The 126,478-nt window shown below is 38.2% G+C and overlaps 4 protein-coding genes across 5 annotated transcripts; 3 read left to right on the top strand and 1 right to left on the bottom strand.

Annotated features, from left to right (window-relative positions):
- Positions 1 to 805: 805 nt before the first annotated feature.
- Positions 806 to 5,630, top strand: LOC130070723 (cytochrome P450 1A1). The gene is made up of 7 exons (XM_056235220.1): positions 806 to 916; positions 1,175 to 2,019; positions 2,958 to 3,081; positions 3,525 to 3,614; positions 4,110 to 4,233; positions 4,352 to 4,438; positions 4,715 to 5,630. Exons 2-7 carry the CDS (start codon positions 1,183 to 1,185, stop codon positions 4,995 to 4,997), a joined length of 1,545 nt encoding a protein of 514 aa, XP_056091195.1. The 5' UTR covers positions 806 to 916; positions 1,175 to 1,182; the 3' UTR covers positions 4,998 to 5,630.
- A 1,021-nt stretch (positions 5,631 to 6,651) lies between these two features.
- si:dkey-96l17.6 (uncharacterized) lies at positions 6,652 to 23,106 on the bottom strand. The gene is made up of 23 exons (XM_056235219.1): positions 22,977 to 23,106; positions 22,345 to 22,555; positions 20,363 to 20,548; positions 19,345 to 19,455; positions 19,151 to 19,260; positions 13,873 to 13,965; positions 13,654 to 13,776; positions 13,143 to 13,235; positions 12,974 to 13,034; positions 12,746 to 12,849; positions 12,422 to 12,598; positions 12,089 to 12,252; positions 11,882 to 11,988; positions 11,742 to 11,791; positions 11,571 to 11,660; positions 11,327 to 11,426; positions 10,419 to 10,611; positions 9,734 to 9,914; positions 9,441 to 9,651; positions 8,902 to 9,062; positions 7,873 to 8,075; positions 6,964 to 7,042; positions 6,652 to 6,881 (listed from the first exon to the last, which is right to left on the bottom strand). The coding sequence occupies exons 2-23, from the start codon at positions 22,439 to 22,441 to the stop codon at positions 6,834 to 6,836; spliced, it is 2,742 nt and encodes a 913-aa protein (XP_056091194.1). The 5' UTR covers positions 22,442 to 22,555; positions 22,977 to 23,106; the 3' UTR covers positions 6,652 to 6,833.
- A 7,009-nt stretch (positions 23,107 to 30,115) lies between these two features.
- anxa1a (annexin A1a) lies at positions 30,116 to 34,418 on the top strand. The gene is made up of 13 exons (XM_056235230.1): positions 30,116 to 30,216; positions 30,704 to 30,792; positions 31,053 to 31,137; positions 31,226 to 31,320; positions 31,406 to 31,519; positions 31,677 to 31,767; positions 32,063 to 32,142; positions 32,342 to 32,398; positions 32,475 to 32,568; positions 32,656 to 32,751; positions 33,066 to 33,124; positions 33,946 to 34,068; positions 34,233 to 34,418. The coding sequence occupies exons 2-13, from the start codon at positions 30,712 to 30,714 to the stop codon at positions 34,284 to 34,286; spliced, it is 1,029 nt and encodes a 342-aa protein (XP_056091205.1). The 5' UTR covers positions 30,116 to 30,216; positions 30,704 to 30,711; the 3' UTR covers positions 34,287 to 34,418.
- A 726-nt stretch (positions 34,419 to 35,144) lies between these two features.
- On the top strand, positions 35,145 to 65,112 carry mfsd3 (major facilitator superfamily domain containing 3). 2 transcript variants are annotated; one of them, XM_056235222.1, is made up of 6 exons: positions 35,145 to 35,273; positions 35,673 to 36,405; positions 45,048 to 45,195; positions 52,039 to 52,139; positions 57,216 to 57,325; positions 64,123 to 65,112. In XM_056235222.1, exons 2-6 carry the CDS (start codon positions 35,715 to 35,717, stop codon positions 64,324 to 64,326), a joined length of 1,254 nt encoding a protein of 417 aa, XP_056091197.1. In that variant the 5' UTR covers positions 35,145 to 35,273; positions 35,673 to 35,714; the 3' UTR covers positions 64,327 to 65,112. The 2 variants fall into 2 exon arrangements, with proteins under 2 accessions (XP_056091197.1, XP_056091198.1); XM_056235223.1 differs by having other exon boundaries at positions 35,155 to 35,268.
- Positions 65,113 to 126,478: the final 61,366 nt, after the last annotated feature.

Consider the following 126,478-nt stretch of genomic DNA (forward strand, 5'->3'; position numbering starts at 1 on the left):
ATTGGTAAACATATTAACTTACCATAAAACACTGCCTGCTCCGAGTGAAGTCCTCCTCGAGTCAGAAGTGAAGAATCCAGAAAGTTCCGCACAGAATAAACCGGTTGCTGGGTCAAAATAACCCAACCAGCTGTTTATTTGTGAATTACCCCCTTACAACTCATTTGACCCAGCATGAGCAACCCAATAATGTGTTTACTGTTTACAGTGCCCCTAACCCAGCATTTTGACCCAGCACAATCAACCCAACAATTTGTTTACAGAAACAACCCAGCATTTTTTTGAGTGGCATTCTAATGGACAGACACATTTAAACATCCTGATCTAAAACTTGCAATTCTACAATCGATTTTTAACTTTAATTAATAAGTTAAATCTTTCTATTTATATACATAAACTATGAAATACTGGCAAAAATATCAAACAAATGTAAATAAAACCATAGAAAATGTTGCTTGCTTCTGTGTTTGGAGTGAAGTGCTGCCATGCTTCTCTTCAATGTAGTGTTTTTTTTCTCTCTTCATAATTACTACATGCAGAGCTTTACTGCCATTTGATTGGATGACAAACGTCCAATCTCATGGACTGCAGGCTTTAAACCTCTTTAAACTAGGTGAAATGCTCCAGAAGAAAAAAAAGAAAAGAAAAAAAGGGGGGCTGAGCGGCTCACATGTGATGTCCATTGTAATGGACGCAGGGTCTGACTCTGAACATTTCTTCCGTTCATCAGCAGGATTTTTTTTTTATATCTCATTGGCTTTCATTCATGCTTGTACATCGATCATCTCGACGACCCTCAGTGTTCTCTGCTTCTGAGAATCAGTCTGTGTTTTTGTGCAGTCATTCTCGCGCAGCCATTTTTCAGCTGGTGAAACTTTGAAAGTATTTGATTGCAAACGCGGGAGCGGTTTCAAAGGTAAGATAATGCAAATTAGGCTACTTTATTTAGTTTACCTATTTGTCCTTTCCGGTGTCCTGCCAGTTTTTCGCTTCCATCTTCAGGATGCCGTTTTATTTGAAAGTAATATACATTCATACAATAATTATTATAAAGTTTTAATTTCCCTAAAGTTAAAGCTATTCATAAAGCGTAAAATAGAATAGTGTATTTTGCTTTATGCGTCAAACCCCTATTTTTTTTTAAATATATCAGTCATTTTCTCCCTTTTTGCAGTGTATGCCATGTATCTTGAGGAGATTTCCCGAACGACCAACGTTACATCTGGATTGACTCTGTTCCTCTGTGCCTTCGCTCTGCTCTTGCTGGCTCTCTATGGTCAACGAAGAGGACCAGGCTGCTCCTTTCCTCCAGGTCCCAAACCTTGGCCGTTAGTGGGCAACCTTTTCCAGATGGGGGAACAAATCCATTTGTCATTAACAAACCTGAGGGTTCAGTATGGAGATGTGTTCCAGGTGCAAATGGGTTCTCTTGTGGTAGTTGTTTTGAGCGGCTATTCTACAATCAAGGAGGCTCTGGTACGGCAAGGAGAGGCATTTGCTGGACGCCCTGACCTTTTTACATTCTCTGCAGTTGCTAATGGCACCAGTATGACATTTAGTGAGAAGTATGGTGAAGCTTGGGTGCTTCACAAAAAGATCTGCAGAAATGCCTTGAGGACATTCTCCCAAGCTGAGCCCAGAGACTCAAGTGCCTCGTGTCTTTTGGAGGAACATATCTGCACAGAGGCCATGGAGATGGTGAAGGCTCTGAAGGAACAAGGAGATAAGGTTGGAGATTCAGGGCTCGACCCGGTTAAGTTGCTAGTGACCTCAGTTGCCAATGTGGTTTGCACTCTGTGTTTTGGCAAGCGGTATGCCCATAACGATAAAGAGTTCCTTACCATCGTCCAAATCAATAATGAAGTGCTGCGCCTCTTTGCTGCAGGGAATCTGGCAGACTTTTTTCCTATCTTCCGTTACCTGCCCAGTCCGTCTCTGCGAAAGATGGTCCAGCACATTGGCAGAATGAACAGCTTCATGGAGCGCAACATCAGGGAACATCTCATCACCTTTGATAGGGTAATACTGCTGAAATAAAAAGATGAGAAGACAATCATAATGCAGGAACATGATTTTTTTATCCCAGAGATGAGTGGCAGATTGTTAGTGTCAGAAGCCTCAGATTACATCTCTTCTCATGAGATCAGAGTGAATGGACAGAGGTTATATACTCCATACATTTATAAATGCTTCATTAGAAAGAAAATCTGTCAGCATGCTTGCATATGCAGATATCAAGTTTGGGGTCGGCATAATTTTTTTTTGTGTTTTTGGAAGAAATCTCTTATGCTCACCAAGGCTGTTTATTTAATCAAAATACAATACAGTAAATTCAATAAAACAGTAACATTGTGAAAAATAAAATTACATTTTTAAAAAAACTTTTTTAATATATATTAAAATGTATTTTATTCCTATGATGGCAAAGCTGAATTTTCAGCAGCATTACTCTAGTCTTCAGTGTCACATGATCCTTCAGAAATCATTCTGATATGCTGATTTGGTGTAAAGTAACATTTCAAATTCTAAGCAATTTTGAAAATAACTGTCTTTACTGTCACTTTTTAATTCATCATTGCTGAATAAAAGAATAAGACTATTCATTTCTTTTAAAAAACAAAATCTTACTGGCCTCAAACTTTGAACAGTATGTTATATTGGTATTTTTTATACATTGTGGTCTCTAACTCAGTAACTATTATCTGACCTATACTCCAAAATATAATGAGATTTCTCTTTCAGAGCGCCTGTGAAGTGATGCTTTGTTTCTGTTGTTTCTATACAAACTAAAATATTCACATGCACAGTTGAATTTGGTGTAAACAATGTATGCATGTGTGGAGATGGAGAAGGCACCCGCATACATGGCCAGGAACAAGATGGATGTAAATGTCATAGAGAGAGTCAATTCACATTTGAAACATTTTGCAAATCTGATTCTCTGTGTTTTTGTACAGAACTGTATTCGGGACATCACTGATGCCCTTATAGCAATGAGTGAGGACAGGCTGGAGGGCGAGGAAACGGCCATGCTCAGCAACTCACAGATCGTCCACAGTGTTATTGACATCTTCGGAGCCGGTGAGAGACCAGGAGTCAAGAGAATAAATGTGCGAATGTGAACAGCATTGTGCTTTTAGAAATACATACAACAGCACAATTTACATCCAGAACCAGATGTTTTTCCTGGCTCTTTGTTGTCAAAGGGGGGCGACGTCAGACTGATCTAGAATTAGACCTGGAGTTTTTCTGAGAATTTGCTTTAGATGTATGTTTTTCATCTGCTCTTGGCTTGTGCTGTTCATTCCTGTTTCAGTTTATGCATCTTTGTAGTTCTAGTTCATTAAACCGTATTTAACAAACCCCCATGAGGAGCTCAAAGCACTCATTTTCATTCTTTTAGCCTGAGAACAGCCCACAACACATCTTCAGTCGATTTGTTTGCCCATATGCTAATTGTGACTTGTGTCTTGAGGCTGTTAACCGATTATGATCATAAACAATGCCTTTTTTTTTCCTTTTAGGTTTTGACACTATCATCTCCGGTTTGCAGTGGAGCCTTTTATACCTTATCAAGTTTCCAGACATCCAGGCTAAAATCCTCCAGGAGATAGGTGAAGACTAGAAAGGGCCAATCAAAACAACACTGTGTTTACTGGAAAAAAACAACAACAAAAAAACAATTTCCCTTCATGCACATCCCTTTCTTCAGCTGTGCTGCGGCATCCTGGGGAAACTGAATCTGCATTAGCTGGGATTTGTGGTTCGTTTTGAGACAGACACAGGAAACCAAAGATTATAGACAATTCGATACACAATTTTTAAAGTGGAGCTTAAAAGATGTTGAAGGAGAACCAAAATTGTCTTCCTGTGGCCTCGCTTTATTTTGGTCTTTTGGAATTTGCTATAAACAGGAAATTATTTTGTTTTGATTTTATCCACAGGGTTATTTAGAAGTGACTGCAAACAGAGACATCTGAAAATAATTATTCTTTTAAAGAAATCTTCCAGTGCTAAAACAATTTGTGAGGTCCAAAATTATATTGTCAATATAAGTATTTCTTCATCTTCTGGTCTGTGTGTTTATTATGCTATATGTGCTTTCCTAGATAACCAGGTTGGTATGAACAGGCTTCCACGGTTTAAAGACAAGCCAAACATGCCGTACACAGAAGCTTTCATATTTGAAGTGTTTCGTCATGCATCCTACGTGCCTTTCACCATACCTCACTGGTGAGTCCATTTTTCCTCTCTGTTTCCCTATAGTATCATAGTGTTATAGTATCATACTATTATCATAGGACTGCATTCATAAACAGGTACTCACATTTTCCTCCATCATGTTATCTAGCACAACTGAAAACATAACACTGAATGGATACTTCATCCCCAAAGACACGTGTGTGTTCATCAACCAATATCAAGTCAATCACGATGTGTAAGTATCACATTCCTGCCACATTCTTATTATATTTGTTTCCTAAGTCTCTCCATATTATATAAATATTATTTATTATATTAATATGATATTATAATATGAAATATAATGTAAATCAATTATTATAAATCATTTCATTACATCATTTTATATATAAAAGTAAAGTTATTTTTATAATATTTTTAAATATATTTTTACATGATATATATATATATAAAACGTTAATAAATAAAATAACTCAATTGAACTGTATTAAACTCATTCTTTGGCAAAAAGGGACATTTGGGGCGATCCTGAGGCTTTCCGACCAGAACGATTCCTCACCCTGTCTGGCCATCTAAATAAAAATGTGACTGAGAAGGTAATTATATTTGGCATGGGAATACGGCGTTGCCTCGGTGACAGCTTTGCCCGTCTGGAGATGTTTGTGTTCTTAACCACCCTGTTGCATCGTCTGCACATAGAGAATATTCCAGGGGAAGAGCTTGACCTGAGCTCTACATTTGGACTCACCATGAAGCCCAGACCCTTCCTAATAAAAATCTCACCTCGTAACTAAACTATTATGCTCTCAGTGTTCTAGATGTTATGTTTAATGCACCCCAAATCAACCTACAATGCACCTCAGAATCATTGAAGTCACACCACAAAGCTAATGTTGGCCATCACTGGACTGCTAAGCTAATTCGTCACTTATAATCATCATGTGGTCTTTTCTCTACCTCTGTTTTAAGTGGCCTTAAACTTCGTTATGTTAGTGTTTTATTTATATAGTATTCAGCTCAACTCAACTGTTACTTGTATGTTTACTTTTGTATTCTGAGCTTATCAATATATGTATCATAATTATGCATGAAAGTTTAAGCTTGTAAGTGTTCTGGTTACTGCTTTTCGCACAGATATTTGAAACATCAAAGAAAGCCACAATCTGTTGTTAACCTGTTTTGTGTTATATAAACTGAATCAGTGAGAGAGGATCAGAATTAATAGGCCTATTACTGATGTTGCATTAACGAACAAATATTGTTAATAATGAATAAAATGTAATCCAGTTTAATATAATATATTGACTATACAAAATTATATGATATTTATAATACTTTAATGTTGTCAAGTCTCTATCATATCACTAAACTGTTGTTATCCGTCTTATTGAACATCACAGAATTTAATAGAATAAAGGACAGTTAAAACCCCTAAAATGCATTTGCTGCTTTTTTTCATTTTCAAAGTTTGTGAAGAGAGATGAGTGATTGAGATCTCTTTGTGTCTCTGACTATAGCATGAGCTGGTATTCATGTACACTACCGTTCAAAAGTTTGGGGACAGTAAGATTCTTTATTTATTTTAAAGAAACTTATACTTTTATACAATTGTTTAAGACTTTTACATTATTGCAAAGAAAATCAATTTTAAATAAATGCTGTTCTTTTGAACTTTCTATTCATCAACGAATCCAGATTTTTTTAAAATGGTTTTTAACACTGATAATAAGAAGAAAAGTTTCTTGAGCACAAGTAATGACTGCTGAAAATTCAGCTTCGCCATCACAAGAATAAGGGGCCCTTAGAAGTCGCCGAGCTCAAGTCAAAAGTCAGGCACTTTGCACTTTGTCTAATTGTAACTTCATCATTCTTATTTACAGGTTGTAAAACAGGACTCTAAATTTATTGTGATTACCATTGTCCTCAAACCATCACATGGGCCTTTCATGTCCCCGGAGCACCCTGTGTGTGTTTTGCATTGAGATCTGACTGCGTGACAGCGTCAATCGCCACAACTCTCTCGCACTCATTTGCCTCCTGTATTTGCCAAGTGAGGCTTCATTCACGCTCATTTCCTTTTCACACATTAGCAGCATAAATTGACCAAGTGACTTCATAATTGGCGCTGGTTCCTCTATTCCCGCCGCTGGGCACCGTATGTGCCTGATTGGGTTGCATGCGATGGCTGGCCCACCTTTGCCTTCGGCGTTAGCCTGACACGCACATTTAGATAAGGGGTGAAAAGGGACACACTGGGTACAAATTCTTTCTCACAGAAAGAAAACATATTACACACAAAAAAGGCCATGACTGGAGCTGCAATTGCTAAAATGTATAGCGAAATTAAAGATAGGTTTGTTAATTTACTTTGTTTATTTTGTTTGTTTAAATTTACTTTGTTTATTTTGTTTGTTTTAAATTAAAGCTGCAGTCCATAACTTTGTGTTTAAATTTTACAAAATATATATAATGAGCGAGTACATCATGAATCCATTTTTCAAACCGAGTTTTTGTCTTATTACATTTCCAGTATTCATCTGTTATGAGAAATGGTTAGAAAGGTATATAACATGCATAAATGGAAACGGGTCTAATTTAAAAGAGCCATATCTCCAGGACTATATGGAAGATTAGACATCTTCTTCCACAGGCTGACCTGATTTCAATTTTAGAATCACCTGTAAAGTACACAGATTAAATGAGACATAAATGTGTGCTCACACAATAAAAAGGTGCGATTTTGATTAATAATGTACATACCTCTTTCAGCTGAGCAATTTCCTTGCTGTCTATGTTCCTTTGAGCATTGTTGGTGATGGCTTTCACTCGAGTTGCATAGCTGGAAGACAAACCAATTTTAAAGTGTATATTACTGTATATTCCTTGGAAAACAGCCTTTATGCTGCAAAACTATATACAATTGTATGATTAGCTTACACAAGATTTCAAGTTAAGAGCAGAAAACTTGCTAGTGTGGTACAAAATCTATAAACTTATTCTTGGGAGTTTAGATGAAACTGATTACCTTTTTAAATGTATTTTTTAGTTATGCTAACTAGGGTTTACAGTGCAAAGTTTTATTTAAAGAATTTGAGACAATCATGGGCAAGAATATTTAAAAGAGTTTAGGACACTCACTTCACATTTATTTATAAAATGCTTTATAGAATACAGATTTGTTTCAAAGCAGCTTCACATTAATAAACAGGACAATAGTGTTATTAATGTAAAACTCATCAATTATGAAACCAATTCAATTTCAGCTTTATAGCAGCTCTACAGAGAATAATAGTCTCATTATTCAGGTCAATTTAGTTCTATGTTGTTTCAGTTCAGTTCAATTGCATTATTAATGTTGAAAAGTTCATTAATTATGAATCAGCTATAAGCAGCAGAAGACAAAGCTTTATTTTTGCTCAAGTCAGTTAAATTCTATTCAATAACAAAAACAATAAATGTTGCAAGGTTTGTGTCATCATCCAGTTCAGTACAGTTAAAAAAATGTTGTCAACTGATAGTGTCAGTGCAGTTGATGAATCTGTAATATTACAGAGATTTTCTTTTTAACCCCAACTGAGCAAGCCAAAGGTGACAGTGGCAAGGAGCAGCCTTGTGCTGCTATTAATTTAGGTGAGCATGTAAGATACATGCAAGGTATTTGGATCTCACATGAGCGAGGTGAGAGTCTCGTCCAGGTTGCAGTCAGAGGGAGCGATGTTGAGGAACATGAGGGTCTTGGCATTGCCCCCCAGTGAGTCCTGCATGAGCTGGGTCAGCTTGTTGTTACGGTAGGGCACGTGAGGCTGCTCCAATGATAAAGCTGAAATTACATCTCCAAGAGCACTCAGAGATTTGTTAATAGCGTTTGCCTCCTGGGAAGAAACACACAGACAATGTGGGATAAATGTTGTCGTGAGAGGTATTAGAAATAAAATACAAGACAAAAGTCAGGGGGGAATAGATACTAGGGGGGTATTTTGAGATTTTAAGTCACACTTAACAACATCTTTGCCATAACAAAATATTTCAAAAATATTAAACGGTAGTATTTGCAAGAAAAAACGCAGAAACAGTAAAAAATGAAAATAATAAAACAACAAATATTGTTATCAAAAAGACAAAGTATTTGGACACTCGGGTTGTCTAACTTTGTGTTTTTAAGTGCTGCAAGTGTATTCTCTTATTATTCACTTAATATACAGTAATATTATTGATTTCACTGACTTGAGCCAGATGATAACACCGCTGTTTTCAGCAGAGCTGCTTTATAGATGATTTAACTGTTTCATAATGGAAGAATTTTGCAACATCTGTACTGCTATTGAACTGAATTTTCAGCTGAATAATGACACTATTGTCTTTTTTTAGAGCTGCTTTACAGCAGAATTTAATTCTGTTTGCATCATTGATTCTGTTATTTTCCTGTTCATCACTGTAAAGCTGCTTTGAAACATTTGTATTGTATAACCGCTATATAAATACAGGTGACTTGACTTGAAATATATTCAGTGGAACAGCAAAAAACAAGGTTTTTGCCCTAATTGTTTTTGGTTTAGCCACTTATGTATTTTGCTTCTGAATTATATGTGATGTGACAAGTCATAATAATGACTGTCCAATATCTCGGGTGCATATAAAAGCCAACATGAAGTGTCCAAATACTTTCTGGGGCCACTGTAAATCAGCTTTTAAAAAAACCTTCAGCTGGTCGTCTTTGGCTCCAGTTTTTGCTGCTCGTTCACTTCCTGCCAGGTCCACCAGACTTAGCTTCCCAAAACTCACACTTCCATTGGTCAGATTCCGACTTTCAATCATGATGCCAATGATCAGGTGAGAGCGGGAACTCTCTACGTTCATCTCTACAAGAAGGTATAATAAGAATGAAAAATGTTTCAAAGTTAATTTGACAGCAAATATTACTTGTGTAACCATTAATGAATAGATGGATGCATGCATAGATGATGTACAGAGACTGTATTAAATCTGCATTTGTTCAAAAAAAAGACACACTTGTCTCTCTTATATAATGTTAATGCTCTTTATAACCCTAAATCACTCCTTTAGGCTTGTTCTCAGACACATCACACAGTTAAACTCAAGGACCTTCTCCTTTGTTATGAAGTTTGGCATCAGTGCCAGGTCATTATGTTCTTAACATGCATTCATACTGACTGTTACTAAAGCAATTAATCCAAACCATTTAACTCGAGTCTTTTGAAGTTTCATTAAGCACATACTTGTGGCCGCAATGTGGCGATTTGCACAGCCTTGTTCAAATAATGCAAAGAGTTCGCCGGCACTAGCAGCCTCCTTTGTCTCTGCTCCCTGGGCAAACACAAGCCCCTTTCTGTCCCTCTTAATTTCGATTCGCTTGCTGAAAGCATCAGAAGGGCTCACAAAGAGATCCTGCAGGCGGTCGTTGTACAGCTCCAGCATGTAGGCTGAAACCTGAGGACGGACAAAAGAAAAGAGTATGAAGACTGTTGTATATAAGTTCAGCTCAAGTAACACGTACTGTACCTAAACATACCTTAAACTCAAATTTAGACTCATTATCCTGGATGATCTCAAAGATCTTGGTGAATGTTCTGGGAATGATTCCTGGGTTCCTCCGATCTCTGTCTCCAACCATTGTGAAGGTTTTCCCTGAACCCGTATGGCCATACGCAAAAATGCATACGTTAAATCCATCAATTGCACACTGGATTAGCCTAGGGGAAAATGTGCATCTTCATCTTGAGGAAATCTGCCCAAATGTCACATTTATTATATCTTACAGGAATATTTCACAAAAAATGTCATCATTTACTAACTCTCATTTCATTCCAAACCATATGAGTTTCTTTCTTCTGTGGAACACTCATAGAGAAATTCTAAATGATGTAGTTGGTCGCTCTTTTCCAAACAATTCTAATGAATTATTAGCATCCTATTACTCAGAATATCGAAAACACATCACATGTACCAATATTGTTTGTCATTTTTGCAGCTTGACAGCCACATACCTCATTAACTTTGATTATATTGAATATAACACCCAGGATATTCCTCACAAATTCATCTTTTGAGTTCCACAGAAGAAAGAAAGGTTACGAGCCACGTGAGGTTGAGTAAATGAAGACAGGATTTTAATTTTTGGGTGAGCTAACCCTTCAATTTAGCAATTTTTTTTAACAAAATGTATGCAAAGTATGTCTCGGTACTATCACACTTACCCACTGGACTCCATGAAGACCTCCTCTTGCGTACACTCTGAGTTGAAGATCTTGTCAAACTGAAACTCGCGAGGTCCTCGAAGGGTGTCCAGGATCACAGAGTAGTCATCAAGACAAGCAACAATGGTGTGACCTCTTCTTGTCTGCTCTGCAAGAGTCAGTGGCCTTATTCGACAGAATACTCTGATCTTACCTGTACAAGACCAGACATAAAGTAAAAAATTTACATATACGAATAGTGACCTAGTAATGGTGCAGAAACTTTAATATACGTCTCATGATAAATGTTTTATCAATTTTACATCATGACTTGTCTATTGTTTTTCTTTTTGGAAATGTCCAGGTTTAAATTTACAATGTGGGCTCAGACTGCTGCACCTCATTGTACTTTACCTTTGAAAAGTTTGGGGTACTACTTTTATAATACTTTTATTCTTATAAATACTTGTAAATGCAGCCTTGGTGAGCATAAGAGAACATTTAAAATAATCCGCATTTTAGCCTTGCAAATCAAAAATGCCTGTAGCTTTTTTTTTCTTTTCTTTTTTGGCATTCATTTGTAATACTATTGGATTTGAAAAAAATAATGTCTGGGAAATCAGTCAAGGGTCTCAGATGAAATTTGCATACCCAAAAAAGGGCTATTCTTGGGTCAACATATTTTGTTGATCCTGGAACAGCATTCCTGTCCAAAATGTTTTATCCCTACCCCTAAACCTAACCATATTTATATCTAAAATCAGAAGGAAATGATAGGTGAATAACACTAATGTAGAAGCACCTAACCCTGGCTGTAAGTCTAAACTTACTGTACTCTAAACTGTAAACGTGTCCCTAGAAAATCTGATTGTTTGATTGGATGTTGTTCCAGGAACATGTTGCACTTGGTGAAATCAGGTTCTGCATGCCTTTCATGTCCTCCACCATGTTGTAGTACTTCTTCCTCAAGGTTCTTTCAGCTGAGTAGTTTTCAATAATCTTCTTGTTTTCATCTTTGATTTGCTTCAACTAGATAGACAGACAAGAAATATGAGGCCTTAAATGGCAAAACAAAAAAATGGACTCCAAGCAATTCAGTCACTATGACATTTCAGAGAGTCTAATATTAGTTTAGATTATACATTGAAAGATATTTCCCTTGGCTGTGGTCACCTCAGCTTGAAGTAATAACAACTGCTGCCCCACACTTTTAGCAGTTTCAGAGTTTAAGAATCCATTGTTTTGGAAATCCTCCTCAAATTTCTAAAATGAGAGGAAAATTGTCTGTATGGAGTGAGAATGAGTACAGAATAAGTTTAGTGTGTGTGTGAGTTTGTGCCGTACTCTGACTCTTTCATCCAGCTCTGCCTCCCATGCCTCATTCACGTCAGTCTCTAAGAATAACAGAGAATGAACTTATATTTAGACATCCATCCAAAAAAAGAGACATTAATCATTTACAGTTACCAATTGACCATATTTACCAATGACATTGGGCTTAGCCCCTGCTCTGATGCACTCCAAAGCCACCTGTATGACCTGACGATGGAGTAAACTGGCCTGTGATTCATCATCCACCTGTGGCTCTGCCCTGAGTTAACATGCATTATTCAGTTGGCTGATGCTTATGTTCTGAGTTAGATAGTTTTAAGCTATATTATGACTCTTTAGAAACCATGCCTTGCTCCTACATTTTCTGCTGTACATCCTCTCGTTCCTCATGACTCTTCTGGCCGGACTCTTCCACTGTTTGGCCAAGACTTTCTTTAATCTCGGCCATGATTTTTTGGTTGTCTTCTGCCATTTGGTCAAACTGCTGTTTAGCCTCCGTCAGCTCAGCATAAACATGATGAGCCTGGAATACACAATGCAGGAAAGCTGTTTTGTTCAGTCATGGTCAATTTTGAAGGCCCAAATTAGCATTTGGTTAGCAATTCATGTTCAGTTTTAGTACACAGTACTATTTTTAATAGACCTTATTTTACTCATAAACTGAAAACTATGTAATAATAAAATAAAATGACCTGTTGAATAACAGCACAGAGGAGGCGAGAATATTCTGACTGTTTAACAGGATCTGTCACACGCTCTTGTTCTTCAATAAGCATTGAGATCTCTCTCTCCCTCTTCAGCAAATTATACTTCAAAATTTCCAGACGTGCTTGTGCTCCATCTAGCGGAGCATCTGAGTCACTACTGTCCTGGTGGCAAAGGCACAGTTCAAACAAGTTATCTCACATCACCAATAGTAAATACCACAAGATGCCTTGCTTTACAACTCTCTGCAGGGAATCTGTTAGAATGAAGATGGTCTTAAGAGCTGGAAGAGATGTTTTTATATTTTCTACCTTTTCTTCAGATGTTATTTCTGGTTCTTTCTTCTCCCGAAAGGCCTCAAGCATCTCTTGGACCTTCCCCATCTCTGCCCTGGCCAAATGCAGCTCCTGCAGTGCTGTAAAGAGACGGAGACATATGTTAATCTTACCATATGTCTTTTTTAATCTGGTAAACAGCATACGGTCACAATCTTACAATATTAACATATCATGTGCAATATTAACCGATACAACTCTTACTTGATGCCTGGTGGCTGTGAAGGAGGTCCAGTCGGGAGGAGAACAATTCCATCACCTTGTTCTGTAAAAGTTTCAATTGATGCCTTCAGTCTATTAAACAGCCAATCTCTAATATAGTCTCTCATGTAAGAGTGACTCATATAAGTCTCTCATATACACCATTGTATACCTTTTCTTTATCCCATGAAGCCAAGTCTTTTTGGTTTCTCTCCTGCAGCAGTTTGTGTTGCCCCTGAAGTTTTTCATTCAGATCCTCCAGAGTCTGATCACAGGAAAAGGTCATATTACAGTTAAAAAAAAGACAGATGACATAACCTTTAAAACAATAAACATATAATACAAATCCTATAGTATACAGGTCACTACACTGTAAAAAGTGATCAGTTGACCTAACTTAAAAAAAAGTGAGGAAACCTGAAGTAAATAAACTTGACAATTACACATAACTTATTTTTTTCAATTACGCATGAACTTTATGTAACCTGCTTAATAATTTTAAGGCAACGGGTTTCCTCACTTTTTTTTTAAAGTTAAGTCAACTGATCACTTTTTACAGTGTAGGATTACATAATGTGTTTAGGTTTAGGCCTGAATTGGGAATTACATGTGCTGTGATCAAGTCAATGAGAATTTGGGAAAATTGAGGAAGTAAAACAAATTTGATGACGCTTGTGACTCACCCTGACCTTCTCTTCCCAGTATGTGTTTTTTCTTGCCACCTTTTCCTGGTAAATATCTAGGATTCTCTTCAGGGTGTTAAGCTTATTTTGGTAATACCTCTTTATTTTAAGAGCTGTATTTTCCTACACACACATAAATAAACATAAGCATCCATGCATACAATCACCATACTTTTTGTTTGTCTGAATAAATGAATGATCAGTAAACAAGCTTATCACCTGATTCACTCTTGATGCAATGAGAAAGTTCTCCTCCAGTTCTTGAATCATCTCCTGATGTCTGCTCTTCATTGCGATCATATCATCTGTTATCTGTTGGTATAGGTAACAGTCATTTACTATATTGGCGATAAAAAAGATTCTACATGATCGGCCACTGCCAGCCTGTTAAAACATAACATTAAAATAGTTCACCATTTAAGCTCTCGTTAAAGAAAGAAGCCTTTTGATCAAAAAATGTTTTACCCAAAATATCAATTATTTTTATGTAAAGGTGAATAATTGTGACCACTTTAATAAATTGAATTATAATACTGAATTATATCCAGTATAATATTAATTAAAACTAACATATTTCTGGTTTGGTGTTCATGAAGAGGTTGAGATCAAGGTTGGGAAACATTATAGCTGTCTGCATACAAAAGTATATACAAGCAGTGGTTAAATTGGCTTTTATAGGGAGGGGGAGCCCTTATTTACGGTGAATGGTCATCATTCAAAATCGCGCCGTAAAATAACTTAAATGTGTTTTTACACCATAGAGGCTCTTTTTCCAGTATTGAGTACGTATTTAAACATAGATAAATACTTTACAATTCATTTTTTTTCTTCTTTAATGTTAACAGACAGCAACGGATTTCACCCTCAGGAAATGTATGAAATTGAACATGTTTGAAAATATCGGTTGACAAATATTTTTTAAAACAAGAAAAAATGTTGATTTAAAAGAATCAGGGCCAATTTCTTTGGCAGTTTGTTGTTTGATTTAATCACACCGACACGCAGGGCCGTACGGTTTTGTTTTATAAATAAAAGTTCCCAAAAATTATGTTGCTAGGGGGGTTTGGGGGCATGCCCCCCAAGAAAATTGTGCTTTTCCTGATCTCAACATGTCCATTTTAAGGTGTTTTGAAGGCCAAAAAAAAACAAAAACAAAATGGACAACAGTAGCTTTAAAAGCAGGTCAGTGGTCAGCATGAAGAAGGCCTATTTTATCAGATAACAGATTCTTCAACATGAGAATCAGTTTAAATGTCGCAATGAGTGATCTCCACACTATAAAATGGAAATGCAGAATGTTTATGCATATTGTTGACGATACACAATCACATATTCGAAACGTGAATGTCCTTAAATAAGAAATGATTCAAGGATTATTAAACACACACCAATGCAATCATTCTGTGCCCAGAGGCATATGAGCAATTAGTATGAGCATCAAAGATCAGTTTCAGCTACTTTTTCTTTCCTAAATTAATCAATATTTTTGGACCAGCTAATCTGTTAATTTAATCAATGGTTCAATTGTTCACTCATAAAGACAGTCACTTGTCGCCGCCTTCTGGCTTAATGATGTAAGTTGCGCAAACACGAACAAGCGGAGTGATACAAACAGTGAAAAGTCGAACACATTCGAGGTAACGTTATACAAATATATTACAATAAAATAATGGCAATATATTTAATAATATGGTTCTTGTGTTGTTAAATTGAGCTTATAGTATCCACTGTCTTTGATCAAACTGAGTATTTCTGTCGATCATTTAAAACTTCTATCGACAAACAGCTGTTTAGATTAGCTACTTGCATCTTGCACGGTATGCCCGTTAACTGAAGCGTGGAGCGTCGCGTTGGAATTCGCGCTCGGCTTGCGCTTCTGTGAACATAAATCCCACAGCTTTGATTGGACTCAAACATTTTGACATTGACGAGCGGGTGATCAGACGAGAAGGTCAGTTATCTTGCGATGGGCGAATTGCAGCACCAAATTCGAGTTAATATTAGCCAATTATTTCATAACTTTCATTATATACACTCAACAAAATTTATATATTTGGTGCTGAAGGAGACGGAGCTGAGCTCCGGCAGGGTGTGTTGTGGACCCGAGGAGGCGGAGCTGCGCTCCGGTGCGCTCCGCCCCAATTTAACCTATGTATACAATACAAGTGAGTACAATACACATAACTGTAAATGTAGGCATAATGATTACACCTCTACATTTAGCAAACTAAACAAAGATTACATGGGGTGTGTACTGAAACCTGATGAGATTTGTCCTTTTGTGAATCAATATAAATGATGGGGTTTGAGTTGTTTAATAATGTGTAGCTATGAAAGGGCCTTGCTCTCAGAAGAATCTAAAACACATGACATCAGATGAGATGTCTCATCCCCACCCCATGCCCCAGGGCAACAGAGGGAGTGACAGACATGTGACTAATGCAAGAAGCAAACCAAAACTCTTGAAAAAAAAAAAAATCTCCTGTTCCAATGTCTTGACCAAAATATATTGGCTTAGGTTACATCTAATAATAATGATAATAATACATTTGATTTATATTGTGCTTTTCTAAAACCCAAAGCGCTACAGACAGTAAAAACAAATAAAATACAGAAGTACAAGAGTAATACAAAAATAATAATTACAGTACAACAGTACAATACTAATCATGACAGTCAATATAAGCTATTTTAAAAAGATGAGTTTTGAACAACTTCTTGAAACTGGCTAATGTAGGAGCATCTCAACAACAAGAGGAAGTGCATTCCATAACCTGGGTGCAGCAACAGAGAAAGCTCTCTCCCCCATAGATTTTAATCTACAGGGAGGCTGCTGAAGAGTAAGTGAACCAGTAGACCGAAGGGAACGGGAAGGCGCGTACAGGCTGACTAAGTCACAGATATAAGAAGGGGCTATTTCGTGCATAGCTTTGTATGTTAGTGTGAGAGTTTTAAGAGCAATACGCGACTGAACAGGAAGCCAATGCAAGCTATAAAGCACGCCCGTAATGTGCTGACGTGGTGAAGTATGTAAGTACACGTGCTGCTGAATTCTGGATGTACTGCAGCCGTTTTATAGATTTAGCAGGTAAACCAACAAATAGTGCATTACAATAATCAATCCTGGAAGTAACAAATCCATGAATAAGCCTTTCAGCCTCAGGTTGAGTAAGATAGGGCCTAATTCTTGCAATGTTTCTGAGAAGATGGAATGCAGATTTTGTAATACTCTTAATATGTGAGTCAAGTGTTAGGTGTGGGTCAAAGATCACACCAAGGTTACGAGCATAAGAAGATGGAAATAAAACACTATCATCCATAATCAAATTAAAATTTCTCCCTTTGTGAGTATAGCCGCATGTGTGCCAATAAGTAGAATCTCTGTCTTGGAAGAATTCAATTAAAAAAAATTATGATACATCGACGTTTTTATTTCCTGCACACACTCCGAGATAATTTTAGAGGTTACAGTAAGATCAGATTTGGAGCTGATGTAAATTTAAGTATCATCAGCATAAAAGTGATACCCCAAACCCTATTTCCTAATTATTTGCCCCAAAGGAAGCATATAAACACTAAACAATATGGGACCCAAGACAGATCCCTGAGGAACACCATGGCGGACTTCCAATTTCAGATTTGTTGTTTCACAAGACAACAAACTGGAAACGATCAGTTAGGTAAAATTTGAACCAGTTAAGCACAGTACCAGTGATACCAAGCCAGCTCTCCAGTATTTAGCAGGATAGAATGGCACACTGTGTCAAAATCTGCACTGAGATCTGACAAAACCAAGATAGTAGAGGCTCCAGAGTCAGCTGAGACAAGCAGGTCATTAATAACACGAACCAAGGCTGTCTCTGTACTGTGTCCTTTTCTAAACCCAGACTGAAAAGGATCGAAAAGCTTGTTGGATGAGTGAGTGGAGTTGTGCCACAACAACACGTTCCAAAACCTTGGTAAGAAAGGGCAGATTTGAAATAGGCCTGTAATTTGACAGGTCTGACTTCTCACATCCAGGCTTTTTAAGGACTGGTGTAATAGCTGCAACATTTAGGGCTTTTGGAACAATACCAGTTGTAAGAGAGGTGTTCACAATGCTACAAATGAGGGGACTAATTGAAGAGAGACACCCCTTAATAACAGATGTTGGGATTGGGTAGAGGGTACTTGTAGTTGTATTCATTGCCATCACTAATTTTGAAATACAATCAGTAGTGAGTGACTACCGGTATGTTAAAACTGGAGAATGCAGTTTCAGGAAAACTAACTGGATAGGTCTCAGGAATTGCAGAGCAAGGCACCAAACTGATAGAGATATAAATGCTTAAAATGTTATCAATAAAAAAAATAAGAAATTTGTTACACTACTGCACAGAAGAACAAATTGATGGCTTAATTGGTGCAAGAATTCTGTTGATCGTCTTAAAAATCTTATTGGGATTTGCAGCACCATCACTAATGATAGACGAGTAGTACTTTGTTCTTGCTGTCTTAAGTGCTTCAGCATATTGACTTAAAAGTTCATCATACATTAGCTTATGGACAGTTAAACCTGATTTCTTATATTGGCGTTCAAGCTGTCTGCTTTTCACCTTAAGAGCCCTGAGCTCAGTGGTATACCAAGGAGATGATTTAACAAATGAAACAACACGTTCTCTCCCAGGGGCTAACATGTCCAAAGCAGATGACAAAACAGAATTATAGTGATCAACAGTTTAAACTCATACATGAAAGAAAGACTGTCAAAATTAATATTCTTGACATTTCTAAAATGAATGAGCCTTTTTTGAGTATTTCTTAAATATGGAACCATTACCATAAAAGTGAGAAGCTTATAATCACTAATACACAAGCTGGTCAATGTCCACCCCAACATAACACACCAGATCAAGTGTATGACCTTTATTATGAGTGGGAAATTTGACATGCTGAGTCATGTTAAAACAGTCTAATACCTTCATTAATTCAACAGTTAGATTACTATTAAAATTATCCACATGGATATTGATGTCTCCAGTGAGAATCATTGATGGACAGAAAGAGCTAACAGATGTAAGTAGTTCTGTGAGTTCATTGAAAAACAAAGAATTGGGTTTTGGAGGTCGATAGATGAGTACAATAAGAACAGGAGAACCTACTAATGGATACAGAAAACAATGCAGAGTAGCCTACGAACGCATTCTCATCCCAAGGCGTCATATACTGACGCTTTTGCCAAAGCGTATACATCCAACGCACATGGCACCCTTTAGCGTCAATATAACACGCTTCGGTTATGGGTAGGTTTAGGTCTGGGGTAGGGTTAGGGTTAGACCACTAGGAGGTGCCTTCTGGCCCATATATGTCTGCGTCTCATATTGACGCTAAAGGGTGCCATGTGCGTTGGATGTATATGCATTGGCAAAAGCGTCAGTATATGACGCCTTGGGATGAGAACGGGCTGGGCCTACACAATAATTAATATACGAAAGTGAAAGGCATGATATCTACATACTTGGGTTATGCATAGCTTGGCAGAGTCGTATGGGATAAACATCTTGACATCTATTGGAGCCTCATCTTTAGGATGTCTTACGCTTGCACTCATAGAAGGCACATTGGGTGCTGTAATTTGAAAATACAATGACAATGAAATAACTTGTATGGGCACTTAAGTATGCCCAATCTCCGCTGCATGATAGAACCTACTTTTGCCACTTCGCTTTGGATCCCGGTGCCGGTCTGCGCCGATCCAGTGCCTGAACGTGTTCCATTTGAGTCTACCTTTCCTCAGCCATGAGAACTCACAATTAGCTGCACCTTTAAATATTAACATGCAGTTACAGCGATACTATACACTGGACTTGGTTGGGGAGTCTGGAGATTTTTTTTTACAAAGCCTTGATGAGCATTTCCTTTAGAGATGTGGGATAGATCAGTGACAGTTTTTGATGCTAAACAATAGGGTGCAGTAAATGTTAATTAGTTTAAAAAGTTAATTATCTAGACAGGTTATCTGGGTATTCATCTTAATCAAACACTGAGACGCATCGGAATAAACACCATTCAGTACACAAATTTATTAAATCTTTCATTTATACATTTTATCATTCAAGTTATACATTTCAAGTGATTTATTTCTTAAAGTTACAGTTTTACAAACACTTTTATTTTATTCATTCCTTTGTTTAAATTTACATGAACAGATTTAGGGTGTTTAATTAAATATGCAATTAAGCGAGAGCTGAGCACAAAGTCATTACTGTATGTACTTTATTAAATAAACAATTACATCATTATTTATCATAATATTTCCACAATAGCACTGAATAGACCTTTTAAATTACTTAAACATGTCTGTACGTGATCTGTATTCATACCTTGCCTTAAGTACTTCACAACAGAGATTACTTTCACTTATTTTTTATGCAAGTAGTTTCTTCTTCTAAAATCTTCAGCGGCATAAACATCATGAAGAAACGTTTGTTCCAGACGTACTCGCTTAAAAAAAAAAAAAACGATGTAAATTAAACTTTTTTTGAAGAAGTTTTAAATGTTTTAAAATTAGGTTTAAAATTAGGTTACAAGTTTAGATGAATTAGATCAAGTTATTTTAGAGAGGTGGTATTGAGATTATTACGTTATTATGATTAAAGGTGTTAGGTTAAATGTTATGCAAATATTAGATTCTTTAGATTCTGGGAGGTTACAGGGACACTCAACTCACCTCTATCTTTACCCTGGTCTAGAAGTGTACTATGGATGTTACACGGTCTACACCACTGAACCTCTTCTTTCAGATCAGGCACGCTGCCTGGAAGTTCCTCTGATGACATGGGATGAGAAAGTACCACTCGGGTGGAGACCACTGAATCATCCTGATATCGAGAAAGGTCAGTGGTCTCCCAGGCACCTAGAGATAGTTATAGAAAACACTTAGCCCGTCCTCAGACATGTTCTTCAACAAAGTATATAAAATTTAGACACTTAAAAAGGTGTCTGTTGGTATTATAAAAGCCAGTAGGTTGTAGTTTTGGAAATTAATCCTCTGCTCTGAAGTTTTTTCTAAAATTACTCCATTAACAGGAACAACAGAACATTGATAATGACTATGGAGTAGTTTAGGAAAAACTATTTCAAAAACCTTTATTGCACAAAATGTATAACACACGACCAGTGTTGTGCTAGTTACTAAGAAATAGTAACTAGTTACAGTTACTAGTTACTTCGTTCAAAAAGTAACTCAATTACTTTGTTGATTACTTACACCAAAAAGTAATGCGTTACTGTTAAAAGTAACTTTTTAGTTACTTTTTTAAAGAAAGTTCTTAAATGTTCCCATTTAATGCGTTATGGTCTATACAAACACAAAACTGACTTAAACAGAAAGTAATTTTTAAACACTATTTTATTTAAGTCAGACCAGCACAAACTGAATATATCAAGGATTTCTGAAATAAATAACAAAACAAGCATTTTTAAAGCTAGTGACTTGTTTGCTTTCTCAACATTGATATGTTCATGCAGCTGACAGTATACGTTTTTACCACTGTGGTTTTTACTGCATGAATTAATATTTGAGCAATACAATTGTACCTTGATCATTCTTGTTAGTTCATAGTAGGCCTACATTAACTAAGGAGATACAAATACATCTAACAATGAATGATACTTCTGCAACATTTATTAACCATATTTAATGCTAAAATTGTTATCTTATTGTAAAGTGTTGCCATTTATATGATTCAAGCTTAAAGAAGATGGCCATATTTAAATATCTGCAAAGGCCAGAGCATTAAAATTACATAAATGTAGACCTATATTACATGTACAGTCTTTCACTTTATTTGCTTAAATTTTAGAACACTTGATTAGACTTGATGTCGGCTGCATGAACACATCAATGTAAGCAATCAATCACGTCACTAGTTTTAAAAATACAACTTCGCCGGCTAATGAATACATAAAAGTGACCAGCTGGACATAAACTAATGCAAATATATGGTAACAATTGCGACATAAAACATGTGGGTCAGGTCTGCGTGTGTTTTTGTCACATTGCTTTAATCGCTTGAGGTAAGTTAGCCGTTACTAATGTTATTCCTCTCAGACTCGACGGCAAGCTTCTGTTCTTTCTCTGCTGATGCAGCATCTAGTCAAAAAATGTATTATTTTATAATGATATGGCAATGTGTACTTAAGTGTTCTGTATTCATACCGTTTCGCTGTCTGTGTTTTAAATGCGCATCAAGTGCTCAGCGCTCTCCGTGCAGCTTGTAATCTCCGTGCTCGCGCCTCGCGCTGCCTCACGTGTAGTAAACAACTCAGCCAGTGAGTTTGTTATGTGTCCTCAGGTGTCCTCTCGCTCTGTATAATGCTAGCAGTCTCTTCAGTGCTCTCGTACTGTGTAATGACAGCGCACACTTCTCAGCCCCTCCAGCAACTAATTAATTTAAAAAAGTAACGGACAACGCGCCATATGGTAACGGTAACGGAGTTAATTTATTTAAAAAGTAATGCGTTACAGTATTAGTTACTGTCAAAAGTAACTGCGTTACAGTATTAGTTACTGTCAAAAGTAACTGCGTTACAGTAACGCGTTACTAGTAACGCGTTACTGCCCAACACTGCACACGACTCAAGTCTAATTACACTAGACTCAAATGATGTATTAAAATGATAGGAAGTGTGCATGTGATATTTACTTACGTTGTTTTGCTGCTGGGGCAACAGTGTGGTTACGTAACTTCCTGCCCATGAAGTTCAAAGACATGGACGCATTTTCTGCTCCAGAATTGACATACATGATGCCAGAGTGTTCGTATCTCGATCTGTTTTGTTTGGAAATGGTACAAACCACCTGATCCGTTGAAAATCTCTTTGCAGGTTACACTCAGAGGTGACTGTACCAGCTGGATTCCTTCACACACACAAACATGCAAACTGAGCAATGTAGTTTAATAAGGTGAATGCAACTTACTTGATAGCTTTTTTAAAACATATATTAAGAACTATTTTATAGTCCCTATCCATCTGAATATATATTCAATAGAACAGTAAAAGCATCTCCTAGTGTATCTTTGATGTAAAACAATTTACACTTTTAATTTTACTGTACCACTGGTTAACCAGGATTAAGGGTGTGAACAACCTCTTCATTTAATGAAAGTACAGATTATATAAACAAAAGCTACCTCCGGCTATAACAAACAGATAGACTTGCATTTAATAGCGATTGTTGAATCAGACAGATAATCATTAACATAATCAGTGAAACCATCACTATACGCTTTACAAATCAGATTAAAGAAATGAATGAATCAATAAATCAGAGGGATTACCTGGATTCAAGATGACACTTGACTGCGGTTATAGCTGTAGGAAGACCTGCCTGGCAAACATAATGGAGAAAAACTGGAAAGATGCTTGTTTTGGTGAGGAACCAAACTCTCAACACTTGTTAAATATTAACCTCAGTGGATGAGGTTTCAGGTGGGATTAGTTTGCTTGAATGGCCGACACAAGCTGCATCAGGTTTCCAATGTGTGTGATAGAGATTGTAATGTGATCTACACTGGTCTATCTCTCTGGGACAATACTAATGAAAAACCTGCATTGTGCTCATCTGTCAGTTTTGTGAATTGCCTTCCCTTAATAATGGATTCAATATTTTTCAATGAATTGAGAACCATATGATTGGACATTATGTTATTCTGTTTAAATGCACCTTATGTAATATATATATATATACAATACAGGAGATTTTTACAATACAGACTCTGTAGGGGCTATAATAGGGGCTAAATACCTGTCTCTATGTATGGAAGCATATGGGTAGCAATATTCAATTTGAAATGTAATATGCAAAATGACAATGCAATATGTAAAATGGCATTGCATTCTGTATTTAAATTTACATTTTACATTACCATTCTAGCAACGTTTGGTGCAAAATGAAAAGGCAAATGTAAATTATGTAATTTCATTTTCAATTTCATACACTAGTTTTAATATGCATATTGAAACGCTTTATAAGTTGCAAAATTAAAATGAAAATGCATTACAGAAATGATTAGATATGTGTAGCATGTTCAAGCAAAAACTGTGGCAAAATGATCATTCAAATGTTATTTTTCTTAATTGCATTTACACTCACAGTCAAGACACTTGCGATTGCATTTTCATGAAATGTCCCGCAATGAATGTAGCAAAATTCAATGTGCACATTGAAAATGCATTCCGAGCCGATCACGCCCCCTCCTGCCCTGTCAACCACTGCATCAAGGCGGGGCTTAAGCTGTGTTGTTTCTCTCTATGGAACTCCGAGAAGCTGCACAAGCAATAGAGCGACAAAGTGCAAATGCTGCCCCTTCAGAAAGACCATCGTCCAGCTTAAGCATGACGCCTCCGGATCGAAGTGGTGGGACACGGGGTAAGTTGGCAGAAAGAGAAGAGACAAGGGGGTCGGTCGACGGTCGTCAAACGGTTAGACCTAGGGTTGCCAACTTTCACTCGGGGTCTGGACTGTGGAGTGTATTTGACGATCACACTCTTACGTGACCATAGAGCGTATGTACGAAAAGTGCTCGTTTTGGCCAAAAAAAAAAAAAAAAAAAAAAAAATGGGGTGACACCCGGCTTTACCTGCGGCTGCGGTCACACTACTGACCCCTTGTCTCTTCTCTTTCTGCCAACTTACCCCGTGTCCTACACTTCGATCCGGAGGCGTCATGCTTCCAAGTACCTGGTTCCATAGAGAGAAACAACACAACTTAAGCCCCGCCTTGATGCAGTGATTGACAGGGCAGGAGGGGGCGTGATCGGCTCGGAATGCATTTTCAATGTGCACATTGAATTTTGCTACATTCATTGCGGGACATTTCATGAAAATGCAATCGCAAGTGTCTTGACTGTGAGTGTAAATGCAATTAAGAAAAATAACATTTGAATGATCATTTTGCCACAGTTTTTGCTTGAACATGCTACACATATCTAATCATTTCTGTAATGCATTTTCATTTTAATTTTGCAACTTATAAAGCGTTTCAATATGCATATTAAAACTAGTGTATGAAATTGAAAATGAAATTACATAATTTACATTTGCCTTTTCATTTTGCACCAAACGTTGCTAGAATGGTAATGTAAAATGTACATTTAAATACAGAATGCAATGCCATTTTACATATTGCATTGTCATTTTGCATATTACATTTCAAATTGAATATTGCTACCCATATGCTTCCATATTTATGGACAGGTAACCTATATCAATTACTTGTTTTTTATTGTAGCATTTCCCCATTATTTTTGGTTTAACATTTTTATACAGTGTGTATACAGTCATCTGTCCTGTTTGAAGGCATAGAAAATATAACACAGTAGGCCCAGTTCATTCCCTTTGTAAAATATTACAGGGATTTAATATGCTTAAAAAAATTGCTGTCAAGAGCTGTGAGTTACACTTGTTGGAATAAACCCAGTTGATCTCTCAGAGTTGTGCAAGTGTTCAAAATCATGCTCCAATATGGAGATCACATTTAGTAAATCAACTATGCTTGTGCAAGCGGATGTTAGGCAGAAATGTTTGAACTTCACAAATTCCTAGTAGATGGATTTACTTGTCAAAAGAGTTTACAAGACTAAAGGTTTACAATAAAAGGTGTGGGGAAATACTGAACAAATGTAAAAGGCAGAGAACATGTCATCAGTTTGGGCAGTGTTAGGTCAGTCCTGTTCATAAATGCGAGTATGGGATGATTTTAGTATCAAAATGATTAACACGTGCAAGGACACTTATCAATGAACTTGATACATGTTGCAGAAATGTTTTATCCATGCCTTTCAACTTGTGTGTGCAAAATTCAAAATTGAATGAATGTGAAGCAATTTGTACAAATAGAGACATTTTTGTGAATACAAATGTTTTCCTTTGTATTAGTGTATCATAATTTGCACATGCAACACAGAAGACGTGCATGTGTGGATCAGGTGACGCGCGTGCATTCATTGACTCGATTCATTGAGTCGATCCTATTTGATTCATTTGGATTTTGAGACTTTCATTTCGCGGGTTTCGCCTTGCACGATCCACACACAGCTGTCTGAGAAAAGCTGCTACCACTAGATGGCAGTATTCTGCTAAAACAGACAACGGCAGCATAATCAAGCGTTCTTCCGCATTTAAGACGCTTAATGAGAGTGATATTGAAGCACCAAATTTAGTACACAATAATATAGGCCTACCCTATTAATAAAGCATACTTTATAGAGGCAAACATTACGTCAGATTATGAACAACACCCATAGAAAACCATTATAAAACGCTTAACGTGCAATCGCGCGTTGCATGTTCAGTAAGGTGTATTGGCTACTGAGTTTAAATATCACCGTCTTACTGCATTGACGTTAAGCTTTTTCTTTATAATATGCTCTATGGGAGGAAAACTATATAGCCTACAGACAAGAGACTACATGAACGCAATGTACGGCGTTTCAAGTTAATAACATTTTCCTTCCCGAGCCTGTTAAAAAGAAAAAGCTTAACATGAAATAAAAATTCTGCAGTTGCGTTTAACTTTGCATGTGAATGGGAGAGCAACCGGTCCGAGAGTGCAGTGAAGTTTGATATTCGCCTCATTTTATAAAGGGACCATCTGCAAACTCCACTCACAGTCAAAAAAATATAAACGTCCAGTCATTCATTCAAATGAACATATTTCCAAGGTTATATTATAACCTTGGAAGTCTAGTGGGCAGACTGACTTAGCCTACTGTTACTGTACTATGTCCAGCCAATATCTCGATTGAACAGTAGCCTACAATTTTTTAATTTACTGTAAATTGTTTTTCTATTCATGTTCCAAAGGTTGTAGTACGTTCCTAGTGACAAGTCAGGTGAAATTTTACATTATTCACTTGTAGTAAGTCACCAAAAACCCGTTTGGTTAATTACAGTAATTTTTTTATAAAATAATAATTGTTTACTAAATAGGCTACATGAAGGGAGTTATTGGGGCAATTTCACCTGTAGTAAGCCAGTCTAGTCACTGAACATACTACAACCATTTTGAACATGAAAAAACCCTTTTGGTGAACTACAGTATTTTTCTGCAGAATACAGGCTACATGAAGGGAAGTATTGTCCAAATTTTACTTGTAAGTCAGTCTTACAGAAACCTTCTACGAGCTTTGGAATTTGAAAATGTCTGTTATTAAATTTAAAAAGTAATTTGAATTAAAACAAATTATACGTTTTAACCACTGATCTATATAGAATGACATTATAGATCAGTGGTTTTAACGCAGTTAGTGGAATTGGCAGACGTTCCCTTGTGCATCATGAGCTGTGGTTAGCGCGTCAAAGCATTCTCGTGTAGAAATATGCAGCTACAGGCCCGCTACGCCAGTTGATTTTCAATTAATATTTCATGTCGATATACAATGGTTGCATATTGTTAAAACTCATCGTGCTATAGTAAGACTATAGCCTATGGCTTAAGGGTCAAGGGAAAACAAATGTAGCCTACTGCGAAAATCGTCTTTAATATTTAAAAACAGACATTTTCAAATTCCTGCTTGTATACTATGTACACAATGTGTAGTCAGATAAAAATAAGCATATAATATGAACGCAACTGCGAAATTTCACCTTTTTTTAACAGGAAGGAAAATTGTATTAACTTGAAACGCCGTGCGTTGCGTTCATGTAGTCTCTTGTCTGTAGGCTATATAGTTTTCCTCCCATAGAGCATATTATAAAGAAAAAGCTTAACGTCAATGCAGTAAGACGGTGATATTTAAACTCAGTAGCCAATACACCTTACTGAACATGCAACGCGCGATTGCACGTTAAGCGTTTTATAATGGTTTTCTATGGGTGTTGTTCATAATCTGACGTAATGTTTGCCTCTATAAAGTATGCTTTATTAATAGGGTAGGCCTATATTATTGTGTACTAAATTTGGTGCTTCAATATCACTCTCATTAAGCGTCTTAAATGCGGAAGAACGCTTGATTATGCTGCCGTTGTCTGTTTTAGCAGAATACTGCCATCTAGTGGTAGCAGCTTTTCTCAGACAGCTGTGTGTGGATCGTGCAAGGCGAAACCCGCGAAATGAAAGTCTCAAAATCCAAATGAATCAAATAGGATCGACTCAATGAATCGAGTCAATGAATGCACGCGCGTCACCTGATCCACACATGCACGTCTTCTGTGTTGCATGTGCAAATTATGATACACTAATACAAAGGAAAACATTTGTATTCACAAAAATGTCTCTATTTGTACAAATTGCTTCACATTCATTCAATTTTGAATTTTGCACACACAAGTTGAAAGGCATGGATAAAACATTTCTGCAACATGTATCAAGTTCATTGATAAGTGTGCTTGCACGTGTTAATCATTTTGATACTAAAATCATCCCATATGCGTGCACAGACAGGTCTGCATTCACAAAACAGCAATTACTGGCTGTATCTTTCCAACAGTCAACCTTTTGTCCTAGGAATGTAAATAGATAGGTAAGATGCCTCATTGCAGTCAGTTAGTGGGTATCTATCGAGGAATGCAGGAGAACTAGAAACTCAGAAGCATTGCCCGTCTCTGTTTGTTATCCAATGCCCTTTTCTCACAAATTCAATTAATTAACTAGCTGTTCAAGGTGATCGTGCTATCATAACTCAACCATAGTTAAAAAACAACATTTGCGTACAGTAAATAAATGCAATAAAAAGCTTCACTTAAATTGCTTCCAAGAATTGTGCAAACTGCCTCCATCTTGCATGCTTGATGGCGTGTAGCCAGAGTATTCACATTGCATACTTTTCGCAATAGCATTTCCAGTTGTTCTCCTCATGAGAAAAAATATATTCCAGAGCAAAGGGTATTTAATATGGAGGCCCAAACCTGCAGAAATAAAGCATAAATAAATGAAATAACAGGAAAATAAATAAAGGAATACATTATTTGATAAAACAAATTGAATCTGAATCCTGATTATTTTTTCTATTAGGCTACTTTTTGTATGTATGTTTAATTTTTAGAATTTAAATTTTTATTTTTATATATATTTTATTGCTGTGTCTGATGCTCTGGGAAAAAGCTGCATGGCTGCTGGTCTATTATCAGTTGTTGTTTTGTATTTTTTATTTTATTTTTTTAGCAAGGTGCTCTAGTACTGTAGGAGACTGAAAAGCTGACTCTAGAACCGCAATGACATTAAAACGTTTTTTTTAAAGCTTTTCACATTTTACAGAACAACCCCCCACCCAATGCCAGCAAGTCAGTAACAAATAAATAAATAAAGTAAATAATAAAACTAATAAAAAACAATAATAATGATAAATGCCTATATGTATGTAAGTAGGCCTACATATACACACACCATACAATATCCATACGTACATATTCATATACACAGATACACATTCAAAATAAAATACTTAAAATAAAATGCCAATACCAATGATTACCCAATTATAAGGCACTCTCCCAACAACAACAAGAATGCACCTAATGTCAGGTTCAACTGTTGCATGAAGTAAGAAGACAATGGCTGGCTATTCTTTACGACTCATTCTGGCTACCATGACAATGGAAAACAATATACAGGTAGGAATATGCCTGCTGGGTTGCTTAAACAATTAGTAATATGAAGTGAGTTGGCCTATGTGATCATGTCTATCTGAACCTTTAGATCCATTAAACTACAACACAGTTTGGCCAAACAGTATAAAACCAACTGTAAATTACTCAGAATATTATTCCATATGTATGTGATACCTTTAGGTCAAACAGTGTTGTAGTTTATTAGATTTAAATGGGTTCAGTAGCCTACTGTATATAAAAAGATACCTGATTAATAATCTGAAAAACAAGCCTTGTGCATTAGGGAATAATATTCTGAGTAATTTACAGTTGGTTTTATACTGTTAGGCCAAACTATGTTGTAGTTTAATGGATTTACATTAGAATATTGCATACATTTAAAGTTCCAAAATTATTATAAAACATATGAAATGCTAATTCCAAAAACAATGCCTTGGGCAATAAAATTGATATTTTTCTGAACATTTTACTATTATTTTGATATCATAATGCCATATAGGCTAGTTACATTTTTTTCCCAGCTAATTAATATATATTTTATGTATTTAAATTAAGCCTTATGCTATGCGAAGGGCACTTGTTTGTGTACATCTTAGCTGGTTTGGGCTGAGAGTTTAATGAAACCGAATGTCTTACGAATGTCAACGTTAAAATAACTTTATCGCCGTCTGGCACGGTAGGCGCTGTTTCCCTACTATTTTTTTATGTGCATTTTTTTTGGGGAAATAAATGAATGAATATACCATTAAAAAAACTATGCATCCCTTATATTTTCTTTTTGCGTACAATGGAACTGGGTGTTTAATCCATGTTTAATACGGGAAGGACGGAGGAAAGTAGACTTGCCGAGACAACGCCCAACTGTATAGCGCAAGAGTTAAGCTGATGTTGCTAGGTGTGGTTCTGTGTATAAATACTTACAGCTGAAACTTTTCTTCTACTCGCTGGCTGTGTGTGCATTCGGTCTTGGTAAGTAAGTAAGGAACTGGGATTTTCTTTATTTCTTACATGTCGTCTTACTCCCGACAGTGCTGTCGTTTTTGTTTTATTGAAATATATAATTGTTGCATTTTTATGACAGCGTTGGTTTTGTTTACTGAAAAATATAATGCAAATGAGAAAAGTGGAAAAAAAAATGCTAATGAAAATGATGCTACAAAGTAATGTAATGTAGTTGCTTAAAGAAGTTATAACCAACTTTGCACACTTTAAACTCTAAAACTCCACATCCTGGTTCTGTAAACTGTTTTTGTCGTCTTCAGTATTTGATTGTGCTTGACAGTCGCTTCTGTTTTACTGGTGAATCATGTCCTTCCAAAAGTTTAAAACTGCTAGAGAACGTATAAATATGATTAATTCCTTAAAACTACAACTGTATTGATTTTTTTAAAGGATTCGGCTTTTTGATATGTATTTTAACATGCCAACATGTTGGTTTGGCTGTTCTGTTCCACAGGTGTCAACATGTCCTTCATCAGTGCTTTTCTCGAGCAGCTTGCCTATCAGGGCATGCAAGAAAACACAAACACAGTACAAGACATCACAGTAAGTTTGCTATAACTTTCTGGAAAATTTGAGCAGCACCAGACTGAATGAGTCAGAGATAGGAATGTACTCCACTCCCCATTATAGTCACAGCCATCCTGTTAAAGGGCATGTGCTTCAATGTTTCTGCTTTCCTTCCTAAAATTTGCTTCTTGAATTTGTATAGACTTCTTACGTTGATCTGCTATTAGTTAGTTTGTAGGCTAGTAATATGTAGGCTATGTTTAAAGGATTTTATTAAGTGGCTCTCATGTCTTTAGGAGGGGCAGGGGACAGTGAAGCCCTTTGCTCAGTTTAATGCGGCTGCAGATGCAGGTGTCCTGGACAAAGCTATCAAGGCAAAAGGTTGGTATATGTTGAAAATCTATAAAACACGTTTATGTCTGTGCATTGTGCATCTGTTTGCTCTATTGACACAAATGTTTGTGTACAGGTGTGGATGAGCCCACAATCATCAGTACACTGGTCCACAGAAGCAATGCCCAGCGCCAGCAAATTAAGGCTGCTTACCAGCAAGCGACTGGCAAGGTATTACATTCAGTGGACCTGAAATGAACACATTCTTTCTCTCTGGATTCACCTTCATCTAAATGACCTCTTCTCCTCTGTGCAGCCTCTAGATGTAGCCCTGAAAGCTGCCCTTAATGGTGAGCTGGAAGATGTGGTTCTGAGCCTGTTGATGCCTCCTGCTCAGTATGATGCCTCTCTGCTCAAAAATGCCATGAAGGTAACATTGTTTCCCAACTGTAGATACAGATAAACTTCACATTTTTATCCTGTATTTGGTGAATATTTAAAAAATATTTACTGGACTTTATTTTACCTTTATTTTATATTTACCCCCCCGCCCGCCCGTCCTGATAACTCAGTCTTTTTCTCTCCAGGGTTTGGGCACAGATGAAGAGACGCTTGTCGAGATTCTGGCCTCTAGGACCAATAAAGAGATCCGAGAGATTAAACAAGTTTTCAAACAAGGTAACATTAATGCTAATTATTAGCCAGTTGTCTTTTAAATATTTTTTTTATGGCAGGAGTGTCCAATCTTGCTCCTCTAGGGCCAACACCCTGCTGAGTTTGGCCCCAGTCTGCTCCAACACGCCTGTCTGGAAGTTTCTAGTTATCCTGAAGAGCTTGCTTGGCTGGTTGGTTCGGGTGTGTTAGAGCGGAACTGTCCAAGATAGTGGCCCTCCAGAAGCAGGATTGGACACCCCTGGTTTATGGTATCCGAGTAGAGTATATCTGTAAATTAATGTATGGCTTACATTTATAGATTATAAAAAGGATCTAGAGGCGGCGATCAAGTCTGAGACAAGTGGAGACTTCAGGAATGCCCTACTTGCTCTCTGCAAGGTTGGATTTTCTTACATAGATGATCCATCTTACATTTTCTAGTAGTGTTTCTCAATTCTGCCCCTCCCAATCCCAGTACTGCATGTCTTGGATGTCTGTCTTATCGAGCACATCTGATTCTGCACCTCAATTCACTAGTAGAGTGATTTGTGACTTGAATTGGATTGTTAATAAACTTTCTTTTCATTTGAATTCATAGGCTGTCAGAAGTGAAGACAAGGTTGTGCAAGATGACCTTGCTGACAAAGATGCCAGGGTAATCAAGTGTTTATTGATAATATGTGGTGGGTTGTTGTATGTACATCTCTCTTGAACTCTCATTTTGCCTGTAGGCCTTGTATGAGGCAGGAGAGAAAAGAAAAGGCACAGACTGCGCTGTGTTCATTGACATCCTCACTACACGGAACGCTCCTCAGCTGAGGAAAAGTATGGTTGACCTCCCTGTTTTTAAAATAAGTAGAGCAGTTGTCTTCTAATCCACTTAATAATGTCATTTTTTTTCTTTAAATTTAGTTTTTCAGCAGTACGCCAAGTACAGTAAAGTGGATGTTGCAAAAGCCCTTGATCTGGAGTTGAAGGGTGATATTGAGACCTGCTTGACTGCTGTTGGTGAGACACTGAAACCTTCATGACTGTCTATAGCTTTACATATCTCATTATAAAATGGAATGACATTCAATAATGTCACTGCAAACTTCTCTGTGAATGGCCTTAGATGAACCATACCTTGCAAGACTTGAATTACTTTCTTAAAGTATGACAAGAATGCTATTTTAATGTTTATTTTGTACTGTATGCAACAATACGACAAGAATGTTATTTTAAGAGAAAGCTTTGAGCAATGAAACAGAAGCTGCATGACATTTCTGGGAAAAAATATTTTCAAGTTTTCATAACACTGTCACTTGTCATCTTTTCAACAGTAAAATGTGCTGGAAACAAATCTGCATTCTTTGCTGATAAACTGAATAAAGCAATGAAGGCAAGTGTAACTCGACATATAATTGATAGATACATTTATATCTCTAGAGTCATACATTTTAAATTGCACCTTTTATGCATGTGTTGGAAATACAGCAGCAAGATCCATCAGTGTGAAGGCCTGTTCACACCGGGACGAATTTCGCGCGCGTTATTCGCCGACGTTTAACGCCTCGTGACTAAACAAAGGGCGCCTATGCGAGTGTGCACACCGACGCGTAAAACGCCACGCGTAAAAGCGTCATTTTTTAAAAAACGCCTCGGGTTCGTTTTTTTGGTTTGACGCGTCACGTCAAAAACTATCCGACCAATGAGATTGGCGCTTTTGCTCACGTGTCTGGAGCTTCTGAAGTTACAGTAAAACACAACTTGGGGGCGCTCAAACACAAAACGGTCTTGCTGAGCACACATACGTAATGGCGAAGAAGATATACAGCGTCTATACTCTGCCGGGAAGAAATAAGACGAGGAAGATGCAAGGCTAGATGAATGTAGAGCTGCTGGTCTTGTTGGTGTCTTTATAAAGAGACACCAACGACAATAAAGAACTATATGACAAACGCGACAAACTTGCTCTCTTCTTCTGAGTGACAAGCGAGTGTCAGAAGCGTAGTTGCGCAGCGCCACTTTGTGGACCGGGGTATTTCTGTTTTACATTAAGCGCCATCTAATGTCAGGGAATGAATTTGCGTGTTCACTCGGCTCATCGTCAGCGAAAATCGCTTGGGTGTGAACACAAAAAACGCGTTGAAAAACGCTGACGAATAACGCGAGCCGATATTCGTCCCGGTGTGTACAGGCCTTCACTTTGTGTTTGCACAGGGCTCTGGTTACAAAGGCAATATCTTGACCAGAATATTGGTGAGCCGCTCTGAGATTGACTTGGCCAAAATCAAGCAAGAGTATCAGAATAAGTTTGGCAAGAGTCTCTACCAGGACATCCAGGTAAATACTGTAAATCTCAGTTAGCAAATTTTAAATCTTGAATTTGTATTCTGTGCTGTCATTATTGTACTCTTCAATACATAAACACAAAATAGTGAGTGTGATATGTGGTCCTTTCCTGTAAAGATTCAATTGTTAAAGATTGTGTGTTTTGTTTGTTTTAGGATGACACCAAAGGAGATTATGAGGCGATCCTGCTAGCCTTGTGTGGCAATTAATTGGTGCCAACAATGAATGTGTACAAATGAAGACCCACCAGCTATCAATATATGAATTATACACCCCATACAGTATAACAACCATATTGGATTAAAAAATGTTTTTGAGAAATAAAAACTTTTCTTAATGTATATATGTGTGTGTGCGTAAATTATGCAACACTTCTAATGTGGTGTGCATCTATGAATTTCTATGAAAGAGCCTAGTGAACAATACAAGTCTTTAAGTTTACTTTAAAAGGGTGCTCCAGAATGTTCAGTCAGTGTGGCAATCTGAGGAACCCCAATTGGTGCTTGAAGAATCTTTTCAATCTATCCTTTTAGTCTGTGCAGTCTCTGTCATAAAAAACAAAGTGCCTACTATTTACAGAGAGGAAAATGTGCCTAGAAGTTTTTAAGTAAACAGTCCCCTTGACTTATAATGTGTAAATTTGCTAATAGACAAAATTACCATTTGATTCAAGTAAAAACTCACATATTTGTTTTAGATGCCTTATATTCATTTAAATTCTTTAAACATTATGTATAAAACTGGGTTTATAAAGTAAACTTACCTGCAGTATAGAAAACTTAGGCTACCACGAAAGATTGAGGATATGACAAACTTGTCTCTGTGTCAGAAGAAACATATTTGGCTGGAACAATGAGAAGTGGGAAATAGATAAATATTGACTAAGAGAGAGGGCGTGATATCTTTAAAACTTAATGAACTTGGGATAAAGTACAGTTCTTTATAATGTGTCATCGGATCGATGTCAGCACAAGACAAGTCTTGCTGTGATTCCTGGCGTACGCTGCAGTACCGGGTGGCGCTGTTGATTATTGGCTGTGAAACAGGGGCTCTATCGAGGGCTATTGTTGATTGGTTGAAGGAGTACGTTACGTCACGCGCTTCCGCGGAAGTAACGAGGATTGGAAAATAGAGGTTATAATATGCAGCATTGACCACAGCGGGTTAAGGAGAGATTTACCTGGAAATACAGTAAGGTATTTGCTGTACTTAAATTGTGTCATTTGTACATTGATATATGTATCATTTCGGTTGTTCGGACTAACGTTAGTCCTAATCGAAAGTCTCCTTCAAGTAGAGCAAATGTGGACAGTAATGGACTGTTTTGGACTGTGAATGAATCGTTCTTATGCTCAAAGATTTAATTGCAGTGTAAAGCTGTTTGCAGAACGTTTATAAAAGATATCTAATGACTCTTGCACATGTTCTATCATGTATACCCAGGTGTGATATTATATCAGTGTCATGAATGAATACATGTGCAATGAATGAATGCATGAAACGCTCAGCACTCTTTGCAATGCTGGTTTGTGTTTAAAGAGGAAAATGCATACTTAACAAGTCCATGTCAAACCCTCTACTTGTGTTCGTTCCAGAGTGCAGCCATGAGCTGAGGCTCCCCAAACCCGCCTTTCTCGATGATGAACGACAAGCTGGTGTTTCTGGGTCTCCTTTACTTCATCCAGGGCATTCCATATGGCCTGCAGTCATCCCTGCTCCCAGTGTACCTGCGCGGTGCCGGTCACTCCCTCACCCGAATCAGCCTCACCAAAATCCTCTACTTCCCCTGGGTGCTCAAGGTGCTCTGGGCCCCTCTGGTGGACCGGACTGGCACCAAGCGCTGCTGGTTGGTGGGCACGGTGGCTGGTCTGGCCCTCACCTGTTTGGTGAGCGCTACTATTTCACCTGATGTCCAGTACATGGTTGTAGCGGGCTCCCTGCTTGCCATGAACTTGCTGGCATCCGTGCAGGACATTGCAGCTGACGGGGTGGCCGTGCGGCTGCTCAGGGGGCAGGGGGAGCTGGGTTTGGGGAACACTGTGCAGGTGGTAGGGTATAAAGCTGGGTCTGTGTTTGCTGGAGGGGGGCTGCTGGCTGTGATTGATGTTGCAGGCTGGGGCTGGATGTTCACACTGCTGGCCTGTGTGTACGGTGGTGTTGCTCTGTTTGTGTGGGGCGCCCCTGTGTTGGACGGAGAGTCGGCGCGGGGACAGGGAGAAGGACGGAGAGGGCCAAAGGATGTGATGCAGCCCTGGAAGGTGTGGAGGAAGCTCTTGTCTGTGCCAGGAACGACATGGACAATGTTCTACGTCCTCACTTACAAGCTAGGTAAGATGTTTGTCATAATTTGACACCATTTACATTTTTACACTAGTTTTACACAAGTTGACTCTAACCTATTGTTTTGTAGTTGTCTACTGAATACATTTTATTCAGACAGTTTAATATGTAAATGTGAAGTGTGTTGTTTCTACATCACCAGAAAAGATTGCCATTTTCCCCCAAACATTTATAACTTTGCCCTACTATTCTGACATTCTGTTGATTTACTAGTCACTTTCCAGCTTAACATTTACAAATAATTTGATTAAAATCTATTTTTTATTTAAAAATATATTTGTATATATATATATATATATATACATTTTATTTTAATACAATTATTTGTAAACGTTAAATATTATTTATGTGCTCGTGCTGTGATAACTATACAGTTATAAGTAAAGTTCCTAAAGTTATTAAGCAGGAAAGTGACTAATTTATGTTAGAATGGTGGGACAGAGGGAAAGTTATAAATCAAAAACTACAGCAACAACACCAACATATTACTGTGACTGATCATGATCTTAAAACTGAGCAGATTATATATATATATATATATATAATACAGTGGTGGCCAAAATTATTCGAACGGTAAGATTTTTTAATGTTTTAAAAGAAGTCTCTTCTGCCCACCAAGGCTTCATTTATTTGATCCAAAATACAGCAAAACAGTAATATTGTGAAATATTTTTACAATTTAAAATAACTGTTATCTATTTGAATATATTTTAAAATGTAATTTATTCCTGTGATCAAAGCTGAATTTTCACCATCATTACTCCAGTCTTCAGTGTCACATGGTTCAGAAATCATTCTTATATGCTGATTTGCTGCTCAAGAAACATGTATTATTATTTCATTATTTATTATGTTGAAAGCAGTTGTGTACAATTTCTTTTCAGGATTCTTTGATGAACAGAAAGTAAAAAAAACACAAAAAAACAGTTATCTGAAATAGAAAGCTTTTGCAACATAATAAATGTCTTTACTGTCACTTTTGATCAATTTAATGCATCCTTGCTGAATAAAATTATTAATTTCTTTACAAAAATCAACAAAAAACTCTTACTGGTACTGACCCCAAACTTTTGAACGGTAGTGATAATGTTACAAAAGCTTTCTATTTCAGATAAATGCTGTTCTTTTGAACTTTCTATTCATCAAATAATCCAGAAAAATTGTACACAACTGTTTTCAACATTGGTAATAATAATTAATGTTTCTTGAGCATCAAATCATCATATTATAATGATTTCTGAAGGATCACGTGACACTGAAAACTGGAGTAATGATGCTGAAAATTCAGCTTTACCACCACAGGAATAAATTGCATTTTAAAATATATTCAAATAGAAAACAGTTCTTTTAAACTGTAAAAATATTTCACAATATTACTGTTTTTGCTGTATTTCCGATCAAATAAATGAAGCCTTGGTGAGCAGAAGAAACTTTTTTAAACATTTACCATTCTAAGAACTTTGGCCACCACTATATATATATATATATATATATATATATATATATATATATATATATATATATATATATATATATATATATATATATATATATATATATATATAGCCTATATAATTTTTTTAGTTCATGGCCAGTCCTGGTAATGTTTTGCCACAAGATGGCAGCCTTGCCATTTTCCATCCTTGCTGTCACATTATTCTCTATGACTTTGAAGCTGCTAAACATCAGGAAACCATACACAGTTGGGTCATCCAGGTGTTCAGAATGTCTGCACTGAAACTGAAACTGATATTGAAATCTTTCATTCAACTTTGAGCTAGCATTTAACTACAAGCCTAACTTCTATGTTATGATTTGAATCAAGAATATAGGCATAAATAGCAGCTAATGAATCACTTTCAATGAGCTGAATGTGGTGTTTGGCACCAGAAGGGGATTATGTCCAGATTAGTCTCTTTGTGTCTGTGGTATTTTCATCGAAAACAGAATTTGTGTGTTTATGTGAATGTGTTTTTTTTTTTTTGTGTCACCTCATTTGAGTGCAATATTTTTTGTCAACTTTAAACAATTTAATCAGAAAACCAGGCTTTGTGTAACTTGTTCATGTATATGGGTATGTGTGTCTCTGGCAAAGAGAGAGAGGTGGCACTGTAATCGGATGAGCTCCAGCAGACAAAATCAGACAGGACAAGCGGCAGCCCCACTCTTAATCCGTCTTATAAGGTTTCTCCCCCTGATCATCATCATAATCATTATTAAACAGCACTTCGGATGACACAAATTACTTCAAATGCAATAACATCTTTCGTTTACAAGTGTGCTAGTTAAGTACACTGCAAAACATCATTCTCCTAATCAGTATTATGTCTCATTGTTCAGTAAAAATATGTACAAATCTGTCAAACAAGATACATTTACTTTGCATAAGATTTGTTTTAGAGAATATGCATGAATTAGACGTTTATTTTCTGTTTTCCATTGACAAATAGTCTTTTTTTTTTTATAGAAATCTTAATATATTTTTTTGCACAAATCTAACAGTTTTGTGCAGTTCATGTTTAAAGCAAACAACAACAAAAATCAATTTGCCTGTGGGATGAGAAAAATCTAACTTTTTAGTCTCTGATAACAAGTCTTATCTAATGGAGATTTGCATCTCATTGATTTATTTGAAATATTAGTATGATTTTTTTCTTCTGGGAAACAAGACAATTTTTGATTCCGAAAAATAGTTTTGCTCTGTTTATCTGCAAAATATCACTAAAAGACAATAAAAATAACTTTAAAACTATCAACACACATTGATGTTGAGTGGAGATAGAAAGTCTTAGAATCCATGCATTTAAATGGTCGTTTGCAGTTTTTTATTTAACTTTAATTGATTGTTTCTCAAAAGCTTTGTGTGATCATATATATTACAGTACATAGGAATTCGCAAACTATAGTTCCCTGTTATTTACTTCAAGATTTTAAAAAGATGTTTATTGGATTGTTGAATAATGTGATTATCTTACTAAGTTGTCAAATCAATCACACTTTACGGTGTTGCATGTCATCTAGAGCGTCTATTGCATCACAGGTTGTTACCAAAATGTGTTCAGCCCAAGCGTTGATAAAGGGTGATGGAGGGACAGCGATGGGATGGAGGGGGCTGGCATTTTGCCAGACGTGGTGCTTCCCTGGGAAGAGTCCAGCTGGAGATGGGAGTGTACTTGTGGGGGGTTCAAATTGGACTCTGAATGGGAGTAGAAAACCACTTTTGCTCTGTCTCTCTCTGTCTTTCACTCTCTTTCTCTAACTATATATACATAACACACACTCATACATGCTTATATGCATGTATAACGCCTGATGCTGCCCTCCCTCTGTCCAGCACAGCAGGGGCCAGGGAAAGGAGGGGCTTGCAGGGGGGATGGAGGGGTGACGCGAGCAGGAGGCAAATATTTTCTAGAGGGAACGCTGAGGACTGCAGGGGGGATGAATTAATGAACAACCACCACATGCTCAACTATGAGAGAGAGTGAAAGAGAGCGAGCGAGATGGTGGGGTGCAGGGGGCATCGGGTATGATGAAAAAGCGTGTGAGTGGAGGGTGATAGAGAAAAGAGAATTCCAAGGAAGAAGATGAGTAAAGCATGTGATGTCTTTTAGTTGACCTACCTTGTTTTCCCATTGTCTGGACCATTGTGTAACTCGGGTGTGAACATTAAAAAGCATTCTGTTTAGATATGTGAGCTTACATCACACTATGAATAGGATGCGTCTCCGTTCCCTATCCTTACCACCGTATCTTCCCTCATGGTTTTTCTCCATGCTTTTGTTTCATCCGAACATTAGTGTCCCAGAACGTAAAGGGAATAACCTAGACCTTTGCGTATTCTAACCTCAGAGGTCCGTAGAGACTTGGTACGGAGCTTGTCGTTGGTTAAGGAGCATTTACAATGGAGTTGTGTGACCTGCTCAAGTACACACAGATGCAGATACACACGGCACAGTGACCTACATGAACTGGGAGGGACTCAGGTTCCTCAGGCTGTTCCCATGCTGAAGACTCTAGGGACTTTGGATCGTAGAGTTGGCTTTAGTCACCATCTAGTTCAGGTGGCGTTACATTGAAATGCATGCTCATGTTGCTCCAAACCCGTATGGCTTTCTATCTTCTGTGGAATACAAAAGTTGAATACTTAAATAATATCCTGGCCTTTCTTTTCTGTGCAATAAAAATAACTGAGGTCTGGGGCTATCAAGTTTTAACAATAGCATGATAGCCTTGGGTGACGAACCGAGTAAAAAGTGAATCATTATTCATGGATAGTCTGAACATCTGTATTGGTGCTTGTGGTGTCATGATATCATGAACAAATCATGAAGTCACTAGCTCAATCTGATTTTAATCAACACATTGGATGGAAAGATCTCTGTTAATAATCATATACATGTACGTCTATTCATTTATGGTGCTTTTTTTTCCTTTCTGAGACTTGACAGGTCCAGTCGTTATTCGTTTTAATTGCATGTAAATAACCAGTATATTCTTAGAAATATCTCTTTTTCTTTCCATAGAAGAAATAAAGTTTGGACCAACATGAGGATGAGAACAAGATGACAATTTTCTTTTTTTAGCTTGAACTATCCGTTTAATTGTAATCCTTAACAGGTTTTCTTTTTTTATATATAAAATGCAGTGGCAGACAACTTTTTAAAAGGAGCTTCAAATCTTTCATCGGGTTTCAATCACTACCACTGTAGTATGATTGTTGTACAGTTCTTTATTTGCTGTAATTGTTCAGTCTCATCCTGAATCTGTAGTCCATTTTTGTCTTCATCTGTTCCCCATTATCTATCGTTGTTAACTGATATAGCATCTCTCCCCACTCTCTCTATAACTCCCCCATTTCTCCTCCCAGTGCCTCCACTCTTCTGCTGTGTTTTTGTGGATGTCTAATGAAATCCCATGTGAAATGGACAATTGTTGCTCTGAGATTATTTATAGACATAAATAAGCAGCCTTGTTGTTTGTTTTCAATCCCTGCTTAAAAAATAATTAGTTTGAAGCAGCGTAGGGGGAAAATAAAAAGACTGAGACAGAACGCTGAAGCGCATGTCCAGACTTCACATATAATCCGATCTACTACAGCATCTGAACTGTTCAATGATCATTTTTGGCATTTTGTATACATTTAGACTACCATGTTGTTGACACTGATCACTATTTGTTTCACAGTGTTTCCTTTACATACATTTTCAACTATAATAATTGTGATATTTTAGTGGAAATGCAGATTCATATTATCTTTCCATAATCTTAAGGATTAAGAATTTCTACTCTATGATTTTGTCTCATGTCACATATTGTTTGACAAGCTGGTCTAATACACATTTAATAGTTCTAAAACCATTGGAATTATTATACAAACAAGCACTTAAAATTTTAGATAAACTATTTAGTTTTCATCATTGTCACATTTTAAATAAGTATAACTTGTTTAGCTGGGAAAATCTAATCAACTTTAAAAATGTTTGTTTAGTTCATAAGATTATGCATGGTTTGGCTCCTCCTCCTCTGGCTGATTTTATTACATTTAAATCTACTAAAAACAGAGTAACGAGAGGTGCAATTAGAGATGATTGTATAATTCCACGTAGGAAAACTTTGTTTGGTCAAGCTGTTTTTTTTTTTCATTTAGAGCATCACATCAGTGGAATACTGTACCACACTCAATTAGAGAATGCTCATCATTTAACTAATTTAAGCATAATTTTAAGAAATGGCTTCTTCATAATCAACAATGTGAACATTAATGCTGCCTCCTTTGCTATTATTAATAATTTCATTTTAAGTAGTAATATTTAACTCATAACAATGTCTTTTTTTTATCTATCTTTTTATTGTGTATATATAGTTTTTTTGTATAATATGTTTAATTGTATTTTACAGAGTTGTTTACAAGTTCTAGTTCTATTATTGTTCTAATGTTTTACCCTTTTCTCTAGTTTTAGGCCTAATAACACCTGGCAAAGGGACTACCAATGAAAACTAGCCTTCGGGCTAATTTGGGTACATTTACATTCATGAATGTTGATTAATGTACACTGTCTCCTTTCTAAATAAAGAAAGAAAGAAATAAGGAAATGAATTTTAAAAATGTAAAAAATAAATAAAATAAAAGTAAAATGTTATATGGTTGATACACCCCCCATCACCCAACCCCTTCACATTTACCTTCAATGTGCAAGGTAAATGTGACTGACTTGTATTATCCTACATAAAACTGCATTCTTATTCCTTGAAGGCAGGGGCGTCATGCAAGCCAAAATTCTGGGGGGGCACAATCTGAGACGTTGCAATTGTTTTCTGACGGGTGATATGGATCATGTTAGGAGGGGTCAGGGGGTTTCTCCCCCTGAAATTTTTTTAATTCTGGCTGCGAAACATACTATTTCAATGCAGTTTGGGAGGGACAGAAATACCTTAACGGAGCTAGCAGCAACCCTCCTCTATCTGAGGACTAAGTTAAAGTATATGTGTATCTTATATGTGCATTATAAGATGTTTTGAAGGCCAAAAAAAACTGGATACAAACAGCTTTAAAACCATGTCACGCAGCTGATTATTTTTCTCTCCTCATCTCCATCACACTTTTTCTCTTTGTTTTTCTCTTGCCCTGTCTCTTCCCCTCCTAAAGTTGAGCTTTGACTGATAGGCTTTTCATTTTTGTCTGTCAGTGAAGAAAGTAAACATAGGGTCAACTGATAGGTTGATTTATGAATCATTTTCTCAGACGAGTTCATTTACTGAAAGCTACTAGGAAAGCTAGGTAGCCTAACTAAGTTTATTAAATTCATTCACAGTACACATTCATTATTGATCTTATAAAGTTACCTAATACAGGGCCGTAGACAGGGCTTTATAATCAAAGAGGTCCTAAATTTGAGGTGGGTAGGGGGTCCAAATTTTTTATTTCTCTGATATGTGCATTTCAAGACGTTTGAAGGCCAAAGAAAGGATAAGAAATAGCCTTAAAACCATGTCAGCGGACAGTAGATTATTTGTCAATACCTGCTCTCACTTCTTATCCATCACTCTTTCTTTTTCTCTCAGTCTCCTGATCTTGCCTTCCCCTCCTAAAGCTGAGCTTTTTTAATTTACTTAAGGCTACAAATTGTACTATATTAATTCTCAATATGTACACATTCATTATTAATCTTGTGCCTAACAATGAAAACGGCTTTTCCCCTCACAATGACAGTAAACTATAATTATTAGCCTACATTACGAGTCACGTTATAACAGGCCTATTTTCAGTTCAAAATGGCGAAATTAGACAAAAGTATATTCGTGTGCCTGATTATTTTTGTCATTCGTTTAACATTTATGAACTAAAAAAACTGTCAAATATGAAATGTTTAGTTTAGCTACTTAAATCTCGCACTTGACTGTACACTGAAGCGTCGAGTCTCACTGCTAAAATTCGCGCTCAGCTTCTGTGAACATAAAGCCCGCCTACTTTGATTTGATTGGTCATCTCAAATATTCTGACATTGACGAGCAGTGACAGACCAATGAGGCTCAGATGAACTCACACGCACACGCACACACACACACCCTGTCCTCTGTTTCTGACGTGCTCTCTGCTCGGCGCCGCTGCGGATTGAAGATGAACAACGCGCTGAATCTGATTATAACAAGACTGAAGTAATAAAAAATTATCAGGGAGGAAAAATCTGAGGGGGCACGTGCCCCCTCACTTTGAATGGGCATGACGCCACTGCTTGAAGGCATTGGACCTGGGTGGCATAGCTGCCTTATGATTCTCTAAGAAAAGATGTGCTGAATGTGAAAAAATGAGTTCCATTGTTCATTGTTGCCACCACATTACAGACTTTACAACATCCTTTACAAGTTTAGTTCTACTGTCAGACTCAATCCTCCACAAAGAAAGCAATGTCAAAGCGCTCACGTGCATCTGTCAGCGACCGTAGCAGAACTCAGGCAGAAGCGTCTGATTTTTTTTATTTGATTTTCTGTTTTTGTTTCTCTCCGGTTTCATCCCGGGGTCCCCGTAAGCGCAGTTTCTGTTTGACGGCGGTCTCAGAGCTGTCAGTCAGCGGGCTGTCTCGCTGTCAAACTGAAGGCAGACTCCATAAATAATGACAATGGCGTTAAATAATACACGGCGGCGGGTTACCGAGGCCTCTGTGCACCCACTATCATGCAGCGAGGCAGCCAGGCAGGACTCGGCGCAATGTAACGGTAACGTTTTCTCTTGCAGCATTTGTTTTTGTCAGAGTTTAAGTGACAAACTCTCAGGAAAAAAAATGACTGGAAGGCAATCCAGGCACTGATCCTTTGAGGAGTAAAGTGCGAGAAAACTAAACAAAACGTGGCCTCTGCTCAGGTTATCTTCACTTTTTTTCCATTCTCAGACATGGCTGTGTTTTATTTTGACTAAGTTTGTGCTGTGATATGCAGTTAATATCAGGTTTTTAACACCAGTTTTGAGAAAAGCCTGATGCAATGTGATAAGAATGCAACACATTTTCAATAATCCGGTCAATTTTCTTGGTCTGTTTGTTCCCTCTAACTAAAGTCCAGAGTTTTCCTAGAAAAGAGCATTTACAATCATACGTGTGTGTGTGCCCTGATGTAATCCTATATTTTGTGTCCAGGCGAACAGGGGGCTATCACCATGTTTCCTCTCTTCCTGCTGGACCACCACATGACTGCCAGAGAGCTGGGGGTGTGGAACGGCATGGTTGCCATGGCATTTTCCATCTGCGGCTCATCAATTGGGGGCTTCTTGCTCTCTCAGTACAGGTAGGGAGTGTGTTTTGTTATAAAACGATGGTGAAACTGACTCAATTCTAGCTGCAACACCCTTTCAGCCAAGTCACGCTTTGCCATTAATGTTGCAGGAATGGTGTTGGAAGACTTTGTTGTTTGAATTTCACCTTACATCTTTTTCTAAACCCCCTCTTGCTTTATCGGTTTTTGTTGCCCACCATCTCTCTGTGAAAGAAACGCGGCCCTTTTCTTTTTCTCAGTGTTTTCTCACTATATCTCTACACCCATCTCAGCCCCAGGTGCGAAAGAAGGAGAGAGAAAGAGATAGTGTGTGTGAGCGATAGAAAGAGTGATAGTAATGGAAGTAAACACAGCCTTTTGTGGGAGCTGAGAGTAAAGCAGGCTCAGGTGTGAGCTGAAAGGCCTCCAGGATGCATAAGGTTGGACTGCGTGAATGGAGATATACTTGTTGCTGATACGTTGCCCTTGTCTACTGACCTGAGACCGGTTTTCACCAGTTATGTCTTGTAATAGTTAAGATAGGATTTTGGTGGTCTACTCTAAACCGTTCCAAGAGCAGTCGAAGTCGCTTATCTTCCTGGAGCGTTATTGACTCATAAGCCCACACACCTGTTAGTGTGCTCAGAGAAAGGCACGAGGAAGAGGATTTTGGAGAAAGACGGGTGCAGTGGTTCTGTGTTTATTTTGTTCCAGACTTGAGGGCAGACATCCAGTCATGTATCCGAGTTTAAGTGAAATGATACTTTTCATACTGGACATGTGCCATTTTCTCCAGGCTGGTTTTCTTTACATTATGTCATAATGAAAATGCATTTTAATGCAGTTTTACACACCACTGGAATGCATTACATTATCTTCTGCACTTGACTGTTGGTGTGTACTTTAGTTAAAATGATGTAATGTTGGTCTATTAATAGCCTGAGAGTAACATCAAATTTAGTCTACTGTCTCTGTGAGCTGCAATTTCCCAAACATCTTAAGTTAGTCACTGAGGTGATGCAAACATTGGCTAGATCAGAGGCCACCAAATCCAGAACAAAAAGTTTGGGGTCAGTAAGATGTTGTTGAAAGAAGTCTCTGACCAAGGTTGCATTTATCTGATCAAAACTGTTTTATATAAAATGTCATTTTTTCTTATGGTGGCAAAGCTAAATTTTCAGCAGCCATTACTTCAGTCTTCAGTGTCACATGACCCTTCAGAAATCATTTGAATATGCTGATTTGTTGCTCTCAAGAAACATTTATTATCAATTAAAGCAGTTGTGTTAATATTTTTAAGGAATCACATTGGAATTACAGTGGAAACTGTGATACATTTTTCAGGATTTTTAATAAATAGAAAGCTATATAATAGAGCAGCATTTATTAAAAAAAAAATTTTTTGTAACAATAAACATATTTACTGTCCCTTTTAAGCAGTTTAAAGGTAGGGTAGGCAATGTTTTTCAAAAACACTTTTTTATACTGTTTGAAACTCTTTTCACATCCTCATAGCAATCAATAATATAAGTGGTCTAAACATTAAACAAATTATATATATCTTCTGTGAAAGTCTCAGAACCAAAATAATGTTTGTCCAATCATTGCCTTTAGTCCGAATGTAATGCTACGGACCGGTGTCTTACCTGCCTGTAAACCTATGACATATTTCCATACCTCCGCTCCAGTTCCATGAGTCACAGTCACAGAGCGCCACAAACAAACAGCAGCCGGCTTTTACAGTCCCTCCTGAACCAAAACAACAAGCTTATGCTGTGTTCACTCCATGTCGTAACCATAATTACAAGATGGCAACTCGTGACTTTCTACTCAGAGCTGTTCACGTCCTAAGTCTCGGATTAATGCTTTTCTATGTCAACACTATCAACGGTGAAATGAATCTACAGCAGTCAGGTGCTACAAGTCAGATCTCTGTAAGTTATTATTGTAAAACTATGTGCTTTGAAACAGGCAATTTAACACCATCTCTTGTGATGCTTTGCAGACTCTGCTGTGTGTGTTCACGTGTTTTGGAGGAGACGTGGCTTTGGAGACGCTCTGTCTGAAGGGAGGGTGTGATCTTACGCTTTCAAAGCTAGCTTGCTATTGCTAGCCTCTCCAAAATCGCCTACCCTAACTTTAATGCGTCCTTCTCAAATTAAAGTATTTATTCCTTAAAAAAACAACAACGTTTGAACGGTAGTGAATGTTTATTGTACAAATAGTCACTTGCCTAGTATTTAATTAACATTTCAGTAGGTCCAGTCTCTAAATTTCCTTCAAGCAAATATCCAAACAATCATAATCATGTACTGGGTAACAGGCCAATATGTTGTATGGATATGAAATTAAATGTGCATTTAAGTATAATATTATTGCTAGAGTGATTATGGGGAATATTAATTTCAGGGGCTCGCCAGGGGCTTTGAGATGCTATGGTCTCCAGTGTTTCCGCTACATTAATTCTGCCGTGGCGGGCCGCCACACCTAAAATCATCCCGCCACGGCTGCAGCTTCTCGGTCCGATATTGTATGTGTTATTGTTAAGCCCCACTAAAGGCATACAAAACATTGTAAAGCACCATAAAGTTTTCGCACTATATTCCAAGACTTCTAAAGTCATTCAATAGCATGTGAGGTAAAAATGTATATTTAAGTCGTTAAGTTAAAGTTAATGGAAACTCATCTCTCCTCAGTCATTCTCCATTCAGCATTCAAACAGCACGTCACGTTCGGGTACGACAGTAACACGACGACACTCTCTTCAAGATCAATGTTCCCATTATTATACTTTATTTGTAGATAAAGATCTATAGTTTGCATAAAATTACTTTATCTTGCTGGAGTTTATAGCGCTTTCTAAATCATATTCCTTTCTCCCGGGTGTCTGTTACTACAGCACTAGAGTAGAGAGCACTATGAATTGTTCTTCATGCGCACTGTAAGTTAACTGAAATTTAAAACTGTTAAAAGAAAAGGCTCAATAAACTGTTGCATAGATATAATACATTAAGCATAGATAGATATAATCTCTTCGCTTTGAACTTTTCAATGCGAAGCGCTGCACGGTGTGACTTCGGGTTGCTTCAAGTGCATCATTCTGCGCACGGGATGCGAATCGCTTTGCCGCTCTTATGGGCTCTATGCACGGCGGTATTTCCGGTGAAGGTCTAAGGATGCTGGATTACTTCCGCCGATCGTAGAGTCCAATGCTATACCGAGAATTTATATTGGTTTTTATACTCTATTGCTATACTAAAGAAACGTTAGGACACAAAAACAGACACCCCTCATTTTGTTTATGCTTCTTTGTTTATTATATTAAATAAACATAACTATATATAAAATTACATCTAAACATATTCAAGTTTCGTTTCAAAGACGAGAGGACAGTAAATTTTGAAGACCATAATCCCGTTTTCCTCGGTTTTCCTCCGCTTTAAATCTCCCCAACCGGAAACGCAAGAGCATCCTTGCATCAAACGCGGAAGTTATGCGTGCATATAGCCCATTGGCGCCTTTCATGTTATAATGCTTAGGGGAAGTTTAAACACCTGGGATAAGGGGGCGTGGCCAGTGGGAATATCACTCATGGGCCACGCCCCCTCCCCCTGCCGAAATGGGCCTGCCACCACGGCTGGAAAAAATCCTAGAGGAAACACTGGTCTCTAAGAAATGTGGATGGATACTGTAAAAATGAGCATGCCTTCAAAACCGTATGTACACCATAGACTGTAAACAAATAGATGTACACCAGCCCAGAACCTGTGCAAAATTCCCTTTAGAAATCCTAATCAGCGGAAGATTGTGCGAACATGCATCTCCACCCCTCCTCCTCCCCAAAAATAACCATATAAGGAGTTTTAACTCTACTATTCATATCCTCACCTGCATATCATTTCCATTGCATATATTTCCATCCATGTAATAGCCTACTACTGCTTTCAAAGACACTTGGACAATATGAGATTGGGATATTTGAGACTGTAAATGCTGTTTGTGCCATCACATTACATCACTAAGACTCATTTATCATTGTCTTGTTTAAAATAAAATAAAAATCTGTAAAAAAAAAAAAAAAGTCCAAAATTGTAGGTAGAAAATACTTTTCAGAAAATAATTATTCTCATTCATTTCTCTTGGCAAAATAGATTATTTTTAATTGTTTTAAACAAAACAAATTTATGCAGTTTTTGTGCGTAAAAGAAACATATTTTAGAATGTTTAGACTGAAAAAGATACTTATTTTTCAGTGTAACAATTTTCTCACATCAGTGCTTCACACAGAACATTTATAAAAAAAATAAAAAACGTGTAAATCTAACCAATTCCTTTAAATAGGCATTTTCATGATGCTTGGAAGACTGCATAAGGTGTTATCAATAGGCTACTGTCAGTCTGCTCAGGAAAACCAGCACACCTGTGTGCAGTGTGGCAGCAGTTGTACAGTACTGTGTCATCGGACCATTCAAACACCAGAAGAGTCTGTGAGTGTCATTATACTGCCTGTGTTGCTAAGCCATCTTAGTCAAGTGCGTATCACTGATCATAACTCGTGTGAATAATCAAAGCAGAATTATCATGTCAAGTAAAAATAGCATTGCACTGGAAAATTGGTAAAAAGCAGCACATCTATTACAAATATTCACATACAACTTGTGGATAATGATTTAATGTAATGCTTAACTCCATTAATGAGAGTGGAATATTTAATATAAATGTGTATATCAAATGGAAAAACAGAGTTTAAAATAATTTTGTATACCTCATTATTTCACTCACACCGGTCAACAAGTGTGGTCTGGAGTGTGCGGACGGTGCGTGCATATTTACGCCAAATACATTTTTTATAAGTCCCGATATGTGCGTGGAAAATTGAGTATGCATATTTCAATGCCCGTTTTGTGCAATGTTTATACATGAGGACTGGGGTGAGTGGGACAGATGTGCAGTCCCAAAATATGCATTAAATATCTACTGTACTCTCTCAAATTTGCTTACCTTTCCATCTCTCCCTTTCTCTCTAACCTCTCCATTATCCTCGGCCCCTTCGTCTTTTTCCTGCTTTACCTTTCTCCCTCCCTTTCTCTCTCTCTCTCCGTCTCTATGCTAAAGGCAGTGTTAGTGAATGAGGAGGAATGTAAAGTTTCACACGCAGGGGGCTTGCTCATTCGACACAGTCGTGCATTCAGGCCTTGCTTCCCACAGATTGGGTTTCTGTCGTTGTCTGTTCAGGGCCACTAAAAGCTAATTTGGACACTTATCCCGGCCCCATCTGAAATGCTTGAGTGGCCAAAAACTGACCCCCATACACTGATCGCCATCAGCAATCTGAGAGTACCAATCTTATCGGGCCTAACTGCTCGTGTGATACGCCTGTTTTAGACTTGCTTTCGATCTCTCGCATCCTTCTCTCTCTCCAAGTTGCTTGTTTTCCTCTTTAAGACTCTCTCTGTCTTTCTTACAGCTCTCTTTTTCTCTCTCTCCTCTCATCTGAGTGAAATATGAAAGAGTGTTATTGAGTGGATGCAGGGAGGGTGTTTGCATGAGAATGATGGCAGATTGGCTTTCCGTCTGACCGGCTGCTGTTGTTGACTGGGTTCATCTAGATCTAAAAGGCTGGTTTAAGATGACAGACGATTCCTTACTCTTCTCTTAAAGTTCAGTTGACCTTTACCCGCATCTCCGTCTCTCTTTCTCGACTTTCTTTCTGTCAGAGGCCTCTGAGGTTATTCACATGGAAAGGATATTTAATTGATGATGCAATTTTATACTTCTTTTTACAACCTTAGGGTCAAGTCAAACAAATTTTCAGGCAACAGATGCTGTCACCAGAGCTTAACTCAAGCCTGGTTATTAATCATTCTGCCTGACCGCTTTAAGCATTAATACATTTGTTCAATTTTAGAGAACATGATGTCAAATTATGTTAACTGTACTGATAATTGGAAATATTAACAACACCGTAGAAGCCGTGACTCCAGACTCTGTGTGTGATTGACAGGGCCCTACGGGTGTTCTGATTGGAGCTGGGAGAAATTGAGGTGTGTGATGGTCACTAATTAGCCGGGGGTTAATCAGCCCGTGTCTGTGGATCTTGTTGCGTTATTGATTATGTCGTGACGGAAGTTCACCCAGTGGGATTCTTAACTGCTAATAGAGAATCAATTAGAGTGTGTAAGCAAACACACTGCATGTAAGCATGTGTACAGGAGTGCTTCTCTGTCTCCGTGTGGCAGTCCTGTGTGGTTGACCCTCATTAATGTCCTACAATGATTGATCTGTAAAATATTAGCATATAGTTTGTTTGGTATTTTTTATATATGTCTTTTTTAATGTTAAATTATATTGCACTACTGTTCAAAAGTTTAGGGTTGGTAAGATTTGGCTGCATTTATTTGATAAAAAAAACCAGTAATAATATTGTGAAATATTATTACAATTGAAATCTTCTGCTTTAATGTATATTTTAAAATGTAATTTATCCCTGTGAATTTTCAGCAGCCATTAGTCTTCCTTGTCACATGATCCTTCACAAATCATTCTAATATGCTGATTTGCAGCTCAAGAAACACTTCAGTGTTGAAAACATTGTTTTGCGTTATATTTTTGTGGAACCTCTACCTTTGATGATAAATAGAAAGTTGCTGAAATGCTGAAAGAGCAGCATTTATTTGTAATATTTTTTTTGTAACATAATAAATGTCTTTATCACTTGTCAAATTCAAACGAATCTGTCCTGTAAAGTGTCCTGTGACTCATGAAAGTATTAATTTCTTTAAATATTTTGAACTTTAATGTATATTATTTTATAATATATGTATTTGTGTAGTATGAGATGATATGAACTGAACTTTCTCTCTTTTATGTCCTCAGTATTGGCCTGCTGATGAGACGTGTGTTTATGATCCGGACTATCAGCATGGTCTTTCAGAGCTCACTTCTCGTAGTGCTGGAGCCCTCGCCCTTGATGAAAGGTGAGAAATTCACATACATGAACAATCTATAGGACCAGCATATTTTTATTTTTATTTTTATTACTTTATCTCTTTGAATAGTGCACTGCTTTATAAATGAAAGGACAGGGAAAAACTCAGTACACTAAGTTTTTCAATGCATTCAAAATGACAAAATGTTTATGTTTATGACTGCCATGTACATTTTATGGGTACAGTTTGTTCTTAAGAGTCAAATAGCTCACCTGTAATTATGTATATATAGAAGTGAAATTGACCTGTTCTCCGCTGAGCTTTCTACTGTTCCCCTGCATTTAAGAATCCATAGGGCCATCTCCGGTTTCCCGCGTTTTCCACTGACAGACTAAAGTGTCCATTTCAGCACCTTGCACAGAGTAAACAGGTGTTCAGGCAGATTGTGTCTGAATAAAACTCTCAACGCTGCATTAAACAACAGCATCGGATAAAAAGGGAGAGTATTAACATGAATGTCATACAGACCAGCATAGAGTTCATCTTGCTGTATGGTGAGATCAGAATAGAAAATTACAAAAAATCTAAAGTTTAAAATTTTTGCGAATTAAATGTATGTATAAATCAAATCCAGATGGGTAGGATAATAAAGATATTTACACTCTTTATATGGCAGAAATAATTAATTATCAAAGCTTAACATGAAAAAAAAAAATGCAAACATTAATACGATCATCACAGTATAAAGGCAAAAACTTATTTAGTACCTAAGCGACCTCTGGAGAATCAAAAAGGAAAAATACACATTTTCAGATTTATCCCGACAATAATTGGCAATTGTTGAGTCCGTTAACAAACTTGGTTTCATTTCATCAGGTGCTCAAGGCTGGTTATTTGTTGCCTTAGGTATCCGTTTTAATATAAACTCCATAGTACCAGAGGCTGATATCTTACCGAAGACAAACTTTCAGTATTGATCCAAACTTCTATCAGTGTGCTTTCTTTTCTGAGAAATTATCTTGAACTTTTATTCCATAAATCTTCTGTAAGACTCCTGTAGATCTGTTCTGATAACCATCTTCATAGTCCTGGTGCTTGGATTCAGCATAATTCAAGTACAATTTTATGCATGAACTCTGTAGAAGTGATCATACAGAAGTTATGTCAAACATACTCTCTCCCGGTTCAACTTGCTTAAGTGGATTTGCGTTTCTGTTTCTGTCTGCGAAAGCTAACGCTATTTTACCTTGAGTATTCTCATGGCTCACTTTGATAAATGAATAAACCCATATTCAAACCCTCTGCCTTTTTTCTCTTATTTTTCCTTGCGCAGTCTCTCTCTCTCGCAGGTGCTTTGAATGTTTATTTAATGAAAATGAAAAAAAGGAAAAGGGGGAAACTCTTGCGTTTTAGCTGTTTCACTCTGTATTTTTTGCCACTGTATTACTTCTTCCCCAGGATGTCGTTGCTTTTTAGTCAAGATGTTTTTGTCAGCGAGCTTCTGTTTGACAACTCCCTCATCTCTCTGTCTTTCTTATTCTCTCTCTGTCTCTCATTTTGCCACTCTCCCAAACGAAATGGAACAAAGCAACTCTGCACCCCATCTAACCCCCCTCAAAAAAAAAAAAAAAGAGGAAAAAAGAATGATAAAGTTCTGCAGAAAATATTTTTCAATATTGTATGAGACTGGATGCCTCAGAAGAGCTGATTTTCCTTCCTGTGGTTCCTGGATAAGTAATGGAGAAGTCTTGTTAGGCAGAACTAAACATTTCCAGTGAATAATTCAGATGGAGCTGGATGTGAACGCTTCATGATTTATTTTATTTTATTTTTTTGTGCAAATGGGCTTCTGGTAATGATTGATTTGAGATTCATGATTTTTAGAGGCTTTAATGGTAGATGGTCTGTCTCATGCTCTGGGTGGACGTTCTCAGGTGAATTTAATAATCAACTTCAAAATGGCCAAAAAGACACTGATTTCTAAGCGTCAATTGTGGAAACATATAGAGTCAGATCCGACTGTGTCTTAAGTTAAACTGCTAGTAGTTTGACATGGTTCTGTCTGCATAAATAATAGTCTGTGAGAGCTCAGTGTTATATTAACAAGCATGTACAGTACTGTTCCTGCTAACACAGGTATGACAGTTGAGTCGGAGTAGAGCTGAAACTGTGAACATTTCATATCATGATATAGTGACCATGATTATCAATATTTTCATGGTGCTGGAAATGTTCAAAAAGTACTCATACGTACACACAAAGTTTTATGCAGAAAATCAACAAACAACAATTAATATTAGCACTGTGCACTTTTTTTCTGCATAGAAAAACATTACCGGCAGGAACCGGTGAACTTTCAACATTAATCGGAATAAACACTACAAAACAACAGTAAAGCAGCAGTCCCTCACGGACGACTGCTGCATATAAACATAATAAAAAGCAGCAGCATAAAGTCCGGGCCTGGTCCTCTCTCGTCTTGCACTGTTATAACTCCTCTTTTTATCCTTCCGGAGCTCCTCCGTGTGACTCGAGACCGGTGTGAAGCTCTGCCCCCACGGCTCTCGGTCACACCCTGCTTGCCACAGCCAGATTTTAAAGGTGCTCTAAGCGATGTTGGGTGACGTCACTTCTTGTTGACGTTTGAAGTATTGTCAAACAAAACGGAGGCTAGCTAGACCCTCCCTCCTCCTCATCCCGTCCCCTCCCCCTGTAGTTTTACTGATACTTCATTCAAGGTGTAATGTCGCCAAGTTAGATAAATGCTTTCATATAATGCAGAAAAAGAGAAACATTACCAGAAAAACATGATAAAACGTTTCGCCACCCGAGGTTATAACTTTAGCTCCCATACAAGGACGCAATAATAGCAAGATAACGTTAGCTTCGCGTTTCCCAGTGAGGATAAACAACGGCTCCGTCGTAAACAAATTTAGTCAAAGTTGTCAATAGGCTATGAATGAACATTCTAATTCATAACAAAGAGTTGGTGAAAACAATCATTCACACAAACTGTCGCCCTACTGTGAGTTTGCTTGATCATTTACAATAGAGATCGATAGCTAGCTGCTAGAAACCTATATGTTGTAATCACCAAAGTTAGCGCTGACTGCATTGTTCTAGCTAATTAATTATATCCTTGTGTTTTTTTAGGCGAACATGAACGTCCATTTAGAAAAACCAAACTGGATTTACCCACCTGTCCAGCAAAAACAGAGCTACCTGAATGTCTCATTGGAAGCCCTTCTGCCGGCGGAGTTCTCACCACCTTTCAAAGGCTTTTCCAATGTAAATTCTGGACTTTGCGCGTTCCTTCTCCTTTTCCCTCTTCTTTGCATTTTTGCAATCTGTTAATCGGAACGTCGTCTCTTTGGTCGTGTGTCGGCCATATCAAACTTAAAGAGTTATAATTCTAACTTCCCTCTTCACGCTTCTCTCTCCTCCACACCCCCCTTCGTGTGTACGCACACTAACCCAACCCCCAAATCATTCTTGTCGGTTATTGGCTGGAACACTGTTTGTTTTGTTTCGTGGAGCGGGTTGGCCCAGTTTGTTTTTGTTGCTGTTTGTGGAGCCTGGGCTGTCTACAGAGACCGCGTTTATTTACAGTGTGTTCAGGAGACAGGCAGCTAGCGGATAGTGAGAAGATGTTTGCTGTATGTGACAAAAAAAATGTTTTGGCCTAAAAAACGTGTGACATCGCTTAGAGCACCTTTAAATGAACAAAAAATATTAGTTTGGTGACTTACAACAAAACATGATATCTATCTACTAATATGTGCCAAAGACTATAGATATAGAAAGACGATTAACTCCTATTAGATATGCGTGGGAGCAACTGCAAAAACAGTTTTCTTTTGTTGTTTATTCTGTTTAATGTGTTTATTTTGTTCGCTGCATAAGTTCTTTTTATATGCTCAATGTTTTATTGTACAGCACTTTGGTGCAACTCTGTTGCTTTTAAATATGCTATAGAAATAAATTTTGAATTGACTTGAATATGGCGGAATAGCCTATGTCCCGCCTTCTGAGTAAAAGAGCCAATCGCTGATTGATAAAGTCGTTGTGTCACTGCAGCTGCCGTTAGAAGCTCCGGTTCCCAGAAACCTGAGACTCGCGCTTAGGACTGCATATGTGCATTGGCTCATCTAGCCTGAAAAATAAGCTTTGTTAACGCTATTGAGAATAATAAACAACATTTATGGGACAGTTCTTGTCAGATTGTGTTGCTGATTTTGAATTATGTTTCTATGTTTATGTACTATGCAGAGGGTCTGTTCTTTCTTTTGATATATTGCATGGTCAGATATTCATACAACAAAATATTCTCGGGGCCATAACATTTTTGTGAAAATGACAAATGAAAAACGCTTTTGCTGGCTGGCAACTTTTTTTTTTTAAACACTGGCAGGGAAAGAGTTAAGAGTTAAGTTTACCTTTGGATTTTTGTCCGATTTTCAAATACTTTTTTTCTTCAAATAAAAGTAGTAATTTTATGATTCCCCTTGTTGCTAGTTGGCTTGGTTCATGGCTTATAGCACTTCAACAAAGACTTTTTGGAAATCCCTATGGGAGAGATGAATGGAAAATTACTTCCGGAACCAGCGCGGCTGAAGACTAAACTTTTCTGAAGACAGTCGGTTCCCCATTAAACGTTCATAGAATTCATTCATTCATACATTCTTTCATATAAATTCTAGTGAGACTGTTGCTAACTTTGCTTAATGCTAAACAGTATTTATCGCAAGTTTTTCAAATCGCGATAGTCAGGTAAATTAAATATGAAAGGTAATACTAAACGTCAGGAATTTTTATCATGGCTTATCGTCAAACCGGTAAACGCTTCATCCCTAAGTCTGAGTAAGGCCAAGCACAAACTACAAGACAGAAGCTCGTCACCCTGCACACATTTCTTCCCACAGGCCTTCTCTCTCAATTAACACTGCCAGATATTCAGTGCAATATTTCAGAGGCATTTTGCGTTTTTATATGTAATATCTAAATTCAGAGCCACAAATTCAAACTTGAGGTGTGTCTGCGATCTGAGGGTTTTTGCTGCAGGCTTAAAACAAGGGCAGAATTGTGTATGTTGTATTAATGTGTATCGTGTCTGCTCTTCCTCAGGTATGGCAGTGCTGAGTCTGAGTTTGCAGCATTTCATAGCGGGTCTTATCACCACTCTCACTTTCACCACGATGATGAACTGCACACAGAGAGCTGAGGAGAGCATACAGGTATCACACACCACCCTCTTCAACTGACCACAGCTTTGACTCTTGCTCCCTGACAGATCAGAACAGGCTGCTTAACAGCATCACAGTGTTCACCTGAGGTCAACAGCAGGACAAATCTGTTGTGTTTTCTCTTCAGTTTCAGCAGCCGTGCTCCAAAGACAACAAAAAATGCATCTTACAGTTTTTGATAGTTGTTGACAGGTAGAGTCTCACAACAGGCCGTGAGCTGCAGAAAGCCTGAGAGTGTTTCCTATCTGCCACATACGTGAGCACATCACAGCAGTCAAAATTTCATTCATCTGTCAGTCAATATCTCCACTCAGAGAACTGAGCAGTTTTAACACTCTCTTTAGCTCTGCACGTCAACTCATTTCAACTCATCAATCACCTACAAAGCATACTCATCAGAAAGTTTATTCAAATTCATAGATTTGACATTTTGATTTCTTTCTTCTTCTTTTTTTAATGTGTAGCCCAGTGGTTAGTTTGCATGCTCTGACTTATTTGTACATTAGTGCTCATGTGAGCAATGCAAGTTTAAGATTGATTTGTGTTATTTCCAGACTCCGTTCCACAAACAACTCTACGGTTTCAAAACTTTCTTCCTAGCAAAGGTGCAATTTATATATACACAACCGTTGAAAAAAAGTTTGATTTCAGATTTTATGGAGTTAAAAACTCTTATGCTCACTAGGGCTGCATTTATATTTGATAGAAAGTACAGTAAATCATTTTAATATCATTTATTCCTGTGATGACAAAGCTGAATTTTCAGCGTCATTACTCCAGTCTTCAGTGTCACATGATCCTTCAGAAATCATTATAATATGCTTATTTGGTGCTCAAGAAACTTTTCTTATTATTATCAATGTTGATAACTATTGATGCGTAATATGTTTTTTCTTTTTCTTTTGAGGAAACATTGATAATATTTGTCAGGATTCTTTGATGGATAGCAAAGATCAGCATTTATTCGAAATGGAAATCTTTTGTGAAATCATAAATGACAATTTTGATCAATTTAATGTATCATTACTGAATACATAAAAAAAACCCGTAGCAACTCAACTTTTAAACATTTGGCTATAAATGAATGAAGCATTTATTATTCCAGGAATATTAATTGCAGGAGTGATTATAGGCGTTCATTTCTGGGGCAGATTCTGTTTTTTTGTTTGTTTTTTCCCCACTTTTTTTCTGTTTGCCAGTCGGGCCAGTAGTTTTTACTTGTCCTGCCAACAATTATGCATTTCTTCTATTAATGTGTTAGAGATAATATATTCATATTTTGTTTTTCAAAAATCAGTAACTGAGAATTATATCGCTATTTATACAGCTATGATATTTATGAAATCCATGCTGTAAATCTATAAACAAAGAGCATACAGTGCAAAAGTTTGCTCTTGTGACAATCAGTGCCCGTTTTGTTCTGAATATGGGCATAAGATGAATAAGCGGCAGATTGAGCTAACAAATAGTTGTTTTAGTACATAGTTTGTGAAACAAACCTAATGCGCATTGTATTTCTCTTCAGATACTGCTTCTGTGCAGTGTAACTGTTCTGTGCCACTTTTATAGTGTAAAGACAGCTTACCTGTCTATCAAAAACAGTCCATCTATATCACCTCTGTTCTTCACAATACTCCACTCCCTATTATGTCCCACTAATCTTGTATTGTCTAATTTCTCTCTTTGTTAGTTCAGTTGTTCATTCTCTCTATTTGTTTATTTATGTATACACTAGATGATAAACGGTAGTTCTCACTGTTTCAATATCTCTCCCCTCCCGTGTTCTCTTGTTTCGTCCCATCGTTAATCTTTGACATGACAGTATTGTCATGTTTAAATGGGCCTGCGCTGCTTGCATGTGATCTTCCACTGCTCTCTTAGCTATTTGTCACTTCACCAGCTCAATACCTGCTGAATTAATGGTACTAACAAAACTCATTACACAATAAGAGAAAGTGCTAGTATGTTTTTCCTCAGCCTCTAAGCAATTAAAAACTTCAGATTCACATTTAGAAGAAAATAACCAGGAGGATGATTGTAAACTGTAGGTTAATTCGAAATGTTTTTATAACATACTGTACATACCATAGCGAGAGCAGCTTGTGTGTGTTTGTTTTAAGGTGGTTTTAGATGACCGAAAACCGATACTGTGAATGTTTGTGAAAAGGCCCTAGAGGGAGAAACTGAACACCTTAAACAAGTTTGTAGGAATAAAGGTACTTCACTTAACTTTGGTGGCGGGGCCACACTGTAAAAAGTGCTACACCCACAAAGTAGGTTTTATATATTTTAAATATTTGTAATCTAGTTTATTTTATTGGTTTTATACAAAAAGAGTATCAAAATACTTCCTCTTTACTTAAAATATATCAGTTTTTATATAACAATATATTTTAAATAAAACCCATGCAATTTATTTGGGTAGTTATTTGTATGTGGTTGTTGTGTACAATAAATGTTATAAAAGTGAGTTGACAATGCACAATTTATTTGAGCAGCTGTCGATGTGACAGGTGTGTTCATCAAACGTAAATATTTTAAATTTTATAAGTTGGCATTATCCCTTTTTCACTGGCGGGGACTCCAGACAGATGCAATATCTTCCTCGGCACTTCAACTGTTTGGTCGCTGCAGCGGATCTGAATTTCAGGGTCTGATTAACACGGTAAGATGAGCAAATTTAGCCGAATGACTGGTGATGTAAACTAAAGTCACAAAATCGCTTACTCCACTAGGGAGCTGAGGTTAGGTTTGCAAATTGTATAGCTAGCTATCCTGCACACATGGTAAGCTAAGATGGCTGCACAGTGTGGTCGATCGGCAGACAACAGCAGCAGTGTTTAAAAACACATACAAGTTACGTATGTAATAATTAGTTGCACAAATGCCCTCAGTTATATTTTTAGATTGCACAGATTAAATTTCGGGATCATATGCGATCGAAACGGTCGCAATTTCGAGCCTTCAGGCAATAGTTGTGCGGGCAAATAAGGGAAAGTAAGATGTGGTGTTTTATGGACAACACTTTGTTTTGTGTGTTCTGTGTCTTTGACAGAACTCAGAGATTATGTTATTATACTTTTGCATTACTAAAGCAGATGCACAGATTAGACTGTATGTATGTTTAGTAGTCTGTCTGATTTTAGAGATTTGATCCACGATATTTTAATGCTGCATTGTCAATTAATGACAGATTTTTGGTCTAGATTTTTATACTATTTCTAACCTATTACTTAAAGAAGTTACATTTACAACTGATTTTTTTTAACCTTATTTCTAACATCTAACATTTTCCCGGTCTTTAGATACCCAAGCACTTTTGTTACCTGGGGTCTTCGAGCTTCACATCCAGGTAAGACAAACTTCAGAATAGATTCAATTACAATTAGATCAGATTATACGTGTTCTGTAAGTCCAATAGACGTTCAGGGAATCTCCATACAAGGTTAAAAACTAGTTCAGATGTGGACATATTTTATGTAATTTAATGTCTAATTTAGACAATTTAAACTTTTTCTGGACCAAACACTTTCAGGATGCATTAAATTAAAACTCATGTTTATTTCAACGTAATTTCTAATTGCAAAGCAACTCTCAGACAGTGTGTGTTTGTCCAAAAATCATGAAATCATTACTGTCTACTTAGGGCAGGCAGCTTAAGGTCCCTGGTTCGAATCTGATTTCTCTCATGATCCAAATATGTATAAATGACAGATGCTAAACTGTCTAAAGGTGTCAGTGCGTGTTTGTCCAAAAATCATGAAAAGAAACTTCACTGTCTGTGAATTGCTTTGCAATTACACATGAAAATTACATTGAAATAAATGTGAGTTTTAATTTAATATATCCTGAGAGTGTTTATTTGGTCTAGAATAAGTATAAATTGTCCAAATGAGACCTTAAATGATGTTGAAAATTGTCCACATTGTCCACATCTGAACTAGTTTTCAACCTTGAATGGAGCTTCCGTGAACGTTCATTACAGAACACCTAAAAAAAGTCGTAAAAACGTTCATTCTGGCTCCTCAGTGGACGTCTTTTCAATGTACGTCTTTGTGACAAAGACGTTGAAAAGATGTCTTTTGGACATAATTTTGCTTAGTGGGTTTACTAATATTGTGATGAAATGGGGTGATTACATTTGCTCTGGAAAGATATTTAAACTCTGTAGCTTAATTAACAGTAATGTGATGACCAATCAGGTACAGGCAAGGACAATTGCATTTGTTTTATTGTAATGCATCCTTTGAACCAGAAAAATACAACACTCATGCTAGAGTAGATCATGATATTTTAGTACCCACACTCTATGGCATTGTCATGGTAGACTTCACTCTGGTCACATGTTCTAGTCACAGTATCCATCTTGTATCCACCACCTTTAGCAACAAAAGTACAATTTGGACTTTGTGTCTTATCTCTTCTACCTGTCTGCTAATATTCATCTCATTTCCTATTTGTCTGACCAAACTCTTGTTTCTTTTTTGTCTCCAGCAAAAGAGTCGGGCTGAAAAAGAGGTGCACGCTGAGCTTGGCAGTTGCCCACTGAAAATTGACATGTTTCATCACCCCGAAACGATTGGGATTATCATATAAGGACAGCCCGTGGTCAGAGGTGTGCCAAACCTGTTGAAAGCATGCTGCCTCCTGTTTGAACTTACCTATGCTCTCGACCTCATGTATCCCTCAAAACTGGTGTATACTTGATATATATCAGAGGCTTTTTGTAGGATTGGACCCTGTGCGTCCTAAACCATCATCATGTAATTTTTGACATTGCAGTTCCAGAGTGATACAATGTGATGTTATGGCTCACATTTACCTTGATCCAAACATTTCAGATTGGGCAGTTTGGATATTTCACTGTACCGTTCAGAACAGGTTGAAAATACACTTCTACAGTGTTTGTTTTATATTAGAGTGTACATGTGCGGCCACATTTATTTGCTGTTTTGTAGTCACTGTTAAAAGTGACACTGGTTGACATTGAATAAATTATATATTGTCTTCAATCTATCTTCTCATCTTTTTCTTCTTCAATTGAATTTGTAATTGTTATTGACAATTAAAAAACAAATATTAAAATGTTTATTCACATATGATTAAGTTAATTTTACTAAGAAAATAAAGTTCATAAAACCTAATTAAAATGAGTACAGGTTACTTGTAGCAACCCATAAATAAGTTACCTGTACCAAGAAAAGTAGGTTTATCCAACTGAGTAATACTAGTACTATTAGTTAACTCAACTTGATTTTGTTGCGTTTCTATAAAGTAATGTTAAAGTGTTCAATATACTTAAAAAAGGCTGCAAGTTGAATCAACATAAAACATCCAATGCAGCCACTTGCCTCACTTTTTATAAGTTAGATCTAGGTATTACTTTTTACAGTGCATGTGAAGGAATGGCCTTGGCTTTGCTTTCCTATTCTGTGTGTTAAGTCGAAGGACTAGAGTATGGAGACAGTCTCTAACGTCCAGACAAGAGAGGGATTCAGACTGCTCTTTGATCCTCCTGTTGGAATTGTTTTGATGTGAGGCGAAGTTAAAAATGGATAAATATGAATCATGTTAAAAAGTCATCTGTTATTTTGAAGAGTATCAAACCACGTCAAAAAGGAAAGCAAACATTTCTGTTGTGCGTGTAAGCTGTAGTGTTACACCGGAGTTCGAATCCTGCTCAGTTTTTTTTTTCTTCTAAATTCCATCTTTGCCTCCTCTCCCCGTCGTTTCCCGTACTATCTCTAACTGTCCTGTCCTATGAAGACATAGAGGGTCATAATATTTAAATTGACATAGCACAATGTATATTAGTTATTGTACGATATTGGAGATATTTTTTATTTGTTGTGATTTTGTATATCTCATTGTTTATTTAATTATGCATGTTCAATTGTGCCTGCTCATTTCCCCTATTTTTACATGTAGATTACCTTTACCATCATCTAACATCTGCTTAATGTTTTCCTTGACATTTTTTAATAATCTTAAATTAAATATCCATTTCCATACGGTACATTATAGAGTTATTTTAGTATTATTTTATGCTATAAATACTTCTATTTATTAATATTTTGAATTTGCTTTTATTTTAATATTTTCAGCTTATAAATTTAAAATTTAAAATGTAATTTTTACCGTTAAAAATAATCTATTTATCTTTGATTTATTTTTATTTCAGTTTTAATTTGAGTAATTTAAGTACTTCAACTTATTTTATTTCAGTTAGTTGCTAAGGCAACATTTCTCATTTTTGTTTCAGTTTGTCATCTAACATTTATATTTTATTTCAGTCAATGGAAACTTTTTTCATAGTTTTAGTAAACAATAACAAAACTGAAAAATGTAAATGCCTAGCATTACATGTTGTAGTGTTTAAATTCACTTGTATTATTTAACATGACAGATTTTAGTTTGTGTTTTCTTTTTTAATTATTTAGGCAATATAGTGTAAAGTTGTAATATAAGTCATTTGTTGGTTTTCGGCCATAACATGGAAAAAATGTTTTGGGTTATCGGTCAATTTTTTAAAATCGGTGCATCCTTAATGTAAAGATCTCTTTTGTAATTAAGTGCTGGACCTGGATCTGAAAACAATTTTTAAAAAGTAGAGATCAGTGAATAAATGTTAGTTGCATCTAGTTAGTCTAGCCTAACAGCAAAACACATTCCCCTTTCTTTATAATTTACTGTCCCTTTTTCACTTTTCTTGAGTAAATCCCCAAAATTGCCTAAAGTCAATGCTAAAACTCTTTCTATCTTGCCTCTCTCTGTCTGTCAATCTTTAGGCCACCCACTACAGTTTTCTGGCCACTCTGGAGGTCCTGGGGAAACTGAGTTTTAGTGCCCTGGCTGGAGGTATGGTGGACACTGTGGGCTTTCCCATAGCCTTCATCCTCTTCCTCTTCCTCACCTCCAGCAGTGCACTGCACGTGTGGAGAGCCACAGAGACTGGCGTCCTGAAGGAGCAGCTTAAAGGCCAGCCACTGTGACCAGTGTGAGCCTAAAAGAGGGCCGAGTGAGTTAATGTCTGGGTAAAAGAGAGCGAGATTGAATCTTATGTTTAGAATAAGATACTGGTGACCAAATAGACAGACAAGCAAATATGTTGTTTTTATTTGTATTAATTTGACACAACCAGCATTGTCCTAGACAAAAGCCACATGCGCACTGCACTCTCAGTACCTCTCTGAAAAACACTGCAAATGTTTAACAGCTACATATAGTCAACTATTTAAAGGTACTTGCTTTTATAAAACAAGTCATCCTGAATGGCAAGCAGACTGAGCTATGGCAACACTGTGAACATGCCATGTAGTCTGTCTGAAGGACAACAGTTATTCATTAAAAAAACAAATGGTTTATCCATTATGTTTGCTATAATGGACACTGCTAAATGTGTAATTCAACAGAATTGTAATCGTTATAAAAGGTTAAAGCTTGTTTAAGGGTCTAGTATAGTTTGGTTTAGTTTTACACACCCTAGTAGTCATTTACACATTTCCTTATATGCAGCATGTATTCATCTTAGAAATGCCTTTAGTTTTTAACCGCAGACACCATTCAGCTTAATGACCAATCAGCAGCATGCTGGATTTTATGAATCGCTTGACTTTAGAGTCATGCAAATTTGGCAGGAGTATGAACATTGAATTATGGTTCTACCAGAAAGACTCGGGAGATCGAATGATGTAACAAAGCATTAATTTATTGACAGCCCAGCAAGCAATTATTTACAAAGTTCTTTGGCGTAGGCCCCGTCCGTAGTGCATAATCCGAGGGTACGGATCTGCATTTCCTGCCTGAAGACGAAGGCAGGGCGCAGGACCATCCTGGTGGTGGTGGGGGGGAGGGTGGAGGTAATTGTTTGCGTCGGTGTCTGCCAACTCAAACATGTGTAAGTACTGATATTTACACAGCAAGTTTTAAGACATGATTGGATAGATGTGAAGGTAATAAGTGACGTAGTAATTGAGTCTTCCTGGCAGAACTTATGCTAAAGCTTTCATTTCTATGATTAGCTTTTTTGTATTCTCAATGCAATACTTTTATTAAAGGGGTCATATCACGGGAACATAAAAGTTCAATGTACTATGAAAAAGCACTGTACCTTTTGACAATGTTATTACATTGACTCTTATTTGTAGTTCAGCAACACTGCCAAAAGATATGTCCTAACTCCACAAGAATTAGTGAAGAGAGTTAAATAAGTTAAAAAACTTGTGCTGCTCCTGGTTGTGTATAGCACCTGAATATCTGCTTATCCTTTCTAGGATTGTTAGGAAAGAATGGCCCAGCAGCAAACGTGACCCAACTATTTCTCATTTCACTTACTTGGACTGTGTTTACATATGCAAGGCACAACACCAAAAATTGCTATTTCATTCGGCAAGTCAGAAAGAGGGTGGAGAGCAGTCATGAGAATACTAAATTAGGACTGTTTTGATATATAAAACTTGACTAACATAGTAAGTGGACCTCAGGGAAAACAATATTCTAAAAAGTATGATATGACCCCTTTAATGTCTGTTAAAATACTGTACATTGAAACAGTCAACTCATCAAGCTAATTTTTTGAGCCAATAATATATTGTTTAAATGTATTTATTTTTTGTATTGTGAGTTGTCTGCATTTCCTATGCAATAACACAAATTTGTTCGATTTTTCAGTAGAACTGCTTCTCATCATACCTGACTTTTTTTTTTTTTTTTTGAGGTTCTTGAGTCATTGAAATAGTCACAATAGTCAGTCACTATCTTCCTGAGCCATGTTTTATTTTTGAATATGTTTGAATTGCCTTACTTTTTTATATAGTTTATTGCAGAGCCAAAACATGTGGAGATATTGTTGAGACTAGATGGGTAAACGTGTGGATTTTGCCATAACTATGTGTTTAAGATACCTTGAATCTATAACATATTATAATTGTTTATACAAATTTTGGAGGGCAATTTTAATTGCAAAAAAAAAAAAACAGAAAATGAAAATGTAACTATACATGTATAAAGCGCATTAGGTCCGTGTACGTTCAATGCATTAATTCGTTTTTCGATTTAATATTGAAATTAAAAAAATTAAAAAAATGGCTCATTTATTCGAAAAAAAAAAAGAATTCGGCTTGATTTTTATATTTTTAGACTCCACATTTAGGGCATGAAATGGCCCTTTCTGCTGATTGGTCAACCAAAGATCAACCCATTCTTCCAGAATAATAGTCCTCCGCTGCTGGATGGATTCTTTAAGTCTTTATTACAAATAATCTCTCTCTCATCCAACAACCGGACTAAAGAATGCTTTGACACAAATTGGCCTAGTAAGGGTTTTCTTTATAGGCGTGGGTTCGACAACGCCTATGTGCCAGAGAATTATTTTCTGATTATTTCAGAAATATTAATGTTGGTTATCTCTCATCTGCACCCACATTACCCATCAGCCTACTTCTTCGGCACAACACTGGTTTTATTTAGTTGTCCAACTATCAAAATCTGTGTGGCAAAGCTGTGTGACGCACTGGACAACACGGAGCGGATAAGTTTATGTTGTAGCGAAGCGCACATAAATGAGCCGTTTTCTAATTTTTCTACTTTCAATATTAAATCGAAAAACGATTGTACCATTTACAGTATATGTTTTCCATGCTTGTATAGTCTTGTGTCATTTTGCTCTTGGTTTCATGTTAACAATGCTTCTGTTTTTTTTTTTTTTTTGAGAAATAGAAATAGACAGTCACAACTGAATAATACATTTTTAAAATGGTCAAAGCTCATCTTTTTATTAGATAACTTAAAAAGGTATGGTCAATTGATGGTTATCATTAAATACTCTGATTAACAAAGGCCTTACTAAACAAAAAAACAAAAAAAACATATTTTGGGGACATTAGCCCTGACTATACATGTAGGAGACTAAAAAATAAAAGCTATTACTGAACCCAGAGTGTGCCTGTGCTTTTGTGAGCTTATCAGACACGAATTAAAAGCCATTAGTCTGTTATCAAGAGATCCTGGGCCATAGGACTTAACCTTAGTCTTTAGAAAATCCAATATTGTGTTGTGTATACATTTGTGGTTTATACACTGCTCTGAAGATCTAAAGCAGAGTGAAATACTAACAACTCAAGTATTTCCCCAGATTGAGCCTGGCGATGTTTCCCCATGAGATGACGCAATAACTGTAGAACCGTATGTTGTTGATGGGACTGAACCATATCCCCAGCTTTTACCATGACACGTATACTCTCCCTCACCATGACGGAGAGGTGATTCTTCCTGATCTGTCAAAGGGATTAGGAGTCCTTACGTAATTCATGAATAGATCTGCGCTTCACCTTTTCACTGTGAAATTATTTCCTGGGTGGTTTAGATAGAGAGAAAGGAAGGGAGAGTCTTCCTCACACTTCACCTTTGGAAAATCACAAGAGACCAAGAACTGGTCAAATGGAGAGTGTGTATGTTTACATGCACGATTATAATTGAGCTACAGCAGGTTTTCTCATAGTCTTTAAAAGTATATTCAGAAATATAGATTAACTATGCATTACACTGTAAAAAGGATCAGTTGACTTAACTTAAAAAAAGTGAGGAAACCGGTTGCCTTAAAATAAACTTCATGCGTAATTGAAAAAAATAAGTTATGTGGAATTGTCAAGTTCACATAACTTATTTTTTCAATTACGTATGAAGTTTATTTCTTAATAATTATAAGGCAACAGGTTACCTCACTTTTTTTAAGTTAAGTTCACTGATCACTTTTTACAGTGTATTTATTTTACAGTATGTATTGTACGGTGGAAAATGTTAAATCTGGGTCCACATGTTTTAGCGAAAATGGAATGTATGTCACTCACATGTCACGTCATTAAATTGGCTATGCTTTCAGCTATGAAAAAGTATAGCTGTTTAACATGTTTTCAAAATGTATACAGTAAATCAATTGACCCTTTACAGTGTAAAGTTTACACAGTCTGTGATTATGCGTTTTTTTTACAGTAATCAACATCATAAATCTATTTTTTTATTTTCATGTAAAAAAATTCATGTACATTTACATTTATTAGTTCATTCAACAATATACTTTGCGTTATATCACCAAATATATTGAATCTCTCTCTATATTTTTTTTTTCTCTTTTGTAAAATCATAGAAACAACTCATATGGATTTTTGGGGGGGGGGGGCTATTGGATCAAATGGGAATGCAAAAATTATCTCTTTTTTTTTTTACCCAACTAGTTAACCCAACTATGACAACTTCCGCATCTGAAAGCCCCAGATATGTGAAAAGGGGCCATTCTGCAGCCTTTTCCTTCAAAAACCTACACAGGAAATACTTGTGAAAATAAATGTTAAAAATGTCAAATGTAATCTCTGCCTGTTATATTGTTGTGGTCAGAATTTCTGTTGGTACAAAAATAAAAAATATTGATTATTTTAATGAACACAGCCTACATTTTCTTAAATTGTTAGCCGAATATTTTTTTTTTTTTTTTTTTTTTTTTTGTGTGTGTGTGTGTGTGCTGTTTTCTCCGTAGACTTCAGTCAAATAGCCAGTTAACCTCCAATTAGCTTTGGGTATGAAATGTGGCCTGGATTCCCATTTACAAACAGCTTAATGTGACCACCAACTGCTTTTAAGGTAGCAAACTGTTGTAAATTGACTTGTCTTACCTAATAGCAACAAACAATAGGTATGACATGAAACAGACCTCAAGTTGTTTCTTGTGCTTTTCCCAGGCATTGAGTTTCCATTTTCTGGGAGCAGAAAGAAGCATTAGAGCCTGAGGTCTTTGGGAAATAAGCTGAGAAGAGAAGAAAGGACACAGTGTAGAGTGAGAAGTAAAGGGACAGTTTGTCTCGTGGTGTCGATTGGAGACAGACCCCCGACTGGGTCCGAGAAATTGGGAGGAGTTGTCCAGCTGAGTGAGTGAGTCCAGAGACTGTACAGTCACCAAAGCCTTTCAGTTTCAGCCTGTCTTTGCATGTCTCATCCAAACCTTGCACAATATTTTTAACTTGAAACTTGACCATTCCGAATACTTAAATTGGGCATCATATGAGCAGTACAATTTGAATATCTTTGAGATACTTAGTTAGTTTAGTTAGATGGTTAGTTTTAGTAGTTTAGTCTATACATTTTTTAACTATATAGTAAGTCTATAGTTTTTATTCATTTTTAGTTATTTTAGTACAAATTTAACTAAATGAAAATGAGATGTCTCATGGGCAGCTGCAAAATAAATAATAAGTTTAACGTTTTAAGATGAATTTTTTGCATTCCTCATTTGTATAGTCGCTTTGGATAAATGCGTATGCTAAATGAATAAATGTAAAGTGTTTTATATTTTTTATTTAGTAAGTTAATGTTTGTTTATTTTCAAGTAACAAAATATTTTTCTATGGATTTAGTTTTAGTGGTCACCCTGGTTGTGACTTAAAACCTCTTATCAGTAGTTTTAATATTTATTTTTGGCCCTAATAGAATAACAAGTTATCCCCATCATTAAGTGATGCACTCTTTTGTGTCAAAGGGATAGTTCATCCAAAAAGGAAAATGCTTTGATCATTTATTCATATTAGTCTTTTTTTTTTTTTTTAAATGTCCTATAGGGTTTTTGTCCATTTAATAAAAGTCAGTGGAGTCCAATGTTGTTTGAACCCCATTGACTTTTAAAATGTCTTCTGTTTTCCACATGAAGAAAGCAAGTCGTACAGGTTTGGAATGCCATGAGGGTGAGTAAATGATGATAGAATTAAAATTTTGGGGTGAACTATCCCTTTAACAGTTAACTCTAACTAACCCTACCATCATAAATTGACTAAACCATCTTCTCTGATGATGTTCTTAGTCCCTGTATTAAAAACCAGCCGGCTAGCTTCCTCCTCATGCGCGTGATTAAGTTTCCTTCGTGAGACAGGGGCTGATATTGCAACATGTTTTAATATCGACTAACAAAAGTGTTTTGTGGAGCCCCCGAAGGGAAGAGGTGTTGGCTTTTTCAGCGCAGCTTTTTGTGGGCAGGCCGGCAGAATGCGCTGGTGGCTCTTTGTCTTCCAGGGAAACCCTAGCCGGGAGGTGCGGGCTGAGCGCGGAGCGGCGGCATCGGATAACCACGCATTTCCTCTCTTGCTATTTACCGGCCTTTTGTTTGTTTGCCGAATGCGAAATATATACATGTCGCCAGATCAGATCTGCTTTCCACACGTTGCCCCTCTCTTTGTTTCGTTTTTTATTCATCATCCTCCTCCTCTTCTCCTCCTCTTTCTCCTCTGCCTTTCCAAACTCTTCATGCACTGTCAAAAGTCTGTGCGCCTGTTCTTGAATATTTCTGACTGAATTTGATAACCCTCTCAGAACTGTTCGGATATCATTTACATAATGCAGTCTATTATTTAGTAGGTATAACACTTTCATTTGTGTGCCAACATTGTAGAAAGGGTGTTGCTGTTTGTGATGAAGGGAGATGGGTGAGCTTGAGAGCTCTTCAGCACACGGGACAGTCAATATGTTGAACATAAGCAGGTTTGAGATCAATATTTTGGTTCCCAAATATTTCCTTACTGCTTATTGATAGCATAGTAGGGTTCGAAAGTCTAATTAATTGCAATCGTATTTCTATAGCTTGGTCGTTTTCAGTGACTTAGATTGGCCAACAGTTGTTTTCTTGAAATGTATTTGAGTATCAGCAATCAAAATGATTCAACCCCCTTGACCTGTAAGACATTTTGCTGCTGAGAACAACATTTTATGAAAACAATTAAACAAAGGCATCAGTAAATTATTATAGAAAGTTTATCGATGCACATTTGAGTGATTCTGAGAATGTAAAGTTGATGAAAAATCAAAAAAATCAAATTGACTCTAAACATTCATGTACAAATGTTCATGTTCATGTTTTCTATTCAACCTCCAAAAGTCAAATTTTGTGAGAATCTTTTATTCTTTATAACCTCCAATAAACGCTGCTGTATAAAATGCTTAGAAGCTACTGTCACCTCTCTACTGCGATCTTGGCCAATTCATCGCTTGAAAAAGCGCACAGGTGACTGATAATCTTTGGGTTTCACATTACCACTGGTTTCTTCAAATTCCACCAAATATTTTCAATGAAATTTAAATCTGAAGACTGTACAGGCCACTCAAGAACATTCCACGACTGATCCCTGAACCAAGCTTCAGAAGATTTGGGTGTATACTTTGGGATGGCTGTCCTGCAGGAAAGTCCACTGATCATGAAGCTTCAGTCTCTGCACAAGGCATCATCATCTTTGCCAAAATGGCTTGATATTCATGATGTCCTTCATTCAGTCAAGATTTGCACTTCCTGCAACAGCAAAGCACCCCCATAACAAGACTGGACCACCTCCGTGTTTGACCATGGAGATTGTGTTCTTCTGCTCATAAGCTTTACATTTTTTGCACCAGCTGATCCATGGGTCCAAAAAGTTCCAGTTTGGTCACATCACTCCATAAAACATACTTCCAGAACTCCACAGGTCGATCCAAATGAATTTGAACACATTCAAGTTTGCCTTTATATTCTTGGTCAAGAGTGACATTCGGCAAGATGTCTCAACATTAAGGCCATGCTATACTGTTCTTCTTATTCTCTGCTTTGAAATGTTTTTTTCCTCCTTTCATCAGGTCATCTGGCAAGTCTTTGGCAGTAAATTGAGGGTTTTTCTTTGTTGCTCTGATCATTCCCTTTAATGAAATTGTGCTTTTTCTTCAACACCCTCAAAGGTTTTCTGGTAACACATTTTAAACTTATGAATAAGGCTGCCAGCTATGTCTCTAGGAACTTTTAGTGTTTTGGAAATCTTCTTGTAGCCATAGACTTTCTAATGTAATAAAACCATCAGTTCTCTATAGATTTTGTGAGAGCTCTTTTGACTTGGCCATATTTGCTACTCAACTTTAGGACATGCATGAGCTAAATGTATGTATGTGTCACAGCACAAGCTAATTCAGTTTAGTTATAGAGTTTCCAAAGGCTTGATTATGTTTTAACACAATTTTGTACCTTACCATACAAATAAGTGACTTAAAAACAGCAGTATTGAATAGGGGTTGAATAATTGTGACATAGCTGTATTACAAAAAATAAAAAAAACACTTACTCAAAAGCATTACATTATATATTTTGACATTATCACTTTTACACGAAGCAATTTAAAATGCATCTATCATGTGCTTAAAAAGATGAATAGGCCTAATCACTTTAGACTCATCTTATTTCCCTAGTAAAAGGAGATCATTTTTTGTTCCTTTTTTAACCAAGTGCATACACAATAATCATATTCAGCTATTTTTACCAACCTGACTTTAATCTGCATAAATATTCATAGAGTAGACAAGGGAAATACATGAGTAGTTGCTTAGTATGTCAAACGCAATTAAGAATTTCCTTTAGAATTCCTTTTAAATTTAAATTCCATTCTTGAATTTGAATTGTGACAGCAAGCACATGTAGAACTGCAATTTTAATTTGAATGTAAGAAAATATAACTAAAATGAATAGAAATATAATATAATGTAATCAATAGAAACTGTAATTTTAGCTATAAAATAGGTCCAGACAAACTATAAATGTTTAAGGTTTATAAGCTGGATGGATGGATACAGTAGATAGATGGGTGGATGGATAGACACAGTGGATGGATGGATGGATGGGTGGATGGATGGATGGATACAGAAGATGGATGGATGGATGGACACAGTGGATGGATGGATGGATGGGTGGATGGATGGATACAGAAGATGGATGGATGGACACAGTGGATGGATGGATACAGTAGATAGATGGGTGGATGGATAGACACAGTGGATGGATGGATGGATGGATACAGTAGATAGATGGGTGGATGGATAGACACAGTGGATGGATGGATGGATGGATGGATGGATGGATACAGTAGATAGATGGGTGGATGGATAGATACAGTGGATGTATGGATAGATGGATACAGTAGATAGATGGGTGGATGGATAGACACAGTGGATGGATGGATGGATACAGTAGATAGATGGGTGGGTGGATGGATAGACACAGTGGATGGATGGATGGATGGATACAGTAGATAGATGGGTGGATGGATAGATACAGTGGATGTATGGATAGATGGATACAGTAGATAGATGGGTGGGTGGGTGGATGGATGGATAGACACAGTGGATGGATACAGTAGATGGATGGATGGACACAGTGGATGGATGGATGGATGGATGGATACAGTAGATAGATGGGTGGATGGATAGATACAGTGGATGGATGGACGAACGGATGGATACAGTAGAAAGATGGGTGAATGTATAGATACAGTGGATGGATGGATTTGTTGATACAATGGATGGACACAGTGGATGGATGAATACAGTGGATGGAAGGATAGATGGATAGATTCAGATAAACAGATAGATGATGGATGGATGGACAGCAGATGGATAGATAGATGGGTGGATGTTTAGATACATTGGGTGGATGAGTGGATGGATAGATACAATGGATGGATGGATGTGTAGAAGGATACAGCAGACAGTTGGATAGAAGTATATACAGTGGATGGATGGATGGATGGATGGATACAGTAGATAGATGGGTGGATGGATACAGTAGATAGATGATAGATACGATGGATGGATCGACTAACAGACCCTTGGATACTTCTGGAAGGTTCAGTGATTGTTAGAGAAAAGACGTCAATCAGGATGATGATGATGATGAATATTGCTGTAACAAGCATTTTAGAGAACGTGCACTGATTATCTTTGGCCTGATGATGACACTTGGTGTGGACAAGGAATGCTGGTTGATTCTGATGTGTTTATCACACTTGTGCTGGTAACATGTAAGGGCTGAGGAAGCAGGTCTGATCTGATAATGGGAATGTGTCTGTGTCTGCCTTTGTGTGATGGGTTGGGTTGTGACAAGCTGCCAGCTCATATGGCGTTGACGCAGAGTCACCACCGCCTCACCCCTGGCTTCACTCCACTGCTCTCCCCTCTACCTCGTTTGGGCCATTACGGCGGTGGCAGCAGAAGCCCGCAGACCTCTCTCATCGCCATTTCATCCCCCTCTCTTTCCCCCTCACTGCTCCCACTGTTCATCCCCTTCCTCCCTCCCTCCGCCATGTCCTGTTCCCTAAATCACAGCGTTTCTCTCTTACCCCTGCCTCCCCGTGACATCACTGCACATTCTTTGCTCAGAGTGTGGAGCGGGGATGTTCATCGGACCACAGCAGCGTGATTCAAAATACTATTTCTATTCGCTTCGTCGGGCCGGCCATTGTGGGGAGTCCGGCTCGGGAAATGACAGGCCAAAGGGTGCTTTTCAATGGCGTGTTCATTAAATGTAACTGCTGCAAACTAGATGTGACATTTCACAGAAATTGAATTATTGTACATTTTAAAGTTCATTTTTAATGTTGAAAGACTTTTTTTTATTGTTATTGCTCATTTTCCATGCATTTACAGTAAATAGGGACTGAACTAAATTTAAAGTAATTTACTACAAAATTTTTCAAAGCTGATTTCCTAGTGATTTCCAATTCGAGAACAAAATCATTCTTTTCAGTCATCTATTCAGTTCACTGTTGTGTACCACAAAAAGAATATTTTGTGTCATATGGGTTTGAACAACATTGAGTAAATGAGTAAATAATGAATTTTCATTAGGGGTTGAGATATCCTTTAAAACAATTGAATCTGTTGTCATGTGTAGTGTCATTAAATGAGCAGAGTCTTGTGACACTGAGAGAAAGTGGTTTTCCATTGGGTTGTAGGGATTGCTGTGCTATTGAGCTACAGCTGCTCAAGTTTCTTTAATCTTCTAATAACATCTGTAGAAAAAGTTACACAATTACTTCACAATACAGCCCAATTAGTCACTATATAATGTGTAATTTAAACCTCCATTATTGCGTACTGATTCAGTGAATGGCCTGAATTTGATCTCATGTCATAAAACACTGGGTATAGATCACTGCAGTTTTGAATTAGTATTCCGAAAATTGTTTACAACGTCTTTAAAGCAACACTAAGTAAGAATTTTTACCTTAAAATAATGTTTTCAAAATCGTTTCAGTGGTTCATCAAGTCGTGACATGGTGAAATGCATGTATGCCACCGCTTTGCGGTCCTTTATCTGATATATCCACGCTATGTAAGATTGCCAGATCGGGTCGCGTTTCTGTAGTGCGAATGAGACCTAAGAAAACTACAAATTTGACTTGCTTTACGGCAAGCGTTACAATTGCCAATAGGTGGAGCGTACTCGACGGTAGACTACAACTACACTTTCATAAAATCATGCATCATACTCTTCCTTGTCTGTGGCCATTGTTGATTCCAAAGCCGGTGCTGGATAAACAGAGAGCATGTGGGTGCGGGTGCGAAATTATTTACGACAGCAGTAATGGACAATTCCGCTTCCAACCGCAGAGGAAAAGTCACTTGGTGTTGCTTTAAAGCGATTGACCTTTCTAACAGCACAAAACATTTTATCCTGCTACAATATCCTTTTCTGAAGACATAAATGGACCTTATTGTCTGTTTCTTTAACAGCCAGATCGTGGGTATGTGAGAGGAATGCAGTGCTTGACTTTCTAAAGTGATGACCCAAAGGACGTACCAATAAAAGTGGAGGTGTATCCTGGGATATAATTGGATACTGATCCACAGACTTATTTGGATGATGAGAATGGGGAATCATGAGCTTGTGTCTCAGTGATTATGGGATGGCCTTGCCAAAGTCGCTGGTTTTATTTTATTGGTATAATTCCTTCCAAAGTCAAAAGGCGATGATAAATCAAAACAGTGCGGCATGACTTATGCTTATCCTTCAGTGCTGGATTTATGTAAACATGAAAATAAAAATATGAGGGTCAAGAGAGAAATTGACAATTAAGGCGTGCCTTACTTAAAGGGACAGTTCACCCAAAAATAAAAGGTCTCTCATCATTTACTCACCCTCATTTTGTTCCAAACCCAAATGATTTTTAAAAATCATATGAGGCCAAGGCACTCAAGAATTTATAGCCATGATTAACAAAGGTTTTTTATTTTTTCTAAATTCTCGAGTGCCTTGGCCTCATATAATTTTTGCAAGTTGAACTATCCCGCATCCAAAGAGCACCGAGATTCGGACTTTATACCCCATAGCACTCTTTGCATCTTGTGCCATATATGATTTTCTTCTGTAGAGCGCAAAAGGACAAATTTTGAATAATGCAACTCTTTCTTTTTTTTTTCATATAATTACAAATAATGGGAGCTTTGAAGCTTTAAAAAGGACGCCAAATCAGCATAAAATATTGTAGCCTGCTAGTCCATCATGCACTTTATTCCAAGTCTTATATCATCTATCCTCAATTCTTCTCTCACGAACTCTTGTGATGCCATGCCAACAAGATTCTTAATGAATTGAATTAAATTAATTTTATAACATTTTTGTCTGTTCCTCACATATTGTGATCGAATGGCTTCAGAGGACTTGGAATATTGTGCATAAGTTGTATAGACCACTTTATGATGCTTTTTAGTCATTTTGGAGCTTGACAGCTCTGGCCCTCATCACTTTTATGATATTGTAAAGAGCGGCCAGGATATTCTTAAAAAAATTCACATGTAAGAAACAACGTCTTGCATTTATCTAGAGTATATTGTTTTTATTTATTTCTTTTATTTTTAATTAATTAATCATTTCAAAATGTTTTTCTCCCACTGCTCAGTGCTCAGTCTGTTTTTTTTCACTACTCATCTTTGAAAAGTGTAGGAATTAACAAAATGAAATCCATTTTTTTTTACAACTGTTTTATGATACAGGTTAAAACCAGGCTTACACAGGGCTTTGTTTCATCAAATCATAACATTATTGAGCCAAACTTGGCTTAACTTGTGAAGCTCTGGTCAGGCTGCAAGAACACAGAGAACTGTTTCACTGTGACTATAGGTGTGAGGAGTGGAGGTCTGTGCGAAACGACAAACCATGTCCACTCAGAGAGGATGAGAGAAACATTTGTCTCTCTAGTTGCTGTTTCTTTTGTTTGCTAGTGCTTGCTAGTGCTTTATACTGTATAATTTTTACTGAGAGTATTTCCAGTTGAGCGAAACCAAGGAAACAACGATTTGACCATATTATTCATTTGAGTCTGATATAGCTTGTACTGAAGAGATGTGCTGCTCAAATAAACTGATTCGGACAGTGGCACTCCTCAGTGATGGGAAGGAGCCTTAATTGGGCTAATCAGAGGGCTTTCAGCGACCTGCTCATTAAGAGAGGGTGTCTTCCTGCTCTTAATGCCAGTGAATAGCCTGCCAAAACTATAAACGTGAATCACTCAACTGCATCACTGGACCCACGAGAAAAGGCCAGTCGTGAAATTCAAACATTATACTGCATGGTCAGTCTTTGGTCATCTGTGTTGTTTGAGAAAGTGTTATGGGTTGTCAGTAGGCCCACATGGCTTTCACTAAGCTCCTAATAGGGGATTTGTAATGTGCTCATAGTGGTAAAAATTGATTTGACGATATTCTCACGTTGGCTGGAATGAACTCTGACAAAGTATCAGCTGTTTTTTTTTCTTTCAAAAAACTTTTTTCTTTCATATATTTTATAATCATAAATCATAAAATCATAATAATCATATATCATAAAATTGTAGCTTATTCCTGTGATGGCAAAGCTGAATTTTCAGAAATCTGAAATGTCCTATTGTTATCAATGTTGAAAACAGTTGTGCTGCTTAATGTTTTCGTGGAAACCGTCCATGATCCTTTTTTTTCTTTATAAATTAAAAGTTTATAACAGCATTTCTTTGATACATTTCTTTTAAAAAAAATCTTACTGACCCCAAACCTTTGAAAAGAAAAGCTTCATTTGAGAAGAAAAGCTTTGATTTCAGCTCATAACATTAGTGTAATGTTCCTAATGCATTTACTATTTGTTGCAATCTACAGAAAAGACAGAAAGAGCAACAAAAAACAACTATAAGGCGAACAGCAACATTTCATTCACAATTCAATATTTTACATATGATACTGTAGTTGTTCATTTATTAAACATTTTGGCAATTTTTTTTCCTTTAGCTACCGATAATAATTTTAGCTCTGTTTACCACATTTTACCACTTTTGAGTCTATTCCACAAGATTTCCCCCTAAATTCAACATTGATACCATCAGGGTCTAGTCATCAGATAAGAATGCTCTTTCACTCCAGTCCAGGTAACTGGTGAGAAAAGCATAAAGTGTTTTATTGAGATTACCAGTGACTCATGATGCTCGTATCATTATGACGCAACAGGCTGTTGGTGTTGAGTAAGACTGCCTTTGTGTCTGGTAATGAGAGAGAAAGTGTATCTACAGATTTCTGTCTCTCTCTGTCCTCCCCTCACCTCCTTCCCCTCGCCAACAGTCCCCTCCCCCATCTACCCTCTCATTATGGCCCTAATTGCTCTGTATTTTTGTAAAATGTTAAGTTTAGCGAGCACTAACTGTAGCGCATGGACTGATCACCTTGTTCATTTGGATTTATTTCTGTTATTTGAAAGAATTATGTCGGATCATGAAATAAAGGAAATATGACATTTTGCAATAAGTTTCCATTTGTGTACTTAATGCATTAGGTATGATCTATCTATCTAACAGACAACATTTACAGTATTTATTAACCTATGTTAATTTATAAATATATTATAAAAAATGTCACATTTGTACAATTCTTTATTCAGTCACGTTAGTTCATAATATGCTATCACTTAAAAGTGTAGGGTCAGTAAGATTTTTCTTTTCATTTATTCACCAAGGATGCAGTAAATGGATTAAACGCTACAGTAAAGGTTTTTACATTGTTACAGAAACTTTCTATTCATCAAAGAATCTTGAAAAATGTATCAAAGTTTCTTCAAAAATGTTGAGCAGCACAACTGTTTTTAATATTGATAATAATAAGAAATATTTCATGGGCAGCAAATCAGCATATTAGAATGATTTCTAACGGGTCATGTGATACTGAAGACTGAAAAATTCAGATTTGCCATCACAGGAATACATTTTTTTAGTATAAACATTTTAGTATATTTAGTACATTTTAGTATATTAAAATAGAAAGCAGTTCTTTTTCAATTGTAATAATATTTTACAGTATTACTATTTTACTGTATTTTTGATCAACTATATGTAGCCTTGGTGAGCATAAATACTTATTTTAAGAACACTAAGAAAAATCGTACCGACCCCAGTTGTTTGTACAGTAGCGTACATTATTGATAATTTATCCCAATATTATCTAAATGTTAATGTATTGGTTTATGTTGAAGTTAACATTAACTAAGAATACACTCACCTAAAGGATTATTATAAACACCTGTTCAATTTCTCATTAATGCAATTATCTAAACAAACCAATCACACGACAGTTGCTTCAATGCATTTAGGGGTGTGGTCCTGGTCAAGACAATCTCCTGAACTTCAAACTGAATGTCAGAATGGAAAAGAAATGTGATTTAAGCTATTTTGAGCGTGGCATGGTTGTTGGTGCCAGACGGGCCGGTCTGAGTATTTCACAATCTGCTCATTTACTGGGATTTTCACGCACAACCATTTCTAGGGTTTACAAAGAATGGCGAGAAAAGGGAAAAACATCCAGTATGCGGCAGTCCTGTGGGCGAAAATGCCTTGTTGATGCTAGAGGTCAGAGGAGAATGGGCCGACTGATTCAAGCTGATAGAAGAGCAACTTTGACTGAAATAACCACTCGTTACAACCGAGGTATGCAGCAAAGCATTTGTGAAGCCACAACACGCACAACCTTGAGGCGGATGGGCTACAACAGCAGAAGACCCCACCAGGTACCACTCATCTCCACTACAAATAGGAAAAAGAGGCTACAATTTGCAAGAGCTCACCAAAATTGGACAGTTGAAGACTGGAAAAATGTTGCCTGGTCTGATGAGTCGCGATTTCTGTTAAGACATTCAGATGGTAGAGTCAGAATTTGGCGTAAACAGAATGAGAACATGGATCCATCATGCCTTGTTACCACTGTGCAGACTGGTGGTGGTGTAATGGTGTGGGGGATGTTTTCTTGGCACACTTTAGGCCCCTTAGTGCCAATTGGGCATCGTTTAAATGCCACGGCCTACCTGAGCATTGTTTCTGACCATGTCCATCCCTTTATGGCCACCATGTACCCATCCTCTGATGGCTACTTCCAGCAGGATAATGCACCATGTCACAAAGCTCGAATCATTTCAAATTGGTTTCTTGAACATGACAATGAGTTCACTGTACTAGAATGGCCCCCACAGTCACCAGATCTCAACCCAATAGAGCATCTTTGGGATGTGGTGGAACAGGAGCTTCGTGCCCTGGATGTGCATCCCACAAATCTCCATCAACTGCAAGATGCTATCCTATCAATATGGGCCAACATTTCTAAAGAATGCTTTAAGCACCTTGTTGAATCAATGCCACGTAAAATTAAGGCAGTTCTGAAGGCGAGAGGGGGTCAAACACAGTATTAGTATGGTGTTCCAAATAATCCTTTAGGTGAGTGTATTAATACATGCTATAGCTATTGCATTAACTAATGCTTCCATATAGAAAAAAAATGAGTTGCAAAGTGTTTTCCAAATATATACCTATCAAGGAATTCCTCATTTTTTCAATTTGCTGTTGAAGTGGATATAAATAATTCTGTTGTGTCACTAATAATGCAGTGGTTGTTTGTTAATTAACAGTCCGAATGAATTTATTTGGCCACTCCCCCTCGTTGACATCATTAGCTTGTAGACTCTGGTCAATGCAGCAGTCATAGTGAACAGCAACATTCCGACAATAGGCATTTTCTGCACATTTTGTGGTTGCAAACGTGAAAGACGCAGGAAGCAGTTTTCAGAATTCCCACGTGTCGTTTTCCCCAAGACAAAAGAGTGTTTCATGTTTTTGCACTGTAGTTGAGGATGTTACCCCTGCTGATACTGGGTCAATACATTGTTTATGTAAAACAAAAGGATAAATGTGATGTCGCGTCTAGACAAAATGCAAATGAACTTTGATAAACCTTTGTTTGCTATAGCGTGTTTTCCGAAGGCACGCAAACAAACATGCATACAAACTTATTTTTGATTTTAAATGCTCAGTTATGACTATCGTGAATAGTGTGTAGCAATTTTCAGTTTGCTATTTGTGCTGGAAAAACCATTAGGATGAATTTGTTTTGATCCACACACATTCTGTTGATTACCAATGATGGCTAGAAAACATAAACTTGTACATCTATTAGTCAAAATAACAACAGCATGCTCTTTTTAATTGCTCTGAACTTTGCCCTTTCTCTTTTTCAGTCTGTCACTGTGACATGACTATTACTACATATCTTTCAAATGTGAGAGGAGGATGTGACAGCATCATCTGGTCTTTCTTTGGCAACCTGTCTATCACTCTCAGGTTTCACTATATTGTCTCTTTGTACTCTACACTGATCCTCAAGCCATTAGAGCCTATATCTGTGACCATCATCTGCCTCTGTTTCTTTTGATGGAGCTTTTCACACAGACAGCTTTCACTTCATGTATACTGTAGGTGCTTTTTACTTTAATAACTCATGATAAATAAAATCACGAGTTCATCTACTCTGGTTCTCTTATCCCATCAGCAAGCTGTCTGTTGTTGATGAGGGGGTCGTGAAATGTTAAGGGTCGGGAATCGGGATTAAGATGTATGTTTCTGTCCAAAGCCTACTCTTCACTCGAACGCTTTATTAATTCACACACGTATAGCAGCTCATTACTAGGGGAGACTGAGGATGGTTGTAGTACTTTTTAAGTCTGTAACTTGTTTTTTTTGTGGTGATTTCAAACTTTAAATGTATTGTACTCATCTAATATACAGTGGGGAGAACAAGTATTTGATACACTGCTGATTTTGCAGGTTTTCCCACTTACAAAGCATGTAGAAGTCTGTCATTTTTATCATAGGTACTCTTCAACTGTGAGTGACGGAATCTAAAACAAAAATCGAGAAAATCACATTGTATGATTTTTAAGTAATTCATTTGATTACTTAAATCTCCTAGATTCCGTCACTCACAGTTGAAGAGTACCTATGATAAAAATTACAGACTTCTACATGCTTTGTAAGTGGGAAAACCTGCAAAATCGGCAGTGTATCAAATACTTGTTCTCCCCACTGTACATACTCTACAGTTCAAAAGTTTGGAATGTGTAAGATTTTTTTTTAAAGAAATGACTACTTTTAATACAATATCAGCTAAACAAAAATGACTTTTTCTACTTTTTTTACAAGTGCTTCTGATTTTACTTTCTCTTTCACAAATGAATGGTAAAAATAAAAATACATTTTAAAGGGGACCTATTATGCAAAATTTTGCATGGTGTTTGGACATAAATGTGTGTTGGCAGAGTGTGTACACTACACAACCACCCTACAGTGATACTAATCCATCCACTCCTCCCCATAAATCATAAGCAGTGTCTCCCAACGACCTGTTTTCAGAATGCGGCATTAGTGACGTCACTACAGCCACAGGCCCCGCCCACGAGTGTTGACAGACACTACCGTTTTAACACAGAACCGTCCTGATCGAGTTCACAGCGAGTTGAGAGTTGTACACATCCGCCATTGCTGCACTGACGAGAATGTCTCCCAAGCGTTGTCGGTGTTAGCTGGGTGCATTAATCCACATAGCTCTATCTATTCACTAAAAAGTTGCTCCTGAAGGATGTAGCAGTGCCAACTGTTCGTGATCCAGCTGGAAGTAAGTATTAAGTCCTTTTTCACACTGGACGCGATTTTGACGCACGAATAATTCGCGCGATAGTTTTATTTTTTGATCAGCTGTTTGTGTAATGAGTGCTTCCACACCGAACGCGAATGTGCTGCGGCGAAAAAACGAGTTTTTTTTCCCGCTTCGATATCGATTTTTTTTTTTACTTTTGCGGCGACAGAAAAGGCTTCAGCCAATCACATACAAGGAAACAAAGGGCTGCTCTGACGTAGCAGCATTATGTGCGAGAGAAGAGAAGTGTCACAACATGAAATGTAAACTAAAAACAATCAATACATTGAAACTAGAAACCTTTTATAATGACAGCATTTTTATATTGCCTATTCCGCTTCTCAACGCACGCATACCCATCATTTATGACATGATGTTTGCTTATAGGGATCAGTTTACAAAAGAACGAGGCATGGGGTAAAATAGCTGGGATAGTTGGTGTCTCCGGCGAGTTGATGAAGTGCGTGCTGATGATTTATAATATTTTTGACTAGGAGGGAAATAATTGATTTGGAATATTTTCAACATTCATGGTTGTGTGTTTCATATTATTTTAATATTTTTGCATGCATGTATAGGCCACACACCAGAGCATGTGCGTAAATAAAGCAGAGCGGGGTGACGCTTAAATAGGCCTATAAGTTAAAAAAACTCAAACAAAACATACGTTTTATATATACGTTTAAATAATATAATGCTATTTTTTTTAATTTCATCTATGTTGATGATCTATATGAAAAGGGAACCGCATGAGATGAGTAAGGATCATAAGATGCCCAATATATCGAAAACATTTGGAATGGGTCAGACATAATTTTGACCACTTAGCCTATTAAGTTTTGTTTTGTAGAAAGCCTTTCTTTAAAGTGAATTTCGTTTTGTATAAATTGTATCTTAATTTTAATCAATGTTTCATCAACAAATTGCCTGGATTAATAGGAATAAGAAGCAAATATAGTAGACAATATAATTAGGACACGGAGGCGCCGGTGCTTGAACTTGAACTGGAGCATGTCTCATACCGAAAACTGACAGAAAACACTTTATTAATAAACAATTCAAAAGTTGAATGCATAATCCTTACTTTGGCCGGTTCTTTGTGGCAAAGTTTTATATTATATTTTATAAGTTTTTATATCCGAACTATTCACTTTTCCGTTTCGCTTTTTCGTTACGCGTCCGGTGTGAAAGGGCCTTTACACGTTTGTTTTCCAAATTGCCTTTGAATTTGTCAAGCTCATAATAACATGTTAGACTTAACTTTATAAAGTTTGTGATAGCATGTGATAGCACCATGTGTCCGTCCAGCTATGTTGTTATTTTTTTATCGCGTTGATAGTGGAATCTTTATTTGTAAAGGACAGCACATCAGAACAGAGCAGCCAAACAAGAGATATTGCTTGCCAGACAGACGCAAAACCGCTGACCAAGTGAAGACGTTTCATGTTCGCTACAGGAGTTCAGGTAGGCTATGTTTATGTATTACATGATTGATACTGCTTATACAGACTGAGGACCTCTCTCATCGGAAAAGTGGGGCGGGAGCAGCAGCTCATTAGCATTTAAAGGGAAACACACTAAAACAGCGCCTTTTTGCACAAGCCCAAATTTGGCCATTTTAAAATACTATAAAAAATTATCTGTGGGGTATTTTGAGCTAAGACTTCACATACACACTCTCGGGACATCAAATATTTGTTTACATCTTGTGAAAGGGGCCATAATAGGTCCCCTTTAATACACTTTTATTTTTAGAAATGTATTTTTATATTTGCAGGAATATTGATGTTTTTCCTTAATTAATTTCATTAAATACTAAGTAAGTAAGTAAGTAAACAAACTTTATTTATATAGCACCTATCACAGATAGAAATCACAAAGTGCTTTACAAAGTGCAACAATTTAAATTAAAGAACAATTAAACACAGATACAACTATCAGAGCTAAAAGCAAAACATAAAAGCCCAATCAACTAAAAGCTTCTTCAGCTGCTTTTTAAAAGAATCAACAGATTCGACCACACGCAGCGACAGGGGCAGGGCGTTCCAGAGTTTGGGGGCAACTGCCTGAAAGGACAGGTCCACCCGAGTTTTAAAGCGTGTTTTGGGGACCATCAGGAGGTTTTGACCTGAGGACCGGAGAGTGCGGGAGGAGGAGTAGGGGGTCAACAGGTCTGTGATGTACTGGGGGGCCTGTCCATGTAGTGCTCTAAAAGTCAAAACAAAAATGTTATAATCAATTCTATGTTTGACTGGAAGCCAATGGAGTGTGGATAAAACCGGTGTAATGTGTGTCCTTCTGTTGGTTCCTGTTAAAACCCTGGCTGCAGTGTTTTGCACCATTTGGAGACGACTCAGAGAAAATTTGTTTAAACAAAAAGAGAATTACAATAATCTAAACGAGAAGAAATAAAGGCATGAATAAAGGCACCAAAATTAGTCTGTGGCTCGGTGTGGAAGATAGTGACGACACCGGACACAGAGCTAGAATTATAAAGTTTTTTTTTATTCCAGACTGCGTTTTGAACGGCGCAGCATTAATTAAGCAGAATTTCAGGAACTTAAATTAGACAGGATTGTGTAAATTGAACTAAAACAATAAAGTTGGCTTTTCACATCAAAATGAGTCTCACTGTCTCTTTTGTTTTCCGTCACAACATCAAATGAACCCTTCACAAACTCAGTCTGACTAACATAGACAACAGTAGCAACCTTTCTCTCTAGAAAACACTAACACAAACGGTTATAGCACTTGTCATCACATATTACCAGGAAAGCTGCTTTGTCACAAGCAAAATACAGTACAATGAATATTAGAAATTACACTTCCAGTATTTGCATAAACCTTTCAAAACGATCACACACTTTTACACTCAATATCTCACATGTTCACATAAACACTTGTACATTCACATGAAATGAACAAAGTTCAAACTTACTCTTTGTCACCACTTAATGACCCATAAACAGCTTCACAGTGGAATAAAGGCACATCTCCATGTCAGCTTTGGACAACAATGTTCTCAATTTAGAAATATTTCTCAAATGATAAAAACAGTTTCTGACCAACTGTCTAGAACAGACCTGGGCATTGTACGTCAGGCCCTCTGGCTGTCCTTGACTGGCCCGCGTGAGGTATTTGGTTAAAGCTGCTGTCCGTAGCTTTTTTTGGGTTAAAAATTATCCAAAATACATATTTGATAAAATACATAACCAGCCAGTGTTCAAAACTATCTGCTTGCCTTAGCTCGATGCAAAACGGTAAGCTTGTAATAATGTTTTTAATTTTAGTGGTACTGGTGGATTTCCGCGGGAGATTCGAGCATGTCTTTGCGTCATTACGTCACATCTGTACACATAAAGAAGGAGTCTCGGCTAGTATAAGCTATATTGCGTGTGAGGATGTTGGAGGTAGAGACTTATAGCCTTTTCTGACAGCACTTGATATAATTAAACTTATCAATTTGATGGCGGATCCAGAAAGGTTCAAACGACGATCATCATTCATCAGTGACAACTAGAGACTCACCCGCTGTAACATGCAAAAGACTTCGTTCGGACTTCGGAGTGGCTACAGAAAAAAAGAGACGGCAACCGGACCCATGCGAAAACAAGGATAATATCGGAAGGACATTACATGATGTAGTCACGCAATGCTTGCTGACGTTGTTAACATTAACAATTTGAGAACATAGTATAGCTACTTTGCACGGTTTTGCGTGAAATGATAACTTATAAGCAATTGTTAGATTTAATCAGCGCGATTTACTGCAATGTCAGAACCAGAACAAAAGTGAATGTTTCTTACTAGTTCAGATGACATTTCCCGGTGAAAATTCTTATGTTGGTCATACTTCCAAAAAGAATAATCTGTGATTCTGAATGACAATATCCACATCGGCGCGGTGACTGACAGCTGCACACTCTCCTCAAACATTGTGTTCATCCGCGCTGTGCCGTGTCGAGGGTGTTGAACTACAACCCACGTAAAGTTGATAATTCCGCGAATGACTGCAATTGCAGATTTCGAACAGAGATGGCGACAAAGAGGAAAAATGCCGGACTGCAGCTTTAATTAAAGCTGGAGTCCATAACTTTTTTTTTGTGTTCAAATTTTACAAAAATTAAACATTGAGCGAGTACATCATGAATCAATTTTCCAAACCATGTTTTTGTCTTATCCCGAATCACTATGGTACATCTATAATCAGTGTTTATATTCTGACTATTTTATGCCAGTCGGGTTAACTGCTGCACAGCTGCAGAGTAGCCCAGTGCCTGCGTGACTCGTCATAGACATGAGAGAAGTAGCTCCGGCTGCAATGTTCTTCCGCAAGACACGTGCAGTTCTGTTTATTAACCGCTAGAGTGCCAAAAGTTATTGACTGCTGCTTTAAAAGTCAAGGCAACTGATTTTTTTTTTTTTTTTTTTTTTACATGTCAGTCACAGTGTGTGTGATGCACCTTCACTCATATGTGTTCGCGATCATGCAGCACAGCTTTCAAGAAATGTGAGTTTGCTGTTAGCCTTGAAATATGTTAGCTAACGTTAAAAAAAGAAAGATTGATGCAGAATGTAGAGTTTTTAACAAGGCATGGACTTCTAAGTATTTATTTACTGAAGTCAAAGGTAAAGCTGTGTGTTTAGTTTGTGGAGAACAGATAGCTGTGCTCAAGGATTACAATTTGAATCGCCATTACGAGACTAAACATGCAGAAAAATACAAGAATTTGACGGACGCAGAGCGGGCACGGACATCTGACGCGTTGCTAGCTAAGCTGCAAAAGCAGCAAGGACTTTTTAACAAGCTTCACGGATCCAGGGGTGCAGCAGTCAAGACCAGCTTTGTGATATCCCACAAAATCGCAAAAAACAGTTAGCCATTCTGTGATGGGGAGTTTATCAAATAATGTTTGGTGGACTCTGCAGCGCTAATATGCCCTGAGAAAAAAGACGCATTTGCGAATGTGTCCCTCTCCAGGCGAACAGTAACAAGACGAGTCGAGGACATCGCGGGAAATCTGGAGCTTCAGCTGCAAAACAAAGTGGACAATTTTGACTATTTCTCCTTGGCTCTGGACGAGAGCTGTGATGTCCGCGATACAGCCCAGTTACTTATCTTTGTACGTGGGATAACGAAAGACTTTGCGATGACGGAGGAGCTGGCAGCTATGCGGTCAATGAAAGGGACCACAACGGGGAGAGATTTGTTCACAGAGGTCAATTTATCCATGGACAAACTAGGACTAAAATGGGACAAACTGACAGGTGTTACAATCGATGGTTGTCCAAATCTGACAGAGAAAAATGTTGGACTTTTGAAGCGAATGCAAGATAAAGTGACTGAAATAAACCCAGAACTTGCATTGCATTATTCACCAGGAGGTGTTGTGCAAGTCAGTGCTAAAAATCAACCATGTTATTGATGTTGTTACTAAAATAGTTAACTTCATCAGGGCAAGAGTACTGAATCATAGACAGTTTGTTGCACTTTTGGAAGAGTGTGAAAGTGAACATAGTGACATAGGCTACCACACAACTGTCAGATGGCTCAGCCTGGGCAAGGTGCTTAAAAGAGTTTGGTACTTGAGAGCAGAAATTCAGGAGTTTTTTTAGATGAAATGCAGGGACACCCCAGAGCTCTCAGATGCAGACTTTATAGCAGATCTGGCTTTTGGTGTTGATGTGACTGCATTAATGAATGAACTAAATACTAAGCTGCAAGGTAAGGGCCTCTTTGTACTTGAAATGTAGCTACAGCTTGGTGACAGCTTTCATGAGAAAGTTGAAGTTTCTTTCAAGCCAATTGGAGGGCAACGTTCTTACCCACATGTCAACACTGAAAGAAGTCACACCATCAGCTGATCACCTCCGCAGGTACTCATCCATGTTAGGGGCACTGCATGATGAGTTTTCAAGGCGATTTGAAGACTTCAAAACAGTTGAGGGTGAAATGCACATGATTTCTTCTCCCTTCACTTGCAGTGTGGATAATGCACCCATTGATGTCCAGCTTGAACTCATTGATCTGCAGTCTGATAAACTATTTGCAGAGCACTTTAAGTCAGTATCACTACTGCATTTTTATTCTTCTCTCAAAGAGGAAAACTTTCCACACATAAGGAGGCATGCTCAGAGGATGTTGGTTCTCTTTGGATCTACCTACATTTGTGAACAAACATTCTCAGTGATGAGGTTTAACAAATCCAGATACAGATCCTCTCTCAGTGATGATCACTTGTGTGCTGTCCTTCGCATATCCACCTCAGATATGCAACCTGACTTCAGTGCACTTGTTAAAGCCCAACACAGGCTAGATTTCTCTCACAAAAAAAAAAAACCTTATCAAAAACAATCAAACAAACAACACTGGGGGGCATTTATTGCTTTTTTATATAGTTGATGTGATGCTAGTTTTTGAAACATTAGCTGCAAAAAATGCACATTTCAAAACTGTTTTTGTGAAATGTCTATTAAATAGTGATTCATTTCATTCATTTCCTGTTTTTTTTTTTTTTTTATAAAGAGAAATAATATATTGAGCAGAACTGAGTTAAGTGTATTGGTCCGGCCCTCTACAACCGCCCCAGTTTCTCATGTGGCCTCTTGTGGAAATTAATTGCCCACCCCTGGTCTAGAATGACGATCCAGAGACATCGATTGGTCGAACAAAACTGACTGTCTGTCCGTCCGTCCGTCCGTCTGTAAGTAATGTCTAACCTCCAGAATGGGAACAGAAGGTTTAGATGTATTTCTGGGTATGTATTGCGGATGATGAGGGTATGAGAGATAATGGGCCCTATTTTAACAATCTAAGCACATGGTCTAAGCATGAAAATGGTCGGCGCACCCGGCGCATGGTCTAAAAGGGCTGTCCCTATTCTCTTAATGAGTAATGGGTGTGTTTTGGGCATATTGTACAATTAACCAATCAGAGTCTCATCTCCCATTCACTTTAAAAGCCAGTTGAGCTTGCGCAATGGCGGATTCGCTATTTACATTGTGGAAATCCTCAAGCAGAAAAACTGAATGCTTCTCTAGCTAGGAAACGGATCTGCTCGGGCGCAAGGTTAAAGTGCGCGAGCAGACCATCTACGGGACAAAGTGTATGCGTGTTGTGCACCTGCCTATAGGCGCATATTACTAATGCACTCTTTAAATAACAAAAAAAATTGCGTCGGGCTGAAACTCGCAAAAAAACACTGGCACCGCATTGCTCCATGTGTATAATAGGGCCCACAGTATGACTGGCAGCCTTTTTTGATGAAACATCTGTGCTCATATGTCTTTATTTTTTCATATTTATCGTCTGGCCAATTACTGAAAAATGGCTGGTCATTTTTAACACCCTTAAGGTAGTGTGATCAGGGCTTTGCTGGTGTGCCATTTCAGCCGCACCCAATATTTAAGATTATTCTGTCTGTTTCAGCAGAAAATGTGAAAGTTATCAGTTGGAGAGATGATTGGTCAAGGCATGCTTTATGAGCTTATTTATCATTAAATTGGATTATTGATCTGTTTAGAGATGGATTGTTTCAGTGACTGACCGTCTCTTGTCATCTGAGAGCAAAGACAGACAGATGGCTGTCATTGTGTGAGCGCCGTTTTGCACATTCTCATAATGGCGGGAATGAAACGTACCAAACATATGCACTGCCCAGCAGGACCCAGCCACTGTAAGTAATGTCCATACATCTGAACCCCCAGCACACACACACATACACGTGTGAGGATACACACAACGTACACATGCTCAAATTAGACAGTCTCCTGAGACCAGAAACGTGTTTGGATTCAGATTTGGGAGATGACATTTTTAACTCAACATTAATCACCTAGTCTTTTGATAGAGCATATTCCCGTGATTGAATATGTAAAGACCGACACGGCCTTGATCTGCACATCTCAGTTTCTGAGAAGCTGGAGAACATGAACATTGGCAGACACTGATGATGAAAGCTACAGTTTTTATTTCAGTCACATTTGTATTCGTTAGTTCTTCAGACTGTGATACTGAAACTGATTTTCTCCTACAGTACCTTGAGCTATTGTTCTTGATGGCATTAAAGTTTCCTTCATCATAAGATATTTATGAAGCCTATAGTGCCTCAGTTAAATGCTCCCCTAGGATTACAACGTCTACTCGCTTGTAAATGAAGAAGCAGGTTGTATGTCAGCATTTGATATCTTTTATAGTTTCGCCACTGAAAGCACATGAACTTCAGTCATCCAACAGTTCTACTGATGCAACAATTTTGCAATATTTCACATGTTTGGTCCAACAATGCGATGTTTATTAGTATATATAGGTAAGTATACATTGTAGGGGAGTGATTAAACTAGAGGTAGTGGCGCTGCGAACTTCAATACATTTTTTATGAATGTACAATAGTTTATTTCTTTTCAGAACAATTTAGCTTTTCCAGTAACAATCTAGTTTGTGTTGCTTTTTATAGTTTTTTTATATATATTTTTAAACATGCTCTTCTAAACCACCCACTTTTTACTCACTCGTATTTCATGTTTGAAACTCGGTTTGTTTCGGATGTTTTATGAAACTGTAAATGACCAAAATTTAATAAAAAAAAATCATAGCTTAGTATGGCATAGCCTGTCATTTAATAATAAATTATTTAATTTAATGCTATGTAGGGTGCATTATGGTATTACGGCTATAATGGCTAGTTTAATGTACACTGTAGGGTGTATTTGAGTATTTCAAATTATGATGAAATTTCACAATACATATAGAGCTATAATTTAATATAGTTAATAAAATTGCATTATGATTTATTACATTTAAAGGTAAATGTACCTGTACACAAATTACAACTAGTTTTTCAGCTTGACAATAGTTTGACTACTTTAAATACACAACTTTTGACCAGATTTTTGCCCCGATTTGCAGTCTGGACGAGTCGACGCTAGTTGCTGAAAGTCAGAGCCAGTCTGCAGATTATGGGCAGTCAGAGTTGACCGCTTTCACAGAAAATCGTGAAGTTGGCCACATAGTCTGATTTTTTAGCTTCGTTCAGACAATGATTCCATCCAGTCGCGGGATATCAAACATGTTTGACATTTTAAGCTGATTTTAGAACGCATTGTTTTTAATTTGTCAAGCATCAAAGAGGCACGTTTCTGCCTTAATTTGTTGTGTTCGGAATGACTTCAAAGTCTGGTGGTGTCTGATACAGTCGTTTAGTGTATAATGCAGTTTTATTTCTGTAACCTTTCACAAAGTGATTACTTAAGCCTCCATCAGCAGTGTGCGCGGGGTTCAAAATTTACTTGGCAAGCACCAAATGCGAGTACAGTTTGGCTTTGGTGAGTAAATACAGTGGATTTAATTCACTTTTGGGAATTTTGCTACTAAATTGAATTGCAAGAACAGTAGTATGAAGTAAAAGTCATACAAGTGCTCTACTAGGTACCGTCTGTAATGATGAAAGTGTTTGCATTTACATAGACAGTTTCATGACCGTTACATTTTCTCAATTCATTCACCATTGGCAGGTGTAATTAAAAAAGTAATTTTGGTTTCTTCAAATAGGCTGATGCAAAACTCACGAGAAAGGATGTGTACGTATCAACACGTGTGCCAGTGTAACGTCCCCCATCATGAGGCCTTACCCGCCTATCTCTCTCGCTCTCTCTGTTTCTGTTCTGAGTGCCTAACTGTAGCTGACAGGCAGCAGCTCATTAGAGAAGACGCTCATTTTGTTTCTCTGTCCGCCAGCGCCCTGGGACTGAAGGGAGGGGTTAGGCTGGGACCGGCTGCCCCAAACAATGCTACTGTTTGTCTGCGACAGGACAACCTTACATCCATAGCTCAGGATTTGGTCAGAGGAAAGGGGCAGTGTTGGGGGGAAGGGGAGTGGTTGTGTGTGTGTGTTTAGGGGGGGGGGCTGTTCTGTACTCTCCTGCACAAAGATATAATTAATGAAATGGGCAAATGGTACGAAAAATTGGCTCTTGAACATTCAGTGCTTCACTGACGTTACTATAGAAACGATAGTTTTTGTGTGTGTCCGTGTGCATGAGATGTTAGAGATGGCTGAGTGAATGTTTTTATATGTATTTGTCTTTATAGAGACAGACGACTCTAGTCTGTAGATAACTTCTGTAAACGAAGGAAATGAAAACAGAAAAACTCTATTTTGATTTATTCAGCTGATAGGAATTCTGGGCACAGCTGTTGTCTCGCTGTCATAATTAGCATATTCTTTCATATTCTCAGCAAATGTACAAAAAACATTATAGATATTATATTTAATTTCAAACTATTGATGCTTTGCAGGATTTAGATAGTAGGAGACAACAGTATCAGCTTGACAAAAACGACTTTTTCTACTTGTCCAATAGGGCAGATGGCTTCCGATTTTACTTGTCCTTCCACAAAAGACCAATCAATTTTTATTTTTTACCAATGCATTTTTATATTTTCTAGAATATTTATATTTTCATTAATTGTTTAGTGTAATTTAAAACACACACACACACACATACACAGACGAAACCTGCACACTTTTGGACTTGCATCTGGAGCCAGAGATGTGTGTGTTTAAGTGAGATGGTGTAAAGTTGTGTCTTTTGCCATGATAGGGTTGTCTTTACTGATAGGTTTTGTAGTTTCCAATACATTTTTACAAATGCTTCCACATCTATTACTGAAAAAAGTCTGCAATTTCGACAAAACAAAAAGTTTTGCTTCATTCAAGGTTGAATTTGAAGCTTTTTTAGTGGATTTTAGTACTACATTCATAATTGTATAACATCATTGCTGTAATTGAGGTAATAAGTAATATGACTCCACTTTGAAGCGTCACTGAAAGCTAATTTTGGATTTTAAAATAGCAGTATACAAGTAGTTTGTTAACTGACCCTCCACAAAAGTAACTAATTAACAGAACAAGTGAAGCGGAATTTAACACATCTGCATTATAGGGTTTACACAAAAAGAATATAATGCTATTTTAACGATATGCCTATGTTAATCTCTTATTGCATTTGACACACACACACTCTTTATCATTCATACACACACAATCACACACACACACAGACACACTTCTTTATTACCTGAAATGCTTGGAGCTGAGAGCCCTGAGAGCTCTTTGCCCTGCGATTAACAATGATTATAGCCTCTTCACTTCCTTTTGCTAGCACACTGAAGATTTTAATTTGTAGTTTAATTAATTTTAATAACACTGGGCTCAAAGCACACGTAAAGATGGATTGCACTGTACATGAAAACAAAAACACGACTTCTATATGTGCTCGGTGTCTCTGAGCATGTTAAATGAATCAGATAATGTTCATTTATACTGTGGAGTTCTTCGCGTCGGATGGCTGTTGATGTGCATAAATGGGTTTTAGAGGACAGCATCAAAGGGATGTAAAGCAGGCCTTTAATTAACTACTCCATGAGTCAGCCAAGCAACAACAACAATAACCAAAAAAATATATATTTTTACAATACCTGAAAAGAGCTGCAATATCTAAGCCCTTGCTTGTTATTATCTCGGTTGTAGTGGAGAAACTCTCATTTTGTGATGTGTTAGTAACAAAAGATAATCGATAGGAGATCAATTAGTGGCGATGAGAGATGGACAGATGTCAAGGACAAACTCTGAGAGCCGATCGATTAATGAGGGGGAGTTTCAGCTGGGTTCCATGGAGGGTGTTTGTTAGTGTTGATTTATTGCATAATGACTGCAGTCATCCAGTATGTGTGTTAGTGGAAATGTACCCAACCCTTCTTCACAATTCAGTTAGATGATTGTTTCTGCTTGATTTATGTTTATACATCGAAAACATTGTGCTATTCTCAGTACAAAGTGACTGATGATGAGTGATTGGCAAAGCCTAAGTCTGGTCACTCTGGAACCAACAAACTTTTGGACGAGCATCTGGAGCCAGAGACGTGTTGTGTTTTTAAGTGAGTTGGTGTAAAGTTGTGTCCTTTGGCATGATGGGTTTGTCTTTATGCCTGTGTGTGTGTGTGACGGATACTACCCTCCTCTGTTCCCCTCTCCTCGCTCTCTCACTCTCTCTCAGCCCCATGAGCCAAAACAACAGGCTCCAAACAGCTTGAGCCTCTCCTTATCAAGCATAAAAAAGTGCCCCATTTTCACAGCTTTGAATCTGACATTTTTGGCACATTAAGTATTGGACATTAATAAATTAAATGTAATGAAGTGACATGAAAGCAGAACAAGTCAGATGGTACAATGCAAAAAAAAAAAAGTAGAAAGGAAGAAAAAAACACTTTCTTTAAGCTGCAATTAGCTAATACTTTTTTAAAGTCATCTGAGAGTGTTTTTCATGTTCATTTATTCAGGCATATAGTGAATAATTAAATGGCCAGAGATGTAAGGAAGAAATACAAGTGAAGTTTGTGCCAGTAAATTCCTGTTTGTGGACACAAACCAGGGATCATTTTAAATTCATTTTATTTGTCGTTTATCTTAATTGGTCAACCGGAGGGTGTTTTGCCGCATTGAAATAATCATAGGCATATTCTGGGTTGGATTAATATTTGCTTCTCTTTTGATTCAACCAACAGTGTTTATATTTATAGTTCATCACTTGTATACATATTTTAATATCACCTGATTAAAGTAAATCATTACATTAAAAAGAATAAGATATGCAGAAGGTGACGCTTTAAAAGAGCCAAGCACAACAAAAATAAACAGATAAATATAGTGTAAAGCATGGAAATCAGATGAATGAGTCAGAGTTGTAATCATCATTGTGCTCTCAGAACGTCAGAATTATAGTCAGAAGCCTCATTATATATATTAGTCAGCAATTTATGACTAAATCCGTTTATTTTTGTAGTACTTTTTATTACATTTTATAATAATCGTTTTTTAAATACATATTTTTTCCTCTTCATTTAATAATTGATAATAAAACAATATAATTTGTATTTAAATATTTTTATAATAATAGCACTTCATTAATTCTTCAAAATTGTATTATCCAATTTCATTATGCTTAAAGAAATAAAAACAAAATCTCAATTTGTTTACAAAGCACAAATTATATCATGTTGCCAAACATGAATTGTTTATGAAGCTCTATAAGCCCGCAGAAGTTTTAGGGCATATGGAGTATGTCACTCAGCTACACACCGAGGGCGTAAGCTTAACAGGAAGTGGGTCTAAGCCTTTGGGCCTTTGATTGAGAAGGGTGGATGGAGAGATGCTCGGGTAGAAGGAGAGCAAGAGAGCCAGAGCCAGGACTCTCTGCAGAGGGAAAGCGACTGGACCAGCGGGCCTCCTCTGGGCACGGGAATTAGGGGAGTGTGTGGATCATGAAAGGATGAGGCTGCGTCCATAGAGGAAGTGGAGGGGCGGAGAGATCAGGTCAGCACTCAAAGCGAGGGAACGGCGTGGAATCAACTTCAAAAAAACAACAAGGCAAAAAAACAAATAAACAAACACAAAAAGAAGCAGAAAAAAGAAAAGAAGAAACACAGGCTCCAAGGTCCTTTCGCTAATTACCAGCACTTGCATTTATTAATAAGGTCTAATGAGCACTTTCTCAATAGTTTGTTTTCCCCTAATATGAATATTTCCTTTTCATTAACATGTTACATGCGCGTGGATTCTTTCCAGTGATCACAGCCTTTTCTTTCCCGAATGTGCGTGCGCCTGCATGTGTTTATGTCAACATTAAGTGCAAAACAGTAGCACTGTGAGATTTTTTAGACAGATTATAGATCAGTGCTCCGTGTTTCCGATCGCAGTTGTGCTCGTGCAGTTTTGTGCTCAACTTTTCCTATAAGTCTTTGCATGATCAGAATCGCGTTGGATCATATTGACAGAGTGCGTGGGGGTGGGGAGCCGATCCAAGTGCCAAGTTCAGACAGATGGTTTGCCTTTAAACTGCCTGATTGGAAGCATGTAGCCATCATTAAAGGTACTAATTTCAAAAAGAGTCCATATTGTACACATGCTTAATTAATCAGCCCCTGGCTTGCTCACTAAATCACCACTGCTGGTTCTGTACTGATATAAACTATACACAATCACAAACATCTTCTTTTATTAGGTCAGGAGGTTGTGGATTTGTGTTTGTGCTTTAATGAAGTGACTGGTTTTCTGGACCGCTCATGAAAGTAGCATCATTGAAAGGTTTTGTTTCGTTTGGACTGAGTCTATTCACTGCAAGGGTTCAGTCATATGAAAAAAATCTAGGATGAAAGTTTTTTTTGTATTGTGCAAACAACCGATCCAAGATGTAGAAAGGGGTTTTGTTGTTTTCAATATTTTCAGTATATTTCACCTTGAAGATGAAGAAGTGTGTGTGTGTGTTTCCAGTGTTTTTTGACATATTTTTTTATTTTTTGTGAAACTTACTTTTACTTCACTACTTTCAGTTTCATTAAATAGCTACAGTCAGTTTAAGTGTTAAAATAATGTGTGGGAGAATCTTTTGGGCAGAATGTGACTGATCTTTAGTATGACAGCGTTTTATTGCTCCTTTAAAATAAAATAAATGAAGTTGCAGCATTTTGATTAATACTCTTTATTCTTGTTATTTTTCCTCATAACATTATTCTCAGAAAAGGCCTATTTTATCATTAGTCTCAACTTTCTGACTACTCTACACTACTTTTTTTTTTAAAGAAGTCTTTTCTGCTCATCAAGGCTGCATTTATCTGATAAAAAATACAATAAAACTGAAATATTGAGCAATATCTTTTCAATTTAAAATAACTATTCACTAATTTGATATATTTTAAAATGTAATTCATTACTGTGATGGCCAAGCTGAATTTTCAGCATCAGGATTTTTTTCAGGATACTCTAATGAATAGAAAGTAAAAAAAAACAGCAACAATTTACAATCTTTTGCAAAATTCTAAATGTTTTTACTGTCATTCACCCCCGAAAAAAACGTACTGGCCCCAAATATTTGAATGATATTTATTTTTACATTTACATTTGAATTCAACCAGTATCAAATAGCAAAAAAAAAAAGTCCTAAATGATTAGTTCTTTTGAGTACTTCAATATTTGAGTGTATTTGAAAGTATGTTTTGAGTATATTTTGTAATGTACAAACTGTGTTTTGTTCACAATGAGTGTGCTGTGTGTGTTTGGGTCTACATGGATCAAATCAGATGAATCATTCAATGAATCTCATTCTCCCCTTCTTCATCAGTCTCCCTAAAATGCTCATGAGGGCATGTGTCTGTGCAATACTGGAAATTATAAGACTGTACAAAAAGAGACTTGATCTGATTTTAATAGTTTTTACTACTTACATTCTACTTTTGTCCATCAGATTTCTATCTTCACTCTTTATGAGTGTACACTCTTTACAAATATGTGGGAATATTTACACACCAAATAAAATAATATTTAATCTGATCGCTTCCCATAAAACAGACGATTTGATGCTGTCAAAGTAAATAATATGACTACCTACTATAATCTGGTGTGACAGCTAAATTGTGTAGGAGTGTGTACATCAGTACTAGTTTTCCTTTGATATTACAAGGGAAAGTAAGGTAGACGGTACAGTAAATAATCTTTGTGCATGAACAAACTGGTTCTGGTTTGTACAGTAATTAAATCCAGTCTGAGGGGAGAGTGTGGAGCCAGTGCCAGCAGGGCTGCTTAATCTGCTGTGCTCTCTGCCTGTAGGCTGCTTGTAATTAGTGATGAGTTGATTGGTAATCTGGCCTCTCCTGGTGCTTTATCTGTGGCAAGTTAAGACGCGCAGCTTTAATCTGGTCTGCCTAGTGTGTGCATGTATACCAATTGAATTGGCTGAATTTTAATCTCAACCTCCCCCTCGCTGGTGTTTTGTCTGTTGCTGGTGCGTGATGCAATGATCTTTGTGATGCACAGTCATTGTAAGTGTCTAGTGAGCAGTGCACGTGCTCTTATGCGTGTCTGATTGTGAGTTTGAAATCCTCTTGCAGTTTCTTGCGGGATATTTACAGGTGATGTAACGGAGGTATACGCCCTTGATGGTTGGCTCAGCAGGAGGACACGCACAAATGTTACTAGGTTGCAGAGCTGAAACAATGATCCCTGAGAGCAAGGGTGGGTCCCCTCTCATCCTGGGACAGTATAGAGCAGGAATATATTGTAGCAGAATAATGAGGAAACCTATATATATACTCTCGTTGTGTCACTCTAGCCTAATTACTGCTCAATACACCGAGAGCCTGCGTGTAACGCTGCCCAGCAAATCTGATATCACCGTCCACCTCTCAGCTTCATTACATTACACACAGCCACCTGCTACATGTTACACGGGACTCACACACTTAGCTGGGGGGTTTTTCCGTTGGAAAAGTGTTGTCTTTTTCTGATGTAAATAACATACTGAGAGCCTGAGGACTATATATTATAAATTACGCTACCAGTAATTGCTTTGCTGTTACCCCTGTCAAATAAAATAAATGCTGAAAAAGTATAGGCCTATACTTTAATGCAACAGCTGATTTAACGTAAACAGCTGTTTAAGTGTGTGTATATACCATTCATATGTGTGGGGTCAGTAAAAATGTTTTGAAAGAAGTCTCTTATGCTCATAAGCAATCAACTTGAGACTTGAATTCAAACTAGATACTACTTGTGATATAAATAATAAAAAACAATATAAATAATTAACAATAAATAAACATTAAATATTGATTTGAGTTATATTAAAATGATCTTATTATGTGACATGAAAGAGTGTCCAGGAACACTGTACTCAATCTCTGCTATATATGAAAGATTCAAATGATCTTTCCACTTAAATATATCTCTCATATACTTCATACTTTCTTTCAGATTGTCATGGTTCATTCTGATGAAGATGAAAAATGTACAAACAGGTTTCTACAAACAAAAAGTTATTTAATAAAAAAAAAAAAACCTCAGGTAATCCAAATGCGAGAGGGCAACGTCACAGTATCTACAAACAATACCAGACAGCAACTGAATGAAAGAGGAACTTAAATAAGAAAATGAAGAAAATAATGACAAACACCTGTGATGATTAATGAATCTCCATAGTAACTAATAAGTGTCAGGAAACTGAACAAAGGAACACAAGTGACTAAAAATAACAAACTAAAAGTCCATGATAATGAAACAGACAGAACATAAACGTGACAGACGAATGCAAATTTTCAATGTAATACTATAATTGAAAAGTTTGGGGTCGGTAAGAGTTTTTAATGTTTTTGAAAATAATCTCCATAACCTCACCAAAGCTGCATTTATTTGATCAAAAATACTATAAAAAACATAATATTGTGAATTGTATTGCAATTTAAAATAACCATTTTCTATTTTTATGTGTTTTAAAATGCAATTTATTCCTGTTATGGGAAAGCAGAATTTTCAGCATCCTTCAGAAATTCCTATCTTCTTTCCACTCTCTCCCACTTTTGATTTATGAGAATGACGACACATGAAAGGCCATTATAGAAATTCAACTTAGGAATCTCATAAGCAAATGAACCGTAATGGCGGGAATTAAAACTTCCCTTTGGCAGATCCTGGGGGCCTGTAGGAATGTGGCTCCGTGTGTCCTTTTCTGCACATAAATGTTAGTGCTCCTGGTCTGAGACACAGAAATGCTAAATATGCCCCAGTGAAGAGAGCGTGCTGGCATTTGGATTTTTAACACTGCATATGCTTTGAAAAGAGGGTTTTGCTGTCTTTCTTCATATTTAAATGGATATCAGACCACAAGCAACACTTTTGTGGGCCTCTAAAGGAATCCGTAGGCTGAGGAAGGTGTGATTTTTATTTTTTTTATTTTTTTTATTTTTTTGTTCATCTGAATCTGTCATCTGAAATTTAAACCGTGCAAACACAGAACAAACATATGTCACTATTGCATTTCTGCGATGACAGTTTCACGGATTATACAAAGTAAAACAAAAAGCCCAAATGTGCCTTTAACCAAGCAAGATCTGAGACCTGTCATGTTAGGATACAAATAAAGACTATCAGATCTATTCAAGAAGGATTTAAGAACACATATAGTACTTAACGTTCTGTGGCAAGTCCTTTCAGTTAGTGGGTTAAGATGTAGTAGATGTTACTTGTGCTCTAGGCAAAGAGAGATGAGACAGAGGTAAAATGAATACACCCAACTAAGCAATGTTGTGCAGTAAATTCTTCCAACTTGGTATTTATTATTTAGTCGTTTTTTCATTTGCTTCTTAATTTCTGTAAGAGGTGAATCTATTTTTTTTCCATTTAATTTAGAAGTAGTCATTCACATTTCTAGACAGTTAAGCAAACTTTCAAGGAGCCACAAAAGGAGCATAACATGGAAATGGAATTTAAACCTCGAATATGATCACATGTTTTGGCAGATTTTTTGAAAAATTACATTTTGTAATGAAACAGAATTATTGTCCAATCTGATACTGGACTCAACAATTGCCGCACAAGGGAACAGCTGCCCATGCGAGACTGTTCAACATACCAGCGATCAATGCTGCCGGCAAATAAGAAGTATTGTTGCTCCTTGAGTTTTTTTCAGGCTGAAATATCTCTTTACCACATACGTTCTCGGATCATGAAAAGTCCATTTTGCAGCTTCTCAATCAAGCCAATGTTGTAGTATCTCTTGCATTGCATTTGGTTGCAAATTTGGATTTACGCTATTTAGAGACCAACACAAAGAGAAGCCTGTTAAAAGTTGAGAAGATACTGTATTAATTACAATGTTTCAAAAATCCTTAATGATTTTGCAAGCAAGATCATGTCTGAGATTGTCTTTATGTGGGTGAATGCAGGTGGGAGCTGTGGCCCGGCAGAAAAATTTGGGAACCACTGGCTTACAGTAACCAGCAAACAGGTCTGGATCTTTCTCTGTGATTTATTTTATTTTATTTTTTTAACCCCATAGTTTTTATAAGTTGATTTTAATAATTTAGCAAGTCACTTTCTGGTCACCTTCTATTGAGAAGTATTGTGATGCAATTTCAACTTCTGACTGCATCCACTGTAAAAAATATTGTTGGTTTAACTTAAAAAAGTAAGTTACCTGGTTGCCTTAATTTTGAGTTCATTGAAATAAAAAATTTGAGTTAATACAATGAAGGAGATTGGTTTAATAAATAGAAACTCAAAATATTATGTTATTTGAACCACATTAATTATCTAAGTTGATTTGACAAAAGATCAAAAGTTGCGATTAAAAATCATGAAAATACTTCTCTTTTTTTCACAGTGTAGTCTATTTATTTCAGTGTCCAAATGAGGGACAACTAGCCTGTGTCTTTATCAGATCAATTGTTAAAAAGATACCCTGTACCTTGTGGTTTTAAGATTTGGTGTCTTTCAGTGGTGCAGTGTGTTAAACAAAATATATGGATCTGTATTTTACAAATTGTCACATGCTATACGTAAAGTTAGAATATGGTTAAATTCACATACACGGTGGCTTATGGGAACATGTTTGATCTGCAAGGCAAAATAACCAAGCAGAAGATACAAAGAGAAACAAGTGTGGAAAGCTTTTAAGTTCAACTGAGTGAGCTTTATGTATAAGAATGTCTAGACGCTGAGGAGAGTGATGCGTTCCACACTCCAACAAGCCAGCAGTGAAACCCAGTTCTGCCTCTTTCTGCTCAGTCCTTTCAATGCAGGACTTCTGCATTATCTGTCTGTCAGCCGAGGCCCGTGGGCAAACTTTGCGCTCATGCGTGGGGGTGGGCCGGACCAGCAGAGGCTAGCGTCTCTAGCCCTGTGGCTTAGGGATTGAGACTAATTCAGCATCATATCAGCAGACTCTTACTCAAACCGCAGTGCTCCATTTACTAGACTATACTGCAGGGTTCTCACAGTCATTCTGTCTTTAGTTTCAAAAACATTTCAAGTCATTTCCTCTTACAGTTGACCTCTAGACTTTTGAATGGCCTTGTTTCACTTGTTTCATTCATTCATCTGGACTCAATCATTTCTTCTTATTATTAATGTTGTTGTTGTAGTAGTTCAGTAGTTTTGTAGTCCGGTAGTTCAGATTTGTATTAGAACCCCACCCCCACCCCCACCACAAAAAGTTATTCAATATTCTTATTAAAGGTTAAGTTTGCTTTTGACACACACACACACACACACACACACACACACACACACACACACACACACACTCTCACACACACACACACACACACACACACACGTCTGGTTCGCTATCTTTGTGGGTACTAGATGTATCGGTTTTTATACTGTACAAACTGTGTAATCTATCCCCCTACACTAACCCTACCCATAACAGAAAACTTTCTGCATTTTTACATTTTCAAAAAAAATCCTTTTGTATGATTTATAAGGTTCTTTCCTCATGGGTACCACAATTTAGCTCCCCACGGTGACACGAGTCCCCGTGAGTCTGTGTTCATTCAGGTTGAAGTCCCCACCGGGATATCTTGTCACAAATTACTAAAAATCAATAGTTATATATATATATATATATATATATATATATATATATATATATATATATATAAATACATCTATATGTACTTTAATAAATAAATAAAATATTCATCAACTCATAGAATTTCAGTTTTTTACATTTTATTATTTAGTGCTTTGATATGATTTTTTTATATTGTAGTATAGTTTTTTATTTATTTCATTACATCATTCACAATGCTTGATGGGATTGTAGTTTATTGCCTCATAGAATACTTTAAGTACACAGTCTTTGTGTTTTTCAAATTTCCATGTACTTTTTTCCACCTTCAAATAAAGGTTGTAATGTTGTGATACATTTCGGAGCTAGTTGGTTTGGTTCATGCCTTAGAACCTTTATTGTATTTTTTTTTTTTCCTCAAATCCCTGCATAGTGAAAATGAATAGGCAAAAAACTTCCGGAACCAAGGCTGCTGAAAAAGTAGGGGGTTCAGCATTGCGCTCTGGCAAATCAAACACGTTTTTTGAATGGCTTAATATATTTAACGGTTTATACCGTAACTTTTGCACTAGAGGGCCTTTCTGGGCACACATTAAAAGCAAAAAACATAGAAAGAGTAAATCAATGTGAACAAAATGAGGCACCATGTGAGATCATCCCGTACTGTATGTGTGACTGAACCGGGGTCTATCTGAACACTCTGAGGCTGCCCAGCGTGAGAGGCCGTTGAATATTGTGGGGTGCAGATCTATAAGGTAGAGACCCCTTCTGAGTGGTGAGTCCTTGACACAGCAGGAGAGTAAGTTCCCACTCTCATGATTGGAGACATCCATTATTGATGATGTCCTGATGAGATTAATCAAGCTTGAGAGTCTTTTTCTTCCTCTTTTCTATTTTTTTTTAATCCAGAATCATGTTCAAACCAATAACAGCATCATGACATCCTAATCGCTGTGTAATGAATATTTATATCAAATGGAAAATGATGCGTTCCATATTCATGACATTTTCTGTTTTTGTTTTGTTCTTTCATCTATCAGGGTTTTATTTGATTTGTTTATATTATTATTGAAAGTGTATGTTTCTGAAGGATATTAAAGTGCTGCATATGGATGCATGTTTTAATGCGCTCTTCCATTCTTGAAAAAATCTGTGCGTTACTGATTGTCAAATTATACTGTATCCGTTTGAGTTCTTTGCTTACTCAAATATGATACATCTTTCTGTTTGACACAGCAACAACCACAAGCTCAGAAATATTATCTTACAAAAATAGCTTCTCATAACTATACATGCTGTCCAAACACATCAATTACATAAGCTTCTTCTTTCGTTTCATAAAAGACCGAAATAAAGAGCCCGTCATTAAAATACATGTGAATGCATCTGTGTTCATCCTCAGTTAATGTTATTTTTGATCAAGGCTTGAAGCTTTTTTTCTTAGTCTTTCCAAGAAAGCTATGTAAGACTTAAGTATTTCAGAAACACTTGGTTGTGTGGATTATTGATTCAGACAAGTTTTTTTTCATGCAGTTCTGTTTAGCTCCCTCAACCATTAACTCTTCTCAGAATACCTTATCAGTTCATTCATAAGCAATAAAGCAGGAGGACACACTTGTAGCATTCAGTATATTTAAGATGTATTAATGTTATTTGTCACTACAAAAAGCTAAACAAAAATTGGCACCCATGGTAAATATGATCAACGATGGCTGTAAAAAATAAATATTCTTTGTTTATCATTTTAATCTTTCAATCAAAAAATTTGCAAAAATCTAACCTTTCTTTGAAGTAAAATAATTGAAAGTGGGGGGAACCTCACATTATTCATCACATTTCTCCAAAACACATTGGCCACAATTATTGGCACCCCTAGAATTTTTTATGAGTAAAATATCTCTGAAGTATATTTCCATTAATATTGTTTAGCACACCAGGGTGATTAGGAACTTGAAATTGTCTAGCTATGACTTCTTGTTTCACAGGAGTATAAATATAAGGAAAAACAAAGGCCAAATTCCCTTAATCATCCATCACAATGAGTGAAACCAAAGAATAGTTCTGATGTGCAGCAAAAGATTGTTGAGCTTCACAAAATAGAATTTGGCTGTAAGAAAATAGCTAAAGCGTTGAAAATTCCCATTTCCACCATCAGGGCAATAATTAAGAAGTTCCAATAAACCAAAGATGTTACGAATCTGCCTGGAAGAGGACATGTGTCTATATTGTCTTAATCCAAGGTGAGGAGGAGAGATTGAGTGGCCAAAGACTCTCCAGGGATCACAGATGGAGAATTGCAGAGATTAGTTAAGTCTTGGGGTCAGAAATTAAAACAACCCCTACATCACCACATGTTGTTTGGGAAGGTTTCAAGAAAAATCCTCCTTTCTCATCCAAAAACAAACTCCAGCATATTCATATTCAGACACAACTAGAACTTAAAAGGGACCGGGTTCTATGGTCAATGAAACTAAAAAAGATCTTTTTGGCAGCAAACCCACCAGATGGGTTTGGTGCAAACAGGGATAAAAAGTACCCCATGCCCATGGTTAAATATACCACTGAATCTTTAATGTTGTGGGCCTATTTTTTTGCTGGAGGTCCTGGACATCTGGTTCAGAGACATGGTATCATGGATTCTAGCAAATAAGAGATTAAGAATCTAAACCTGACCGCTTCTGCTAGAAATCTTATTATGGGCCGTGGTTGGATCTTCCATCAGGACAGCGATCCAAAACAAACATCAAAATCAACACAAAAAATGAGTCACTGAGCACAAAATGAAGCATCTGCCATGACCATCCCAGTCCCCTGACCTGAACCCTGTTGAAAATGAGTGGGGTGAACTGAAGAGAAGCACCAGCATGGATCTGGGAATCTGAAGGATCTGGAGAGATTCTGTATGGAGGAATGGTCTCTGATCTCTTGTCAGGTGTTCTCCAAACTCATCAGGCATTATAGGAGAAAACTCAGAACTGTTATCTTGGCAAAAGGAGGCCCCCCACCCCACACCACACTTTCAATTGATTACTTCAATGAAAGGTTCGATTTTTGCTAAATGTTTGAATGAAAGATCAAAAGGATAAACAATGCTGATTTATTTTTTACAGCCATTCCTGATCATATTTACCAGGGGGCAAATAATTCTGACCATAACTGTACATAGTTTTAAGATTTTGAGGTCAATTATAGATTCTGAATAAGGCAACAGAAATAAAGATTTTTTTAAAAGTTAATTGAGATTAAAACCATTTTATGGTCAACATTCCCATGAATTAAGAAAAAAAGAATGTGATGTACTAATTCATATTTTCATACATACTCATATTAAATATACAGCCTCTAGGAGCAGAGGAGAGTAAGACATTTGTTGACATGGTGACCAGGAAAAGGTCTCTGTTAGCCTGCGGTGTCTCTTTAAGCACATATTTAAATGCAAAAATGCAGATGAGATATTAGAGCACATCAAATAAAAATATTCTGCATATGGTACTCATGTCCATGTCTAGAATCAGGAAAACAGGGAAAGAAGAGGAAGCTGTTGTCAGTAGGTTAATGATCTGCTTACCTTGCATGGATTTATGTGTTTTTGACATTGCATTGTGATGTATGTGAGTGTGTTTGTGTATGATGAATGACGATGAAAGGACTTTCAGCTTTTCTTGGGCAACAGGAAACATAAAAGGTCTAATGCTGGACCCCTCTGCCCCAACAATTTGTTCAGTCTGTGCCCATGTGTGTATGTTTGTCTATGGAAGGTGAATGGATCCCCTGCAGCAGTGTGTAATAACCAGTGTGTTCTAGGTAGGTGGTACAGAGGGGGAGGGAAATGAATTAGATGAGAGCCATTACAGGACATGGTGTGTTAAAGATCTGCCTCCTGGCTTTCCTTAGTCTCCATCGGTGCTTCTATCGCTCTCTTTCTCTCTCATGCATTTGTCCATGGCAGTGGCCGTGAGCCGTAGATCCCCTTGTTCGGCCGAGAAGCAGCTCTGTCAATAAAAATACATCAGTGGTTCCAGCCCATAGAGGATCCACCCATTACCCCCCTCCCTTTACTAAACATGCACTCACTCACTCACTCTGTAGCTACAACGCCAGGGGCTTCCATTAGTCCCACCACCTGCTGTGCCATGCCCCCCCCAAAAAAACACACACACACACACAGTCACTCTTTTTATTTTTTAAAGGTCTCAAAAGTGAACCATCCGTTCGGTTTCTCTATCTCTTGCCTTTTTCTTACATATATTCAAGTATATCACCTCTCTAAACACTTACATACACGATTTCCATGCAAGGAAACGAGTAGACCGAGACAGAGAGGAGAGAGTAGAGGTCCCATTGCTGCATCCCTCACCCCTCCCTCTCTCTTGGACTCACTGAGCGAAGACAAGGCGATGCGGTGTAATTATTTTAATTGGTTGTGACTTCTTCATTTACATGACAAGTGCATGCACATCCTGGGAAACAGCGGTCTGCTTCTCCGTCAGAAGAGACCCCTCGGTCAGCGTGGGACACTGGGTTTGGGGCTCTGGAGGTCCTAAGGGGGGCGATGGGGTGATATTGCAGGTCTTTCTATGAAATCCCACAGTCTGCTACCAGACTAGCGTGTCCTATCCAAACTCCAGTCAGCCTAACGTGGCATAGTCCCGCCGATTTATCCTCCTATTGTCCCCTGTTGGAAGTCACCGACCCCAAGCTTTATTCTTAAGTGGTGAAAGTTCTCATTAGGGCCGCAGTGTGGATGCGATACTGAGTGGTGTTAGCTTACCATTACGAGACTACTCAGCTGAATCATTATAATGATAATTAGTTTGGGTTGCTAGTTTTCTTTATAGAAAAATACCCCCTTTGGTTTTGGTTGATGTCCACCTAGCCACCATCCCCTCAAAGTTCACATATCAGAATGAATCACATTTGAATGTTGAATTTCTACATTAACACATTCTATTCTTTTTTATTTTTTTATTTAAAACAGCTAAACAGTTCGTGCCAAATACTGATGTTGTTAGTAGATAAAAATTACTTTGGTGTGTAAGCTCAAAAAAAGTTCAACAAGGAGTGGAGCGACATAATCGTAGAAGATTTTCTCTTAATGAGTAATGGGTGTGTTTTGGGCATAATGTGCAATAAACCAATCAGAGTCTCATCTCCCATTCCCTTTAAAAGCCAGTTGCGCTCACGGATTGGATTCGCTATTTAGATGGTGGAATTTGCAAGCGGAAAGACTGAACGCTTCCCTAGCGAGGAAATGGATCTGAGGTTAAAGTGCACAAGCAGACCATATACGGGACAAGCCGATTCCACCATATTTTTATGTACACAATATTAATCTTTACATTGTCATCCTTTTATTTTTTATATTTGGCTAGTTTGTGTGCTGCTGGACGTCCGTGTGTGTGTAATAAGCAGAGTGTACACGCATTTGCGCCTATTTGTGCGCCCATGGTCGTGCAGGTCTGAAAACGAGATGTGTTCAGGCGCATTGTTGGCGCGTTGCTATTTTGACACCGATCCTGTTTAACACCTATCTCCCCAAACTCAGTGAGGTAGCAGAAGTTGTACGGAAAGCGAGAGCAGCCTCAGCTCCAGGCCTCAACGGGATATCTTATAAGCTGTACAAGTACTGCCCAGGGGTCCAGAGACACCTGTGGAAGCTCCTGAGAGTGGCCTGGAAGAACAAGGTCATCCCTTCAGAGTGGCGACGAGCGGTTACAGTGTTCATCCCGAAGGAAACAAACTCTACCACCATTAGCCAGTTCAGGAGCATTGCACTCCTGAATGTTGAAGGGAAGATTTTCTTCTCCATCCTGGCCAAGAGGTCGACCACCTACCTCATAAGCAATGGGTACATCGACACTAGCTGCCAGACGACAGGCGTGCCAGGATTCCCAGGGTGCGTGGAACACCCTGCAGTCCTATGGGAGCAGATCCAGAGAGCAAAAAGAGAGAGAGGTGACCTGCATGTGGTGTGGCTGGATCTTGCCAACGCATACGGGTCCGTCACCCACCAACTCATCGATTGTGCCTTGGACTTTTTCTACATCTCTGTCTGCATTCGTGCCCTGGTGACCAAGTACTTTGAGAACATCAAGATGTGTTGCACCCATCAGGACTTCACGACAGGCTGGCAACAGCTGGAAGTGGGCATTGCCATGGGATGCTTGATCTCTCCCATCCTGTTTTTAGCAGCCTTCAAGGTTATCCTGATGGGGGCAAGGGTGATGGTTGGAGGTATGAAGCTACCATCAGGCCAAAGGCTACCACCAGTGAGAGGCTATATGGACGACATTACCACCATTCTACAGACAGCAGCATGTACAACAAGACTGCTGAAGAGGATTGACGAGCTTGTGGGGTGGGCGAGAATGAAGATCAAACCTGCCAAATCACGCAGCCTGTCCCTCAGGAAAGGGGTTAGAAGCGACCATACCATCTTTGTCGCAGGCGGTGAAGAAATCCCTTTGCTGGTAAATCAGCCCGTCCGTAGCCTGGGTCGCACTTACACAGCAGACCTCTCTGATAGGCAGATGGGGGAAACAGTGAGGAAGCAGCTCGCAGATGGCCTCGCCAGGATCAATCAGAGCCAGCTCCCCGGCAAGTATAAAGTATGGAGCTACCAGTTCATACTGTACCCAAGGGTGATGTGGCCTCTGAAGATGAGCGAAGTTCCCTCCTCGGTGGCAAACAAGATGGATGGGCTAGCAAACTCATTCATCAGGAAGTGGCTGGGTCTACCAAGATCCCTATCAGAGGTAGGCCTCTTCGGCAGGAACACACTACATCTGCCAGTGCGATCCATTGGCCTGGGATACAAGCAGGAGAAGGCTCGGATGGTGCTGGAGCTGAGGGAATCCACTGACCAACTGGTGAGAGCAGCTGACCCTAAGATACAAACAGGGAGGAAGTGGAAAGCCCAGGAAGAGGTCGACATGGCAATTAGCAGGCTGAAACACAGTGATATAGTCGGCAGAGTCCAGAAGGGTCGAGCAGGCCTTGGGAGGAGCGAGACTCCCCTCCTCTGGTCAAAGGCCTCCAAGGAAGAGCGGAGAACCATGGTTGTGGCAGTAGTGACAATGACCGAGCAGGAGCGCCTTAACATCAATGTGGTGTCTCAGAGCCGGCAGGGAGGCTGGATGTCATGGGAAGGTGTCACAGACAGGCATTTGTCATGGTCTGATCAGTGGAAGATCCCTCAAGCCAGGCTCAGCTTCCTGATTAGATCCACCTATGACACCCTACGTTGTCCCAGAAACCTCCCTCAGTGGTTCGGCACCGAAGAACGTTGCCCCCTTTGCAGTACCAGCAATGCAAGCCTCCAGCACATCCTGTCGGGCTGCAAGACAGCATTGTCCCAAGGCCGCTATAGGTGGCGACACAATCTGGTGTTGAGGAAGCTAGCAGAGGTGGCAGAGTCATGTAGACAGGAGGCTAATAGTAGACCTTCCGTGCCAACGAGAAGTCCCATCCTGTTTCCAAGGGCTGGAGAAAAAATCAACCACCCTCACCAGAGAGCAACATCTAGAGTCCTCTTATCTGGCAGTGAGTGGAATATGAGAGTCGACCTGGGGAAGCAGCTCTAATTCTCCAAGGAGATTGTAGAAACTTTGCTCCGGCCAGACCTGATCATGTGGTCAGAGCCATGCAAGACCATCTTGTTGGTGGAGCTTACTGTCCCATGGGAGGAGGGAATGGAAGCTGCCAACGAGCGGAAGCGTGCCAAGTATGCAGACTTGGTAGAAAAGACTGCAGAGAGGCTGGCTGGAAAGCCACCACGTTTCCCGTCGAAGTGGGATGCAGGGGCTTCGTTGGGTCCTCAACGGTTCGCCTGCTCCGCGAAATGGGATGTACAGGAGCAGGGTGTCGAAAAGCCATTAAAGAACTGGCAGAGAGGGGCAGCTTTTGGCTGTGGCTAAGGAGGAAGCATAGGGGATGGGGGCCAAGTAACACCTAGGGTATCAGCAGGGGGTGGCAGGGAGTGATCCCTGCCATCGATCCGCCACCAGGAGATGTACTGGGGTTAAAGGAGCGAAACATCCATGACTGGTGGTCCCCAGCTGATGACCCGTTTATGCCCAAAGAGGTGGAGCACACCTGCACAAAAGGCACCGGTGGAGGTGCGTCAAGCAGCAATGCCCAGCAGGTCGACCTTCAGCCTGTATTTCTATAAATGAGGCAACTGAAAAAGACAGCGCCATTGACCAACAAAAACCTGGTCTGAAGTCAATGGCGCAATATTTTTTTTGTTATTTAAAGACCGCGTTAGTAATGTGCGCCTATAGGCGGGTCCACAACGCCCGTACACTCTGCTTATTACACACACAGGGACACTCAGCAGCACACAAACTAGCCAAATATTAAAAATAAAAGGATTACAATGTAAAAGATTAATATTGTGTACATAAAGATATGGTGGAATCCGGCTTGTCCCGTAGATGGTCTGCTTGCACGCTTTACCTCACGCACGAGCAGATCCTGTGTGCTCTGGAGATGTGTTCCGTCTTTCCGCTTGCAAATTCCACCATGTAAATAGCTAATCTGCCATGGCGCGAGTGCAACTGGCTTTTAAAGGGAATGGGAGATGAGACTCAGGTTGGTTTATTTCACGTTATGCCCAAAAACAGACCAATTACTCACTAAGAGAATAGGGACAAGCGTGCCAACCTTTTTTCCCGTCGTTAAACTAGCAAAAGTGGATTTGGACAAGCCCTAAGTGTACTTGAGCCCTGCACTTTAGACCATGTGCTTAGATCGTTAAAATAGGGCCCTATTTCAGTTGCCTCAAAATAGCAACGCGCCAACAATGCGCCTGAACACACCTTGTTTCCAGACCATGGGCATACAAATGTGCGCAAATGCATTTTCTATTTAAACAATGTGGCGCAGGACGTGAAAATCATAACTGCGTCGGGCTGAAACTAGCAAAAAACACTTGTGTCGCAGCTGGTGCCGCATTGCGCCTGGTGTATGATAGGGCCCAAAACGTTTTCGATTCACATTGTCATCAGTGTCGTAACAGTGTTGTGTGCGAGCTCCTCTCCTTGTTGAACTTTGATATATTTAAAATTTAAATCATTTATATTTATTTATACCTTTGGCATATGCTTTTATCCTAAATGACTTACAAAGGAGGAACCTTGTAAGCAGTTTATCATAACATAGCAGTTAATGCAGAAACACAATGCAGAAAAGTATGAAAGTAGACTATTATATTTTAAGTAGAGATTATATTTAATTTTTTAAATAGCAATTGTTATAGAATATGTTACAGAATTTTTTAAGTGCTCTATATTTATAGAAATTAATTTATCAACCAACACAATAAAGATTAATTGTTCAAACCTCCCTTTGAGGTTTCTTTGTATGTTACTGCTAATAAACATATTTTAAATATATATTCTTTAAATTTCAAAATCTGTCAGCTGTTATTCTATTCCATGTGCAGTCTTTATTCTGCACATGCAGATGCTGTTGTATGTTTCAAATTAATTATGATAATGCATTTAACTTCTAGCATAATCATGGCTGTAATATCTGTCCTAAAAGATGCTAGTTGTATTGCTAATTTGATGCTTTGAGAGAGATATAAGATAATCTTTCCTCTGCCTCATAATCACTATTCATCCTGCCCCATAATGTTGATTATGATAAATGAAATCCCATCCTGTGTTTATAATTTATCCATCAGATCCTCTAACGTTAGGTAGTACATGGCTTCCTGGAATCCGTTGGTCGAATGCTGAAAAAATGGACACAAAGTCATATCAAGTCAGGCTTAAAAAGTTTAGAGTAGAATATTACAGTACTTTTCTACCACAGTGACTTACATGTGTCACGGAGCGCGCGGCTGTCACTGAGCGCGCGCCTTCACCTCTCCCCGATCTCACACGCTCCTTGTCACCTGAGTTCTAGAACTGCACTTCCCATCATTCCCCTCTGCTATCATTAGGTTCCATCCCTGCCTGGTTTCTCCATTCAGTCTCATCACTCCCACCTGTTAATCGTTACCTACCCTTTATCTGGACTGCTCAGTTCTATGTTCATTGCGAAGTCTTGTTTTGCCACGCTACATGCTGAAACGTGTGCATTTGTTTCATGTCAGTGATTCCTTGTTTTATTACCTGTTTGAATAAAGTGCTGCAGATGGATTCGACTGCCTCTTCTCCGTCATTACAGAAGACTTCGCCAACACAGGATCCAGCAGACTTCCAGCGTCTGGCTTCCGAGGTTTCATCCCAGGCATCTGTGTTAATCACACACCAACAACAGCTGGTCAAGTTAACTAACCTCACTGAAGAGCTTGTGAAGTCCGTGCAAACCCTCTCTCAACAGAGCGCGGTCGCTAATCAAGCTCAAGCTCCCGCAGCTGCGGCTCCCTTAACATCAAGCGTGAGTACGACTTCAAGCAACCCAAAATTATCTTTCCCTGAGAAGTTTAATGGCTCACCTGCTGCCTGTAGAGGATTTCTGTTGCAGTGCGACCTATTTATCAACCAACAACCCCAGCTTTATCCCACTGATGCGTCCCGCGTCTCATTTATCTGCTCTCTACTCACCGGGAAGGCGTTGGAGTGGGCGACTGCTCTCTGGTCAGGAGGTCAGCACACATTTCCCTCTTATAACGTGTTTCTGTCTCAATTCAGAGAGGTGTTTGAACATCCCGCGGGCGGTAAGGAGCCAGGAGAGCTACTTCTCGCATTAAGTCAAGGAAGTTCTACTGCGGCTGACTACACGCTTTCATTCCGCACCCTGGCAGCTCAGACGGGTTGGACGGAGGAACCACTTAAGTTGCTGTACCAAAAGGGTTTGAATTCTGCGCTGCAAGGGGAATTGGCTTGTCGCGACGATGGAAGGACCCTCGGAGAACTTATGGAGCTCGCCATTCGCCTCGACAATCTCATCCGCTCTCGACGCGCACCTCTCTCGCCCAGTCTCTTCACTAATCCACCAGCCAGCTCAGATTTCGAGCCCATGCAGGTCGGCTTCACACGTCTCTCTACGGAGGAACGTGAGAGGAGGCGGCGGAATAAATTATGCCTGTACTGTGCTCAAGCCGGTCATCTGAGAGCTTCTTGTCCGGTGAGATCCAGATCCAGAGATACTTCTGCGGTGAGTTCTTCGACTAATCCTCCTAACTCTAACTCTCTCAGTCTCGAAGTTTCCTTTAATTTTAATGGAAGTATTTGTGAGACAAGGGCTTTAATTGACTCTGGTGCCGCTGGGAATTTTGTTGATCTGGATTTTGCCTTGTCTAATCATCTCTCTCTCATCCCTTGTGAGTCTCGTGTGGCAGTGGCAGCCCTGGATGGACGCCCCCTGGGGACAGGGGAGGTACATTACATCACGCAGCCACTTACTCTCAGCTTCGGGTCTCGTCACACGGAGAGAATTCAGTTGTATACCATCAGTTCACCTCATCATCCAGTAATTTTGGGATTGCCCTGGCTGGAGAGACACAACCCTCTAATTTCCTGGACTGAGAGGAGAATTACTCAATGGTCTCCTTTCTGTCAGGCCCACTGCTTGCCTGCTCTCCATGGTCCTGAATCAAGCCACAGTCCCTCTGAGAAGTTGAACTTGCAAGGAGTTCCTGCCGTCTACCATGATCTTGCCCTGGCATTCAGCGAGAGAGAGGCTGCACTTCTACCCCCGCACCGGGCCAGTGACTGCGCGATTGAACTGCTACCCGGAGCCGTTCCCCCGCACGGCCGTGTGTATCCACTTTCGCAACCGGAGACTGAGGCTATGAATTCGTATATCGAGGACCAACTTGCTAAGGGTTTCATCACCACTTCCACATCCCCCGCGTCCGCTGGATTTTTCTTCGTTAAGAAGAAGGATGGGAGTCTCCGGCCCTGCATTGATTTCCGAGGTCTTAATGAGGTAACCGTGAAGTATCGTTATCCTCTGCCTTTAGTCCCTGCAGCCCTGGAGATGCTTCGCTCAGCCCGTTACTTCACCAAGCTGGATTTGAGGAACGCTTACAACCTCATTCGCATACGGAGGGGTGATGAGTGGAAGACGGCCTTTTCTACGACCACAGGGCACTATGAGTATCGGGTTATGCCATTCGGGCTGTCCAATAGTCCTTCTGTGTTCCAGTCGTTTGTTAATGAGATCTTTCGTGACATGCTGAATCAGAAAGTTATTGTTTATATTGACGACATCTTGATTTTTTCAGAGACCCTCGAAGCACACGTCCAGGATGTGCGTGCAGTCCTCAAACGCCTAATTGAGAACCAGTTATACGCCAAGACTCAGAAGTGCGAATTTCATCAGACCCGGATCGCCTTCCTAGGATATATCATCAGCGCCGAGGGGGTTCTCATGGATGACAGCAAGGTCAAAGCTGTGGTGGACTGGCCGCAACCTTCCTCTGTGAAAGAATTACAGCGATTCCTGGGCTTTGCCAATTTTTATCGTAGGTTTATACGTAATTTCAGTCTCATTGTGGCTCCTCTAACATCTCTTCTCCAGGGGGGGGGGAAGCGCTTCCGGTGGTCTTCCGAATGCACTTCTGCGTTTTCCCGGCTGAAAGAGAGGTTCACGTCCGCACCCATTCTCCATCATCCTAACCCGGAGAGCGAGTTTATCGTGGAGGTTGACGCTTCAAGCACTGGAGTTGGGGCAATCCTGTCTCAACGCCACGGAAACCCTGCTAAAATGTTTCCCTGTGCTTTTTTCTCCCGCAAGCTTAATTCGGCGGAGCGCAATTATGATGTGGGCGACCGAGAGCTTCTGGCCATGAAAGCAGCCTTGGAGGAGTGGAGGCACTGGCTGGAGGGTGCACGTCAGCCTTTCACCGTCCTCACTGACCACAGAAATCTTGAATATATCAGGTCCGCCAAGCGTTTGAATGCTCGTCAGGCTCGCTGGTCACTGTTCTTCTCTCGATTTAATTTCAGGATCACGTACAGACCTGGGTCCAAGAACGGGAAGGCCGATGCTCTGTCTCGTCAGTTCGAGGAGTTCAATGAGATTTCCAAGCCAGAACCCATCCTTTCCTCCACTCTGATCGTTGCTCCGGTGCAGTGGGACATCATCTCGGAGGTTACCGAGGCACAACAAGCTCTACCTATTCCGCCGGAATGTCCAGAGAATCGCCTTTTCGTGCCTCTCGAACTCCGTGATCGGGTGCTTCAATGGGTTCACAGCACACTCAGCGCTGGACATCCAGGTATCTCTGCTACAGTACAGCTAGTCTCCAACCGCTTCTGGTGGTCCACCCTCCGGGCTGATGTTATCAAATTCATTCACCAATGTTCCATCTGTAACACTGTCAAATCTTCCCACCTTAAACCTGCCGGTCTCTTACAGCCATTGCCAGTGCCTCAACGCCCATGGTCTCATATCGCTGTGGATTTCGTAACTGATTTGCCTCTGTCTCAGGGATTTACCACAGTTCTGTCAGTCGTGGATCGCTTCTCCAAATCCTGTCGTTTTATCCCCCTGAAGGGTCTGCCCACTGCCATGCAGACTGCGGAGGTGCTTCTCAACCACGTATTTCGTCTTTTTGGTCTCCCCGAGGACATCGTCTCCGACCGTGGTCCCCAGTTCACTTCCCGCATTTGGAGAGAACTCTGCTCCAAACTCAACATCAATGTCAGCCTCACCTCGGGATACCATCCGCAGGCCAACGGTCAGGTTGAACGGTTGAACCAGGACCTCATTCGCTTTCTGCGGACGTACTGTCACGAGAACCAACAGGACTGGAGCCGCTTCCTGGTCTGGGCCGAGTACGCCCAAAATTCCCTGGTAAAGCCTGCCACTGGTCTAACACCCTTCCAATGTGTTTTAGGTTTTCAACCTCCCCTCTTCCCGTGGGCAGGAGAACCGTCAGACCTCCCTGCGGTGGATGCGTGGCTGCAACGCAGCGAGGCCACTTGGAATGCCGCTCATGTCCATCTGCGACGTGCCATCCGTCACTATCAGCTGCATGCGGATCGAAGGAGGCGTGAGGGTCCCCGGTATCGGCCTGGTCAGTGGGTGTGGCTTTCCACCCGTGATCTGCGTTTGAGGCTCCCAAGCAAGAAGCTATCCCCTCGCTTCATCGGGCCCTTCAAGATTCTTCGGCAGATCACTCCGGTCTCGTTTCGGCTGGAACTCCCAGCACATTATAGAATCTCACCCACCTTTCATATGTCTCTTTTCAGACCCGCTGCTGCTCCCAGGAGAGAGGAGGTCCAGGAGGAGGTCGGTCACGTGCAGGCTCCCCCCATTGAGGTCGGAGGCGAGGAGGCGTACCGGGTACGAGAGATCCTGGACTCCAGACGCCGCGGCGGGGCACTGCAATATTTGATTGACTGGGAGGGGTATGGCCCCGAGGAACGTTCCTGGGTCAGGTCTCAGGACGTCCTGGACCCTGCTCTGCTTAACACTTACCATCACACTCACCCAGATCGTCCAGCTCCAAGACCCCGTGGAAGACCTCGTCGTCCAGGTCCTCGCTTCCGGAGCCGCTCGCAGGAGGGGGGCTCTGTCACGGAGCGCGCGGCTGTCACTGAGCGCGCGCCTTCACCTCTCCCCGATCTCACACGCTCCTTGTCACCTGAGTTCTAGAACTGCACTTCCCATCATTCCCCTCTGCTATCATTAGGTTCCATCCCTGCCTGGTTTCTCCATTCAGTCTCATCACTCCCACCTGTTAATCGTTACCTACCCTTTATCTGGACTGCTCAGTTCTATGTTCATTGCGAAGTCTTGTTTTGCCACGCTACATGCTGAAACGTGTGCATTTGTTTCATGTCAGTGATTCCTTGTTTTATTACCTGTTTGAATAAAGTGCTGCAGATGGATTCGACTGCCTCTTCTCCGTCATTACAACATGAAAGAGAGTGCTTGCTTTAAAACGTAACTAATGCTTTTCATTTTTATGTTCGTAGGACACTTAAATTGCTCTTCTTGAGAATGTGCCTTTAAGGAAGATGTTTACTGTATTACGAAAAAACTTTATATGCTAATAAGTTCATAAAAAGTTGTTTTTATTATCATATATGTGAGATTGTTTGATTTGATCTGATAAATCCATTCCACAGTAGAAAACGTAATGAGGATTGAATGCATAATATCATGCGTGTGATTGTTTGGAACAGACTGTCTGTATCTCCTTGCTCTAGGTGCAAGTTTGGATTAACTCAAATGAAAGGAAATCAATTCAGTTTGGGGACTCCCAGGGGTGTCGTCTGACTCTGGCTCATGCATACGCCACCATCAAAACATGTTGGCAGTAAAAAGACGCGTCTTCACATAGACGCCACAAAGCCGCCTTTGTGCTGCATGTGAGGGAATCTTTTAAAACAGGCACTTCATAAACGGAATAGTGAGCGATACAGAACTTCTCTAGTCTACATTTTCAGCTGACAATGAGACGAGAAAAGCACAATGTGAGTGATAGGAGTGAACAAAAGAGTGGTTTTCCCTCACAGAGACGCCGGCGCTGCCAAATTTATGGTCCAAAACAAGAGGCAGATGAAATTCTAGGCTGGTGTTTGGGTTTGATTGGGTCCGGTGTGGAGTGCAGCTGGTCTGTTCTCACGCCCTAACGGCTGAGGGAGTGGCTGTCCGACACCTAACACAGCTCTGAACTCTGTGTTACCTGTCCCACAGAGCCAATTTCACACAGAAGACGAGGAAGATGTGTATGATTTGGGGTCATTGCAGGTTTTTAGCTCTTTATTTGATTTTGGAGACTGTTCTTGGACTTGGGCCATTAAATATAATTAAATGTAATTCAGCACTCGTCTTTGCTGTCTGACAAAATGATTGTAAACCAAAATGAATGCAGTCTTTTCTTTGACAGACTGAGGGGGGGTGTATTTGTGGCCGCAGATAGTGTTATTATTTGCTAAGTCTAAGGTCCTAAGTCTAAGTTAAGGCTTTTGTCATGAATCCAAGTCTGGTCTCAAAACTATAGATCTCTCAAGTCAAGTTTCTTCTTTTGTCATCTTCTGTCACAAGTTAAATAAAAATCTCATATCCCTTTTGATTATATCTGCCTGGCCCTGTTTGGATTTATAAGCAAATGTTCAAGAGTCAATGATTGGATCATTATTGCAGTGGTTATTATGTTTCTAGCATGTTATATGTTTGGCAACAGTTCTTCTAACCCCAATTGATTCATGTCTTGATGTAAAAACATCACAACATTTATATAAGTTTTTAGTCAAGATCTTGCATTGACAATGCAAGAGTTTCATTGAATTTTCCATGAATTTAAGGTCTGGACTCAGAGGTGCCAATTCATGTGTGAAAATGATTCTTCATGCTCCCTCCCAACCATTCTTTCACAATTTGAGCCTGATGAATCTTGACATTGTCATCCTGGAATATGGTCGTGTTGTGTCTTCCTACATGGTTATTTAAGAAATAAAAAGCTACACACTCCATCAATTAGGGTTAGAAGAACTGCTGCCAAACATATAACATGCTAGAAACATAATAATCACTGCAATAATGATCCAATCATTGACTCTTAATCATTTGCCCATCTAAATCATTTGCAAATCAAAACAGCGTTTGCATATTTCCTTGTTCATCTAAAAGAAGATATATGTATAGCTCAAATCAATATTTAGTGTTTATTTATGTATTGATAATTATTTAGATTGTTATATATATATATATATATATATATATATATATATATATATACATATATATATAGTTTGAATTCAAGTCTTGTTGATTAACTATGAGTCTAATTTAAATATGTTTTATGACTTAAAGGGATGGTTCCAAACATGTTAAGTTTTTTAATTTATTTCTTCAACAGAAATATCAATAAGAAGAACTGTTTTTGTTTATACAGTAAAAGTCAGTGGGTCATTTTCAGAGAACTGTCCCTTTAAGTGCAACTCAAGTCTAAGTCTCATCATCACTCCACCACTGTGATCCTGAACTGGCTCTTTATAATATAGATACTTTGTTCATATACAACACATGTCTGGATATATGCCCAGTGATACCACTATCTTCCATTATTTGATCATTGTTTGATGAAATACTGCTGCCATGATTAAAAGAAAATATACAGTTGTCTTTTTAAAAGGAAAATCCATTTACCACTGGCTCTCTGAGCCTTTTTTGTTGAAACACCTCACACAAAAGTGGCCCACTTGTTTAGTGAATTTCGCCCCAGAGTATGTTTGGGATGTCTGTGGATTATTACCTTGTTGGTTTATTTGATTGTCAATTAAGGGAACTTGAACATTTCAAGTGTTCTCCATTGTCTCTTTCTGTCATTAAACATGCTTGTATTTTATTAGCTTGGTCCCAAGCAAGGTCATTAATTGCAGCTGGGACCTGGGGTAGCCCAGCTCCACTAAGAGGTGAAGGAAAGAGAGAGCGAGAGAGGATGGGGAAGGATTGTTAACGTGTTACGGCACAGGCGTCTTCTGAGATTGCCTGCTTGATTGCTTCATAAGGACCCTGTGGCACACAGCAATTAGGAGCCGCAGAACCGAGCAGCACTCCGATGATTTCACTGAGACTCTTCCTGTATCAGTCCAGCAGATCGGCACACTCAGCCTTCCCCTTACGGAGCGAGAGTCTGAGGAACGGGGCGAGAAGAGAGTTTCGGGAGAGGTTAATGACATCTAGAGCAGGGAACATGTGCTGTGGGTAATTGGTAAATGGTGGTATAATGAAAAAATTATAAATGTTGTAATGACTGTGCTCCTGTGAAAAGAGAAGTGAGTGTTTACACTGGAGAGGCTCAGGGAAAAAAGGGATGGATGGAGAGGTGGAGAGAAAGAGGTGGAGGAATGAGGGATGAAATGATGGCTGGGTGCAAACAAAGCATTGATACTGATAAGTGTGAATCATTGGAGTTTAATAGAAAGGCCTCTGGCTGTAGGAAAGCTCTGAGGATCCATTATATGCTCAATTATATCAAGACATATATAGCTACAAATAGTGTTCTCCCCTGTGTGTGTGTGTGTGTGTGTGTGTGTGTGTGCGTGCGTGTGTGTGTGCGTGTGTGTGTGCGTGTGTCTTGTTTAATGCTTACCATATGATGCTACACACATTATGTCTGCTCTCTTGCTACAATTCATAGTTTTTCATCAGTCACATGACTGGGACGAGGACCTGGAGGGCAAAACAACTTCAGCACAGGCCTGTCAATTTTCCATCTGTTTCAAGACGCAGAAATTTAGATCACCTCTAAAAAAAAAAGAAAACCAAATATATGTGAACAAACTGTAAGTTTTGGCCAGAATATGAACAAAAAAAAAATTCCGTAGTGGTTTTGGTAACACTTTACAATAAGGTCTCAATGCATGATCTAACATGAACTAACAATGAGCAATACATTTTTACAGCATTTCTTAACCTTAAGTTAATGCACAGTGAACTAACATGAACATTTTATTAACTAACATTAACAATGTTAACATATACAATTTTTAAAATCTTAAAATTGTATTAGTAAATGTTGAAATTAAGATTAATAAATGCTGTACAAGTATGTTAGTTCGTTACCTATTGTAGTTAACTAATGTTAGCACACACAAAAAAAAACAGTATTGTAAAGTGTTACAAAAAAAAGGAAAGCGTTAGTAATTGTTTTTATCTTTTAATAATGTTAACCAAAAAATGTGGTTAAAAATAAGTTAAAATAATATTTAAAATCACTGAATCAACCTAGATAAATTAAGTTAAACCAACAAAGCTAAATTTCAGGGTTAGATAAGGTATAGCTCTTATAGTGTTTTTAACAGTGTACAGTTGGCATTTTAATACCTTTTTAATAACACTCAAAGTATCAGTCGTCATTGTTCATACAGGAAATGCAGGCATGAGTATGTGTCTGTGTTTATATAAACATAAAGTAACAACACTTTATCATTATTCAGTTATCATATCACTCTATTTTAGTACTTTCAAAAAGTATTAAACACTCTTAGATAGCTTACTGACGGAAGTCTGCAATCTTCTATCCGTTTTCAAACTGCTGTTCTTATAGCATGATTTCTGTGTAGAGTTGTTTAGAAAAGTCTTGACAAAAGCAAAAGTCTATTTTTTAATTAGCTATTTTCAATGACTGTGTTGTAAATGGGAATAACTGTGTATAGTTTCCTTAGGCAACTTATCTAAATACATCCTTTTAGATAAGTACAATGAGAGATCATCATGTTTTCAGAGGCAATTACCCAAAGCTCAGTATGAAGATAATGGGACACCTCATTGATAACCAGCCATCCCATGACTCCCAGGCATAAAAATAAAACACTCTATCTGTTTGAATTATGTGGTTTTTTTGGGGGATGGGTACTGAAGGTTAAAAAGAGGAAATGACCCTGAAAAATATACAGTAGTCAACATTTGAAGTGGATCAAAACAGTTAATCAAAGTTGTCCTAAGACAAGAATGGGTATTGTTCAAAATTCATGTATAACTTTGATGAAAGGTTTTAATCCACTTCAAATGTTGACTACTGTAAGATGCATCTTGTATACAAGTATGGATCTTGCTAGATGTAAAATTAAGAGTTTTGCAAATATTAAAACATGTTTAAAGACTGAATTCTGTACATTTGTGGTTTTGGACCTGTTTTACTTTATTATTTTCAAATGCACAGAAGACAAACCTACACCAAAACTCCTACATTGAATTTTGCTAATGTATTTAATCAAGTGTAATGTGTGTTACAACTCGATTGGTCATTTCCAGTTAGTAACTGCATCTCCATGGGCGTTCCGGTATCAGCGCCGCAGGGTGTCTTTCCACACCCTTCCCCCGCCCTCCCAAATACACACCCACATACTACCACACATAATTGACAGTGTGTTTAACTGCAGCTGATGAATGCCCTTGATTTCCCGTGTGTCCGAGACACAGCAGGATATCAAGGTTGTGTGTGAGGCTGACTCTAATGTAACCGCCATTCATCACAACCAGGCGGGTGTGAAGAGAGGATGACCCAACCTGTACCAACAGCCACATCACGCACACTTTACCTATAGGCAAAATTAATAAACCACAGTGAAAGATGTTGCGCTCTTAAATTCTTTAGGAGCATTCCTTCAAAGTGAGTTCTTTCTGTTAGCTTTAGATCAAAATCTCAGCAAATCAGTGTTGTTTTCAGAGTAGTGCTTTATTGTCTTGTATTGCATATCTCATCCAGTTATTTACACTAATGGGTCCGGCTTCAAAGTGATGGATTACCGTCGATCTCAGACTTGTATTTCTTATCATATAATCCCATCATTTTCAGATTGCTATTTTTCTAGAGGTTGGAAAAATCTAATAAGCAGATGTTTTCCTGGGCTCCTGTTCGTGTTTATATACTGTACTCGTTCAGTTCCTGTAATGTCAATGCCGAAGCTAAAATCTCTTCTAAACAGATATGAGTTGAATGAAACTTTCCCACGGCATACTAAAGTTTACAATGATATTACCTCAGAAGGTTTCTGCATGCAGGCCTATAGATCCAGAGACAATTTATACAGAGACATGCCACTTCCTCAATCCTCAATACAACTATATAGGGAAAACCCGTAACGCCAAAAATGGCGGTTGTATGCACATGTCCCGCCCCTCCCGCTGGAAAGCCAATCGTCTGCTTTAAACAGTCAAGCCGGGAAACATGTAAGCCTATCGTCTGGTTCCACTGTGACGCATGCGCACAGTTGAGGTTTGCGACAGCGGAGACGAGAACCCTTGCGCATGCGTAGTAAACGTATAACCTGTGGGGAAAAAGACCTTTTAAACCTTATTTTGGGGCAAAGTCATCAAACTTTTTCAGCGATTTTTATCATATTTTACTGCTGTTTCTATACAAGCAGTTTTTATGTCCCGGTGACCAGTGAAAGTGCAGTTCTGACTCTCTGCCTATTCATTTAGATAGGAGCCTGGTCTTGTTAGTCCGAAATAGCTGCCCGGAGGCATTGCCAAGATGGCGGCCGAGTGGCATGACTTGCCTAAAAGGACTTTGATAGATCTCTGACAAAGGGGAACTTATACACAACTGGGGGAAAAAACTCTAGCAAACTTAGAAAGGCAAAGTTAACTATTTTCATTTGAATAATGCTCAATCTAAACTTTGTTTATATATATATATATATATATATTTCCACCTTTTTTTCTCCCAGATGCAAAAAGTTACACAGAAAGTGAAGTGAGCACAGCTTCTGTGGCTTGGGTGGCAGAGTAGTTTTCTTTTAAAAATGTTCTTTATTCATGTGTTATTTGTTTATGTGGATAAATTATTAAAAATTTGCTGGATTTTTTTGCAAAGGTTCTAGTTTGCAGTTAATGATTCCCCTCCATTCTCTCCCGATGGGTATAGTTTGTAATTTTCTTGAATATAAAAGCTGCATTATTCATGTGTATCGGCAAACCACATCTATTAATTATGTCTTTCTTTTTAGGTGCTTACATTTTTACAATGATATGTTCTTTTCCTGCCTAAAAGAGGACCGATAACTACATTGAAAGTAACAGAGTGGCCCTACAGAAAGGTTAAATATCACTTTAAAAGTTTCAATGGTTCATTGGAACATTAGTTAAAAAAAAATAAATAAAGGCACAAAAGCAAAGAACAGAGAAGAAAAGAGAGAAAAAGAACAGAGATATAGAAGTTGAGAAACAGAGATGTAAATGCCCCTGTTTAGTAATTTATAGATGTGGGAATTGAGTGAGACTCTCTACAGAGTCATAAACTATTGATGTGTCTAATCTTTTAGATCCTGCCAACATAATAATCATGATCTGGATGACAGTGAGAGGCAGAGCCACACCCACTTCCTCCCCTCACCCCCACAACAAACATATACACACACACACACACACACACACGCACCTCCATCAATGCTGTTGTGCCACTGACTCTCCGTTAAAACACAAGCTTTGCTCTGTTAAAAGCCAAGCTTTGCAAACACTACACATTTCTAGTTAAATCAATAAACACTCTACTCCACGTTAGTTGCACAAATGTCCTGTGGCATTAACCATTTGCAGTGTTTATTCGTTAAAACTAAGTCGTCTCGCGAGATTGGAGTTTGAGGCGCGCTCTAATGAGTTACTCCTACATTTGTACAATGACTTTTAAATAAAGTTAACTCAGCCAAAGTATGTATCATGACTGCCCATAGGAAAGAAAAACACAAATGAGATGTCAGATTTTGCCTAATTCTCTTGCTTTTTACTGAGAAAAAGACCAGTTCCAGTTTCAGAAGGCATCTGAATAAAGTGTGTGATTACAGTATGAGATATTTTTTCCAGAAAATTAACCGCATTTTCATTTTATTTTAGGAGAAACATCTGAAAAATATAGTTGATGCAGTACCTAAACGAAACAATGGCGAAGCTATGAGAAAGTAACCTTCCTTTGGGTGTGTGAAAATATTTTTGTCAATAAGGAGGATGAGAGAAATTGATTTTTTGTAAGAGAAAAACAATAGACTTCAACTGCATTAATGCTTTTTCTCACAATATATTCCCTCCTGATTGAAGAGGTTGTCTGGTCGAGTGCTTCAAACGACTGCTAAAGTGTGTGATTGGTTTTAATGGTTTCAACCCAAGTTTTTCTCTAGTAGTCACAATCAGAAGGAAGCAGTATTGTCGACCATTATGTCAGAGATTTGGCTTTCATCATTTCTAAGGACATCTATAATAAAGAGAGCCATAAATTATAGAGAGTAGTTTACATCTCGTAGCTGGAAGGTCCCCTGTGGGTTCAGCAAGGAGAGCATCATCAGTCTGCAAAACAAATGAAATGCTTGGTCTTTAACATTTGACATCAGCCATTAATTATTGACCGACAAGTATATGCACTATTGTTACAGTATCTACGATCACGTGAGCACACGCTGCCTTGGAGAAACATGGCTGAATTGGTGTTGTTTGCTGTCCGTGTGTCATGGCTGTGGGTCTCTTTGACATGTTCAGTCTTGTCCATCAGTCAAGGTCATTCATGATTCTGGCAGAGTCTGATCAGTTTGGTGTCAG

Source organism: Rhinichthys klamathensis, unplaced genomic scaffold (assembly GCF_029890125.1).
Source record: "Rhinichthys klamathensis goyatoka isolate OS25496 unplaced genomic scaffold, OSU_Roscu_1.1 h1tg000417l_1, whole genome shotgun sequence".
Taxonomy (NCBI): domain Eukaryota; kingdom Metazoa; phylum Chordata; class Actinopteri; order Cypriniformes; family Leuciscidae; genus Rhinichthys; species Rhinichthys klamathensis.

What these genes read in the sequence shown, in the direction of transcription:
- LOC130070723 (XM_056235220.1), top strand. Translation starts at nt 1,183, where the DNA reads ATGTATCTTGAGGAGATTTCCCGAACGACCAACGTTACATCTGGATTG. An exon ending in TATTGACATCTTCGGAGCCG is followed by an intron (nt 3,082 to 3,524) that starts GTGAGAGACCAG and finishes TTTTCCTTTTAG; the next exon opens with GTTTTGACACTATCATCTCC. An exon ending in CCTTTCACCATACCTCACTG is followed by an intron (nt 4,234 to 4,351) that starts GTGAGTCCATTT and finishes CATGTTATCTAG; the next exon opens with CACAACTGAAAACATAACAC.
- si:dkey-96l17.6 (XM_056235219.1), bottom strand. Translation starts at nt 22,441, where the DNA reads ATGTATGTCAATTCTGGAGCAGAAAATGCGTCCATGTCTTTGAACTTC. An exon ending in TCCAAAGCGAAGTGGCAAAA is followed by an intron (nt 19,261 to 19,344) that starts GTAGGTTCTATC and finishes TTCAAATTACAG; the next exon opens with CACCCAATGTGCCTTCTATG. An exon ending in TCTGTGCTGTTATTCAACAG is followed by an intron (nt 12,253 to 12,421) that starts GTCATTTTATTT and finishes TGTGTATTCCAG; the next exon opens with GCTCATCATGTTTATGCTGA.
- mfsd3 (XM_056235222.1), top strand. Translation starts at nt 35,715, where the DNA reads ATGATGAACGACAAGCTGGTGTTTCTGGGTCTCCTTTACTTCATCCAG. An exon ending in CGTCCTCACTTACAAGCTAG is followed by an intron (nt 36,406 to 45,047) that starts GTAAGATGTTTG and finishes TTTTGTGTCCAG; the next exon opens with GCGAACAGGGGGCTATCACC. An exon ending in TTCTTGCTCTCTCAGTACAG is followed by an intron (nt 45,196 to 52,038) that starts GTAGGGAGTGTG and finishes TTATGTCCTCAG; the next exon opens with TATTGGCCTGCTGATGAGAC.
- anxa1a (XM_056235230.1), top strand. Translation starts at nt 30,712, where the DNA reads ATGTCCTTCATCAGTGCTTTTCTCGAGCAGCTTGCCTATCAGGGCATG. An exon ending in CAAAGCTATCAAGGCAAAAG is followed by an intron (nt 31,138 to 31,225) that starts GTTGGTATATGT and finishes GTTTGTGTACAG; the next exon opens with GTGTGGATGAGCCCACAATC. An exon ending in TGCTCAAAAATGCCATGAAG is followed by an intron (nt 31,520 to 31,676) that starts GTAACATTGTTT and finishes TTTTCTCTCCAG; the next exon opens with GGTTTGGGCACAGATGAAGA.